Source organism: Tubulanus polymorphus, chromosome 3 (genome assembly GCF_964204645.1).
Source record: "Tubulanus polymorphus chromosome 3, tnTubPoly1.2, whole genome shotgun sequence".
In the NCBI taxonomy this organism is placed as follows: Eukaryota; Metazoa; Nemertea; class Palaeonemertea; order Tubulaniformes; family Tubulanidae; genus Tubulanus; species Tubulanus polymorphus.
In genome coordinates, this window is record NC_134027.1 from 22,717,965 (window position 1) to 22,842,362 (window position 124,398).

At 39.8% G+C, this 124,398-nt stretch overlaps 5 protein-coding genes across 7 annotated transcripts; 1 reads left to right on the forward strand and 4 right to left on the reverse strand.

Annotated features, from left to right (window-relative positions):
• Positions 1 to 4,582: 4,582 nt before the first annotated feature.
• Positions 4,583 to 9,227, reverse strand: LOC141901752 (E3 ubiquitin-protein ligase znrf2-like). 2 transcript variants are annotated; one of them, XM_074789193.1, is made up of 4 exons: positions 8,568 to 9,227; positions 7,026 to 7,121; positions 6,559 to 6,667; positions 4,583 to 5,264 (listed from the first exon to the last, which is right to left on the reverse strand). In XM_074789193.1, exons 1-4 carry the CDS (start codon positions 9,100 to 9,102, stop codon positions 5,210 to 5,212), a joined length of 795 nt encoding a protein of 264 aa, XP_074645294.1. In that variant the 5' UTR covers positions 9,103 to 9,227; the 3' UTR covers positions 4,583 to 5,209. The 2 variants fall into 2 exon arrangements, with proteins under 2 accessions (XP_074645294.1, XP_074645293.1); XM_074789192.1 differs by having other exon boundaries at positions 7,026 to 7,136.
• A 2,964-nt stretch (positions 9,228 to 12,191) lies between these two features.
• On the forward strand, positions 12,192 to 75,811 carry LOC141902913 (C-Maf-inducing protein-like). The gene is made up of 19 exons (XM_074790858.1): positions 12,192 to 12,671; positions 36,475 to 36,603; positions 40,153 to 40,203; positions 44,346 to 44,417; positions 47,093 to 47,182; positions 48,900 to 49,004; positions 53,223 to 53,303; positions 54,121 to 54,224; positions 55,105 to 55,206; positions 55,292 to 55,381; positions 56,297 to 56,362; positions 60,521 to 60,547; positions 60,723 to 60,879; positions 61,898 to 62,011; positions 62,875 to 63,015; positions 63,558 to 63,752; positions 64,524 to 64,629; positions 64,720 to 64,790; positions 66,004 to 75,811. The coding sequence occupies exons 1-19, from the start codon at positions 12,342 to 12,344 to the stop codon at positions 66,055 to 66,057; spliced, it is 2,085 nt and encodes a 694-aa protein (XP_074646959.1). The 5' UTR covers positions 12,192 to 12,341; the 3' UTR covers positions 66,058 to 75,811.
• A 2,999-nt stretch (positions 75,812 to 78,810) lies between these two features.
• Positions 78,811 to 88,663, reverse strand: LOC141902292 (uncharacterized). Of its 2 annotated transcripts, XM_074789950.1 has the most exons (13): positions 88,201 to 88,662; positions 87,226 to 87,289; positions 85,862 to 86,206; positions 84,833 to 85,108; positions 84,052 to 84,342; positions 83,898 to 83,951; positions 82,855 to 82,987; positions 82,248 to 82,303; positions 81,604 to 81,660; positions 81,162 to 81,227; positions 80,925 to 81,026; positions 80,549 to 80,676; positions 78,811 to 80,164 (listed from the first exon to the last, which is right to left on the reverse strand). In XM_074789950.1, the coding sequence occupies exons 1-13, from the start codon at positions 88,207 to 88,209 to the stop codon at positions 79,958 to 79,960; spliced, it is 1,788 nt and encodes a 595-aa protein (XP_074646051.1). In that variant the 5' UTR covers positions 88,210 to 88,662; the 3' UTR covers positions 78,811 to 79,957. The 2 variants fall into 2 exon arrangements, with proteins under 2 accessions (XP_074646051.1, XP_074646052.1); XM_074789951.1 differs by lacking the exon at positions 81,604 to 81,660 and having other exon boundaries at positions 88,201 to 88,663.
• Positions 88,664 to 92,130: 3,467 nt separating this feature from the next.
• On the reverse strand, positions 92,131 to 94,237 carry LOC141902884 (uncharacterized). The gene is made up of 3 exons (XM_074790805.1): positions 94,208 to 94,237; positions 93,412 to 93,536; positions 92,131 to 92,372 (listed from the first exon to the last, which is right to left on the reverse strand). Exons 1-3 carry the CDS (start codon positions 94,209 to 94,211, stop codon positions 92,142 to 92,144), a joined length of 360 nt encoding a protein of 119 aa, XP_074646906.1. The 5' UTR covers positions 94,212 to 94,237; the 3' UTR covers positions 92,131 to 92,141.
• A 16,744-nt stretch (positions 94,238 to 110,981) lies between these two features.
• On the reverse strand, positions 110,982 to 116,532 carry LOC141902832 (uncharacterized). Its single transcript, XM_074790742.1, has 8 exons — positions 116,327 to 116,532; positions 115,328 to 115,600; positions 114,607 to 114,912; positions 113,772 to 114,050; positions 113,493 to 113,646; positions 113,285 to 113,343; positions 113,025 to 113,152; positions 110,982 to 112,282 (listed from the first exon to the last, which is right to left on the reverse strand). The coding sequence occupies exons 2-8, from the start codon at positions 115,554 to 115,556 to the stop codon at positions 112,064 to 112,066; spliced, it is 1,374 nt and encodes a 457-aa protein (XP_074646843.1). The 5' UTR covers positions 115,557 to 115,600; positions 116,327 to 116,532; the 3' UTR covers positions 110,982 to 112,063.
• Positions 116,533 to 124,398: the final 7,866 nt, after the last annotated feature.

Genomic DNA, 124,398 nt, shown 5'->3' on the forward strand with positions numbered 1-124,398 from the left:
ACATTAGAACTTAACATTAGGATCAATAGTTATATTAAACCCACACAACTGTGGAACTGGATTCAGAGTCAAATAATCCCATACAACTGTGTTACTGGATCCAGAGTCGAATTCAACCCACACAACCTGCATCCAGAGCCAAACCATTACAGCTAAACTGGATCGAAAGTCTCAAATCCTACATGTAAATTCACTTAAAGCCACAACAACTGCGTGAAACGAGCTTGCATCATTTAGAAACACGTTCGCCACTTAAGGACACAGGGTCCACTGACACGCGGTAAATGTTTTCTTGAATCAAGTCTAATGATTACACGACACATAATTAATAACTGTTTCGGTCATCAATGAAAGCAATAAATTATAGATATAACATATATGTATTGACGAAAATGACTTTTTCGAATATATTCTCGCAATAGACATAAATTAAATATATACACACACAATCAGAATTAATGAGAAATGACCTTGAAATCTATCGATCATCAACAGTAAACTCTGCGTACCTTCGAATATCATCTCGCACTGACTGTCAAGAAATCTAAGGTATACAGAGTCTACTGGATCGAACCAGAGGAATGGTGACCGGAGTGGATTCGGTTTTTTCACTAGTCTCATCATCGGATTCGAGAGTTTCTTACTCGATGAGGGGAAAAGACACATCGAACCCATTAACAATATCCCGAGTGGTGCTAAGCTAGAAGGATTCAATTACAGTAAAGCCTGTCAAAGCCTTAATCGGATCTTTTTGGAACGCAGGCGTATCTAGGGTCTGATTGGGTGAGGGGTGCATCCCCAAAATTGGGCGTATAATATAATCCAAAGAAAGTACCCTGAACGAAAGCTGAACTAATTTTTGAAGATACATCTACGGGAACAAGCTTATGAATTTAAACTTTTTAATGTATCAGTTCAATATCTTATCATTTTGCCGTAGAATTTCAGGGCAACTTGACGATTTTTTTAGGATGGCGCACAACCCAATACACCCACGCCTTGGATCCGCTCGGGGACAGGCATTTACATCCGACAAGTGAAAATCCGACATAGGGAACAAATTTCATTCTGCGAGTATAGAAAATGGTCCGATTACATCTAATTCGACAAATGCAGAAACTCGTTTTAAAAAATCCAACTTAGCCGGCTCGACTGCGTTACCTTTTCTTTCAATTGCGTGTTTAAAAAAACTCATATACATAAGTCGACGATAAAAATCCGCGTTAAGTAAACTTAAAATCATATTTCACGTGCCGTAAATTTTTTGCCGCTATAAAACATTCATCAATCGATCGATCACAGATGAGGCTTTTTTTATATAAAATGTAGGCGTGGCTTGCGCGCGGGCAGACAACACTGTGCACACCCCTGTTGTGTAAGTGCTGTCAGGAAGGCAGGCTATCGGGAAGAATAAGACTTAATCGATTCGTAAAATTCAAACTATGAAGACATTACCGCTTCGAACAATGAGGTCTTTGTGTGCCACCAGCTATCCCACTGGATGGCGCGCGTATCAGTGCGACAACCCTGGCACAATCTAGTTCATTTTCAATGAACTTTCATCTGCATTTTTAGCCTCCCTCATCAGAAGTTTGGCAAATCACTCCTGTTGATAAACACAGATGATCTTTAGGTTCATATATATGGTGAATTTTACTAATCATCATTCACAGAATTTGAGAAATTATGGATTGATTTTAATTTTAATTGAATCTGAACAGAAATCCAGGGTTGTTGTCTGAATGCACACGAGCGACACCTGGTGGATCCTCACTTGCCACAGTCGAACGTAGAGTCCTCATTCATCGCGATGATTTGCAAATACCGTACCGTTCTTCCGATATTCACTAATTTTCAAATACCGGGATTCCTACGGGTTTCCCAATTTCATTTTCATACGTTTTCCATACTCGATCAACAGGCGCGTTTGGAAGCAATTTTTGATCGCCGCGGCCAATTGCCGATTTTCGACGGGTAATCGATCTGTATTAACCCTTTCAGTGCGTCTTCACCGTAGTGCGGTGTATAAATCGTTGATGGATTTTGCTAGTACACTGCACTGCGGTGTATTGATTAAATGAGTAATTTGCAATTATCTCTCTTGAAAGATGGCAGCACCTGTCAAACGTAGTGAAACATTAGTAACTAATGATACACCGCGCCGCGGTGTAGACGCGTTATAGTGCTATTCCCGTTATTCAACACACTAGGGTGGAATTTTCCCAAATTTTCACATTTTCTCAAGCACTATAGGGTATTAATTAGTCAGCACGGAAAGGGTTAAGCGAGTTGGACTGTATTTTCAAATACCTTCCGTTCCCGTGGTCCTAATTCTTACCAACCGATATTCGCTCATTTTCCAATACCCTCTTTTCACGATTCCGGCATTCGATATTCACTGCTTTTCAAATACCCTACATTCTTCCTTTTCGAAACTTAAACATCCCTCATTCACTGTTGTAAAAATACCCTTGATTCTCGATTAAAAAAATTGTTTACTGATTACTTTAATTCCCGCCCCGGTTCTACATTCTTGACAATCGTATCGGCCAATTAGTCAAATACCCCACCCCCGCATGATTCTAAATCACCCGGTATACAAATCATTCATAAATATTGCACACATTTAAAAAACTTGCGATATAGATTATTACGAACACACGGAAAAAAAAAACTATACTTTCTTTTCCTCTCCAAAGTGCAAAGTATATATATATATATAAATATATGCCAACAACCGTTTCTAACATAATTCAACAAATGGAACGAAATTCCTCACAGGCTTTTTTTAGGACAATTCCCCCCTCGGACGATATTCCCATCTATATATCCCCCTCCTCGATGAATTACCACCCGACAATTCCCCCTCGCAAATAGCCCCCCGGTAAACTTTATGAATGTGACCACACAATTTTCTTAGGGGAAATTTCCATGGGGGAGTTGTGGGGGGATTTGCAAGCAGGTAATTTGATAGAGGGGTTATCCATCGGAGGGGGCAAAAGACTGGAATTTGTTGTGTAAAATCGGGAATTGTCTCGATACTGAATTTCGAGCATACTGAAATGTATAACGTGGAAGAGCTCGCTGTTTAAATACTAAATCCTTTTTCTTTTCGAAGGGCTTACAGTAGAACCCGTTTAATCCGGATCATTCTAGATCAGAATCCAGATTAAACCGATCGGAATTAAGCCGGTTTGCCTACGAACGTCTATTTAATACAGATATCAGTTCGCGCGTATGTATATGACATCATCAATCGACGCGTACTCTCGTCATGATTATTCGTGTAGCCCTATATCAATGGATGGCCATGATTACTATTTTCTCGTGTATCACATCATCATATTTCGTCCCGGTTAATAACTGATTCAGGTCAAAGCTAATGCATGCATCAACCTCAGGTGCGGATCTAGAGGGGGGCTTCAGGGGTCGTGACACCCCTGCTCAGCGACCAAAAAATGTTTTAATCGTTCTTTTGAAGGAATGTACTCAAGACAAAGCGGGCGGACAGTACTACATAATATATAAATTTGAACTTGAACTTTGAACTTGAATGGGTACAATATCATCTTATGTTTGGCCAAACAATATGCCGTATAGTCCCCCTATCAGAGATTTAGTCGGCGGTTTAATATTAACATTCTTTGTGAACCCCTTCCCAGAAAATTTCCTGGATCCGCGTCTGGGACTAACCAACTCGGACATCTGCGATATGTAAACCGCCATATTTCCACTGACTTCACAAGCAATCAGGACTCAAGAGAAGACTTTCGAAAAGTGACCAGCCATCGGTTTAGGGAAGAAAGGAACACCTTTAATCAATAATGATCTAACAAAATAATGGAGAACAAACACCAGATATTTTGTCCTGATTCTTTCAATTTTTGTTCTCATAGACTTCACGTGTTCAGCGCTTCATCTGAGACGCTTCATTTGAAATTGAACGACGGACACTAGACATTAGGGATTTTGACACTTTCATAAAGCTATCAACCCAGATTGTCTTCAGATAGAGTGTTTCCGGGCTGCGTACGAATTTTCTCATTACATCAACGTTCTAATTGAGATTTCCAGAAACCAATTCAACACCTTTGCTGCAACAGTGATGATATGGTGCCGCCCCCAATTACCACTACCAGTATACTCCTAGCTGGCACTGGAGCTATCACATAGTCAAGCATTGTGTCTGTCCCATGTAATTTCATTTACTTGGAAGCTACGTATAAATACGAATTAAATTCTTCAAAATTGACCAATGAGCATTGAGAATGAAGCAGTTTGTTCGCGTTGCCAGCCAATCAGGAACATGGAACATCTAACAGCGTCAGTGAAAAGATTTTTTCAGGAAGGATCAGCTACAAGTATATACTCATAGCGGCAACAGGGACAGAACTGGGAACTATGAGAAACTTGGACTTGAACCAACTTACAAACAACGCGGCCCAATTTCAACTTTGAATATAAATTCTCGAATACATAGAAAACCGAACAACATCGTTCCCCTAAAACCAAACGCGGTCGAGTACAGATCAGCGAATATGCTACGAAATCATAAAACATACTCAAACTCCCCCACCCCCCCCCCTGGAAAAATAATAACAGCAAACTACATAAATTCAACGTATCACAAACAACACGGTCCCCGAACGATCATTTCAGCCACGAAGAATCATCATTCCGCGCGATTAAAATCCGGCTGCGTAGAAATGTCCGCTGCGAATTGCTCCGCGCGTGATTTTTCGAATGTTCGGATTATTTGGTACGACGCGAGGTGTGCACGCGCATCGTAGGATCATGTGCGCGCTTATGTGTATATAACAACTACGTCTTTCACGATACAGCAAACCGGGTTTAAATCCACAGTTATTCGTAGAATCGTACGTGGCAAATGTTCAGTCAATCCGGATTGCCGCTCTCGTCGACCGGCTGAATTTCATCGGCGTCCAATGATATCCGCATCGAAAATAGTCGGGTTCTATTACGGTTCTATATCCGCGTTCGTCGTCGACGTCTGTCGTTTCTATATTCTCGTAGAAATTTCTCGAAAACGCGTCAGAAACAACGATCGATTTCAACGTTCGACGACGATGTCGTATTCGTCTTTAAATCAGCAGTGCAACAACAAGTATAGTTAATTATAATAATAATAATAATAATGATAATAACGATAGCCCGACAGGCAGCGCCCCCTGTGCGTCTGCTGCGTAGATTAGCTTGGGTGTTCCGGACACGAACGATTTCGTTCGAACCACGAATCGATACAACTGAAAAACGAACGAAATGAAGTTTTATAACACATAATAAGAACAAGTTTTACCAGATTGAATTTCGGAGTTGTTGCTTCTTCTAGTGTTTGGTTCGGGGATAATGCGAATGATGGTTCACTCAAGAAGTATTCGAGTCATCCCCCGGTTTAAATCATATCCTTTTTAATCCTTTCAGTGCATCTACACTGCACTGCGGTGTATAAATCAGTGATGGACTTTAATCACATGCGTCAACCCTTTCAGTGTATCTTCACCGCAATGCGGTGTATAAATCACTGACGGACTTTGATCACATGCTTCAACCCTTTCAGTGTATCTTCACCGCAATGCGGTGTATAAATCAGTGATGGACTTTGCTGGTACATCGCATCGCAGTGTATTGATGTTATCAGTAATTAGTTTTTATCTCAATTGAAAGATGGAAGCACCTGCCAAAAATTGTTTGGGTTGTTCAATTTTGTATGGGCTGTCACGCCAAATATTTATGTAAGCGCATGTAATCGTACCTATGATGTTATCTGACATCTGGTAGAAATAAACTAAACCAAACTAGTACGTAAAATATCAATAACTAATGATACAGCGTACCGCGGTGTAGATGCACTTAAGCCGGGTGCCTATTATACAACTCACTGGGGTGGAATTTTCAAATATTTTCAAATTATCGCCAGCAATTTCAGGTATTAATTATTCAGCGCTGAAAGGGCTTGAAATATTTAATGTTTAATGAGATACGGTGTGTGGATGAGTGCTACGCAACAATACTTCTTTATCGCTTATTATAATGTGTAACCTCCGAAGAGCCGGCAGTTACAAATAATTATTTCATTGAAAGGTGAAAGAAAACGTTCAAATCGATCAGTAATCAACGGTACGGGCGCTCCGAATCACCTTCCTAATTCTGCGCATACGAAACAAATCAAATCAGCATTTCTCGGGACAAAATCGTAATTAATGAAATACTGAAAATTAGTCGGAACACTCGGTAGCTCGGAATGTGTATCGAGTTTCAGCCTTCGGCAGTTTTTGATCGGATAATCTGATCCGTACAGCGGATAGATGACAATATGGATTATCATCAAAATACCGTCTGACGATGGCCTAATGAATCTGAGGGGGTGAATCATGATGTCCAATCACTTGAATTGTACAGTACAAACCCGCTTATTACGGTTAAATCAAATACAGATTATCATCGATCTAACCTCTTTATCATTTATGGCGCACCTCTAGAAAATTGCATCGAAAACCTGTTTTCTTATAGGCCTAAACCAGAATAATTTCGACTTACCATTTGTGGTAAATACATAAACAGGGTAGTCGTGCTATAGTATCGCCCTGTAGGAGTTCTTCTAAACAAATCACACATTCATCACCTTTATCTTCTTTTAATACATCCTCTGAAAACGGCGAAAAAAGTCTCATGAAAAAATCAGGAAGGAATGTGACAAGAGTTTAACGATGCCATTGGATTCAGATCCCTGCCAGGGAAGAACGTGGTAGTTTCACAATGCCATCAGGTTCAAATCCCTGTGAGGAAGGAATATGACAAGAGTCTAACGCTGCCAACAGGTTTGAATCCCCGCAAGGAAGGAATGTGGCAGAGTCTCGCAATGCCATCAGGTTCAAATCCCTGTGATGGAGGAATGTGGCAAAATTTTGTTCAGAATAAACTCGATTGAATACGGCTCAAAAAAACTTCTTTTTCTAAATATTTGTTTGGTAAATCATTTCTTAAGTCAGCACATCATCACTCACCGTTATAGGTAATTCTTGGTTTCGTGAGGCATATCACTAAATGACATTCAATATCATCTGGGGGGACAAATTTAGAACACACAGGGCATTTTATACCTGAAACAGATAGGCCTACTACATGTTAGATCCATTTGAAACGACACGATCTCATGGGCTCAGTGTGCTCCACAATAGGTTTTAGAGGGGCGGCGACCCCTCTGAAAATCAACCACCCTAATGAAATATCTGCTGCCACTACCAGAGTGGATGTCAATCATGGTTTCCAGTGTTAAGGCCAGGATAAAATGAAGTACTAAGAAGGACATTACGGCAATTCTAGACCCAAAAGGAAGGACTTTTTGGCTTAGAAAGAAGAATTTTCCAGTAAAATGAGGACCATAAATAAGCATTTTCGCAATTTTCCTGTATTCAATTTCCTACATGTGTATTCAATTTCCCTGTATATTCAATTGAATTAACAGGCCTAAGTAATGAAATATTTCAACAATCAAATTTGCGACTGAATTGCGCACGAAACATACATAGAAATGTAATTTGGAAGGACTTTCATCGAAAGCAATGAGAAAGATGATGTTTGTCCAAACTTTGTTCAAAAGAAGGACGAGGAAGGACCGCTGGAAAACCAGGGGCGGATCTAGGGGAGATGTCGGGGAGTCCGGACCCTCCCCTCGCAACTTTGAAGTGCCCCCAAAAATGTCACCCACAAAATTTTTTTGACCAAGGTTTTCCACCTATAATATTTTGCCAACGCATGAAATGACCGAAAGCACCCCCTAAAATTGAGTAGAAGTATCCGCAGTACGTGGTGTTTCGTAAAAAGTGCCCCTTTTTCTCATTGGACACCCCCCCCCATGGAAAATCCTAGATCCGCCCCTGAAAACCTGCCAATATGAATCAATGCTGATAATTGCTTTGAAGTATATAGAGTTAATGTGACCCTAGATGAATTTGAAATCAATTCTCATTTAAAATTGAATGATAAACAATGGATTAAAAGTCTTGACACCAATGATTAATCAGACCTCGATAACCACTGATTTTCAACAGCAGATGTTTATTAGCGTTTGATGCATGGAGAACGGACTACGATTGTAGGGCGTAGCGTTCTCTCGGTGGTCATTGAAAAAATTAAATTCAGAATTAAAGAGTACACGTAACGCTAATTGTAGTTTGCCGAAATCACGATCCGGGGCTAGTTGCTCAAAGGTTGGTCGAAGATAACTGGCTGATAAATACCATTGTAACAATGAACTTTTAATCGTCACTATGTCAACTATCCACTGGTTATCTTAGGCCTTACCAACTTCTGAGCAACTGGCCCGATACGATAACTCAAATGATTTAAAGTCAAAAATCATCATTAAAGCTTAACTTGAACAAAAATCTTAGAAGAATTGCGGTCCTGGTCCCAAATTTACTTATTTAGGCAGAGTCTACTAAAATGTCTAATTGGGAGGCATACAGCATTAATAAGTATAATGCCAAACAGGGATAAAATCCACTTCCTAACTATTTCAGTGTGCACACATGTGTGGTGGGTACCTTGTAATGCTGAAAGCAGATGAACCGGTAGAGAATGTGCTTGCATAAATCTGTTTGTAAAAACGCTATCGTCCGGAGAGCTAGAGTCCGAGTCCGGCGATCCGCTCGCTCCCCGCGCACCGCCCACTAGATGAGGCGGTATACCGATCCCTTGCGATCCGAACGCTCCTAAACTGCGCGCGCGCATCCGAGATCCGTGGTGATGGCCGCCACTGCTGTTATTACTCGTGCTCGGTCCGCCAGCGCCGCTGAGGTGAAGTCCGTCGCCCGTACCGACGACCGAGTGGCGATGGTGGTGCGGATGGTGGTGTCCCGGGTGGTGATGGTGCGTTTGCTGGCTTTGTTGCTGTTGTCCTTGCGTCGAGCCGAAATTCACGACGTTGCCCATAATTTGAGATTGCTGCGACCGCGATGACGGTAGTCTGGAATTTCTTTCTGAAAAATCCTGATTTGTTGTTGTTGCCGTCGGCGTCGATTGTAGAGCACCATTCGATAAATTACTATTTCGCGATTGTGAACTGAGCTTCAGTCCCATTAAATCGACCCCAACGCAGTCGGGGTAACCGTTAACACGTCTGGCACGACCGAATCCTGTATCACGTACGGGTTACGCAAGTCGGGGAAATTTTATTTTGACATTTTCGTTGTTTACTTTGTGTATATTTTGCGTGTTCGACGCCATTTTGGCTTTCGTTCAATCAAGACGGTGTAACGCGAAAACCGCTGCCAATTAGCTGCTGAAACGATGATTACCTCAAAGTCGCGTACCAGTGCTGGAATGGCATCTCGTCGACCAAGAGCTAGCGGTTTCGTAAATTTGTCAGCCATGTAAAGACCGTTAAAATATAACAAGTGCGGATCTTAGGATTCTTTGATCGAAGCATCCTCGCTTGCCAAGGGGGCTTTAGCTTCTAATTAGTCAGTAACCTGTGGTTTAGTTTCACCTTAGAGTAATCAATGATTACTCCAAGGTTTCACGATCTCGGATATTTTCACAAACCACATAAGCCCATCCGATTATAAAAAGCTTTGGCCACCAACGATTAGGTATCTAACTAGCTTCTAATGAGACCAGGTCGAAAGAATGGATTCTTTTGCAGGGGCATCAGGCCTGAAAATAGTATGAGCACTTTAATTTGAAATGGACCTTCCACGGACAATTCGGGACAAAAAGGGGCTCTTCTTGCTCTATCACTACCGGTTTGGATTTATTTCGTCATTTTAGTAAAATAACCCGTGGAAAGGAGCCGTTCCAAACTCAGTGGAGGGCATTCACGAAAAAGGGAAAGCCTAGTCCACCTGGTCCACCCCTAAATCCACCCTTATTAAAACACATATTTCAAAAGGTTATTACAAATAAAAACCGATAATGTTGGACAAACGGGCGCAACATAATGGCATCTAATGCGTGTCCATTGTTTTCCTATTGGCTTAACGGTACCTACAACTCTGATACGAGCCCGGCCTAGTGGAGAAAAACAATAGCAATCCATCAATAAAGCGTTACACACAATAGATATAGAAACGATGGTTTATATTAAGACTGCGCAGTTTCACTGCTCGCAATATAACATATGTGTTCAAAAATTCAAAATCTCGAAAATCAATCCCAGGAAAAATGAATTAGACTTCAGACAGACGTAATTTCATCGTTCATTTCTTTACAGGAATCTCAGAAAATATCGATCAAACTTAAAGGACCATCGACGTGATGGGATTTGAAGTTGAGCTGTCGCAGAATCAACTCGTTTTTCAGAGAACAAAATACAAATATTTCCTCTTTATCGTAAAAAGAAAATGAAACCTTAAACGTAGGCCTAACAGAAAAAGTTGGTAAAAATAAATTCAAAAAGTTTACAAAAGTTCCCCTGAAATGATAAATTTACACGTCACACAATTACGGATTTAGAGGGCGGTTTCGGGGTTCCAGACCCCTACAGCGCCTTCATTTTGAGGTTGCCCTTTTCTTTGAGACCAACCAAATAAAGCTAAAACCAGTGAAATTGATACTCATCCTCTCAGGAATTGAAGTAAAATATATCAAAACCGAGGACGGGACCTGACTCTTTTTGGTCCACGAAGCCCTGCTTTATCAGAAAACGCCTTAGTCATTTCTTTTAGACCCCGTCATATATTCCTAGACCCACCCCACCCTGACGTCATTATTTTTTTAATCCTTTATTTTCTGAGAACTTAGCTCCAATTAGCAAAATTTGGAGACGGACGCGCAGCATATATATGTTTTCTTATCGTCATACCAAAAGAACTCATAAAACGTCTCGCCATCATCTATTGATGTCAAATATAATCTTACCGCAACGGAAAAAATCATTCTGCAAAACAATTTCATATACAGGGTAAAGGAAATGCAGAGATAAATGGCATGAAAAAATTAAGGATAGGATGCCAGCATCTTATTTTTAGTCACGTGGCCGAGAGCAGCAACCACAACTCCCCCTCCCCCCCCAAAAAAAACAGGAAATCGAAATTCGAAGGAAATGGATGTACATGGTTTGTGGTCGGTGGTCGGAATTATAGACTCTTTCATTCAGTTAGAATTGAAAATTTCGGTTTCACATCTTGGAAATAGCTATATTACATGGTTGAAGGTAATTTTTTTCCATTTTCATATTTTTTTCCGCCGATTTCCACGTTTAGTTCGATACGAAAGTTTCTTAATTCTACTAGGATTGATGTTTGTTCAACAATTATTGTAAGCAAATTTGACATTTTTTTCCTAGCGTTCTGGCACCCTCACTTACTTAACAGGAATTCAACTTTATGGCCTGGCCCGAGAATCAGCCACCATAACAATGAGATTTGCAGGCCCGTACACAGCCTCTCTTTTGGGGTGGATGGAACTTATTTAAGATCGCGTCGGTGGCCAATACGAGCGCCGCCGTAGGTGCGAAGTTCTTTAGGGGGTTTGGGAGATTTGAAGAAGAACAATTTGAAAATAGAAACGTTCTAGATGCATTTTCGGCCAAATGTTAGTGAATATTTCATATAAAAATGTCACTGAAAAATACTAATTAATCCTCGAAACATATTCAGAATAAGTTTTTATTAGGTCTATTAATCTTACAATATAGTGCTGGAGTCTCATCCTTCGTTTATGGAGTAGAGCAAGTGCGAGGAAAGAGAGACACATGAAATGAAGTCTTAGAGATTTTCTTTGACAAAAATAGTGGGACGCGAGATTTCTTTTTGTGCGTTCGCACCCAATGTACCCCCCTGGGTACGGGCCTGATTTGCAGAGTGAAAATCCCCATTCTAAGATTTTTAAAAATCTAGCGACGGCGTTTCGCCGGAGCATCTCACGCCGGTTTACGTTTTCTATCGCGCCGCTATTATGACGTATAGCGACCACGTGGTTGTCATAAAATGATAATAAACGCGATGAAAAGATGATGCGTTAAATATCACAACGCGAAGGCAGGCAGGCAGAGAATATTTCGCGTCAATATTTCACGTCGACTCGTTCCGCAACGACAACGCTCTGGCGACGACGCCATGGAATAGTAACGTGCGAAACAGCGTCGGGATAACAAACACGGTCATAGGCGCAAAAAGGATATAAGTTCTCACCTTTTTCAGGCCTACACTACTTAATTGAAAGTTAGTGCTATAATAATCTGCTCAATCTTTTTACCTATTCGTAGAATATTGTCTTATCTAGTCGTTTTGTAATTATTTTGTGTCGCGTAACCCTTATTTAAAGAAAGCGTCGTCGCGTCGTCCAACGGAGATTCAAATTCGAATTTCGTGATCGAAATGGCTTCGGACATCGCGAACGAGCAGGACGACGCGCTGCTCTTGTCGCCGTCGACGGACAACATGAACGGGCTGGCGGCGACCGACACGCCGAACACGATCGAGGAATATAACCAGATGAAAACGTCGACGACGACGTCTGCGCCGAGTACGCCGCAGCGCAAATCGCTGACCGGTCCGAAGTACAAGCTGATCAACGACGCGGAAACGCTCGTGTGTCGAGTCAACCACACGCGCACGATCGTCAGCAAAATCATGAACTCGAAATATCTGCGACGTTGGGAAACGCATCGGATGATTCTCGGCGAAGAAGAAATTCGATCGTCGTCGGTAAGTATTTTCGTTCTAGTTCTACCTACCTAGTTCTACCTATTAGGCCTACTGGCCAAATTCATCATGTTGAAGATTTTTGCCAGGTACGGACTTTTCTTGTTAAATCAGTGAGTCGACCGGCACTGATATGTGTCCTACCTGTATAACACAGTTTCACTAGGATTCAAACCCACAACCTCTAGGTTGAGGGTCAAACGCCTTATCCACCATGCCACAGGACAGGACCAATTTGTTGTTCAGCTTTAAACGCTCTTGGGGGCGGGGTGAGGGGGGTAGGCCTATCAGTTGCTCAAAAGTTGGTTAAAGACAACCGGTGGACGATTGAACTTCTAATTGTCGCTATGTCAACTATCCGCAGGGGCGGATCCAGCAGGTGAATTTGAGATATTCCTCAAAATTATTGCTCAATGGTAGGCCCTATGCCTGGGATGAATCTCATTAAATGGGGGTTTGGGGTTCCGCCCCAAGAAATATTAGAAAAATGACTCATTTTCTTTGTATCGAAAGGCATTCCGGACCTGTTAGATTAGGGTACAACTAGAACATAGGCCTATGTTATTCAGATTTTTCCGACCTGGAATACAGTGGAATATATAGCTTAGATCCGGCCCTGTATCCGAGCTTGTTATCTTTACCAACCTTTCAACAACTGGCCCACGTTGATCAACCTATAGAGAATTATAGTTTGGCGAAGTGAAAAACTGAGGTCGTGATTCGGTCCCGGTATCGGAGAAATTGTGTTCCTTATTATTCGATGATAGGCCTAAGACAATGAGAACTAATGTTCGTTCGGATTGTCAGATTATCGCGAGATAAATCTCCCCGACATTGGTTCTGATTGTTGGAGACCATCGTTTTTATGTCCATTGAAATATTATTATCCGTGAAAAGTGACTTCATTTCAAGAACTATCAATTTTCATAATGTGGTACTATGCCTGCCAAGTAGGGCCTGAAATGATTTTCAATAAATCATCAAAAATCATGGTCGTAGGTAGGCTATAGGCTATGGAAACTCAGGACCCAGTTCCACGAGTAAAGATTTGACTCGGAGTTAACTTAATTGCGAATGAACTAATTCTAATTCGGAGTTTTCTCACGACTGTGGATCCGGGAAACATTGGCTTTTAAAGTATGAGAATATGGCTGATCTTTACTCTATCCATCATGAGAAAATGAAGACTTTTTGGCAATCCATCAGTAAAGGCCTACAGCGTAAAATGGATACGGTACAATGTTTATTCAGATTGCACAGTTTCACTGGTATTAAGACAGATTTGAGGGATTTAGCTAAATATCCCAAAATATTGATCCTAAAAATTGATCCTTAACAAAAATGAGTAGACTGAATTAGTACACCTTATAGGCCTAGGCCTAAAGCTGTTTAAATGAACAGCATAGATGGGCAGCTGAACTAAGCCATTTCTATTTGGCTTATCATTATTTACACTGCTTTGAAGGATTGCTAAAAAGTCAACTTCCAATGCGGTTTTATAGAGGAAAGAGACTTGAATATGAACGTCACAAAATTTCCTATGTCTCCATGCCCATGAACTATGAACGCGTGTTTCCCTGTTTATAGTTCTTCTGCGATGTACCCCAGCGATTATACATCGAGCAATCTGATTTGTGCCGCAAGTTTTCGCGCGGCAAAGCTGCGCATGTACCTGCGCACCCGGTCTACTGTGGCAGGGTTTCGTGCTGTGGCTGAGTGTAGCGATGCCATCAGGTTCGAATCCCTGCCGAGGAAGGATGAAATTAACTGGCTAATAGGCCTAGTCATAGAATCAAGCTTTAGACTGGTCTTAAATCTGAGACACAGCCCCTGGCCCTTTGGGAGTCAAAGAATTGGAAGAAAGACAGCTTATGCAGTTATTTTAACTTCAAGCCCCGTCCACCTGATATGTTTTGATTATCAGGTTATAGGCTAGTCATGTATTGAGTGGAATTCACGGAACAAGGCTCAAACATTGTTTTATGGGGAAGTGACACAGATAATAAAGTATATTTATTTGATTTACGAGTAGGATTTACAATGAGTTCGAGCTGTTTGACGAACGGATGTTTGCTTTAAACGCAGATAATGATAATATCAACAATCGGTTCAGATCGAAAAACGAAAAATAGCACGGTTCATAGCTCGCTCCTTCAAAGTCATGGAATTACGATCCTTACATCCACTAATACGATTTTACTAAATTTACTCATCTCATTTATCACCCAATTTTACGGCCACCGCGCCTTTGCCTCAGTAGCTCCAATCTTATGGAATGCTTTACCTTTTAGAATAAGATCCTGCAGCGATGTACTTTTAAAACTGAGCTGAAAACTTTTCTTTTTTGGCAATATTTTAATTGACTGTTCTTATTTGTTTTTTTATAGTCTTGTATATTTGTAAACCGCGCTGAAATGTATACGGAGCGCGGTATATAAGAAATAAATATTATTATTATTATTATTATTATAAAGATGTAGGAATAGGCCTAGGTCAATTCAAGGCCTTGAAAGTCATGGAATGGGCTCGAAAATCCTTGAATCATGGTCATGGTCCTTGAATGGCATCTGCCTTACCACGCGAATACAATTTGAAACTTTTGGTTGTATATAATCTATTATCTAACTATAGTATAGGCCTATACATTATATCAGATCTGGTCATTGTATTATTTGGTGTGGTACCCTAGTCCGGTAAGAATGACATTCAGTGGGGCCAGGGAGGAATCGGTAGGGAATTTGTTTTAAGCGGTCATTTTAGTTCAGTCGAGGACATGTCCTGGGGCCTGATTGATAGACAGTATTTAGCCTATCAACAGTTAGTACAACTCGAGCCGGGTCATGGAATCGGGATCAAAAAGGTCCTTGCAAATATTTTATCATAAAACCAGCGGTGAAACACTGTAGCGATATATTGAAAATCCTACACTATTATAACTGATAGTCGAAACGTCGAGTGAATATAAATTTATAGCTTAAAGGAAACTTTTCGCACTTTATCTTCTGTTATTTAGGTCCAAACAGGCATGGGCTTATTTGGCGCCTCTAGTTTATGAGGGGACAAGAAACCTTGGGAACCTTTTGATAATGCCATGGGTAGTGCTCAGTGGGCTGAGGCTAACAAGAAACCTAAAACCTTTTGATGATGCCCTGAGTAGTGCTCAGTGGGCTGAGGCTAACAAGAAACCTCAAACCTTCTGATGATGCCCTTGGAAGTGCTCAGTGGCCTGAGGCTAACAAGAAACCTAAAACCTGATGATGATGCCCTTGGAAGTGCTCAGTGGGCTGAGGGTAACAAGAGACCTCAAACCTTTTGATGATGCCCTTGGAAGTGCTCTGTGGGCTGAGGGTAACAAGAGACCTCAAACCTTTTGATGATGCCCTTGGAAGTGCTCAGTGGGCTGAGGCTAACAAGAAACCTCAAACCTTTTGATGATGCCCTTGGAAGTGCTCTATGGGCTGAAGGTAACAAGAGACCTCAAACCTTTTGATGATGCCCTTGGAAGTGCTCTGTGGGCTGAGGGTAACAAGAGACCTCAAACCTTTTGATGATGCCCTTGGAAGTGCTCAGTGGGCTGAGGCTAACAAGAAACCTCAAACCTTTTGATGATGCCCTTGGAAGTGCTCTGTGGGCTGAGGGTAACAAGAGACCTCAAACCTTTTGATGATGCCCTTGGAAGTGCTCAGTGGGCTGAGGGTAACAAGAAACCTCAAACCTTTTGATGATGCCCTTGGAAGTGCTCAGTGGGCTGAGGCTAACAAGAAACCTCAAACCTTTTGATGATGCCCTTGGAAGTGCTCTGTGGGCTGAGGGTAACAAGAGACCTCAAACCTTTTGATGATGCCCTTGGAAGTGCTCAGTGGGCTGAGGCTAACAAGAAACCTCAAACCTTTTGATGATGCCCTTGGAAGTGCTCAGTGGGCTGAGGCTAACAAGAAACCTCAAACCTTTTGATGATGCCCTTGGAAGTGCTCTGTGGGCTGAGGGTAACAAGAGACCTCAAACCTTTTGATGATGCCCTTGGAAGTGCTCAGTGGGCTGAGGCTAACAAGAAACCTCAAACCTTTTGATGATGCCCTTGGAAGTGCTCTGTGGGCTGAGGGTAACAAGAGACCTCAAACCTTTTGATGATGCCCTTTGAAGTGCTCAGTGGGCTGAGGCTAACAAGAAACCTCAAACCTTTTGATGATGCCCTTGGAAGTGCTCTGTGGGCTGAGGCTAACAAGAAACCTAAAACCTTTTGATGATTTCCTGCTTCAAATGCTTCAATTTCTTCCTGCGTCAGAATGCATCAAATAAACATCATTTATTAAACTGACAAAACCTCGTTCTCCCAATTCCTACATTTGACCTATTTTCTTTTTCGTAACCGATGCGAATCAACTTGGTCAGCGAATATACCTTTAGCTGCACTGCTGAACAGAAGGCTTTCCCCCTGGGTGAAAAAAAAAACAAACAGTGGCTAGAGTGATAAAAAATCATATGATCATCTATGAGTGCATGATGCATGTAGCGGAGTGTGCACTGTACTACTGTTAGCTCATAACGGCAGCAGCAGCAGCAGCGGCAGATTTCGTGTGAGACCCCATGTAACCATAGTTACGCCGTAGTCGTACTCCCCGACACTCGCCGAGACTCTCGTAGTCGTCGTCTGTGTGTGTGTGTCTTGTCAGCCTAGTCCTCTCTCTCTCTCCTCTCTCCCCGCTTTTTCTTATCACGGTTGTTTTACTTACTGAGTAAGAATCAGTGCAGCGGAGAGAGGGAGAAAGAGAGAGATAGTCGGCTCTGTGAAAGATGATGCGTAATGTACTAAGTAGCTTCTGTCTACGTTTGAATAATAGGTCTTTGTGTCCGACATTTATCGCTATGAATCGATCAATCTCGTAGACAAACTCTTCTATCATTACCGGTCTGCATCCAGTTCCACAGTTGTATAGGTTTAATTTGACTCTGGATCCAGTTCCGCAGTTGTATCAGTTTAATTTGACTCTGGATCCAGTTCCACAGTTGAGTTGAATTTGACTGTGAACTCAGTTCCACAGTTGTGTGGGATAAACATGACCCTCAATCCTGATCCACAGTTATGTGGGTTTAATTTGACTATGGATCCAGTTTCACAGTTGTATGGGTTTAATTTGATTCTGGATCCAGTTCCACAGTTGTATCGGTTTAATTTGACTCTGGATCCAGTTCCACAGTTGTGCGGGTTTAATTTGACTATGGATCGAGTTTCGCAGTTGTCTGGGTCTAATTTGCATATGGATCCAGTTCGGCAGTAGTATGGGTTTATTTTGAGTCTGGATTCAGTTCCACAGTTGTATGGGTTTAATTTGATTCTGGATCCAGTTCCGCAGTTGTATCGGTTTAATTTGACTCTGGATCCAGTTCCACAGTTGTGTGGGTTAAACATGACCCTCAATCCAGTTCCACAGTTGTGCGGGTTTAATTTGACTATGGATCCAGTTTCGCAGTTGTCTGGGTCTAATTTGCATATGGATCCAGTTCGGCAGTAGTATGGGTTTATTTTGAGTCTGGATTCAGTTCCACAGTTGCATGCGTTTAATGTGGATGCATTTCTTCAGTTGTATGGGTTTTATTTGATTATAGCAAAACGTTTCAAATTTAAGCTTTCAATTCGAACAGTGTTTTTTAACTGAGTCACTTTAAACCTTGAAACTGCTTTACAATCCATTAGGCAGATCATGCAAAAGAAATTAAAACGTTATTCACGATCGAAAATTAATTGCTCGCTGAAAAATACCAATCCACGCGGGAAATAGACTTTATTCATTTGGAAAAATCGTCATTTCGAAAATCGATTGTTTACGTTGGTGCGAAATTACTACAAATTCACTTCTTTTTGGCTAAAGAAAAATGATACCTTGTTTCTCCGCGCCTAGTCGTTTTTGTAAAATATGATAGAATTTGTAATCAGTTAATCTCTATAGCTGCTGGGTCTGTTATGGTGAAATTGATCGTCTAACAGGCTCTAGTTGAATCTTTGCAAATTAATACTTAACCCTTTCAGTGCGTCTACACCGCAGTGCGGTGTATAAATCAGTGATAAATTTTGCTAGTACACCGCACTGCGGTCTATTGTTGTATTTAGTAATTAGTAATTATCTCTCTTGAAAAATGGCAGCACGTGTCAAACATAGTGAAATATTAGTAACTAACGATACACCGCCCTGCGTAGACACACCATAGTGGTATTCCCGTTATTCAACAAACAAGAGTGGAATGTATTTAATTTATTTATAGAAGTTATCACCAGCATCGAACCCCCTATATGTCGACGATGAATCATCGAAACGAAAATAACGCGAATTATTAGTTAATAGCTCGGATGTATATAAGTTCGCAAATTCGTTGGCGCGGTTTAATCAATTGCGCGCGGCCCCGATCGTTAACGTCATAGTTGACACTTATTATTCGACAACGGCTCACAGGATCCACACCCAGGCCCGAGGGACGATGACGATCTTAACGCGCGTTCGATTCGTCGAAATATCAATTATCGGTGGAAATTTGGGCGTGACGACGACGACGACGAAGCATCGACTTGAGCGAGTTGGTTATAAATATCCATAAACGGCTATGAATAGTATCAACTTCACGAGTGACGCGATGAATCGTGCGCTCGCACCTCGTAATGTATATTTATGATGAATTGATTGATTTGAAGTGCATGATTCAGCAAAAGATCGAGAGTTGTCATCTTTCAACGTCGAGTGATCTCGCGATGTTGCCTGTCTTCTTGTTTTTTTCGCGCGAAATAATTTTCGTCTCGAGTTGCTAGAGCGCGGATATTTTCGTACTTTGGGGCGATTTGTTAGTGTCGTTCTCAAGACCTCTCTCGCTCCTCTGTCTACCTCTCCCTCCTCTGTCTACCTCTCTCCCTCTGTCTACCTCTTCTCTCTACCTCTGTTCCTGTCTACCTCTCCCTCCCTCTATCTACCTCTCCTCTCTACCTCTCCCTCCCTCTATCTACCTCTCCTCTCTACCTCTCTACCTCTGACCTCTGTCTATACCTCTCCCTCCCTCTATCTACCTCTCCTCTCTACCTCTCTACCTCTGACCTCTGTCTATACCTCTCCCTCCCTCTGTCTACCTCTCCTCTCTATCTCTGACCTGTCTACCTCTCTCCCTCTGTCTACCTCTCTCCCTCTGTCTACCTCTCTCCCTCTGTCTATCTCTCCTCTCTACCTCTGACCTCTTTCTACCTCTTCCCCCTCTGTCTACCTCTTCCCCCTCTGTCTACCTCTCTCCCTCTGTCTACCTTTCCCTCCCTGTCTACCTCTCTCCCTCTGTCTACCTCTCTCCCTCTGTCTACCTCTTCCCCCTCTGTCTACCTCTTCCCCCTCCGTCTACCTCTCTCCCTCTGTCTACCTTTCCCTCCCTCTGTCTACCTCTCCTCTCTACCTCTCCCTCTGCTTACCTCCCCCAACCTCTGTTTACCTCTATCTTTCTCTCTGTGTCTACCTCTCCCCTCTGCCTCTACCTGTCTACCTCTTCTATCTATGTCTCTCTCCCTCTGTCTAACTCTCCTTCCCTCTACCTCTCCTAAATACACTTATATACATCAAAACTGCAGGCCTGCCTCATAAAAAATGTGAACAGTGTTCCATAAAACAGGAGCTACTTTATAGCAAATGATCTAAGGCCATACCTTATCTTTATTAACTCTAAAAAAGGCTAACGGTCGATATCATCTCCTGTCAGGCTAAATAATTGATACCTTGTTTCTCATTATTTTCTGCTGAGCTGTAAAATCAACCCGGCCGGCTGCCTATCCACCCTGTACCGTATTTTCTAAATCATGATCGAGCTAGCGATAACAGACCCGGCAGTTAGAGAAATGAAATGATTACGAATTTTATGGCGGTTTACAAAATGAACCCGGCGCCGATTAGGAGAACGAACGTATCATATTTTCAGCCTAAAAGGTTAACGGGTTGCTATAATCCGCGTAAAGCGTTAATCAATTTACGAAGATCTATCGCCGATAAATGCGCGCGTACATACAGCTGTGAATTCGGACCCTGCTCGTTTTACTTTATCGTTAGCGCGCGGTGGTCGGGATATTTTTTCCCAGTCACGACATTTCAGCGTCTGGCATTTGTAAATAGAAACCGCGGAGAACGTCGACGCACGAATGATGTTTAGTAATAAGAGTGGATATTCATTCAACCAGTAATCGCAGCAGCGGCAGCAGCAGCAGCAGCCAGGCTGAGAGCTGAGTGAGATGTTTAATGGTTTCTCCGCGGTATCCTCACTGATGATAGTATAAACAGCACGTAAACACCTTATACGGGTTCTGGTCATATTCCCGACTTTCACGCGTATTAGGGTTTTCTGCTACACTTTGTGCAAAAAACCCTTGATTGATATTCCTGCGATTATTATTATTTTCCTTCCTGTTTCCAGCCAGTGAAAATGTTCATGAAATGCGTCGTCAAATATGCTTGTTTCTTAACGTGACGTTACATTCTGACTGAAATATTCAACAAATTCCCTGAACCAGTAGATTCTTCTTTAAGTCTATTTCAAAGTTATTTACTTAAACCTCTGTCCAGAAATGAAGTACTGTGTATAATTGCTGTTGGATATTGCACGCACACTTGTTTTCTGCCTTTTTGTCGAGTAGAAAATGGATGGCTGCGAAAATATCTGAATCTCTGGCATCCATTTCATTAACATTCTGCGTTTCCTCTAATTATGATGCAAGGTTGAACGAATTAAATTTCTTCCCTTCCTTTCAAATGTGAAATGCGCCACATAGACCAGACTTCAGTTCAAAATTGGTCTTAGATGTTAAGATTGGTCTTAAGTTGCTAGATTGACTATAGAACTAAGATCATCTAAGCCAAGATACGACAACTGGCCTCTGAACTGTAGAACTATAGATCCACGACCCAATTGCGTAGTTCTCGACTTATTTCGATTCCCAAGATTTGAAATAAGGTCCTTTTATCGGAATCAGATTATAATGGGAGAACTTTCGAACTGGATCCACAACTCCGCTGGCTAAACCGCTAAATCTTTTTAATGGCGGTCGTGGTGGTTTTTTTTGGCGTCTGCGATGGACAAGCGAATGCGAGAGGGTAAAATGTGTTACCTTACGCTCGTTCCGTGCGACAGAAATCAATATCGTCGACAGTTGCCACTAATTTGGGTGAGCTGTGCATCGCAATTAGCATTCAGGACGACGTGCGCGCGCTGATTCCTGTCGGTGTCGTGATGAATTTTGATTGGTTGTCGGATACTGTTAACGGCGCGGCGTCGGCCGGTAGCGCGGTATGTTAACCGGCCATCGTCGCCAAGACGGTTTGGCAGCATTTTTTTATTGGGTTCATAAATGAATCATCACTGAACGAATGGTTCTTGTAAATAAAAAGTAATCCCCACGAGTACGTTAGCTCTATGTAAGTCAGGTTTGCCCAATATAGGTGCGGTTACCACAATGTAGGTCATTGTAGGTGCGTCTACCTCAACGTAAATTCAGTTAGCTCAATGAAGGTTCAGTTAGCTCAATGTAGGTCCTGTTAGTTCAATGTAGGCCCAGTTTGCTCAATGTAGGTTAATTTAGCTCAATGTAGGTCCAGTTAGTTCAATGTCGGCCCAGTTTGCTCAATGTAGGTTCATTTAGCTCAATGTAGTTCCAGTTAGTTCAATGTAGGCCCAGTTTGCTCAATGTAGGTTAATTTAGCTCAATGTAGGTCCAGTTAGTTCAATGTAGGCCCAGTTTGCTCAATGTAGGTTCATTTAGCTCAATGTAGTTCCAGTTAGTTCAATGTAGGCCCAATTAGCTCAATGTAGGTTCAGTTGGCTCAATATAGGTCCAATTAGCTTAATATAGATTCATTTAGCTCAATGTAGATTCTCTAAGCCCAATGTATGTCCAGTTAGTTCAATGTAGGCCCAGTTAGCTCAAGGTACGTTCAGTTAGCTCAATGAAGGTTAAATTAGTTCAATGTAGGTCCTGTAAGTTCAATGTAGACCCAGTTAGCTCAATGTAGATCCAGTTAACTGCTCAATGTAGGTTCAGTTTACTCAATGTAGGTTCAGTTAGTTCAATGTAGGTCCAATTAGCTCAATGTAGGTCCGGTTAGCTCAATGTATTTAAGTTAGCTAAATTAGGTCCGATCGAATTATGGCCTTGGTTTGGTAAACTCGGTGAGCTCGAAGTAGGTTTGATTAGCACAGATGATGTCAATATTGGCCAATCAGAAATCATTTTCATGCGACTAACCTATACGCGTATAGCTGCGCACTCGGGCTAATCAGATGGGGCTGAGTTGATCGATGCCATCAGACCCAAATCCGTGTCAACGGAGGATGGGTCTGCCCTCCTACCGGCTCCAGTATGAGCCTGTGTGGCCAGTTACACAGTCTTGACTTAGAGTCCAAAAGAGGTCTTAAATCTTAAAACTGGTCTTAAGTTGTTAGATCGGCTATAGAACGCAGTTGGTCTTAGACTGGTCTTAAGTCTAAGCCGCGACTATGCGACCGGTCCCTGGTTCTTGTTGAGGAGCCGCTGACGTGATAAAAACACATATGTCCGTGTGTAGAGAAACACCGAAGTGCGTCTATACCCCGAACAGTCGTGGTATTCGGTAGTTATTCAGCTGGCAATCGCTTTCTCTTCCCTCGCCGCGTATAAATTTCCCCCCGCACGCCGCCGCCGCGCGCCGAATACAGCGCAGAACAAACACACGTTTTAACCTCGGTCGTAAAAAAATGCCGCTTTATAATCGCGGCGGCGTCTGCCGGAAGTATAGAATCAGATTTTCGGGCGAAACCGTCTCGGATAAACGAGATGATAGTACGGCGTCGTCTAGTTCTTCAGCTGCGATGAAATCAATGCCATTTCGACATCTCGACGCGGGTTTCGTCGTCTTCGTCTTGTGGCGTTAAATTGTAGCTATCGACGAGATTTTTCGCGGCATGTATTATACGGTGACCACTGACGAGCGATAAAAACCGAAAAAAAACTCTCGAGGGGAATTTGAATAATTTCGCGCTTAACCCAATAGACCGACCGCACAACGTCCATTGACGTTCGACTTGTATCTCCGCAGAACGTCCGCTGTACTATAGCGCCACCTATATAAAGCTTAAGATAGTGTCAAAAATCTAGGAATAAACCCCGATACACGTAGAACATCGCGAAAAACAGCCAATTGTAACGATGTGACAAAATGTGAAAATTCCTGAGTTCATCAATCTTACTCAGGCGTTATTAAAACTGCTTATTTTCTGCGAAGATCGATGCACTACTGCTCTACCGTAGATCCACTGATACTACGAAATCGGCGGTTAAAAAAAAAGAAGAGATTCACCTAATTCATTTCGATTTTTAACGATAAGCTCTTCCGTGAAGGTGGACGCCGTCTATGAAACCATCGTAGGCTTGTAACTGTTTTCACTGACTTCGCTGCGTATCTAGTACCGACTACAATACGGATATTATCTGCTGATCAACTTACAGTTGTTTATCCGGTGTGTTTTTTATTATCCGGTCGATGTTCAATGTGTATGATGTATTATACGTAGGTGTTATATTTATTGGTCAGGTGCTCGGTATTATAATCTTATACATAATACACGTACACACTAGATCGACATGTCGGTTATGGGTTTAATTTGACTCCCGGACCAGTTCTACAGTTGTGTGGGTTTAATTTGATTCTGGATCCAGTTCCACAGTTTTGCAGGTTTAATTTGATTCTGGACCTAGTCCGACTATGGAGGTTAGATTTGACTTTAAATCTAGTTATACAGTTGTATGGGTTTGATTTGACTCTGAACCCAATTCCACAGTTGTGTTGGGTTTCATTTGACTCTGGATCCAGTTCCGCAGTTGTTTGGATTCAATTTGACTCTAGACCCAGTTCCACAGTTGAGTGGATGTTCAATTTGACTCTGAATCCATTTCTACAGTTGTGTGGGTTTAATTTGACTCTGGATCCAGTTCTACAGTTGTGTGGGTTTGATTTGACTCTGGGCTCAGTTCCACAGTTGTGTAGGTTTAATCTGACTCTGGATCCAGTTCCCCAGTTATATGGGTTTCATTTGACTCTGGACCCAGTTCCATAGTTGTGTGGGTTTAATTTGATCCTATTTCCAGTTCCATAGTTGTGTGGTTTAATTGGACTCTGAATCCTGTTCCACAATTGTGTGTATTAATTTGACTCTGAATCCAGTTCCACAGTTTTTTAGTTTTGGACTATGTTTCCAGTCCCACAATTGTGTGGTTTTGGACGATGGATCGAGTTCCACAGTTGTGTAGGTTTCATTTGACTCTGAAGCCAGTTCTACAGTTGTGTATAGTTCTGCTGTGTGGTGCACGGCACGACAAGTTGTCGATAGATCCGGGATTCTATTAATACCGTTTTCAATTATTCATTCGATGGAGTCAAATTTTGTTTCGTCATCGAAGTGAATGAAATAACGATATGTCTTCATATTTCGCTTGTGTTTCGACGTTTAATCCATCGACGGAGATTGCTGCATTTTTGACGTAAACAACTTTCTCGGTCTTTAAGGCGATTGAAAGGGAGGGAAATTGTAGAGAGAGTGAGAGAGGAGAGAGAGAAGAGTAGGGAGAGGGAGAGAGAGTAGAGGGACAGAGGAGAGTGAGGAGACGACGGGGAGAGAGGAAAGAGAAAGAGAGAGGAGTGGGCAGAGAGAGGAGAGGAGAGGGAGGGAGAGAGAGTAAAGGGACGGAGGGAGGAGAGTGAGGAGAGGGCAGGGAGAGAGTAAAGAGAAAGAGAGAGGAGTGGGCAGAGAGAGGAGAGGAGAGGGAGGAGAGTAGACAGAGGGAGAGAGAGTAAAGGGACGGAGGGAGGAGAGTGAGGAGAGGGCAGGGAGAGAGTAAAGAGAAAGAGAGAGGAGTGGGCAGAGAGAGGAGAGGAGAGGGAGGAGAGTAGACAGAGGGAGAGAGAGAGTAGAGGGAGGGAGAGGAGAGAGGAAAGGGAGGGGAGAGAGGAAAGAGAAAGAGAGAGGAGTGGGAAGAGAGAGTAGACAGAGGGAGAGAGAATAGAGGAGAGTAGAGGGAGGGAGGGAGAGATGCGACGAGAGGGAGGGGAGAGAGGAAAGAGAATGAGAGAGGAGAGGGAGAGAGGAGAGAGAATGGAGAGAATGATTGAGAGGGAGGGAGGGAGGGAGAGAGGGGAAAGAATGGAGAGAATGAGAGAGAGGAGTGAGGAGAGAGAGGAGAGGAAAATTGGAAGGTCGGGGTCTAGAAGAAAATAAGAGGCATTTCCCGGACAAAGCAGCCTGGTCGATTCCACCCTTGCTCGGCTTTGAGATGTTTTTTGAGAAAAACATCCTAAAATGATGCGAATTCTGACACGTTGAGTGTCAAATTTTAACTAGCTCGACGAAAAGGGCAACGCGCGGTTAGTGGGAAGACGGGGTCCGGTTGCTTGCCATGAGTGGAATCCTCAATTGCCACTGTACCTTCGACAGCTCCTCGTTGCTACTGGTTCCGGAAGCGATTCACTTCGCTTTGTTTAAGCGTTGTTTAGTATCGAGTGAATGCTTTACCTGTGAACGCGTTCTCATATCGGGCACGGGCCAAATTTGACTCGGGGGCCTGATCCGCGCCAATATGCCCCGGAGCAAATCTCGGAGCGATCGCGGCTAAGGCGAATCAGATGAAAGATATCTACCTAGAATTGGGGAGAATTCGAGGTAGGGATAAATGCGGAAAGGGGGGAGGGAGAGATTTGAGAGAGTGTCTGGTATCTGAGCGTTTCTCATCATGAATCTGTACCGAAATAAGTGATCTCAAATATCAGCTACGACGAGCACTTAGGCGACATTCACCTTATTGCGTGCGCGCGTGTGTCGCAGCGACAGCAAACACTTCACTTACGGCATTTATTGCAGGCTTTTATATGTCGGGTATCGTTTTTCTTTGCGAAGACGTTTGCGGGGTGTGGTCAGGCCCGTTGCATGGTAGGGGGGGTGACGGTCAGGGGTCGTAGGGGCGATGAAAATAAGTTCCGCTCAATTTTAGTTAATAAGGATATGTAGAATATCAAGCTGAAACATAATCGCTTATGGCTATTACAAGATAATTATGTGTAGGCCTATATGATATATTAATTTTTTTTCATTTGTTCCTTTGTAACTTTGTTATGGGTTGACGGAAATGGCTCAGAGGCAGTGAGCATCAAAATATTCTAAACTTTCAGTTCCAACCAAAACTCGTTCACCTGATGAAGCTACTAAACATGAGTAGCGAAAGCTCGTGCGTTAGATAAACTGTTGTTAACCTCTAAAGTACTAAAATACTATATATTGAAAAATGATCCCACCCGCGCGTATTCTTCACGGGCCCGGTCGTGTGGATGAGGGATGTATTCTTCACGGGCCCGGTCATGTGGATGAGGGATGTGTAGTATCCCCTCAATCCACCATGAGCATTGAATTTAAGCCGCGATCACACGAAGAAGATTTGGCCCGGTCAAAATCAGGTCCGAATCGAATTTGGCCGTTGCCTAATTAGAGAGCGCGTACACACGTAAAGCATTCACTCGATGCTTACTGAAAATTGCCATCGCTATGTCAGTCACTTCTGGAACCAGTTGCGATTGACACGCAATCATTTGACCAGTGCTAAAATTTGGCTCGGGGCCTGGTCCGATGTTTTTGGTCGGGCCAAAAACGCTCGGGTGTGATCGCGGCTTAAGTCTGCAAATCGGGATCCAGTTCCATAGTTGTGAGGTAAAATTTGACTTTAACTCATCGAAAATGAACTAGTTTTTAACTCGGAGTTAACTCTTTAACATATGACTGTAGAACTGGATCCTGGGCATCATTTATCGAATCAACTCAAGTCCGCGGGCAGGAAATGCCGAAATGCCGAATCGTATCTATTTTCGCGGGCCTGGATTCACGAGAAGTTAATTACAATGGTTTCCTATATACAAACCGAGAAGGACGTCATTAAGCGACTAATCATAATTCTGTTTTACGAAACCGAGCCCTCGGTCCTAATTCCCGGTTTTCCATTTGGATAAGAACCGCCTTGGCCACCGCGAACCCAACCTCCCCTCCCCCCAACGACGGTTTAATTAATAAGACGACCCGCCCGTGGGCACCGCTTCCTATGCGCGCGCGCTGAAAAAAACAAAACAATAACGTTATTTCTTCGCCGTCATCAAAGATCGTCTTGACGACCGACTAATTTGCTGTGTGTCATTGTTTTCGTCGTTGACACGCAATTCCGCAGTCATTACCGCCGCCCCTGTGGGTGAAAGCGCCGAGTATCGCTGATTTTCCGGTCCCTGGTTTTTAATGTAATGTGCACATCGTTAATGTAATGTGCACATCGGATCTCTCTACGTATAGTTACAATACGTGGAGGTGTATTTACGTATATATATATATATATATATATATATATATATATATATATATATATATATATATATATATATATATATATATATATATATATATATATATATATATATATATATATATATATTACCTATATCTATTTACCTCGAGTTTTATGTATTACAGGCGCATATAGTGCTCAGTTTATGTATGCTTGGCTTTTGTTTGGTTTATAGGGAAAACTATGTTGAAATCGCAATATTCTGATTTGTGTTTGTTGTATTCGTGTTGGTCCATGTGCTTGTAAACGCGCGTTGAGTTGGAAAATTCATTCACCTCGCAGGGATTTTAACCTGAAGGCATCCTGGGATTCTGCCACGTTGCTTCCTTTTTGCAAGGATTTGATCTTGATGAAATTGTGAGAGGGCCACATTCTTCCCAGCGGGGATTTGAACCTGAAGGCATTGTAAGACTCGCCACATTCCTCTGTCGCAGGGATTTGAACCTGATGGCATCATGAGACTCGGCCACATTCCTCTGTCGCAGGGATTTGAACCTGATGGCATCATGAGACTGCCACATTCCCCTGTCGCAGGGATTTGAACCTAATGGCATCATGAGACTTAGCCACTATTCCTCTGTTGCCGGGATTTGAACCTAATGGCATCATGAGACTGCCAGAATCCTCTGTTACAGGGATTTGAATTAATGGCTTCAATTGATGGCTTCCAGGAATTCTTCAATGTTCCTCCCTCGCATGGATTTGAGCCCGGTTGCATCGCATGACTCCCTCCCCTCCATATTCCTCCGTCCCAGAGATTCGAACCTGATGGCTTCCCGGGACTCTGCTACATTTCTTCGTCGCAGGAATTCCGAACCTGATGGCGTCGTGAGATTCCCGAGAATCATCCTTACTCGGCGAAAATTCGAGCCGTTTTCATTCGCGCAATGTGTTCGAGACGTATTTCAGGTTTTCATTCCACGTAAAATTGCGTAAAGTTGATTTTGATATACGAGAATTTTTGATATACGAGAATTAAAGTCATTAAACGTTGCGTGAGGCGTCAGATTGCGGCACGACGGCTTTTCAGTATTCAAACCCGATTTTCGCGCGCCGCGCGTTATTTATCCAATTTCGAAGCCGCCCTTCATGAAAGAAAAAAAACGCGAATAGTTTGAACGTTACGTTCGGAATAACAATCGAAATCGCGGTAATTCGCGCGATCCGAATTAACGCTTTATCAATTCAATTCAGCCTTTATTTAGCTTTATGCCACGAGGGACAGGTCGGCAATACGCACAAGAATGAAAGATTACGAAATTGCATGCGTATAAACATGCCATTATACACAACTATCCACAATATCGCTGGCTTCAATTAAGATGATCATTCCCAGGGATGAAAATCTCGCGACCAAAGACGGATTCCCGACCTTTTCTAACATTTTCTTTATTCCTGAGATCAGCGTAAATCGCCTCGATCGCTTTAATCACTGAAATCGCGGGCGTCGCACTGGAGCGCTCCGTAGTTAGGAGTGCTCCGTAAGACGGTTGTCGGCGGTAGTTAGCGCAACTGTGGAGTCGGAGAAACCAATATGGCGTCTCATTCAAAGAGCAGCTCTAATTCAGGCCCAAACTATTAACATTTTGACCAAAAGAAAGTAAGTTTTTTTTGGCTAAAAGTGAATGATTTTTATTCCCCCCCCCCAAAAATTCATTTTTTTAAAAATATTTTCCGACTTTTTCAATATGGGTCATTTTCATCCCTGCATTGCAGTGCAGTAAAGTGGGGAAAATGTTATGTAAATGTCATGACTAGCTCAGCCCCGTGCCGGACAGGGGTTCAGGAGTAGCGAATTAACCCTTTTCCAAGTGCCCTCTAAAGTCAGTGTCAAAGATTTTGCGAAATTTGGATATAATTTTCATGTTATTTTTGGAATATAGAAAATTAATCCATTCTCAAATGATCTATTCAAGGTACCCTTATGGAATTACATCGGTTACCCATTGAACATAGAATCAAGTACTAAGTTCTCATTTTCATCTTCCATTGCATACTTAATTTGACTCCTAAATGTCTCTGTGACCTCATTCATATTCATGTGCCTTGCCATCCTCTCCGTTCTTCTGCCTTTAATCTCGCTGACAGTCCCTAGAAAGTCTTTCGGTTCTCGAGCCTTTTCCATCAATGGCCCGACCTTGTGGAATCAGCTTCCCGGAGACCTCCGGTCTTAAACATCTGTGGAGATCTTCTGGAGGCAATTTAAACATTACCTCTTTAATGATGCTTTTATGTGAAGCGCTCTGAGCGGCTTTTTCATGAGCTGGATTTAACACTTATTATTATTATCGTTATTACCCGGGCACTTCATATTTTAGATGTGTCCTTTTTCAAAAGGGAAGTGGCCCTTTTCACGGTAAAAAAAGTGCCCTCGTTCTTGAAATAGAACTGCCCCTTGATAAAAGCTCAACACGGGCCTGTAGCTTCATAGATAAATGCGAGAGGAAGTCTTTTCCGAGATGGAAAAAGATGTATTAAACCGTAGACAGCCTTACAAATATCGCTGTCATTGAAATGATATTGAATCAGGATTGTGAGTTTGGACATACTTTAGTCCGAAAACTTTAGGGAACCCCGTTATTGAGTTTGCACCCAGACACAAGATGGCCGACCCTAGTGAAATACGTAAAAGATTTCGGCAGTATCAACTGACGATATAGCGCAACAATATAGATTAGAAATGATAGTCAATACGAAAATGATGTTTCCCGCGATTCATTGCTATTTATAGGCAGGAGGACAATTGAGAGTTTATTAACCACAACTCGACTGACATTTCCTGATTCGAGTAAGTCGTTCATCATATCGCTAAATATAAGCGTTTCTTTATCAACACGCCTTGAAAAATAACGCGTACACATATTGCTCGATATGGTCGACGGTGAATAACGTGATATAAATGATGCGATATCGAGGATCGGTCGGGTTAATTTCAATTCGGTCTAGCCCCATCTAAAATCACGTCCGCATTTACCCGTTCTAATTCACAATGAAAGTTCAATGAAAAAAAACAAATGAAAATTATATATGCAATTTAACCCTTTCAGTGCTGACTAACCAATACCCTATTGTGCTGGAAATAATTTGAAAATTTTGAAAAATTCCGCCCAAGTGCGTTGAATAATGGGAATACCACTATAGTGCCTCTACACCGCGCCGCAGTGTATCGTTAGTTACTAATATTTTTGACAGGTGCCGCCATCTTTCAATAGAGATAAAAACTAATTACGAATTTCATCAATACACCGCAGTGCGGTCTACTAGCGAAATCCATCACTGATTCATACACTGCACTGCGGTGTAGACGCACTGAAAGGGTTAATCGACTAGAAATAAAAGCCGATTTTCAGCGCTATTTTGGAACGCCAATATCGATGACGTAGTGCACACCGACTCGCGCGGAACCCCTTAAATAACGCGTCGAAGTTAACAACGCATGAAAACGTCATGGCGACGGTTTTTTACGGAGTCGAAAAATACATCATACGCGTCGAGATTATGCGGCCGTCCGCGACCGACGCCACGTCATCGACGATCGACGCAACGCGGGATTTTTACGCGACTGATATTCGCGATGGCCGTGTTTCGTCGTCGTACGGGGCAAGCTACAAACGCCGAGGGTGAAAAAAAAAAGACGCGCCACTATGACGTAACGCGTATTAGATATCCGGATAGGAAATCGATGATATGGCCTGAAAGCGGCTGTACAATTACTAAATGGACATTCGCGTCCCTTGTGAGAACGATGAAATCGACCCGGTGGATATTTATCGATATTTGACCATGACAAACAATAACAGATATCGTAAGCGATTAAGATAAGTATAGCCATAGCTTGTTATATAACGCCAGCCCCGGGACTGTCAAAATTTTGGCGGTATAACGAAATGGCGATCGTGAGAGTTTGCATAGTATACAAGATATGACTATTGACCAAATCAAGAATTGATTTAAATCTACCTTAATTAAGAAAGGCTAAAGGTCTTAGCTTATTTCGATTAGATGATAGAAAAAATATGATACAGTCATGTGTGATACTGCTGACCACATGTATCGATTCTTAACATAACAGACACGATTATTGACCAAATCCAGAATTGACGTCGATTAATCTTAATTTAGAAAGCGTAAAGGCCTTAGTCTTATTTCGTTTAGATAATACAAAAATATGATACATCGATGTGTGATGCTGCCGACCATATGTATCGATTCCTAACATAACAGATGAGTGAAATATCAATTGTTGGCGGTACAACTACTATTTTCTCTATGAGTTTGAATAGGACCGTTCTAGGATTTCGTTGGCATTCTGGGGCTGGTTGCTCAAAAGTTGGTTAAAGATAACCAGCGGATAATTACCATAGTAACAATGAACTTTTAATCGTCACTATGTCAACTATCCACTGGTTTACTCTAACCAACTTTTGAGCGACTGGCCCCTGGTGGAGGGCGGAAAGTGGTTTATCGAGAACTATTTACGTACATATAGATACCAAATGAACTGTGTGCGCGAGGAAATTCTCGGCGCTAGGTGAATTCGGCGGTACAACGAGCTTTTATCTGTATCGTTGTCAATTGAGTATGAATTTTTTGATGCCGTGAAAACTGTTAACGATAATGTTTGTATGCATCGAAAATTGTAATCTGTTATTTGACTGTTACCGTGAGAGTAGATGTGCACAGCTTAACCCTTTCAGTGCGATTAAAAACAGAAGATTAAAAACACTAGGGTGGAATTTTTAATAATTTTCAAATTATCTCTAGCACTATAGGGTATTAACTAGTCAGAACTGAAAGGGTTAATCGATATCCGCAATTTCGAAGTGTTGATAATTATTGTGAATTACGAATTCATTAGTTGAAATTAAATTCATTCAGTCGTAAGTTTTATCAGATTTTTATATTCTCTAATATAAATTTTCATGTCATTTTGATAATGGATTTTGAGTGCATGTGCCCGACGTCATGAACATCGACCGAGGCTAGACTGGTCCATTCGATTCAATTGTCGATGTATATTCGAAATAGCCTGCCACTCTAGACCGGGTGCGCAGGTTTGCCGCACGAACTTGCGGTTTACCAATCAGATTGCCCGTTGTATAATCGCTAGGATCGCTCGAGCTATCTGACCTTGCGCAGGGCGAGGCTTCATTAAGCGCACTCTCTTAGCTTAATTGAAATGTAATTCGTCATTAATGCTTAATTTCAACAAACAGCGATTAATCGCGCGTGGTTCTTCGTGTTTGAAATCGATCATATCGACTTGACTGCGTTGGTTTCATCATTTGTTAAATGTCAACTTTGACCACACCCTCTCTTCCTCTCTCTCTCTCTCTCTCTCTCTCTCTCTCTCTCTCTCTCTCTCTCTCTCTCTCTCTCTCTCCTCTCTCCCTCTCTCCCTCTCTCCCTCTCTCCCTCTCTCCCTCTCTCCCTCTCTCCCTCTCTCCCTCTCTCCCTCTCTCCTCTCTCCCTCTCCTCCCCTCCCTCTCCTCTCTCCCTCTCTCCCTCTCTCCCTCTCTCCCTCTCTCCCTCTCTCCCTCTCTCCCTCTCTCCCTCTCTCCCTCTCTCCCTCTCTCCTCTCTCCTCTCTCCTCCTCTCTCCTCTCTCCTCTCTCCTCTCTCCTCTCTCCTCTCTCCTCTCTCCTCTCTCCTCTCTCCTCTCTCCTCTCTCCTCTCTCCTCTCTCCTCTCTCCTCTCTCCTCTCTCCTCTCTCCTCTCTCCTCTCTCTCTCTCTCTCTCTCTCTCTCTCTCTCCTCTCTCCTCTCTCCTCTCTCCTCTCTCCTCTCTCCTCTCTCCTCTCTCTCTCTCTCTCTCTCTCTCTCTCTCTCCCGTCTCCTTCTACCTCTGTCTCCTTCTACCTCTCTGTTACCTCCTCCCTCTCTCCCCTCTCCCTCTATCTCCCACTCTCATCCCTCCCCTCTCTCAACCCTCCTCTCTCCTCTCCTTCCTCTCTCCCCTCTCGCTCCCTATCTCCCTCTCATCCCTCCCCTCTCAACCCCCCTCTCTCTTCTCCTTCCCTCCTCTCAGTAACCACCGATCAGTGATTATGCTTAGCTTCTCGTTTCTACAGTTTCCTTCATGGAAATTCAATCTGCCTGGCGATGAAGATTAGATTTCGATGTCTTGGAAGTTTTCAGTTTTTGGGTCGGTGCCCCAATTTCTTATCAGTGCACAGGCCTAGGTGAGGAGTCAAAGTGAACCCACAACTGGAACTGGATCCCGAGTCAAATATAATCCACACAACTGTAGAACTGGATCCAGAGTCGAATTAAACCCACATAACTGTGGAACTGGATCCGGAGTCAATTAAGATCCACATAGCTGTGCAATTGGATCGAGTGTCTATTTGAACCCGCACAGCTTAGTGCACACACCTATAAAATGTGCGTATACGCCCTGTAAATTCATTATGTTCTAAGTTCGTGGTCAAATATTGATTTCCGATGCTGTTATTGAAGTTGATATTTGAAAAAAAAAAACTTAATTATAGCTGGCTACAGTAAACAGTGCAGCAGTTTATCGTTTGAAATTCACTTCATCGCATCAGACGATTAATCTTTATCTACGTTGAATTGTTGCGGGTTTTGCCGGTGTTATAGGCAAACGGTTTGGATTTATTGAGGTATATTTTGGACCACTCGGGAATCCCCCCCCCCCCCCGATAGTACGCACACTTCGAAATGAATTAAGAGCTCGGCAGTCAGCGTACGCAGAGATTATTAAACTTAGAAATTTCATGCTAACCCTCTTGGAATTTGCGTTTGGATATATTTCTTCAAAACTATATGAACACCGAGGGTTGGACCTCGCTAGTGGCTTCGGACATGGCCGAGCACTTTATCCGAGTGCTTCTGGCCAGGAACGACTGTTTACACGCGTACCAAATGGGCACCACTCATGCCTGACCAAAAACGTTGGACCAAGCCTGAGCCAAATTTTAGCAAGAGACAAATGATTGCGTTTGAAATGCGACTGGTTCTGGAAGTCACTCACTTGACTTAAGGCACCGGCCAAATTTGGTTCTGTCCCGATCCGTGCCAAATTATCCCGGGCCAAATTGTCTCCGTGTGATCGCAGCTTTCTAGACCCCGGCCTTCCAACTTTTTTAGATCCGTACATACAGTTCCGATTCGCCAATGTCTGGGGACTTTTTTCTGAAGGTCACCTCACAGTTTTTTCTTTTTCGTTGTTAATGCGATACATATACGTCTGATAAAAATCAGCTATAATCGGAAACTTAGGGTTATTATTAACGATGACATTTGAACGCGATTCAAATGTCCCCGGTCGTAAATTAGCGAAACATTATGAAGCGTTATGACATTTTACATAAAAACTTCATTTCTCCGCCAGGACTGGGGAGTTATATTGTTTGTTTTTTCAATCAGACAGCGCGATAGTTAACCCTTTCAGTGCGTCTACACCGCAGTGCGGTGTATGAATCAGTGATGGACTTTGCTAGTACACCGCACTGCGGTGTATTGATTTAATTAGTAATTATTAATTATCTCTCTTGAAGATGGCAGCACCTGTCAAACATAGTGAAATATTACTAACTAACGATATAGCGCACCAGGGTGTAGACGCACTATTATAACGGGAATAGCACTATAATAGTTCTATTCCCGTTATTCAACACACTAAAAATTTTCAGAATTTTCAAATTATATTCATTATAAATTATATTCTTTAATAAGTCAGCCCTGAAAGGGTTAATCCACGCAATAGTCGGAAGCATTTGTTACGGTTCGCCCGTGTTTTAAGTCTTCGAATGTCACCAATTTGTTGCGAATCGCGCTTACCCTAATCCCGGTGATCGTCCCTTTTTCATTTTTGGACGTGCGTGCAGCCATCTTTTTCTGGCGATTTATGAATTTTCCGCGATTGGGCGAAAAAATGCGCTCATGCGGCCCCCTACTTAAACAGTGTGGTATCACGATTTCGTTACCGGCAGCATATGAAACGGTATTCAATATTATTTTTATTTTCATAATTATTATTTCGTTACCGGCCGCGTATGAAATGGTATTCAATATTATTATTATTTTCGTAATTATTATTTCGTTACCGGCCGCGTATGAAACGGTATTCAATATTATTATTATTTTCATGATTATTATTTCGTTACCGGCCGCGTATGAAATGGTATTCAATATTATTATTATTTTCATGATTATTATTTCGTTACCGGCCGCGTATGAAATGGTATTCAATATTATTATTATTTTCATGATTATTATATCGTTACCGGTCGCGTATGAAATGGTATTCAAGAACTTATTATTATTATTATTATTATTATTATTATTATTATTCAATATTATTATTATTTTCCTAATCATTATTGTTTTATTATTGTTATTATTATTTCTCTTCGTTTGTATATTTTCAGCCGACCGGATTCATGGAGTCGAGCATTCCGTACTCGACTATCGAGGATATGATCGTCGTGCCGCGCTGGGACTCGGGACAGAAATTCGTCATTCGCATCACTGTGCCCGACGGTTCCGTCTTGATACAGGTACGTACGTAATCGCGTCGCGTGGCACGCGCTCGATGATATTGTTTCTGAATGTTACTGTGTTACTGTACATCCACGAGGATTCCACGTACGAGGTTCCGCCGGTAGTCGTTAGTACAGAAAATGATAGTTTGAAATAATATGATTGTTGATTAACGTAAAAAAACTTATCACTGTCATCAATCTGTGGTATAAGTTTTGGTGTATCTATCTTAAAACTGAAAGTAGGGCGAGCAATTTTTTATTGTATTGTAATTTGTGTGACACCCTTTAGATAGTTGGTCGCCCGCGTTCGATTTCTTCTCCATTTCGATTTAATCGGAATGAACTTTTCTCTTAAATGAATCTTTTAAGAGAGCTATACTGATATCAGATAGGAGAAGAAGGAAAGTAGTTGGTGCTGTGATAATATATGGATTCGGGAGTCTAAAAAGATCCAGTTCAAAGCTCATTGAAGTTGAACTGATTTCGACGACGGATGACCTACTGCTGGGCTCGCCATCTGGTGGGATAGCTGGTTTCGCGAGTTCCCCGTTGACTCTGCTGCCCGGATTCAGCGTCTTGTTCGTAGTGTGAAGTCTTAGCCATCGCTTTTGAAATGTCTCATGTCTGACGACCATTGATGGAATACACTAGATCCGTGTGTTTTGACGACGATCTATTGACGATCTGGCGATAATAACGAAAAAGAAAAAAACGTAAAATTCCGGAAATTCGTTGAAATCGCTAGATCGCGCGTAAAATCAGTTTCTGTTTATGTCTTACGTATTTGACTGAGTTAATCGATCGGATTCTTAGCAGGTCAGGTCAGGGAGAACAACGCGCATTTCAGGGAAAGGGCAAGTCGAATAAAATCAGCGACCCTGATAAAAGTGTCGAATGTCTGTGAGAATCGATCAAAGTTATACGTATCGATACCTTTTGAAATAATTCTGATTGCAGCGTGTTAGTTTTCACATGCACTCATTCAAATAATTAGATAACGTGTAGTGTAATTCCAGAGGTGTGTATACATCGATAATTTCGCTGAAATTCTAGCCATTATTTTCTAATTCGTGTCATTACGATTCCATTCGTGGAGATTCTATTCTATTCTAGTCCTTTACATGGGTATAACTGTTGAACTCCACGTGGCAGCGTATCTATTCAACCGGTCATCCAATGCTCTCATTTCCATCTCGGTGTTTTCAATGGTGTTTTCAAAAACAAGTTCCATCTTGGTATGTACGACCCTCTTTAAGCTACATACCTTTTGCTATCATCAGGTGAAAATGTCCAATGTTTCAACTCCATGCAATGTTTCAACTGTAAACAAGTAGCTATCATCAGGCGGAAACATGCAATGTTTCAGCTCCATGCAATGTTTCAACTGTATCCTAGTAGCTATCATCAGGTGGACGTATGCAATGTTTTAGCTATATACTAGTAGCAATTATCAGGTGGACACAAGATCCAAGCAACGTAAAGCCAAATATAACATGCTATGTTTCAGCTACATACTAGTAGCTATCATCAGGTGGACACATGCAACGTTTCCGCTACATACTAGTAGCTATCATCAGGTGGACACATGCAACGTTTCCGCTACATACTAGTAGCTATCATCAGGTGGACACATGCAATGTTTCAGCTACATACTAGTAGCTATCATCAGGTGGACACATGCAATGTTTCGGCCCCATACTACAGAACTATCGACAGAACATACTTGGCTACAGAACTTTCGTCTTTTAGAACGGTCTAAGTCCGAGTTTGTGGAACCGCTCGGCGTGCTTTAATCATTATGAAATAGTTTCGCCCAGGTTTGATTAAATCGCAATTAGACAATGGCGTCACACGCGATATTTCTGCAGAAGCCATCAACGGGTGGAATGTAATAAAACACGTCGTGTTACGCCGGTAACCGAATCTATTTATATTGATCGACGTGTTGAACGCGGTCACACCCAAAAATTGATACATTATGTATTAAATTGATGACATTCGTAATGCGCAGCACGGCGCGGCGCGATCGGTGAGTGGCGATGAAATTTTGCAATCGTTTGACATTTTCGACGGAACTGGAAAGTTTCGAAACTTTTTCTTCGAAACCCTGTTCGCCTGTTTGACAAACGCTGCCGCCGGACTTTCGCATCCTCCCCCGGCAGGTATTCGAACCCGATGGCATCGAGATTGCCACTGCTACACTAGATCGAGCGCGTAGCTACACGCGCAGCTTAGATGATGTCATTATCAGCCAATCAGATATCCCATTTTATTTTAGCCCGGGTTTACCATTTAGAGTTCTTCCTTGAAATTTACCTCAGTGATTATACAACGAGCAATCTGATTGGTGCCGCAAGTTTTCGTGTGGCAAAGCTGCGCATGTACCTGCGCACTCGGTCTAGTGTGGCAGGGGTTCGTGCCGTGGCTGAGTGTAGCGATGCCATCAGGTTCAAATCCCTGCCAAGGGAGGATGGACTTTCCATGAAAAGTTGTTTGAAAACCGATTGGATTTTGATTATCAGATGGGGTACTTGCGCAACACCCCGGTGTTTTACACGACAGGTCTGTGAAATTCAGGTGAAATATCAATGGCCCTTCCAGAAATCGAAGATGACATCAGGATTAAGCTGAAGTTTCTGTATTTTGGGGGGGGATTGAAGGCTTCGCTTCTTCAGCAGCCACATTTAAATAGGCCCTAATAATAGTAATGATAATAATAATAATAGTAATAATAATAATAATAATAATAATAATAATAATGATAATAATAATAATAATAATGATAATAATCATTTATTCATTTATTTAGTGGGCACGTGTTCGGACCCACTATATGGTTTCCCACAGTACAGGAAAATTGGGAAAAAACTTGGGATTTTTCGTAATAATACTCCCAGTTTGGAAATATTTGAGAATTTCAGATTGAAATTTTCCTCTAATCATGGACATTTTTGGGAAATTCATTTACATTTCACATATTGCATTTGCCAAGGGGACCTTCTTCAACAATTTCTCTTTGAGAATCGCCTTTATCAGCCAGTAACAATTAGTATGTTAACTGTAGTATGATGATATATTTTTACGAAGGCTCCATTTTCCATATTTGGAAAAATCTAAAAAAAAGCACCGGTGAAATACTTGGGAAAATGTTGGGAATTTCTGATTGGTGTAACTGTGGTAACCATGGCATAAGAGCCTGACGCGAAGATAAAACAGTCGCCTTTTCTCCTGATTGTTTGTTATATACGTAGCTCTCATCGACAATGCTTCGGAGAAAAGACGGTCTTATTTCGATTAGCATGTCGGAACGCGCGGATCTTACGACCTGAAGTACGCAGTACTAGAGCACCGCGTGGTTCTTCGCTTGTTCGTGGCCGCCACCCTTTGAAGTACGCGATACTGGCGGAACCGCCGATCACTGCGGAATCATCGTGGAATCAACGCGGGTATACCCCCTCCCCCCTCATTGAAATGAATTAACTTTCAGCGGTTATTTAGCCTCGATGTATATGTGTTTTATCGATATATTTACCTATTTCAAATTTTGAAAAACTTTTCTTGCAGGCAAATAATTCGTACATCAGAGATCAATGGTTGCACTCGATTCAATGGAAGGTGAGTTTAAAAAACGCTTCATTAGATGCGTATGCTAGTAATTATCAAACTCAGAACTGTAGAACTGGACCCAGAGTTGAATGATTAAACCCACGCAATTGTGAAACTGGGTCCAGATATAAATTGTCAAACCCTCACAACTGCGGAACTGGGTCCTGAGTGAAATTAAACCCATAGAACTGTGGAACTGTGTGCTAAGTCAAATTAAGCCACTTGGCAACAGAACTGGATCCAGAGTAAAACTAAACCCACATTGTATTGCTTTGTCCTAAGTCCAATTAAACCCACACAACTGTTGAACTGGGTGCAGAATCAATTTAAACCCACACTACTGTGGAGCTGGATTCAGTGTCATATTAAACCCAGACAACTGAGGAACTGGATTCAGAGTCAAATTAAACCCACGCAACTGTGGAACTGGGTGTAGAGTCAAACTATACCTGTGCAATTGTGAAACTGGATCCAGTATCAATCAAACCCACACAACTGTGTCACCGAGTCATTTGAACTGTGTTTAGCATCAAACTGAAGCCCTAATTTGATCTCCATCTGTGTTTAACTCTGTTGACAGTGTCCGGAAATCATCGTCAACCTTTCAATACGGCGCTTTGATAACGTATCACAAAAAGCTATATTTTAATTGGATCGACTGTTTGAAGATAGCTCCGAGAACTCTATCATCCCCGCGTGTGCAGATCAATCATAGCGGGTGTGGCCGCAGTCACCCTTTCAACGCGTGCTGTTTATGCGATTCAGATTTTTGGAACGTACCCAATTTCCTTCAACCGAATTCGAAGCAAATCTAAAACAAAGTGAATATGATCCCCGTGTGTGAAATACACGGTTATCTCGACGAATAGAATGCTAATTGTCGTGATTCAAATTTAAAACCTATGGTCGTATCTCATGATTCCATCAGGTTCAAATCCCCGTGAAGGAGAAATGTGGCAGTCTCGATGCTATCGGGTTAAATTCCTGTGAAGGAGGAATGTGGCAGTCTCATGATGCCATCAGGTTCAAATCCCTGTGAGGGATGAATGTGGCAGTCTCGAAGCTATTGGGTCAAATTCCTGTGAAGGAGGCATGTGGCAGTCTCATGATGCTATCAGGTTCAAATCCCTGTTAGGGAGGAATGTGGCAGAGTCTCATGATGCTATCAGGTTCAAATCCCTGTTAGGGAGGAATGTGACAGTCGCATGATGCTATCAGGTTCAAATCCATGTGAGGGAGGAATGTGACAGTCGCATGATGCTATCAGGTTCAAATCCCTGTGAGGGATGAATGTGGCAGTCTCATGATGCCGTCAGGTTCAAATCCCTATGAAGGAGGAATGTGGCAGTCTCATGATGCCATCAGGTTAAAATCCCTCTGAAGGAGGAATGTGGCAGTCTCATGATGCCATCAGGTTAAAATCCCTGTGAAGGAGGAATGTGACAGTCTCATGATGCCATCGGGTTCAAATCCCTGTGACGGAAGAATGTGGCAGTCTCATGATGCCATCAGGTTAAAATCCCTGTGAAGGAGGAATGTGGCAGTCTCATGATGCCATCAGGTTAAAATCCCTGTGACGGAAGAATGTGGCAGTCTCATGATGCCATCGGGTTCAAATTCCTGTGAAGGAGGAATGTGGCAGGCTCATGATGCTATCAGGTTCAAATCCCTGTGAGGGAGGAATGTGACAGTCTCATGATGCTATCAGGGCATACGCTCGCGTAATACTGAGGAAACCCTGCTATGACGTCATCACCTATTCATTAGCATAACAAAACAATGTAGGTGGCGCCAGGTTACGCGCCGCGGAAGCCGTTTTTCAGCATTGCGGTACGGGAACGATCTTGAATTCGATTTGCGGAAATATTATAGCTAGGTGCTGGCAACGCTGCCGTTGTCAAGTTTTAATCCATCCTAGCGTCGTGCTCGTCAAATGTCGACCCACCGTTATTATGTATCAAAAAATGTCAAGTCTGAAAATAAACCTACGGTTTTTTGTGAACGTACGTAAACGAGGCGCGCGCATCCTATATTTAACTACCGCCTGAGGTTACGCGCTACTCATCGCGTAAATAACGATCTATTTTTAGGAATTTTGACTCATCTGATTTCATTTGTTTCTTTTTTTTTTGATCGTCGTAAAATGTACGTATAGTTCTGCGCTGTTTACCGGGACTCGAGCCCGGAGGCCGATTTGCGAAAACGTGACGAACGAAATTATGATTCGAATGTCTATATTTAACGTTTTCGCGTCGAAAATAGACGAAATTGTTTACAGTCGTATACGAATACTGACGCTCGAAAATTGACGGTCGTGGGAGTTTATTGTTTGACACTGAATCCAGCTCCACAGTTGTGTGGGTTTAATTTGGACCAAGCTATACACTTGTGTGGGTTTGAATTTACTCCGGACCCAGTTCCAAAGCGGTGTGGGTTTTATTTGACTTAGCATTCAGTTGTGTGTGTGGTTTTAACATTACTCTGGACCCAGTTCCACAGTTGTGCGGGTTTGATAATTTTTATTTTCTTATAATTTCTAATCGTCAGATTTTCCTTTCATTTTTTTTCTTCTTGCTGAGTGCTTGTGACCGTGGCCTTGAGAGGCTTTGCTTGGCCCACACAGAAAGCTTCTTTTCTCCGTTTTTATAATTGTACTTGTTTGAAAATAGTAAATTTTATTGTTTGTTTGTTTTTTCTCTCAATCTCTGTACAAAGCCTGTCATGCATTCCATGAAATAAATTTTAATTTGAACTTGAACTTAAACTTGAAGATCTCGTAATGATTTGTTCGCATTAGGCTTACAGTAACTACAGAAGAAATTAAATTCTACAATTTCTATTTACATGTATGAAAAATCTGACAAAAGCCGCGTTTAATGGATCCGCCTTTTTAAAAGTCAGCTCTGTTCCGGTATATTCCGGACTGACGTGGCTTGCAGCAAGTCTACTAAGTGCTACGTTATGTAAAAAATTTGTTAAGGACCTGAATCGTGCTTAATTTTTACAAAAACGCCCAACAAGTGTGGAAAAGTGCTAGTTTTGGATTTAGGCCCCATAGCTGTGATCACATGAGGGTTTTTAGCACGGGCCAAATTTGGCACGAAACAACTGTTCACACTGTGGCCAAATGATTTTAGTACGGGACGAATGATTGCATTTGAATTGCAACTGGGTCCGGAAATGACTCGCTTGCTTTGTGGATTTCTTGTTCAGTACCGAGTTGGTGGCTCGTTCTCTAATTAGGCACGGGCCATATTTGACTCGGACCTGATCCGCGCCAATTCACATCGGGTCGCATCATCTCCGTGTGATCGCTGCTTTTGACTTAGGCCTTATAAGGCGATCTGTGAATTTTTGGTCACTACGCTCGTAATGTGATAATACTTCGTAAGTGTTGATTAAATAATCTTAAGCCAAGCACAAATCACTTCTGGACAATTAACATGTCGTAGTGCGTGAATAATGGAACAGATTTGTCGACGCGTTGTTGTTGTTGATTTGTCTGATAAATCATGATGAGCGGAGAGTTACAATAGCCGCGATCACGATTTGGACCGGGTCGCGCAGCTCAAATGTATACGAGTTTGAAATAAGAATATTTCAAGTCAAAAGTTGATTATTTCTAATAATTTATCGCATAGTACAGTGAAATATATATCACCAGTTGAAAAAGAGTTCACGGTTCAACAATATTCCAGTTCGAAGTAAGAAATATTACACATTAAAAGTCCATTATTTCTAATAATTTATCGCATCGCACAGTAGAATATACCACTAATTAGAACACAGTTCACAGTTCGAAAATATTCCAGTTCGAATTTAGAACAATGTTACAAATGAAAATTTCATTAATTCTATCAATTCTTACGATTTATTCAATTCAAAGATTTCATTTAAGATACATTCAATTTAAGAGTTCATCGCACGGCTCAAAGTATATTATTGCAGTCTAATCGCGAGTGAATAGAATTGGAGAAATATATTGCTTTGAAACGGTCTTGGAAAAATCGCCGAGTGACCTACTTCGAAGATTTGGGGAGTTTTTACCGACAGGGATTTCTACCTGCGTTCTTGCGTGTCTCGGGACGTCACAACGATCGTATACGTAATCGCGCTGTCTTGAATATAATTTCCGAACTTTCTTTTTCCAGCGACACATGTTGAAATACGGTAAATTACTGAAGAACACTAGACGTCCAGATGTATTGATAAAGGAAATAACGGTAAGTCATTTCCTCTGTTTCCTCCCCGGGAGTCGTCTGTCGTCGGTTCCTGTACGTGGGTCGACCCCCGATTAACTGCCCACATCGGCGACATCATCGAAGGTCGATTTATACGATACTTGGCGAAAAACGTCTCTCAAAACGGGATCTTCCTTAAGCAATCATTTATTTATTATGTATGCATGAAATTTGAATACTTCAACCTCCCCATCCCCCTGTACGCAAAATCGGCCATTTTTCATATACATTTAGCATTACAGTACGCAATAAACCATTTTACAGTTGCTAGCTGCCATTTTGTTAGGGTACTTTTGTCCTGTATTGTTGGGTCATTTTTTTCTCTTTTTTAAAAACTATCCGTGATGTGTATTGTATCATATTTCATCTGTCCATGGATGGATTTTGACAACTTCAGCAACATTCAAACCGCGTGAATCTCTAGTTTTCAGTTATGTTAAAATCATTTCTCAAATTTACAACAATGCGACATGAGAGCGATATAAAAATCGGTGGTCAGTTTTTGCCGCGCGCATAGAAATCCAGGGTACTGAACTTTGAAGTTCGTTATATTCAGAAATAATTTTCTAAAAAATCCAAACATTTCAAGAACTGTGCGCATAAATGCCCCCTTTCTGGTGAACTTTGAAATTTTAAGATATCTTGCCTAGTTTTTTTCCTATGGCTCTTTAACTGCAGCGCGTGTATTGTCATTCCGAGATTCGGTGCTGTTTTCTTTGCGTGTATATCAGTATATGGGTGTTATTTCTTCATTTTCACTACACTTGTCTCTACGGAAAATGGTTTTAATTGTTGGTACGAGTATCAGGTTTAAATATTACGGCATTAATACTGTATTCCGTTCTCCGGCGCTAGTTCGTAATGGCTGTAATGGTAACCGCTTTTACGGCAGGCAGAGGCTTACGTACATGCACCCAAGAAAACCCAAAATATCACTCTTTTGTTGTAAATGCAATCCACACACTTCTTGCATTTTTGTGATGGTAGATGTCACTTTTTACTTTTTATCACCTGCGTCTGACATTCGAACTTGATACTTGATATTTCACCACCAAAACAAGAAAACGTTTTCCTATATTTTCTTCACAATCTAATCAATCTTGAGTGTACTTAATAGAAAGTATTCATAGAAAGTAGCTGAATATTTGCCCCACCCCATTTGTCCAGCTTTTTGACCACTTCTCCATCCATCTAATTTCAGTAGATTTTTATATAAATTTATTGATAGACTACTGATTTAAATGGTCATCATACTCGATTTTGAGTGCTATATTTCTTTTCTTCTTCCATCTCAATATAGGCCCATATATTCTCTTCCGCGCGCAACTTCGAATGCGTGATCAAAATGCCGCTCAGTCTCGCTGCTAAAACTGGTCAGAAAAATCCCTTAAACCCCAACATCTCTAATGTCTCCGATCTATTATATTGCATAAACGACGTGATATTTAAACCTGATACTCGTACCAACAATTAAAACCATTTTCCGTAGAGACAAGTGTAGTGAAAATGAAGAAAAAACTCCCATATACTGAAATACACGCACAGAAAACAGCGCCGAATCTCGGAATGACAATACACGCGCTGCAGTTAAAGTGCCATAGGCATTTATGCGCACAGTTCTTGAAATGCTTGGATTTTTTAGAAAATTATTTCTGAAAATAACGAACTTCAAAGTTCAGTACCCTGGATTTCTATGCGCACGGCAAAAACTGACCACCGATTTTTATATCGCTTTCATGTCGCATTGTTGTAAATTTGAGAAATGATTTTAACATAACTGAAAACTAGAGATTCACGGGGTTTGAATGTGGCTGAAGTTGTCAAAATCCATCCATGGACAGATGAAATATGATACAATACACATCACGGATAGTTTTTAAAAAAGAGAAAAAAATGACCCAACAATACGGGACAAAAGTTCCCTAACAAAATGGCGGCTAGCAACTGTAAAATGGTTTATTGCACTGACCCCTCCCCTAATGCGTACGTAATAAATGAATGATTCCTTATCATTAGTCGCGATCGCACAAGCATTTTTGGCCGGGGTGTGTAAAATTTGGCCCAGAACAACTGTTCACACGGATGCCAAAATGGCCCAGTGCCTATTTGGCCCCACCAAAAACGTCGGACTAGGCCGGAGCCAAATTTTAGCACCGGACAAATGATTGCGTTTGAATTGTTACTGGTTTCGGAAACTGCTCTGCACTTGCCTTTGTTTGGGCATTGTTTAGCATTGAGTGAGTGGTTTGCGTGTCTAATTAGCTACGGGCCAAATTTGACTCGGGCCTGATCCGTGCCAATATGGCCAAATCGTCTCCCTGTGATCGCGGCTTAAATCCTGCATCAAATTTTGGTGGTATCCCAGTTTGCTTATCGATTTAAGTTGTTACAGCCTGTGGGCTCTGTGACTCACTTATCGATTTAAACTCGCATTTCATAATCTTTATGTGAAAAATAAATTATATTTATATAAGTTTCTTATCAAGAAAACAATGGAAGGAATTGAATGAAACGCCGTCTTGTGGCGAAAATCAGAAATTTCTCGTGTCCTGTTGGGACGGTGTGAACGCACTAAAAGGGTCCTTAATTCCGGAATTGAATAATGAATATCTGAATTGAACGTCTTTTCGATTATCGGAATTATTTGTTTATTTCAGAGTATGATCGACGTATCATTGACAACTCCGATCCAAGACATCAGCGTTTCACAGTTTCCTTTAGATCTCGTTTCTGAATTACTACAACAGGTTCGTCGTACTCGCCATTTCGCAACTGGTTTCGTACGTTCGTAATGAATCTCCGTTTTACTCAAAAACTCTCATACCCTCGCTCTCAAACCCTCGAAACGGAAACGTCGTTTTCGACGGATATGCGTGGCAGACGATGAAATCAACTTCGCATTTCATCGGATGCATTTGAAACTAAAAGCGTTTGGAAGTCATAGTGAATATTCTTCAGACCGAGTTCATCGTAGATGATAAAAATCAGTCTGTTGTTAACCCATTAGCACTCAAGCCGCGCGAATCCGCCCCGGCACTTTTTTCGTATGCTGCACGAAAACGGTTATAGTGGGATTCGAATCCAATAGCTCATGATAAATTAGACACCTAAGTCCTCGAAATACCGAACAGAAAACAACATCCTCCTATTTCAATTTCTCGAGTATTGCGAGTCTGAACATGATGTACCTAAGCGCTCACTTAAAATTCAAGTAAATTTGAATGAATTTTGGGGAGGACGCGATTTTGGTGGCCCACCTCATCGAATATTACATCGAATGAAAGCCTTGACTATTTACTACAAAATAACACGAACTTGTAATGCATGGAAATAAACAGCAAATGAGCTATTCGGTATCTTGAATTTTCCCTTGAATTTTTTGAGGAGTAATTGACACTACATAGTGAAATTCCTGAGTGCTAATGGGTTACACGAGAAATTTACTCGGGTATCATTTTGTTCGGTATCGTCTTCAAAAAGAATCCCGTCGCGTGAAGTCATTTCAATTGTCTTTTGGTACTTGGCGCATAGTGGCGAGTGTTGCCGATTGAGACTTTGACCTCCATTAACCTGAATTCGATTTAAAGCGAATGACGCACGCGCTGATTTCAACAAACGCCTTTGATATCGATATATTGCGCGGTTCGATTGCGTACATTATGAAACAGGGTGTGGCCGTTTTGTGTAACCTTAAACTTATGTGAATCGATCATTTTAAATGCCTTCATCGTGTATCGAATGCTCTTGAAATGCTCCTTCATTTCTGGAATTGATACTGTTAGTGGGGGGTGGGGCAATTCTTAATCTGTTTCGGGTGAATGAATAAACTTCCGCAGAACCTGGAATTCTCTGTATAACTGCCCGATGGTACTTTTACATTTTGAAAAATGAAAACCATCTATTCAATCGTTGGAGCATTTGAATTTTCGATTCCGTTAAGGGTGGTTCCGAGAATGTGCAAATCCTAACATTCATGGGGACATCGAAGGCTGGCTCCGAGAGGATTTATTCAGTTAGTAAGAATGTCATTGACGGGAACTTTCGTTATACATTAAACACACGTATTCAATAGGGATGGCTCCAAGCATATCCGAATCATGACATTTGTGGCGATATCAAAGGCTGGCTCCGAGTTGTTTTTGTTTTGGAGTCAGTGAGATTGTCCGTCATGGAAACATTAGCTGATAGCTAACACGTGTACCCAAAGGGTTGGCTCCAAGTATTGCCGTTCAGAGCCATCCATCCGTCCATCCGTGGATAGCTCTTGGTGGATATGATTTTGATGCCGGTTAAGGATGTCCATTCATGAAAACTTTGTTTCTAATAACGTACCATATGAACAATATACATGATTAATAATCTCACTTTCAATGAGAATTTTGTAACAGTATTCTGTGTTAAGCCGTAAAAGAAGAGCACATTGTAGAAATATTCCGAAGACAAATCTCATACGTTTCTTTACAGAATGGTAACATATCAAAAGTTGCCCATGAAAACATAATCGTTGCTCTGGCTCCTTTATTAGAGAACAATCACCCGACTCAAGAAATATGCGACTTTTTTACCAAGGTAAGTGGCCATTAGACTCCTGAGTCCCTGCCTCATCGTACCCTTATGAAATATCACGGTTGTGTATATTCAATTTTGATTCTGGATCCAGTCCCATGTGTGGGTTTAATTTGACTCTGGATCCGGTTCCACAGTTATGTGGGTTTAATTTGACTCTGGATCCAGTTCCACAGTTGTGTGGGTTTAATTTGACTCTGGATCCAGTTCCACAGTTGTGTGGGTTTCACTTGACTCTGGGTCCAGTTCCACAGTTATGTGGGTTTAATTTGACTCTGGATCCAGTTCCACAGTTATGTGGGTTTAATTTGACTCCGGATCCAGTTCCACAGTTGTGTGGGTTCAATTTGACTCCAGATCCAGTTCCACAGTTATGTGGGTTTAATTTGACTCCGGATCCAGTTCCACAGTTGTGTGGGTTCAATTTGACTCCGGATCCAGTTCCATAGTTGTGTGGGTTTAATTTGACTCTGGATCCAGTTCCACAGTTATGTGGGTTTAATTTGACTCCGGATCCAGTTCCACAGTTATGTGGGTTTAATTTGACTCCGGATCAAGTTCCACAGTTGTGTGTGTTTAATTTGACTCCGGATCCAGTTCCACAGTTGTGTGGGTTTGATTTGACTCTGGATCCGGTTCCACAGTTGTGTGGGTTTAATTCTAGTCTGGATCCAGTTCCACAGTTGTGTGTATCTAAATTAACGCATAGTCCGCCCGAGCCATTAATTGGTATTTGAACCATTAATAAATTCCTGAACTCATGTAGCGTTTTTAGTTTCGATATTTCCGCTTTCATTTTCATTCGTTTTCTCTTCACTTTGTTTTTATTTCCCTCTTGATTTATTATAGTATATGAATAAAACGGAATTGTTTAAAATGATGGGAAAGGTATCGCTTACGAAACGGATACATGTTTACTGTCGAACTGTGCATTTTTTCAAATCGAAAATTCACAAAAATTCGCCGACGTTTTTAACACCGTTCGTTGCCATGGCGATTCTTCCGGTTGTTTCACCGATTTAAATCTATTTTATAATAATCTGTTGTTTTGACATTGTCCTTGTCCAGAATTGACCGACGAGCATCGATTGGTGAAGCAGAGTTTACATTGCCAGCCAATCAGGATTGTTCTCTGAAATTATATTTAGACATTTCATGATAGTAATGGCAGCAGACCATAAGTATGAGATGTTTCATAGTGGCAATGGTGATAGAACCAGAACTTTGAGATATCTCAAGTAGCAATGGTGATAGAACCAGAACTTAGAGGTATCTCAAGTAGTAATGATGGTAGAGCCCGAAGTATGAGATATCTGGCAGCGAAGGTGTTAAGAAGGTCTCTGATTGAATCTGTTTTCACAAATTTAGTTGAATTCATCAAAGTGTTTTTGTGTCACGAAGAAACTGACGGGATGGCTGTAGCCGTCTATGGAACCTAATGTAGAATTCTTAGTCGATATTAAGAGAGAGGGATTGCACAAATGTCATACCAAAGAGCGCATAAAATTCATAATCTCTCTAGGATGGGCTCATTCAAAATTTGTCTAAGTTCCATGGTTGTGGGTTTAACCCCTTTGGTGCTGACTAATTAATACCCTCAAGTGCTGGAAATAATTTGAAAATGTTTGAAAAATTCCAACCAAGTGCATACAATAATAGGCATCAACTATAGTGCATCTACACCGCAGCGCGGTGTATCGTTAGTAACTTATATCTAACAGTGTTTGATAGGTGCTGCCATCTTTCATTAGAGATAATAAACGTTTACGAGTTACATCAATATACCGCATTGCGGTGTACTAGCAAATTACATCAGCGATTTATACACCGCGATGCGGTGTAGACGCACTGAAAGGGTTAATTCTTACTAGGACCAATTTCTACAGCTGATTGAGTTTGATTCGTGTTGAGATGAGCTGTGCCGAGAATATTTTCATTTCAGGAACTTACCCCGGGGTACTGTGTGCAATCCCTCTGTTAAGCCTAGCCTACATCGACACTGCGATTGGAGACAACTAATTGCCGGGCGAGTTTTCGGCGCATGAGAGCAACTGGCTGGATACAATCAGTTGCTCGATTGTGTGGATGTGAGCTAGCTTACGACTGGTTAGCGTCCATCTATCTCCAGTTCCAGCCAGTTGCCCATGTTCTACTTTTGAGCAACTAGTTGTACTCAGTTGTTGTCATATCCGTTGATGTGGGGCTCAATAATCAAAAACACATGGTTGCAACTGACTAAAACAAAAGCAATTTGTCACGTGACTCGAGATGCCCTGAGAATATTTGCTAGATTACACATCTCAGTTGCTGTCGATGTGTGCGCTATGGACCTAGCGACCGGCATGAGCCACGCAGATGCTGGTTTTCATTAGATCTTCGATGTGAGCGGGGTACTCGCTCACTAGCAACTAGTTGTCTCCAGTTGCTTTGTCGATGTATGATCTAGGCGGTTAGATTAGGCATTCATTCACCATCTTCAGTTACCAATAGCGTCGGCACTGACCGCGAAGGGACGAAAGCCTCTTTTTTATTTACATTCTCTTATGTTCGACGTTTACGTTCTAGATATCATTGCTTCGTTACGAGTGAAATCCCACGATTATGAATTGACTAGAAATTTTATTGAAAAATTATCAAAATATTTCGGGCGGTTAAGCTAAAAAAACTGAAGAAGGACCGGACCCGCCCGAAATATTTTCATAATGTGTGGGATTTTAAATCTTATTACTACACCACGGATATTGTGATTTCAAGTGAAACATCATTGCTTTTATTCACATTTTCTTTATACGATAGATTCAGTAGAAATCACTTGAGTTGTTTTTTTCGTAGATGTTAGACACACGATCATCCGACGCAACGTAAAACTTGCCGATTAGTTTCTTCGAACAGTGTTTTTATTACATTTCGGATTTCGTTTATTCATAACGTTTCCAGAAAAATGCATTTAGAGCCACTTTTGTCTTTTTCAATGAAAACTGTAATTGCTATAGACCTTAACCCTTTCAGTGCTGGCTAATTAATACCCATTAGTGCTGAAGATAATTTGAAAATTCTGAAAAATTCCACCCTAGTGTGTTGAATAACGGGAATACCACTATAATGTGTCTACACTGCGGTGCGGTGTATCATTAGTTACTAGTATTTCACTATGTTTGACAGGTGCTGCCATCTTTCAAGAGAGATAATTAGTCATTACTAATTACATTAATTACGGTGTACTAGCAAAATCCATCACTGATTCGTACACCGCACTGCAGTGTAGACGCACTGAAAGGGTTAACCTATTAGCCCTCATCCGCTCTGCCTATTACTCCTCAAGCCGCCTGAATCTGCCCTGACCCGTTTTTGTCTGCTACACAAAAACTGTTATAGTGGGATTCAAACCCATTCGTGTAGGATATTAAACTGACACCCAAGACGTCAAAAATCTGTACAGAAATCAACATCTTCCTATTTGAAATTATCGAGTATTTGGAATATGAACATGACCGATCCGAGAGCTCACTTATATCCAAGTATTTTTGAATGAATTTCAAGGGCAGAAAGGTCACAATTTTTGGTGGTCCACCTTTGCAATTCTATCCAGTGCACACTTTGGTAAAACAAAGGTGTTTATGACTTGACGTTGTAACTGGTCAAAAGCCATCAGCGAACTTCGATATTTTAGCGCAAAAACTAGTGCGGATAACCTTAAAAAACATATTTCCTAATCAAATGGTGCACTAATTATGAACTTTCTTAGGGGCAGACATCAAAGTTTATTTGAAAAATAAATAAATTTTCAAAATGGCGCTCGGCTCAAAAATACTGTTCATTCAGACCGACAAAACCCTTACATATACTATATTGATTCTCATGTGATTCCTATTTCACATTGATTCCTATTGATTATGTTTTCTGCGCGCAATAATGTTCCGCGAATTTTTCGCGTTCGCCCAGGACAGCGTTCGCAAAAGTATGGTGGAGAATTTCTAAAAAAGTTACGGTGTTCGATTGCGAAAACATTTCAATGGAACAATTTTGTAGAGTGTTTTTGTTCCCGGCGAATGGTCGATCGATTCAACGTTTTCATGAACGTTTGGCTAAAATGTTCCATCATCTGCGTCGGGCTTTAGCCTCGCGTTCGGCGCTTGTTTGCGTAATTTCCGTAGCTTTAATGACGCGTGTTCGATTTCGAAAATAATGAATACTGACGGTTGAAAATTTGTTCAATTTCAGCATTGTAAAAACAGTCCGCGTTCGAATATCGTGATCGAACTTTTCACACCGGTCGTTCAGAGAATTCTCAAACATAATATGGTAAGTTGTATCGGAAAAGGTTCTCCTACGAGGGCACTCTTCAATGATTCAGTAAAATTATGATTATAGTTACGAATGACAGCCTTATTATTCTTGATGACTTCAACAATTAAGTAAAATACGAGTATTGCTCCGACCTCCAGAATTTAGTGAAAAGTTACTAATCTCACCCTTTTCATTATCAAGTAACTTCAAACAATTCAGTGGAAATTATGATTAGTCTTTTCATTCTTGACCTTCATATTCTCGACCTTCATATTCTTGATGTATTCAGCTATTTAGTAAAAAGTTATTAATGACATGCTTTTCATTCTCAAATAACTTCAAACCATTCATCGAAAATATAATGAGTCTCAGGCCCTTATTTAGGGGAGATTCAGGGGGTTCGAACAAACCCCTTGCTCATTGATAAACTACTGCCAAGATGCCGGCCTTGAATAGATTTGAGCATTGATTTCGAAAGATTCACTCATTGGAAACACTTATTCGTTTTCGTTCAAAATATGCACATGCTTTCAAACTTCATTTGAGACCAAATTGTAAGAAATTTTCATCCCAGATAATTTAGAAGCTCCTATTTGCCTCTAATTTTCAAAAAATCTCTGCCAGTAATCCCCAAATCTTGACATTTCGGTGGCACCTTACAAAAGTTCCGCTTTCATGAAGAACCCCTAAAGACAAGGCTGGCCAAGGGCCTGAGTCTCATTTGCATCCCTCTGAAGAAATGTACCCAAGATTTTGAGAATCAATGATGAATGAAAATTATTTTCGATTCGATGATTTTCATGTTTTTTTTCTTCTTTTTTGTTTCGGTTAGGATTTCGGAAAATACCCGCGAATGCGCACCTTCGTACAGGAGTATATGCAGGCATTGAATTCGCAGAATGATGGCCGCCGAGTCGTGCAGAACTTCGTTCGCGGGTACGAATCGAGAACTCCGAAAAAAATGGCTTCCAGCTATGAGGATTTCATCATAATTGATGAAAGCATCATAAATACGATTGCTCGAAGCCATTTTCTTTCTGAGTTTTTACACATATTTCATCGAATAGGGAAGGGTGGCTCCGAGAATATCGGAATTTCAGTGTCATCCATTCCTCCAATGGATGGCTGCGGGTGAATTTGGTTGACTCACAGAGGAAGGGTTTCTTTTCCCCTCAACGTATCAAGAACCACTTGGGGTATTATTAACCCCCTTCATTGGGTGAAAGGGCCCAGAGAAAGACCGTAGACCATCGACCAAGAAACCCGGATTGGAACCCGCAAACCTTCGATTGATGAGACCAGTGACCGATGGCTTAAACAACCCGCAGATCTGCCAACTTACCGATTTTAATTATTTGTTACTATTCCATAATGAGAAATACTGATTTTATTCGTTTGATGGGTACAGAAATATGCAAGATGTTACCGAGGGTCTTACTCTTGATTACTGATTAATATTTTGAAAATTATCTGTCATGTTTCAATGAAATCCCACTGAAAGATTTCAATTTGTTACCGATAGCGCTTTTCAGAGGTTGTCAGCCACGTGACTCGCCCTCCGCACGGCTTGGAAATCGCATAATAGAAATCTAATAACTGTCTATAAGTCATCATCATGTTTCAATGACATCACTGATCGGGATTTTTGCGAGGCGACCATCTTTTTTCTCGAGGCACATACGTACGAATCTGATAAAATGAGGCTTCAATTATGATATCATATATCCGCGTAGTATGCACGCGTGAAAGCACGGAATATGATGATGTTGATGATGATGACGACGATGATGAGTGCATGTTCTCGAATCTATTTCAGCAATCACGGCGTGTCGAGTAACTGCCCTCATCCGCGAGTATTACCGAACCTCGTAGCCGTTTGTCTGTCCGCGGTCTCCAACGTCTACGACGACAAAAAGAAGTGAGTAGCGTCGATTTTAACGTTTCGATTTATTCGAGATTCGTTTCGTCGAAACTGACGTCGTATTCCGTATCTTTCGTGTCAGTCTTATGCGTGAAAACGAATTCGAAAATACGTTGGAAATGGGTGAAATTCAAGAACGATTAAGTTGTTACATCGCCATTTTCGAAGCCATGTAAGTAGACGTCGTTCGTTGACGATTAAAACCCTTTCAGCGCATCTACACCGCAGTGCAGTGTACATATCGGTGGTGGACTTTGCTCGCACACCGCCTGTGGTCTATTGTTATATTTGATAATTAATTTTTATCTAATGAAAGATAGCAACATTTGTTAAACATACCGGTAGTGAAATATTAGTAATTAATGATACACCGCACCACGGTGTAGATGATATTTAGTCGTATGCCTGTTATTCAACACACTGGGGTGGAATTTTTTGATTATCCGCATCATCTCCGGGTATTGATTAGTCAGCACTGAAAGGGTTAACGCATAACAATGGGCAATCGGCCACTGGCAATGCTGCTGTGGCACTTGGGGATTCCTCTTGTGGCAAGTGAGGATCCGCTTGCGGTTTTGTAGTAGTATTCCATACATCGGTGGCATACTGTGGCAGCCGGGGATTCCTCATGTGGCAAGTGAGGACCCATTCAGGTCTCGTAGTCTACCACTCATCAATGGCCTACCGTGGCAATTGAGGATTCCCTTGAAGATTCCCTAAGTTGCTTAGCACAGAGTTTCCGTTTCTACTACGTTTGAATTAAAGTCGACTATTTTCCAAAATGAATCAATTATCGAAAAAACCTTACAAAGCACTCAGTAGAAAAGTCAATCAAGAATTGGAAATTCTATATCTTCAATTTCATGAGACTCATATGATAATATTAGGATTTGGGAGGCATAAATCTTACGTAAGTTGGTTTAGATTATTAAGTGGAGTCGGGAAATTTCTGACGCTAGTACATTGATACAGTAATAATACTGTTCGTTATATAAGCTCTTAAGTACATACTTCTTCGCCTCCTATAGAATCGAAATTCTGCCGCGTCGAGCATCGAAGTTTTATTACGTCGTATTTTTCATTCCAGGTCGGAGTTCGACGATTGGAGACCGGTTCTGAGCAGCCTCCTGCAGCCGCTCCCATTCCCTGACGAGTACGTATCAATAAAAAAAACTCGATAGTACCCGCCGATACACGCGGGCGGTTCATAATATGTCTTACATGTTTTTATAAAGTGCCTAATCGGTGAAATTGTTTTTAAAGGCCCGAATGAGTGCCTAATTTTGTCCGCTCATCAGAGATGTTAGACTTCTATTTTTTGACAAAGTTCTGTTATTTTTCATTTCATTTTCCTGGTAAAAGGAAATGCTGAGAAATTGCATCTGAGAACACTTAAAATTTGAAAAATTTCCCAATTTTTTTCGGATATTAACTATTTTCCTTTCTTTTCCTTTGGCCACTTACATCTCTGGTCTCATCTGAGACACTTTATTTAGACGACTTGGCTATTTTCAACAAAAAAAAAAGAAGAAAACTGTGGCATCGATTTCACACTTCTAAATCAAACGCAGTGCTTCAATAGTTTTAGAATGCAGAGTGCTTGTTTAGCTTAGCCAGTGCAAATGCCTGGCCCGTTCGCAACTGAAAATGACTTGAATTGAATGTAAATGTTTTCAAGAAACGCAATAGCGTAGGTGTCTCCTTAAGATTGAAAATAGTTTATTCAGGCCAGGACAACGGTTTAAACCTCTATTACAAAAGTATAACACTACGAAAGAACCTAGTTGTTAATGATATCTAATGATATGTCAATTATTACATAGCGCAGGTATCCTAAACAGAGTTCCAATGCGCTCAATATCGGTATTATTACCCCCAACCTATATCTCTAATCCAGGTATATCAGTCATTTTTCCCTGGGTAGAAGTAACATCCGAGCAGCTGCTAGGCGCTCAGGAGTCATCTATCAGGTCAGGTACCCATTTTCTCCTGGGTTGAGAGGCAATGAGGATAAGTGTCTTGCCCGAGGACACTACGGTAATGTACATACAGGGTTCAAACCCACGACCTGGCTTCCCAGAGTCGAACCTTCGAACCTTCGAACCGTTCGCCCACGCCGCTCGCTCGCCTGATTGTTGCCTAGGTTGTTTAGTTCTTGAATTCGAAATCTCGTTGATTTTACCCTTTTTGAAAACTAATTCGATCCCTTGAAAAATCTCAGGGACGCTCAGGAATAGCCGTAGCACCAGTTCAGGCGTACAAGAATCACGCGAATATGAACAATAGCCTCGGAGTCAAATCGTCTTGTTACCGCTGTTGATAATGAATAGATCAACTCGGCTTCGGTTAACCCATTAGCGCTCAGGAATTTCTCTATCTACTGTCTATTACCTCTCAGAAAATTCAACGGAAAATTCACACCGATAAACAATAGCTCATTTCCAGTTAATTCCCATGTTCGAAAAGCTCTCATCATTTCGTTGTGAACACACTACGCTTTCATGTGACAAAAGATTTTTATGAGGCGGGCCACCAAAATCGTGACCTTTTCGGACCCCCTTCGATATTCATCCGGACTTACTTTCTTGGATGTTACGTAACGACTGATAAGTGACAGCGAACATACGCTCACTCACCGGGGATCGAACGCGGGGCTTGTGCGTAGAAAGCAAGCGTGCTAACCAGTAAACCGATATAACGATTTAACTTTTAGTCCACTCGGCCAGCTGGTCGTATATGCTTAACAGTTAGCGAGCGCTTGGATCAGTCATGTTCATACCGTATTTGTGAGATGTTAATTTCCGTAAAGAATTTCGACGTCTTGGGTGTCTAGTTTATCATTTCATTTCATTTTCATTTATTTGACAAACTTATGATCATTTATAATACAAAAACAACAGGTTATAACGTTATAACATAAGTATGTCTGGGGATTCAAAAAATCCGTTAGGATTGTCCAGTTGGATCCCCGAACATAAGAAAATTAAATAGTTGTTCACCAAGTAAATAAGGTAAGAAATAGAGTTTACTTATGTGAGTTTACAAGTATATATAGTGGCGATATATCATTGGGTTCATTGAGCAAACCAAAATAGGGAAGTCAGGACGGATTCGGGTGGCTCTGAGAAGTAATAGGCAGCGCGGATACAGGCTCGGGGACTAATATGTTAATGTAGATTTTTGTTCTGATATTCTCGATTACGATGATCGTTATTTCGTTCTTCTTTTCGTTCGCCAAATCGTTTCCTAAAAAGATTAATATCCTCGTCATCGTTGTCGGCGCGGCGCGGAGAGAGACACGATATAATAACAACAACCAGGCGCGCGCGTGTGTGTAACTGTTAAAACTTGACCGGATTTACAGTTGCTATGGCGATGACATTCTTTTGCCGCGGGGACTCGATGCGTGCGAGTGTGATCGCGTCGATTTGTCGTCGCGTTATTAGACTTGTTAAAAATGACGGGCGACTCTGAAGCGCGTTTGAAACGCCGCCTGCCCGAGTAACACGTCGTTTGTTTTACGCGAACCGACCGCGTAAGGTATATTATTTCATTTCGATATAGGATTTTGCCATAAACGATTAGCTCACGGTCTGTTCATAGGTTCAATTAAATTCGAGTCAGCTTTTCTCATCGGTAAAGCAATTTTCAGAAAAATCTATACCATACACTGAGTGGAGTGAGAAAGGGAATCTTATGTCCATCCGATGACTTCTTTGATAATGGAATTTGGAATCGTAGATTTTGGAATCGTAGAAATAAAGTTCAAATTTCATTGAATGTTAGCTAATTTTCACTTCGAATTATGCAGTCAATGTTGTGCCATCTGGTGAGTCCCAGTACCCTATTACGAACATGAGATATTTTTAGTCTTATCTGCTGTAAGCTGTTTAACTCGCAGTGGATACTGACCTGTGATACCTGGAAGAAACTCAACGAATCGGAAGAATCTAGAAAAAATCGGGGAGAACTCGGGGAATTCGACAAATTTTACCAAAGGAAATTCGAATAATGCAATTGACCACGTGTTTGTTAAGGCCGTTTATAATTATTTGGCGTACAGATTTTTCATTTTTCGAGAAAATAGTGGGAGGGCCAAGGGAAAAAAATAATAAGAAAAAATTTTAAAAAAGAGATTTTTTTTTAAGGCATTTTAAAATGGAAGGGAACAGGAAAAATATAAAAATCCTCTTTTTGTTCTCTATTGAGAAATGAAGAAAAAGAAATGAAGAATTTTGATTTATAAAATGCCACGGATCAATCTTTGAACCATCACCATTTTCATCATTGAAGTTCGATGTTTTGATGATTACTTTTTGAAAGTCGAGTTGAGTTTATATCTGACCGAGTTTTGTTCGTATATGTAGGGCCGAAATCAACCTTGGGATAATTAGAAATTTGTTGGTTATTATGTTTTTTCGTTGTTACTATGGCAATTGTCGCTCCCATTAGTGGTTTATCCCTAGGGGTAAATTTGCAAGCAGGTCTATGGAATCGGACTTGTTTGTAGTTGACTTATGATTAAAAAGGTTTCTGGGGAAGTACTAACGATCAAAATTTCGAGTGAGGGTATGGGCGAGTGGTGAGAGCGTTCGACTCCGGTACAGCGAGGCTGTGGGTTCAAAGCCTGTACATTATCGTAGTGTCCTCGGGCAAGACACTCATCCTCATTGCCTCTCATGACCCAGGAGTAAATGGGTACCTGGCCTGATAGATGACTCCTGAGTGGCTACATGGTTTGAGTTAGAGTTATAGCGATTTACTGGAAAGTGCCATTGAACATTGAATCGCAGTGCAAAGATCGTCATAGAAAACAAATTACTATTTCTCAAACTGGGAAGATTGGCAATTAAGTATCAAATTTTGAACCTGATGGCAGGAATGCGAACCTGATGGTATCATTAGACTCAGTCACAGCATGGAACCCTGCCACACTAGACCGGGTGTGCAGGTAGATGCGCAGGGTTGCCGTCTAATCAGATTGCCTGTTGAATAATTGCTGAGGCAAAAGTAACCGATAAGCTATAACTAGAAAACCCGGGCTAAAATAAAACGTGATATCTGATTGGCTGATAATGACATCATCTAAGCTTCGCATGTAGATGCGCGCTCGGTCTAGTGCGGCAGGGTTTCGTAGCGTGGCAATCTCGATGCCATCAGGTTTGAATCCCTGCCAGGGGAGGATGATACGTACGTATAGTCCGTAGCCCCTTCTTAGTAATATCGATTCAACTGTAACCGCCGTTCTCGAAATGAAAACCTGGAAATAACCACGACCGGTAATTGAATGTCTTATTGTTCATGTTTACAGCGCAATCGCAGATGAACAGTTTACATCGTAAGTAATGAGATAGTAATGGGATAGAATGTCCGCATGAGATGAAATCTAAAAAAAGAAAAACAATACGACGCGATTCGAATGACAACAACCCATGCTTTCAATTTTCGCTTATTGCACGAAAACGTCGAGAATCGTATAATGATTTCGCGTCGTATCGTTTACGTTTTTACAGTCCGTTCAAATCAGTGATGAAGAACGTCGCGGAGGACAAGCGCTGCGACGTACATCAAGCTATACTCCCGATTCGCGAAGGAAAGGAGGGCTGGTTCCACCTTTATTGCCCAGGGGGCATTGCTTGCGACGACGACGGCGATTTATGGGGCGTTATGGTTAGTATGTTGTAGGCGATGGACTCCATTGATAGAACACTATATCCGTGTTGACGCGATGTAGACGGAATCCCACAATGATAAGGAAAAAGTTCGAAAATGTAACTTTGAGATAGTAGTTTATTCAACGTTTCGACTATATCCTGATAGTCATCTTCATTATTCCTGAAGATTAGGATATAGTCGAAACGTTGAATAAACTATTATCTCAAAGTTACATTTTGGGACTTTTTCCTTATCATTGTGGGATTCCGTCTACAAAGCGATGGGCTACCTGGCAAAGCTACTATGGCAAGCGAGGATTTTGCTTAGTTGGTTTACTGGGTACAATTCTATTCTACAGGTTCAATTAAATTCGAGTTGATTTTTCTCATCGGTAAATCAATTTTCAGAAAAATCTATACCATACACCGAGCGGGGCGAGAAAGGGAATCTTATGTCCATCCGATGACTTCTTTGATAATTTTCGATTTCGGAATCCTAGAAATAAAGTTCAAATTTCATTGAATGTTGGCTGATTTTCGCTTCAAATAATGCAGTAGATTGTTGTGCCCATCTGGCAAGTCCTGGTACCCCATTACGAACACGAGATATTTTTAGTCTTATCCGCGGTCGAAGTTTCGATTTGATACCAGTCAAAACCCTCATTTTGATTCTGTGCAGCCAATCTTACCACTTAACACGTTGGCTACCAGACATGTATGATGTACTTGACGATACTGAATTATATCAGCACGTTTATATACCGTAAGTGGTATAAGTAGTTGGTTATCAATGCATTTTTAAGAAGTTGGTTCTCCTGGTAATGCGGTAAGTGTCATAAATGTCAATTTTGGTGACAGTAAACGGAAATTCGACGACTGAAGACCAGTCTTAGCCCATTTTGGTTCTATTGGCAATAAGACCAGTTTTGAGACCCTAAGATTCATTTTTAGTGGCGCCAATGTGTTAGATGCGTAGGATTTAAACCGGTTAATGAACGCGTGTGTTTCTAATGCTTGTCCTCTTGTTGTTGCAGTTGAATTCTTTAATCATGTGTTGTTGCAAACGAAAGAAGTTTCTACTAACGTTGAATAAGATGATTAGTCCGTTGATGCTACTGGCTCTGAGGGAACATCACGCTGCTTTAGAGGTATGTTTTCATTCGTCAAAGATTCCGTAAGTCGAAGAGTACAGGGGCGTGACTGGTAGTCTCATATCAATGCAGTCATCAATCTGGGGTCTGGACCCTGCACTCCCCCGCCCCAGACCAGAGCTGCCAACTGTCCTTGATTTTTCAGATTGTTACTATTTTTTATATAATGAGAAATACTGATTCGGTTTGCTTGATGCATACAGAAATATGAAAGGTGTTACTGAGGGTCTTATTGTTTATAACTTATTAGTTTGAACATTTTCTTTCATGTTCGAATGAAATTTTACTGACAAAGTATCAATTTGTTTCTGATAGCACTTTTCAGCGGTTGGCAGTCCTGCCACACGTTAGATACTTCATTACAATTCTTACAATTTTTGGTTGGCCAAACTTCAGGAGTGTTCAAGACTTCACCTTAGATAGGTAGTGGGTGGAATAAGTGCAAAACTCGGCTGTTTAACCCAGAAGATCGTGGTACAAAGATCACCTTGGGCATGGAATTACCACGGGGTGGTAGGAAACAAATGATTAGCGAGATACAAGCGATATTACCCCTTACGTTTATAATGTGGCAGATTTCTTACCCTTTTTCTACCATTATTTTGCAACCAAGTCGAACCCACCCACTAAGTTTTGACAACGATCTAACAAACGAACTGCAAACACCAGATATTTGACATTTGTACAAACATCGTCTGCACTCTTCGCTTCAATAGTATATGCCTGAAGGGATTGTTCTAGGGTTAGACCCCGTACAATTTTGGAACTGGATCAAATTAAACCTGCACCATACGATCAGAGGGATGAGCGCTTAAAACGCTACTTCGAAAATCAAGTTTGTTTTGTTTTTTTATCTTCAGTCGTTGTGTTCCATGTTGGAACTGGAGGTCGTCGAACACAACGACATCAAAATGCAGATAATTACGACGTTGCAGAGCACATCGCAAGGGAAGAAAGCGTACGCTGCTCTTTGCGACCGACAAGTAGCCCTTAAAGAACTGGTAAGTACTCGAAATTGTGAATATCTAGGGGTCTCTTATGAAACTTCTATAGGACCCTCAAATTTTCGAGTCCTCTTGAATTCAGAAACCCTTTGAAAAAAGGGGTGAAAATGTCGTTTGAGAGGAATTAGCAAATGTAACGTTCTGTCAAAAAAGTTCTCTCGAGAATATGATGCCTAGATTAATGGCCCTAGATCGCATCAGAAGACCTTGCTGCTTAATTTGAACGATGTCTTTATTGTTTAAGCGAAATGCTCTTTGAAATGATTTCAGCAAGTGATACTGCAATGCTAGTGCATTCAGAGGGTGTCTTGGGACCAGTTTAATAGTTATTGATTTGATCGTGAAATACGGATTGTATCACTTATCTATTCGATAGATTCGATAGATTTGAATTAGCTATCAGTCAATTCAGTCAATCTGCTTTTAGGGTTTTAATTTCAAAGTTAAAACTGGTCTATGAAACCCACTCTGGTGTTGATATGTTTAAGTTCTATTCTTCTGTAATTCATGTCACACTTTTACTTACGTAATTTTTCTAGCAACAAAAAGGTGGACCGAAGAAGCTGACGTTGCCTTCAAAGTCGACCGACGCTGATTTGGCGAGACTTCTGAGTTCGGGTTCTTTCGGAAATCTTGAATGTTTAAGTTTAGCATTTACACAAGTGACAAGCGCGTGCGCCGGTGACCTCATTAAGTTACCATCGTTGCGTTATCTAAATCTCTGGTCAACGCAGGTACGTAAAAAACTATTTCAATCTTATTACGTAAGAGAAATCCCACAATCAATGACAACGAATCTGGGTTTTGGTTTTTGTATTGTAACTCTGCCACATTCCTGCCACAGAGGTATTTGAACCTGATGGTATCACAGAACTCGGCCATGTTCCTCGCAGGGATTTGAATCTGATGGCATTGTGAGACTCTGCCACGTTCCTTCCTCAAGGATTTCAACCTGAATCTAGTATCACAAAACTCTGCCACATTCTTCCCTCACAGGGAGTCGAACCTGATGGCATCCTGAGACTCTGCCACATTACTCCCTCACAGGGAGTTGAACCTGATGGCATCATGAGACTTTGCCACATTACTCCCTCACAGGGAGTTGAACCTGATGGCATCCTGAGACTCTGCCACATTCTTCCCTCACAGGAAGTTAAACCTGATGGTATCCTGAGACTCTGCCACATTACTGTCTCGGAGGGAGTTGAACCTGTTGGCATCATGAGACTCTGCCACATTACTCCCTTGCAGGGAGTTGAACCTGATGGCATCCTGCGACTCTGCCACATTACTCCCTCACAGGGAGTTGAACCTGATGGCATCCTGAGACTCTGCCACATTACTCCCTCGGAGGGAGTTGAACCTGTTGGCATCATGAGACTTTGCCACATTTCTCCCTCACAGGGCTAGGGCTAGTTCCCTGGACCTGCTGTTTTTCTTCGAAAAAAGATCTACGGGATTTCGAGTAAAGCTTGTTTAATCAATGATTTTTTTGTGTGTTGTAGTTTGGTGACGTCGGTCTGGAGAAAATCTGCGAACATCTACAGAAGTTACAAGTGCTTAACTTATGCGAAACGCGAGTCACCGACAAAGGGTTAACTTCACTAGCGTGTAAATATTATCAGTCATCGTCTTTATTCCTTGGATCGAATTAAGACTATTTTGGATAGATTATTTTTTCACCGAAAACTTTTTTTTCAGCTTTGAAGAACCTGAGGAAGCTAAATCTTAACAGCACACAGTTGTCAGCGCTGACATTTGAAGATTTAAAGGTTCGTTCGTGTTCGCGAATTTCCCCTCTGTTGAGAACAAAAGATTTTCCCCGTGCATAGGTTCCCGGAAATGTCACTTCTCACCAGGGAGATATGATTGTTACACTGATTAGAGATACAGACTAGGGGGTAATAACGCCAATGTCACTTCTGCCCAGGAAGAGATGACTGATACACTTTCAAAAGATACAGACTATGGGTAATAATACCAATGTCATTTCTGCCCAGGGAGAAATGACTGATACACAGTTAAGAGATACAGACTAGGGGGTAATACCAGCGTCACTTCTGCCCAGGGAGAGATGACTGATACACATTCCAAAGATACAGACTATGGGTAATAATACCAATGTCACTTCTGCCCAGGGAGAAATGACTGATACACAGTTAAGAGATACAGACTAGGGGGTAATACCAGCGTCACTTCTGCCCAGGGAGAGATGACTGATACACATTCCAAAGATACAGACTATGGGTAATAATACCAATGTCACTTCTGCCCAGGGAGAAATGATTGATACACAGTTAAGAGATACAGACTAGGGGGTATTAACGCCAATGTCACTTCTGCCCAGGGAGAAATGACTGATACACAGTTAAGAGATTTAGATACGGATGATAATACCAGAGTCACTTCTCACCAGGGAGAGATGACTAATACACAGTTAAGAGATATAGACTGTCACTTCTGCCCAGGGAGAAATGACTGATACACAGTTAAGAGATATAGACTGGGGGTAATAATACCAATGTCACTTCTGCTCAGGGAGAAATGACTAATACACAGTTAAGAGATATAGACTGGGGGTAATAATACCAATGTCACTTCTGCCCAGTGAGAAATTACTGATACACAGTTAACCGATATAGACTACGGGTGATAATACCAGCGTCACTTCTGCCAAGGGAGAGATGACTGATACATGGGCAGAGTCGTAAGCTAGGAGTAGAATGAAAACAAGACGAGTGTTACTATATAGGTTAACTATTTCATTTGACGCACGAGCTTTCGCTACTATTGTGCAGTAGCTTCATTATGATAGTTAATTATAAGTTAATTATATAGTACTACTTGTCTTGTTGTGATTATTCTACACCCGGTTAACACGGCTCCTCTACGAAGCTAGGGATAATAATACCAATTCGATGGAATGCGCAAAAGAAGGACAGAGAATAGGAATTGGATTTACTATTCGCTGTTTTTATCTTGCAGGAAAAGCTACCGGCGCTACAGGAATGCGACGTCAGGTACACGGAGGCCTGGTAGAAAACGTAACTACGTGCCATAGAAGATCTATCTATCTCACTACACGAGACTGACTTTCAAAGAATGATTTAGAAACAAAACTAAACAAAAAAAGAATAAACGGAACCTACATTTATCTATTTATAATCGCGTCTCGCCTGAAAACGGAAATATATATGCGGAACACATTCTCTCAACAACGCGGCCGGGCATCTCTCGTAGAGGCATCGCCACCTGGTGCCATCGTCGCGAACTATTTGTTACGTACTTAAACATAGCACTATGTACATGCCTCCATTGTTGTATTTATTATTCATGTTCCAAACAACAGAATTCTATCGGGATACAGCTATCGGGATACTTTGTTGCCATGGAGACTGATATTTGCGTATGTCATATATCGAAATATTTTGTCGTCGTGGCAACTGACGTTGACGTGGCAGCAGGAATTGACGTATCGTCGTTACGGCAACCGATGATTGATGTGTGTCATTGTACTGGCATCCAAGACCGGCATATTCCGTAGTTACAGCAACGGAGATTGTTGTGGCATAGGATATATCGTCGGATCGATGAATGAGGAATTTTTCGAGCGACGTCGAACAAGGATCGAAATTCTCCATTTCAAAACCCGAGCGACCGGCGTTAACGAACGCGACATATCGTCGCCCTCGGTCGAGCGGAAGTGTCTCGAGAAAACAAACAAATCGTCGCGTTTGTAAATAGATCGGCGACGAACGAATTTGTCGCACGCGTCTCTCTGTCTCTGTCTCTCTCTTTCTCGTATTTAGATATATTATCCGCGAACGCGCGCCGGCGTCGGAATTACAAGACGGATTTATTATTCGCGAAATATCATATACAAAAACTCGCGCGCGACCGTAAACCGCCAAAATATTTATATAACACGAAAACGCTATATATTCTCTACTACTGTTCAACGGACGGTGATCGTTGCGGGCGCCGTGCAATCGTTTCGATCGAGACGTTCGTTATACGACTACTTCTACGTCTCGAAACCGTGGTTATTATTATATCGATGAAATTCGACGTTTTGTAAACTAACGTTTTATTAATCGAGTTTTTAGTTTCTAACGTAAGATAACAATGTGCCGCGTACGTTCGGTTGTACCAAGGATAGATTTGTTGTCGTGTGTGTGTGTGTGTGTGTGTGCGCGTACATGTGTTGGTGTCATATTGTCGCTAATGGAGGTGTATTATTTGTCTCGGTGCTAAGTATAGTTTTTTCCGTCGGTTTCGTTTTGCCTTTTATTTATCGTGTTCGTTCGTAAGTAATACTGCCACTTTCGATATGGCCGTATACCGGCCTCATCAGTGCTTATTCAAGTCAGTGTGAAACTAGTAAGTTCGTCCCGTACTCTGTTCAAACTTTGTCTCCATCTGCGAAAACCTTTTGGTGACGATTTTACGACGAGAAACTGTTATGAGCTCTGAAATCGCGACCGAATAATATGTGATTGGGTTACTGCGTACTGACCATAACGAAATACTGGGTTAAGGAATAGATTTCCGGTCACCTGAAGTTGTTTCGGATCTACTATGATGCTTTATTGGACGTACAGACTACATGTTCAAAAAGCTATTCCAATCTCTGTATGACTTGTTTCCAATGCAACTATCAATCAGCTGCCTGCCCCATATGCCCGATCAGATATTCGATACCGTACTGAACAAAAATTTCGCCGAGGGTTTAGTTCTTTAGGGTCCCGTTTCATAGTCACGGCTTAGACCGAAGTCAAGTCTAAGATGATCTTAGTTCTATAGCCAATCCAGCAACTTAAGACTTTAAGAATGAAGACCACTTTTGGACTCGAGTCTGGACTATGAAACCGCCCCCGGGACTTCACCTGAAATATTTTGAATTGACAATGAACTACGGACACCGGACATTTAGACGTTTTATCAGCGCGCTTGTCACGATATGATAATCCACGCTTGACGCTACAGTTGCGACCATCGAAAGCGCTGGGGGTTCCAGGCTACTGATTGATACCTGTATTCCAATATAGCTTCTTCGTCAAAAGGTTTACGCCGCTAATCCGTACTAACGGGATGCGTACGGGCTGCGTACTCCTAGTAGTTTTTGTAAGGCAGTTTCGTTAAGATTTTCGGTACCGTCTCTAATGATAATCCTTTTAGATAGATATTTATTTATATATTTATAATATGCGGAACACATTCTCCTTTTCTGCGCGCCGGAGAAAAATCCAAGGGCGAGAAGTTGAAATTTTTTATTTCTTAATATCTGCGTGACGTTTTCAAACGATATTGACTTGTACATGGCGGTCGAATGTCAAGGTTACAACACGATGACGAACATGGCGGCAGATACGACACATTCTCTCTGATGCTCTACGAGCATGATATACAAAATTAATTTCGGCCGATTTTTTTTTTTATTTTAATGAAAATTATATTTTACAGCGTATCTGCGTGGTGGTGGTCGAGTCCGTAAGAATGTCGTACAATGTCGGTGTCGTTTTGTGTCGTCGGGGTTGAATTCTTGTCGTCGTCTTCGTCGCCCGTAACACGTGTATTCTAGTCTTCGTAAATTATTTACGTTCCTCAAAAAAAATGATATTTGTCACCCGCTGCAGCGCACTCACTCGTTTCGGTTTCGAGCAAGACTCGGAAATTTGAAAGAAACAAAATATGGTAAAATTACCCGAAAAGTCGCGTCTACGCGAGGGCCTGTTTTCATTGAATACCGATTCGGATGAATTTGTTTCTTCACTTACTAACTAGAACCTCCCATATTCCAACAAGATTGAATTGAATTGTACGAGAGTTCGTGGTCTTGTATGCCACACGCAAAATTTCGATTCATTGGAACTGTACAGTGTAATGACCCTTTAAATTCGCATTTACTCTCCAATGTCGACTGGCTTGACTAACCAGTTCGCTATCATTTGAGACCGACATTTCGGTCACTGATTTTGCCTATTGGTTATTTATTTTGCCTCATTTTGCCCATTTCGGTCGGCTGTATATGACCGGTATTAGTGTGCTAGTACGGCACAGCACACAACTACACGATACCTAGATGTTTATTGATTAGCAGAAGACTGTTTGCTTACATTATGATAGTTCCCATCCAGCTGTATATAGGCGTCACCACATAGCCTGCATGCATCATCAAAAATAAGCTAATGCCATCAAGTACATGGCATGCACAATTATGGGAGCGAGAGCTTTAAGGCTGATCTTCAGTCAAACAAACTAGTTGCTGAAATGTTGTTTTAAAACAGTGTTTTTTCAATGACTTCGAAGAAACTCTTTCCAAACCGGGTCGGTCGAAATTATACAGCCAGCTTCGGTCAGGCGATAGATACCTTTCTGAGAAGTGTGACCCTGTTTTCTTTATCCCGATTTCTGTCCGTAAGTAACGTTTTTTGATAAACTGTTTCGATATCTGCATAAAGGGCTGGTCCCAGGACATTGTGTCATCTTTTGCGTAGAGAATTATGTACCAATCTTCCGAATACTTCCAGAAACTCAATTAACGTGTGGTCGATCGCGTTGACCGATGCTTATTTTCACTCAACACGCTCCAGAAAATTACACGAAATCATTCTTCCTACTGACTGAATACATATAAAGGGTCTGAGCTTGGAGTGAGTGCCTGTAGACATAACCTCTTGATTACTGGACAGCTTGTAACCTGCCTTTGCACCATAGCTTTTTCATCTGAATTATAGTCAGGATAGTCAGGATCGATCCAGCTGCTAGCAGACGATCCATTTCTTTTTTATCGTTGAAAAAACTCAATGCAGAGATTTTGATTTGGAAAAGCCCAATCTGGTGGGTAGCAGACACGCCAGTTATGCCACTACAAAATGTATGTGTAGACAGTGTCGCCATCTACAGGGTTAAGCTCAATCTAGTGGATAGCAGATGATCTATTCATAGCGTGTTAACAGTGTCAAGAGGTTATTCAAACTTCAAACGTTCGATGTTAGTTGTAAATCGTAGTAAAATAAAGTCCATCAGTCCTGTGCCAAACATAACGTTATTTACAAGTTACAACAGCTAGCGTACGGTCTTTTTTCTTTGTTTTGGTTGGTCGCTTCTGTACAATTGAATAATCGTAATATTGTACTAGGATATATCATAATCGTAATCATCACGTCAATATCATCATCGTAATGTGCCATCTTTCCGGTGTTACTTTTTTTCGCTGTTCGATTTTAGATATTGCCAGAGAGTAGTTTTGTATATTTCTCGTTTCTACCTGCCTTGTGTAAAACCGGGGCGGACCTAGGGCTTGGTTTCTGGTGTCTGATCGACCCCTGCTTTTCTATCGTGGCGGAGGTTGTTCTGTAAATTTGCGGAAAATTGCACATTTTTCGGATAGAATCCTCAAAAATATGTAACGCCGATGGTGGAACCGTGCTTGTGACCATCGGCTTGGCTTGGCGGCTTTAGCCGAGGAATCCCCTTCCTTTTATTTATGACCCCCGCCTTCCGAATATCCTAGATCCGTCCCTGGTAGATGTTCACGAATGTTGAGTTTTGCACAGTTTTTTCTGTACTATATCGATTAATTCTGTAAACCATTGCGTCTACACTCGAGCTCCCGAACGTGGGACATGTTGCGTGGTCATTTGATTCGAAGTTTTGATGAAGAAATATGGGTTTGTGAGATTTTCTATTGTGAGATTTTTCCATTTTATTGGACATTTTCTATTTCGGAGAGAACTTAGACATTTATTCCAGCTAAAACTCAGTCAAAAATGAGTTCTAAATCTCAGACAATGACTGATAACAATTGATAAGGAAATGAACGACTTCGGTTAAATGTCTTTTTACACTAGTTTGAAATTCTTTTAGGCTTTTCAACGTTTTAGATATATACCGGTACCTTACCAACCTATTTGATCAGAGTCGCCTCGATATGGCACGCTCGTCGTGTATTCGGTATGGCACGGTATTGTATTCGGTATGGCGCAGTATTATTTCCTATGTGTCTGAGAAAATATTGAAGTGGTAATGAAATTTGAAGTGGTTTTGTCATGATAAGAACCAGTTAGGAATGCGTTCTAGTATAGAGTGGTATCAAGAGTCCGTAAATCCCTGCTCGGAAATACTGCCTTTTAGTCAAGATTTCAAAAGTAAATACGCAATTTTGAAGGCGATCGTAAGCCGTTCATAGAGATTGTTGTAGATCTTTCAGGGGCGGATCCAGAGGCCAACTTCGAAGGACTTGTCACCTCCCAAAAGGCACTTTGATGTCCAAATAGGCAATGTAAGGTGTACTTAGGTTTACCCCCTGAAATACACCTATAATCTTTGATGGAAAAATGAAACAAGAAAAGAATTTGACGGACTTCAGTCCCTCTGGATCTGGCCCTGTTATCACTCGATCGTACCTGGTTTGAAGTCAGGCCTGAGACTGTGGCTATCTCTGAGACTTCTCGCTAAACCCCATAAACGCGGCTGTCTGTAAGTGTATCGCCATGAATTAAAACAAGTTGCACTAGACCGGTTACACCACGAGAATCATCGTACTGTATACATTTATGTCGGTGTGTGCCAAACCGTTTTTTTTTGTATGATATTCAATTTTTATGCAATTCTGTTCTCGTTTTGATTGGAATTTACGTCGTTGTTTAAATGCAATTCGTGTCAATGGTATACGTAGGTCTATTTGTTCAGTTATTATGTGGGAAGATAAAATAGGAACTCGCCGACTTTCGCAAAAGATGTTTTAGATTCAATTCGCGCTTCACTCGACGATATAGCTGCTCGAAATTGTCCCACGAAAACGCCGAAAGACGATACGTGCGAATTGAAATTTATTAAACTCCATTTTCGTTGATAGCTTCGGGACTGTAAATTCTACCTAGTTGGCAGGAAGTTATTTTCAAGTAGATTTTTTGAATATATAAAATTAACCATGGACTCTCTGAAATGATTCGTTTTAGATATACTTTGAATAAGATGAACACTAATTTTAGGACGTCACGTGCAATTCCCGACGACCTTAGGCCAAGACAGTTGGGGAGTTGGGGTAATAAACAATGAAACACGAAGCCAACCTGAGAATGTATTCTTTTTTTATGAAAGATGTGATAGATTTGTGTTCAAATAGTGTATTTAAGCTCGCTATGGACGGCACTTTCTGTCAGTGAGCCGCTACAGTAAAACCAGGTCGACCGAATACCCGAGTAACTTTTGGAAATCGAGCATCCAATCGTGATTCTAGCTTCGTCGAAAAATTGAGTATACGGAGCGTATTGCGCGATCCGACCTTGACCTTTGTGATACTCATGCAACACTGTCGTCACTCATGATGTCGGATACAAAAATCTAATCGATATTTAATGCTTTGTGGATAGTACGTGAACAGGCCGATACGTTGTTTTTTGTCGACTCATATCAATAAACGCGTTGTATATGCAAATTAGTTTAAGGCACACATCGTTCATGCATTACAATGCTATAATGGCCTATAATCAATGCGTGCTATAATCGAAACAGAAAAAAATCGTGTTCGGACTTAACGCTCCTGGATTTAACGCTTGAATACATATGTATATGTACATGTATATGTTTGAAAGATGGCAGTATAATTTCAAAATAATCAAACTCTCAAAAGGACCAAAGGGCAATAATTAATTAGTACGTTGCCCTAGACACTAGACTGGGCCCCTTTCGAAAGAAGGACTTCTCAGAAAAATTAAAGCATTCGCGAAAACGGGCTCCTCGGCGTCGACGGCTTGTTTCAGAAATTGCAAAAGATAGCAACTTTAGTCAGAACATATCTAGTCCAGTTGAATTGTTTATATCGATATCAATATACGTTACATGTTACTTCAATGAATAGAGAAACTATAGTAAAAAACACCGGTCTATACGCAAATATTTACACTAAAAAAGATTATGTATTATGTTATGATTTCCTAGCGTTAGTTCTTTTCACAAAGGCTCTGTCTGTCGGCCGATTGAGGGTGTTCAAGTTCATCTTTTATGGGATTCGAACCCGATTCGGCGCGGCTGTAAATTTTCTAGATATTTTCTTGTCGGACGCGGGACGAATAGTTACATCGATAGGAAGGTCGAAGGTTAACGTCGTTTTCGATAACCTATAAACTCGCCGTCGATGTAGCCTTTCGTCCCCGGGTAAACACGCGCAAAAATGCGGTATCGGCAACGCTACTGTGGCAAGCGAGGATTGGCCGCGATCGCTGTTAGCGGTTACTCGGTTGCCGCGCTTCGATTTCTTCTACAATGCGTTGAATGAATTACGAACGGAAAATTTTTACCAAACATCGGGTAACGATGTCGACCCTATTTATATCGTGTAAATTAGGGAGCAAAAAATCCATCTCTCGTTTTTTTTCGAGGGGTGTGTATAGTTGCTCCATCTGGTGTGCACCGATAACCAATTCAAACTTCGACGTTTTTAAGTTAGAGAATTCATTCGTGAAACTGGACACCGCCGTCTGCGTATTATAAACGGCGTCCATCGAACGTCGATCATAATTTGGTCTTCGTCGCAGTCGGTACTCGGTGTTCTTTTTTTCCAAAGATCAAAACTGATCGATCGATATGTTATCTATTTAGATGTGTAGCGAAATATTGTTGTACGGAAATATGGTAGGAAAAAAAACGGACGACTTTTTGTACGACATGAAAAACATTTTTAACAGTATTGAGCTTCAGAATGCGTACGGCTGTCGGGATTTGTGACGATTTTCCGTCCCTATACGATAGAACGATTGATATTTTGTATCGTATCGGGAATTCTATCCCGTGGAAATATGAACTACGGGACCCGGTTCGACAGTTGTGAGTTCACATTTGACTCGGAGTTAACTCATCGAAGATGAATTGATTTCAACCAAAAGTTTAACTCTTGCTCGCGATTGTGGAACTGGATCCTGCTCAATACGCTCATGGTTAACTTTACTTTTACTCGCTTAACTCGATTTTTTTCTTGACTGCGCATTTCAACAGTCCGGGCCCGGTTCCACAGTCGTGAGTATGAGTTATAACTCCCGAGTTAAAATGCAGGACCCAGTTCCTCAGTTCTGGACTCAGTTCCACAGTTGTGAGTTAGAGTTAACTCTGGGTTAAAATCAATTAATCTTCTATGAGTTAACTATGGAGTCAAATCTGAACTCAGAACTGTGGAACTGGACCCCTGAGTTGAGTTGACTCGAGTTAACTCATTGAAAATGAACTCACTTAAACTCAGCGTTAACTCGTTAACTACGACTCACAACTGTGGTACTGAGCCCAGTTCATTTTCAATGAGTTAACTCTTGAGTCAAATCATAACTCACAAAACTGTAGAACTGGATCCTGTTGTTTGGTAAGGTTCATTTTCTTTGATTCTGCGTAACGACTGACGAAGATTAGAAGACCGTCTCGCGCGCCCCTTTTCTCGAACAGGACGCAGTTCTCGGCCAGATAAACTGTCGTAAGCGAGATGGACCAAAAACCGCGAAAACATTTTTCGAATATCTCTGAAACCGAGTAACGATTGTAAAAAAAAAATAATCTCCCACTCAGTATTCTGTATGGACCCTTCCGGATTCGACTAATCGCCGGCATATCCTAATGACATCAAACGATGGACGACCGCTCTGTGCACCGCTAGGCAATCGACTGTTATCAGGGACGAGCAAGTTTTTCTGGGAGGGTCCTTACTCGACACATTTCGATGTTGTACACGTATGAATCACTTATTCGTCGTATATATTTATTTTATCAATACGTAGATGTATTAATGATATATGATTGCAGTTTTGAGTGTTCAAAAATAAGTTACCGGTTTCAGAGTTCGTGAAAAATGTAGCCGTGACGTCACGAACATTCGGTCTCGCGTTCATCGCAATCGACGCTTGAACCGAATCTTGGTCGTAAGCCACCGAGTAAAGCTTAAGTTTTCAACTCGCTTTTTTCATTGGTAATTGGTTGAGTTTCTAATTGAAATCTAGACGAAATGAGGTGTTGTAAGGCGGGCGCAGCTGTCGTCTATCTTCGTGCGGTTTTGCCATGGTTACGCGGAATTAAAAAGAATCGTCTGCCTATTATACACAGTCAGTTATACATGTATATAAAATCGAAAGATAATTAGTCCGAATGCAATGCTTTGAAATGCCTATTTTTGCGGACCGATTATCGTCACAAAGCCCGGCGGTATACTAATATTCTGTTGTTGTAGTTGTCCCAGGCGATTTATGAGGGATATTTGTTCGCATACTAACCTATTAAAACGCTCACTTGTACAAACGTGTGAAACATGCGCGCGCCTGTTTGTAATAAAAAAATTCGACGCATCGATTTCAAATTCAATCTAGGTCACGACGGCACTCGCGTGTACAGTACATGCATTAGTCGGGGCTCTATTTATTTGCTTTAACGAGGAACGGAATTTAATATGAAAATATTTAAGCGTCTTTTTGTGCAATATTCTATTTTGTAGCGTCGTGACGTCGGGATTTGGTGGGCGTGGACGCACGCGCGCCTTATTATTGCTCACCCGACATCGGGTTCGAATCCCGTGAGAGACGAATTATTGTAGCCTAATTTTCTTTTTTTTCCTATATAGAAAGAATGAGTATCAATCCGTTTATATTGATTTTCACTTGTGTCATATGTCTCGCTCTCTCTCTCCTTTTTTTCTCTATCACTCACAATTGTATCATGTGCCTTTCAATTTAGTCATTTCTACTAAAAGCTGTGCGTGAAAATAAAATGTATCTTCGATAATATGATATTGATATATCTGTGCATTAAATTTCATTTCCCTCGTACGATTATTGCGTTAACTTATTTTCATGCTTTTAGCCCACTTGGGTGGGTTCGTTTTTCGGTAGTTCTGATGTTAGAGAGGTCTTGATAGGTTACGAATCTACGACACAGCCCAAAAAAGGGCTGATCATTGAGAGCCGACCGGCAATGATTCTAGGATATTCTTGACGTTTTCATCGGGAACTTTGAAGACGCTTCGTATTGAAGTTCAGTATGCCTATGTACAGAACCCATTTATCTTGAGGTGTACGAGGCCATTTTGGGAACCGCCTCCGAAATTTGAATTTAACTGAAATGAATAAAAATCTTATCTTCTTTTATTCTCGTCCGTGGGAACGAATTCGTCAGAAATTAGGGAACACATGAAATAGGTTCTCTTTTGATTGCAGCGTACAGGATCCGAACTGTCTAAGAACCATTTGTTTGGACATGTATATTGCCCTATCGACAGCTCCTTCAAAAATTATTCTATCTCACTAGGGGTATATTTAACTTTTATCTCTTTCTTCGAAATGATGTTTGAATAGGTCTACCCCGTAAACCAAGCTATTTAAAAACAAAAACAAAAACTGTGAATTCGATCGCCGATCACACAACTAACTGTATACACTTCGTTTTCTGATTTTAAAATCAAATCCCCGTTCTGCTCCCGGCAAGTAAGGTGTGGTGGGTCTGTAAGGGACACCTTAGTGAAATCTATCGATCAGATAAATAACAGACATACCACACCTGGGTCATTCCCTATTTTAAGATAAGACTAGGGGTTCAGGGACACCATGCCCACTTGGAAGTGGTTTCAAATGCTCAACAATCTAACAATTTCAATAAATACATACAAAAGATCAAGGTAATTGATCAAAGCGTCTTCTAAATTTCCCCAAAAACATGAAAAATATGTAAACAGTGCTGATTTTTGCGAACAACATCTTGAAGATGCATTTAGGGTAGATACACGTGAGACATAAAATTGAAGCGTCTTCCCAAAATAAGTGGATCTGTCTACGGACAGACGGACGACGAAAAGTGAAAGCGAACAAAAACAATGCGCACCCTGTGTGCTGTTCGACCGTGCATTCGTATGTGAACTGTCAGTATTGCAGCAGTTGTCAAGTAGGCCAGCTCGGTGTTTTCGGAGACCACGTCGCCCTCACGTTTTCAAAAATGAATTTTTTAAAAACACCCGTCTGGCATAATGCTAGACCATGGACTATAGAGTGGTGTTGCAGCTTTCGTTTTGTAGCCCTAGACTAATTTATGGATTGTTTACACATTTTCACAGATCTTTCAAAACTTTTACATTTAAAAAAAATGTGTCCAGCAGGCTTAAATTATGTTTAGATTTTTGCATATCCATATCTCACGACTGCAATAAACATCCTTGTCCAGGTGCACTGCAATGTAAGTGCCATTGGATCAATACGTTATGTCCATTAATACTCCACACTGCTAGACTTAGGTCGAAGAAAACAGCGAACAAACTACAATTTCTACATTACTATTGAGCAATTTTCTTTTTCGACGACCAGAGCTTGTAATATAAATATGCGTATCATGATATCTGTCTACATCTATTTTCGAATTTTGTAAAAAAGAAATCGTTGTCTGAATTATCTGTACAAATACAATTTTTACATAAAACAAAGAGCAATTTCGAATATATACATGAAAAGCTGGTTGAACATTATATGCACAAATACAGCAAAAAAGTCCTTTTATAAAGGTGTATGTACAAGGTTTTTGAGCCGAGTAGTGGCGCTGGAATAATGAATGCACCACCGAGTGTTTATATGATTTCAGAAATGCTCATAGTATATTATAGTAGTTTATTTGTCACCATCAATATGTACAAGATTAATAATAACAATAGCAAATTACAAACAATGAGGTGACAGGAGCCTGAACAGAGCCATAAAGGCTGTATATCCAAAAGGATGTTCAGACACGTTGAACACAAAGAACAAATTAAAGAAAAGAACAAATGAAGAGGGATGAGTTGATGAAAAATTAAGATGAATTTAAATCATGCAGACGTGTATGAATTAGGATAGTATTTTGTATAAGTATCTATTTTGTATCAATATTGGTTAAAAATATCTCTTTTGAACCTACTAACGAGGGTGTTTATAGTTGGAGCGGATTTAATGAGTAAAGGTTGACTTTGCCAAATTGAAGGAACTTTACAGAGGAATGACTTATTGAAAATGCTGGTTTTGTGGGCTTGGATTCTAGGGTGGTTTCGAGCTCTAGTATTATATCTATGATTAAAGGAATTTCTATTAAATAAATTTACAATTGGTTGCGGAAGTTGGTTATAAACAGATCCATATGCAAGTTTGATAAGTTCTAAGTTTATAATATCTTCAAACTTCAGAATCTTGAACTTTTTAAAAAGAGGTGAGGTAGAGGCGTTGTATTTAGCACACCCAATAACACGGATTGCTTTCTTTTGTAATTTGGTTAAAACATTGACTTGCTTCTTTGAGATTAATGGACCCCAGAGAGATAAACAGTATGCTAGATGAGAGTTTATGTAACTGAAGTAAAGCAATCGCTTTGACCAGCTTGGTAAAAGATTTTTCACACATTTCAATAGGCAAATATTCTTATTCAGCTTAGAACAAAGAGATTTCACGTGACTTTCAAATGTAAGTTTATCATCAATCAGCAGTCCTAAAAATCTATGCACATGAACAAACTCGATTTGGCTATTTTCAAATTTTAAAGTGGGATTGTCAATTCTTAGATGATGTGGTTTAATACAAAGTCCAGCAGATTTTGTTATATTGAGCGTGAGTTTATTTGCCCTGAACCAATTGATAGCAATTTTGAAGTCGTCACTTAGATGTTCAGTTATTTTTTCAAAGTCTTTCCCTACAATTAGAAGTGTGGTGTCGTCGGCAAATAAAATAGCTTTGCAGTTGTCTAGATTATGACTAAGATCGTTTATATACAACAAATAAGGAGTGGCCCCAAAACCGATCCATGCGGAACTCCGTAATCAACAGTGTTGATTTCCGATTCAAAGCTATTATATTTGACATAAATTTTCCGTCCATTTAAATAACTCTTGAACCAATCATATGCAATTTCCCGAATTCCATAATGATAAAGTTTGTTTAATAAAATATCTATGTCATATGATATAGTTTTACAAAAATAATACGCATCGGTCCCGATTCATCGTTATAGAAACTATAAAAAGCGCACACGGGCGCACGCCACGGGGCGCAACGGATGTCAAGCGATTTGCTTTTTTCACCGGTAGTCGCCACTTCTACAATGAGGTGATCATTGATTGGCTATTACGTCACGTCACACATTTTGATCGAAACATTTCTAGAATGTGTATACATGTATAAACGTATATTTTATAGTCCATTTCATTTCATTAGCGCACTAATCGGAACGATGTTCGGCAATGTTCGGCAATCGTCGTTTATCCGCACGACATTTTTTAGATTGGCCGAAACGAAATATCAAAGTTCATGTTGTTCATTTTACAGCAACTCGTTGTTACGTCATAGAATCGTATTTATGAGACGCGTTTGTCGAGTAATAATTAATTATATCTTGATTAACGTTCACAATCAACTATTGATTTCTCTTTTTCTCGTATATATTGAAATATTGAATCAAATCGTATGTACATCCTTATTGTCTTTGCTGTAGCATGTTGCTGCTCAAATCGTCCATTCATTGTCCGTCGCCTTTGTTGTTGACACCTATTTTTTGTTAACATGCGTTAGTGAATATAAGACAGGTAGAAATCACGCACACGCATGCATATTTTAGTTTGAGTGTGAATTCAGTTGTAGTTTCGCTCGGAAGTCGACCTGACATTTAATATGAAATATCTCATCGAAATTGTGCGTTGATACGAATCTAGATTATCGAGCTTCTTTTCAATAACGCATTATCGACACCGCAGAGTTTGAGTTACTTAATCATACCACACATTCAATAACCCATCGGTAATGCGTTTTTCGACCGGGATTTCGACACACTGTGTATGGACAGCCATTCCTGCCAATATTAACCGTTTCGTCTATTCAAGTATATATATGCTTTTGGATAAAATGTCGAAGTCTATCATCAATAGGTCTTGCTTATGAACGTCCCGCCATCTACGTAATGCCGACTAAATAACAACAGATGTCGACACCTTTGCGTTCTGCGCCCGTTCCGCTTCTTTGGCTTTAAAGCGAGCGTCGAGTTGAGCCGTCACCGATTTCGGAGCAGCCGCGCCGAGTTCCATGTACGGCTCGTCGTCGAAATCACCGATGAATTCGCTAGGGGGCGCTTGTTTTTCGTTTTTGGTCAGCGTATGTAAATAGATTGGTTCATCCTGAAAAAAAAGACCATAAGAACTGATCATCGTGATTGTCAGATACACTTTGCAGTGCTAAAGCCGGGTATCAGGAGAAATGCCATTGCGTCAGGCCAGTTCTATGATATAACTTACATAAAAAATTTAGAATTTGAAATTCGTTGGAACTCAATAAACAGAACGAGACGAATAGCACTTATAGGTTAACTTGTTTATTTGACGCGCGAGCTTTCGCTACTAGTGTATAACCCTTTTGTGACATCGAATCCAGGGTCGTCCAGTTTCGTGAATAGTTTAAACCGAAACGTTTGTGTTTTGGGTTGGATAACATAAAAAATTCGGATAGAAACGGAGTTCTGTGGTCGATTCGTGTTGAAAAGGAAAATGAACTAAAAGCGCTACCTTGTCGTTAGACGAATCCTCTAAAGTCGGATTGTTGATTCCACAGTTGGAGTAGATGTCTCCGTTATCGTTGTGAACTTCTTCGTTCAGATCTTCATCGTCGCCAACCATGTGATAAGGGCTTTCATCTGAAAATAGCCGCGTTATACACCAGTACTGTATTCAAATAACTGTTGAAACCTTTATCCGGTGACCAGTCCGACAGTTTTAGGCGAAATTCCCCAAAAAGAGTCCAAAACCGTTTGAAAATACTGTTTACTCTGGTCGAAAAACTGCGGAGCTGCACCAGGGTTTTTCGTCGTCCAACCATAAACAAACGAGAACCTTGAACAATCTTTACGCAGATATTCTCGATTTGTTTTATTTCAGATCTTACCCATGTTATAGTTCTTTTTCTGTGGTTTATTAGCCTTCTTGCCGTTGCGTTTTCTATTTGGATCCACTTGCGCGTATAACGGTGCAGCACTGGTCGCGGGTCCTGCAACGATAGAAGATACCGAGAATAATATCAACTTCAAGTTTGATAAATTGTATAATCTGAGCCCCAAATATAGTCTACTGAATTAGTTAGAATAACTTTGGCTCCTGTACGCTGAGTTTTCATATTCTTTACCTTTCGGCTTCTTCTTAGTTTCGTCGATATTTGAGTAAATAGGTCCATCAGCGCCATCAACCAAAGCTACAATATTTGCAAGATATTAGTAGGAATAAGGATCAGTTGTTAGTAGTGAATTGAATTCATTTTTCGAAAAACGATCCGTGTTCGGCTGATTGCGCAAGTGATGCTGGTGAGGTAAGGCTACGAAATTCCCGTTATTCTGTTGCAAAACCCAGTTTCCACACATTGCTCAAATTTTGACTCGATGAACCCCTTTAAACAAAAATTCCGATCTTCTATACTTCCACTCCCTGTTTTGGTCCCACCGTCATATGTCAAGGGATTGCGATATCAATTGAAAACGAAGTCATCTTATCTCACGAGTTAAACGCAACCTAGAACTGCGGAGCTGGATCTTCAAAAACGTTTTAATATATGTAGATAGTAAAAAAGATACCGGAGTTAGAATTCCCGTTATTCTTCGCGGCTGCTGGACGTTTTTTGTTTTTATTGACTACCGCATAAACATCGTTTGAAATATGAAGAAAAATGTAAGATCTTTCTAACGATTTAAACATTACATACAAAAAGAGTAACAAAATGTTCAGGTTGAAATGCACGTAGGAACGGTTTTATGGGGCAATTCTTTTTTTCGGCATGGGTTACACCATGGAGTCCATCGTTACACCCGAACAAGCAAAGTTGTGTTACATGGGCAAATAGCCGAATTATCAAATATTTGTTAGGCCTATTTACACAGAACTTGTCAAATAGTAGGAGGATTTGAAAGCTAAAGAACTGATGCTTTTTGCTTTTTTTTTTAAATTAACCGATATTCGGATTATCCTGTCTGGTCATAATGGCTCAATCACCATTACAATGATTAATGCCTGGAACCAGTTCTATCAGATTTCGGTTAGGTTTGACTCTACAGGTAAAACATTGACTCATTTTAGTCTAGAGTCAAACTAAACCACGACATTTGTAGAACTGGTTCCCGGTGTATTCCACGTGACGGTGTCTCGGATGGTATTAATAATCCCCGGTAATGAAAGGGCTACAAGGGAAAGAGAAATAATTGGGAAAGGAAAAGGATTATACCTTGTGGATTAGCATCATTGTCATCTCTTTTTTCTCTTTTGTCATCCTCACCAGAACTGTAAGAAATACACAATCCTAATTAGAATTCACCGGATTTAGTTTCAGATTATGAAATAAGTAATCATTTGCATTGCAGTCAGGTACGGATCCGGGAGCTTATTTTGAAGAACTTATCATATCCGAAAAGGCCACTTTGATGTGTAAAAAGGCAATATTAGGTGTAGTGTATGGAACGATTTTCTTTGTTAACAAAATGAAAAAGGGCACTCAAACAATCTGATGATAAATTTGATGATGTACAAGTCTCCAAAGTCACCGCGGATCCACCCCAGTTAGCTTGTGTGAAATAATCATGACAGGAAATTCAATTCATACAGGGTGGTTTTCGAAGCTATAGTCGACTTAGTTGGAACTAATAACCGGATGTCGTAACGTAATACGTAGTGTCGGCCATCCTGGAAATAGGGACGAACTACAACTGCGTCTGTGCCCAATTCCGTGGTCGACCATTTCCGGTCCACAATTCCGACAAACTGACATTCGGTTTCACTTAGTTCGACTGTAGTCGACTAACTCCGATAACCGTGCAGAGTTAATGGGGTCAGACCTTTTTGAATCGTTCCGGCGTTTTCTCACGCAAACCATCACGACGATGACAACGACGATCAGTAAAACCGCACCCACAATACCTCCAACCAACCCACCAGTCGACAGTCGACCATTTGTATGGGCACCTGAAGCTGGAAACAAGAAAATATATACGCAAGAAATTATTCGGACTGTTAATGACAAAACAGATATCATTAGCGTGTTATGAAGCATCAATCAAGGAACAAAATGCGTGCGTATTTGGTAGCTTGTGAATACTGATAGAAATAAACATCATTAGCAATAAAAAGGAAGCCATTTACACTGTTTAGCGGTTAGAAGTTTTGAACAAATAATACTAAATCTAAGAAAAACTAATATCTTTCGTAAAATGTGAAAAACACGACTTTTCGAGACTAGTCGAACCGTTGGCTGTTATGAAAAACTTCGTCTTAAAAATTATGAATTTGTTGATGTAGTGAGTTTGATAAGAATGACCACACTCAAAACGTGGATAACAGATAATGAGATAAAAAGCTACTATACACACCTGACGATGATCTCTACAGTGAGTTCTTAAACGTCGTATCATCTTAATTTGAATGTATTCTTAATTCTTAAACTTTGAAATATTGCTAGTTTTTATCTCATTATAGTGGATTCGTATTATAAAAGCCATTCACCACATCCTATTGTATATACAACTTTTCAAATACCCTTTGAAATTTGTATGTATGAAAACAAAGTTTTAACGAAGATATCATTTCTTGTATATCTGTATAACATACCAGTACATCATGCAAATGATAATTGGTTCATATGTTAAGCCGGGGTACGGTTTATGCCAGCCATTCATCTGGAACTTTCAAACGCTCTAGCTGCCCTTATTCTTTGAATAAATCCCACGCCTACAGACAGGGCACCCGGTTTCAGAGCATTAACCTCGGAAAGAACCCCAAATTAGCCGCAATACAACGTGAAAGAAGCTAAAGTTGGATACCCCAAATTCTGAAACTGTTCTGCTTTAAGTGAAAACGCACCCAGATGAAATAGTTGGCCTACCTTTATCTTTTGAATTAATCTGACCCATGGTCGGATCTTGAGTCGCGAAAATATCTAAAAATATTTCAATTGGACCCGAGACTGAGGCACTAGACGGAGCCGAATCGAAACGTTTTTGAATAAATAGGTTGCATCTGTATGTCCCTTAACTTACCAGCTTTTTTAAGTTGCAGTGCTATTTCTGCGCTTCCAATTGAATTATTGAGTTGACACGAATAATTCCCGTAATCAGACGCCTGAACTGATTGTATAGTGACACTATGAGCTGTACCATCAGTTGTATTCGTATCGAATCTTTTCGATGTTGTTGTTCCATTAGTTTCATTCTTAACACAACTAAGAGTTATCCCACCTGATGGATTCGCGTCGAAGTTTATCGTAAATTTTGCAGTTTCTCCAATTCTCACTCTTACGGTTTCGACTTGCCCGGTGATAGTTGGTGCATCTGTTGCAATCGAAGAAAAAAAACAACAATTGTAGAAAATCTGAAGGTAAATTATCATTTCATACTGTATCGGTAATAAATGTTGATAAATGATACATTTGTGTCTGGGATGTATTTGAAGCCACACAATTCCAGCCCGATACACGTACGTATTTTGCAAATTCAAATTTAAGTTATTCATTCATGTACAGAAAATGTTTTTTTTAACAGAGTAAATAAGGGTTGAAACTGATTTTACCCCAGTTTATTCAAATAATGATATGGTGAGTTATGATAGTCTTTTTTATATAGCGCAGCGCTTAAAGATCGTTTTCCATGGCTCCATCTTTTACTCACAGTTCGAAAGAAAACCTGTCCCCTGTAGATATTAACTTTTGGCTGTTAAAGGACGGTTTAATAGTTGGACCGAAACGATATTTGAAACTGGATCCAAATTATACATGTGTGTTTTGTGTACTAGGCTTTTACGTCATTTACTTCTTATACTTACATTGAACATTGATAGTAATATTACCAGCAACTGATCCAAATGTATTTGATACTGTACATATATAAACACCTGAATCAGTTTTACTGATTCGTGTAAAACTGAGTTTATTATTAGACCGTCCTGATAGATTGACACCACTCCATTTATACGTCAGTCCTGTAGCTCCAGACTGTGAACCGTCACATGTGATTGTTAATTGTGAATTCTCCTGTACTGTGACGATGTTGTTGTTGGCGGTGTTTGGTTGAGATGTTAGAACTGCTCCACTCGGGGGTGCTGTAAATAGCATAGCAATGGCTTTTTATAATTTTTTTACATAAGTTTATTTCTTTACTAAAAAGTACAATACATAAATGCAGTCATCACTAATACATGGAGGAAAAGTTAAAGAAGAAACTTCTGCATTGTTAAATTGTAGCAAAGAAAATGGACAAAAGGGGGTATACTATTGACAAAAAGCCTAATGCCCTGGTGGAAGGAAAATTGGACGCGAAATTTGAATCAAGAGATGGTAGAGAGAAACTGGTATAATAGCTATTGGTTCATTCCTAGTATATACTGTTTCAAATTCCGCTTAAATATGTATACGTTAGATGCTGGCTGAAGTTCTGTTGGAAGAGCATTCCGAACTCTAATACAATTAACGTTAGGAGAAATTAACCTGATATTCGTTCTTTACTGACATTAGAGAAAATGATTAGAATGTCGGGTTTTATGGGTATGTAGGTCAGAACTACGAAAACCACCAGGCTATAAGTCGGTCCGAGGAATCTTAAGATAAATCATTTGCTTCGATTTCTTCGAAAAACCCCAGGGCAAATGCTAGGTTCACACCTACTACCGTCATCACTCTTTAGTGTTAGAATGAGAATTTGACTTAGAATTGCCCTGATTCAAACTACTCATCTTATCTTATGAAAAGTTGTATCTCGTCATGTTCAATCAAAGTTGTATGCAGAAGTCATAATTTCTAAAGAAATGATTCTCTAGTTAAACTTAGCTTTTTCGTTATTATCTATTAATTCTCACCTACTACAGTAATTGCTGTTCTACTATGCTGGAAAGAGTTCATGTAGTCACATGACCATGTCCCAGCGTCAGTCATCTGTACATTCTCGATACGTATACCATAACGTCCAGCTGTGACGTCACATTGTCCGGTGTACCCATTGATAGTTTCCCTAGGACAGTTTGTCTTATCAAACGAAAATTGTCTCGATTGATCACCCAATATTATTCTGTGACCGCAGAAATCTTTACTGGTTGGTGAAACCTGACATTGTACGACAGTGGTGCCACCTAGTTTTACATCTGCTGGTGCTGCAACTGCCGTGAGTGTCGTATCCGCTGCATCTATACAGTTCTGCTGCTCTCCTAAACCGTAATAAATCATAAGCAAATCATTATTCGAATTCAATACATTAATTTTAGTTTCGTGAAAGTTAAATCTATTATACTTTCGTTTTAAAGATGATTTGCAAAAATGCAAGGTTGAAATTATTGTACTAGAATCTAATCCACCAACTCTAAATCACATCTGTAAATCTCTTAGGGTGATGACTCTTTTCTCGAGCAATTTCTAGGAAAACTAAACGTGCTTCCAAAACAATTTCAAATAGGCAAACTCCTGGATCTGGGATTTCCACGAAGTTACCGTTTAAAAATGTCTTTTTAAAACGATTGGGCACATGTTACATACAACAAGTTTATAGAAGGAATACAGACCAGTTAATTCAGAATTTACGAAGTTCTCCGTAAGAATTGGAGAAATAGTTAATATTTTGTTTGCATGCGTCGTCGTCGGCGCCCATTCAAGTTTCAATACGTATTTTATTGAGGCGTTGACGCACAGTCTCATAGTTTAACTCTATCCATGCGAATTTATCAACCGAGGAACCAGAGGCCAGTTTACATAGGCTTTTACTTTATTCCAGGGTTAACATGGGTTTTTTGTGGGTAAAGCCTTTAAATACAAAACTCGTGCTTAATCGCGTTCACAACAAAGGAACTCGTTTCAGACACGAACTTTAATCCATGTTATATCATGGACTCTGGGACTCTGCATTTTTAGAGTCCACGGTTATATATATATATATATATATATATATATATATATATATATATATATATATATATATATATATATATATATATATATATATATATATATATATATATATATATATATATATATATATATATATATATATATATATATATAACATAATACAAATGGAGCTTTGGCACGTTAATTCGTTCTATTATGAACGTATAAACTAGTTTATACGTCCATGGTGAAAGTAAGATTCGTTTATGAAACGGGTCCAGGGAGATTCTAATGTATGATAGTTAGAGGGCTTATTTCCAGTCAACAAAATCCGATCCATACGCACCGATGACAGTGTGAACGGGCAGATAGATAAATCCTGATAATAACGCCAGCAAAAAACCAATAACCTAAATAAATAGAAATATGACAAGAATGAAGAAATATAGCGGAAATTAACGATATAGTTTTTACGTGTTATCGTATGGTAAAAATATCATTAATGACGTAATCTGGGACATGAATGAGGTAATAAACAATATCGTTTTATTTCCTTTAATTTTGTGCATAAAAATTCATCAATTCAATTTCAAACAGTTTTATAGTAGGCCTGCTACACGGAAGTAGGCCGAAAGGTTTTGTCGCAAAAACCGACACATATATTTTGATGACTACTGAAGTTTTTTTTTTGGACGCCGTACAAACCGTTGCAATAGTGAATTTATATATTGATAACTAACTACTGTGTTATCTAATGTCTTCTGCGTGAATCGATGTGCACTGCGCTATCAATATCAGCATTTCAAAGTAACAATTACAATTTTGACTATTCAAATATTTCATGACTCGTATTTTCTATTTGATGAATCTTAATGTCTCATATAATGAATTTTGAATCGGTATGCCATGCGCCATCAACATTGAGCCTGGTTAGACAGGTTGCCGATCAATTCATTTGTCGATACATCTCATTCTAAATAAATTTATCGAACAATTTATATTTACATCTTTTCATTTTCGGCACTATTAAGGAATAACGTAATTTTTTTCAAAGCGTTGAGGTTAGTTTTCTTATCAACGCGCGGAGAAAAACGCTTAAAATATTCATCCTTAAAATATTCATCCTCCTTGCGCCAAAGCTTAATCTAGTGTAGACTCCAGTGATGAAATGTTTACCATCACACGTAATTTCAAAATGAAACTCTAATATCAAAATAAGGCCTACTGAAAACTTTTGATCCACTCATGTTGATACGAAATTGATTACAAGCAAACCTGAGGCAAGCACTGAGAATTAAAGGTTTAAGAATTTTATCCTTACCCAACTCATTTTGATGATTATATCATTTCCTCATTTCGTCGATTTCAACCATAGCAGTCATTCACATTACATACCGATCTAATGTTTGAAAACGAAGTTCTTCGTTTTAATACCGGTGTCACCCTACCACCGCCCAACTATTTTCTATCATCCGTATTGCAAAGAAAGCCCGGCTGTTCTTATCAAGCATCAGTCCGTCCGCAGTGCGGGTAACGTTCTGATCGATTGGAGATTCATTCGAAATCGTTACCGGATCGAGTGGGCGAAAATTAAAATGACGATCAGTACTAAGAGTGTGTGTTTTAACTTCCTCGTTGACGTACCACTATCTCCATGTATACCTATACATGTATATTACATACCTATAGCATTACAATATACTTGACAGATTGCCGTGTACGTTTATTGATTAAAACTTGTCTTGTGCCACTTTTCAGGATTTTCGAATTATTGACCCACTTTTAAGGAAGGTTCCCGTCTAGTCTTGTCCCGCGCGTTTGTATAGAACATAAAAGCGTATAGAATGTTCAGTGCCCCACGCGCATTCCCTGCAGGGCAGATCTTCGATTTCTATAAGATCTTAGATTTCTTTATTTCCAGATAAAAAAGACCATAGGTCTATTTGAAATACCAACATGTTAGGCTCCTGATCGCGCACCAAAATTGTTGGAATGTAGATAAAATCCCCGAGGTCAAAGTCCTCAATTATTCAAATTAGGTAAAAATCCTCACTTTGCGGTTTTAAAGGAACATTTTGAAGGAAAATATTTCTCGCATATCAGCCATTTATTATCAGTTCTAGGGACATTTGAAGCAAAATATTTCGTATTACGTCATATTATAGGGGATCTTTTACCCCTAACCAAAGTGTTGGCATTATGGAGTCAGCGCGTCGTCGATAGTTTTAAGGATAATCACTTATCATCTTGGGGTAGATTACTTCAAGGTCACATGAATCCAATGGTGATTAGACAAAAAATTTGTCGTAAACGTCTTCTATCTAGCTCGGTGTTTCAATTTTCAATTGCATTCAAACACAGAGCAGGCCTACGGTTTCTTATATCTTTTTCCACCAAGAAATAAATTCAGCGGAAAAATCGAGTTCTACATGTGCGTACACTCCTATACGAGTTATTCTTACAAGAACCGATACCGAATTAAAAAGCGCCATTATGAAAATCCATAGTTCTTTTTATAATCATCTAACCACCATTGGATGATTATTTGGAACTGTACGCCTTAATATCGATTGGAATGTAGAAATACTTTATTCATGATTGGAAGGACAACGGAAACAACACGGATATAAGCAAATATAGAATATATTTCATTACCATCACGTTGGGTATAAATAGTTTTTTTCAGTACAATACGTTTGTAATGCAAATAATAATAATGCGATATTCAACTAACTTACAAATAAAACGCGTTATACAATAAGCAAAACACATTCAAAAAAATTTAAAAATCATGTAATTAAAGATTATTAATTCAAAGATCGTTCCTGAATGCCAGTATGGCATCATAAAAAAAGTTCTAATAGGATTTTGGTACGTTTTCTGAAAGAGTCTTTTTAATTGATCCAACCTCTCTACAAGATAACGTGATGATGTCATAAGGGATTTTAGGAGGAAGTCATATTCAATGTGTGAGGTACTATATGTTATATGTAATACGTCTTGGGAGTAACGCATGTGAATATGGATTTTAGGAGGAAGCCATCTTCAATGTGTGAGGTACTATATGTAATACGTCTTGAGAGTAACTCAAGTGAATATGGATTTTAGGAGGAAGCCATCTTCAATGTGTGAGGTACTATGTGTAATACGTCTTGAGAGTAACTCAAGTGAATATGGATTTTAGGAGGAAGCCATCTTCAATGTGTGAGGTACTATATGTAATACGTCTTGAGAGTAACTCAAGTGAATATGGATTTTAGGAGGAAGCCATCTTCAATGTGTGAGGTACTATATGTAATACGTCTTGGGAGTAACTCAAGTGAATATGGATTTTAGGAGGAAGCCATCTTTAATGTGTGAGGTACTATATGTAATATGTCTTGGGAGTAACTCAAGTGAATATGGATTTTAGGAGGAAGCCATCTTTAATGTGTGAGGTACTATATGTAATACGTCTTGGGAGTAACATTTCGATTACAATCGAAATTCTTAATGCAAACTATACCAAATTTCGATGAATCCAGTGGTATATCTTTCGGTGGCGATATTTGGGGCTGCCTTAGAATCTATTTCGAAGTCGATTGTTGAAAATGAACTGCGTCGATACTGACTTCAGTAAGTCGTACTATGTGGTACAGTTACTCGAGTTGAGGGTAAAATTTGCTCATGTTTGAAAATAATTGGAGGCCGGGTTTTCATACGAATTCGAAACCTATGAAGGCAGTAATCTCTTCTTGGAGTAACTCAAGTGAATATGGATTTTAGGAGGAAGCCATCTTCAATGTGTGAGGTACTATATGTAATACGTCTTGGGAGTAACTCAAGTGAATATGGATTTTAGGAGGAAGCCATCTTTAATGTGTGAGGTACTATATGTAATACGTCTTGGGAGTAACATTTCGATTACAATCGAAATTCTTAATGCAAACTATACCAAATTTCGATGAATCCAGTGGTATATCTTTCGGTGGCGATATTTGGGGCTGCCTTAGAATCTATTTCGAAGTCGATTGTTGAAAATGAACTGCGTCGATACTGACTTCAGTAAGTCGTACTATGTGGTACAGTTACTCGAGTTGAGGGTAAAATTTGCTCATGTTTGAAAATAATTGGAGGCCGGGTTTTCATACGAATTCGAAACCTATGAAGGCAGTAATCTCTTCTACGTAGATTAACCTATAAATATCATAACAATTATCTATTGATCATTCTATCATCGATTAAATAACTAAGATAAAAACTAATATTAGACAATATACACAAAAATAATATACATACGCATACGGTTCATAAAACACCATGATGTTGAAATAGATATTGTAAACGATAGCTATTTCAACAAAATATCTTTACGTCTTGTTCCTGAGTTATATACATTAGAAGAAAAACTAGCTGCTCGATATATTTTGACTATACTTGCTGCGGGATCGACGTTCGCTACGTCGTTGAAATTGCGTGGAAAACAGAATGCTTTTGAGTTACGTATATACAATATTATGCAATTCATCATGGGTGTACCCTTTTATCAGAGCGGAGAATCCGTTTGCCTCTAATCCTACTAATATTATTGTTAACGTGACCATTTTGGAGAGTCCGAAAACCTCCTTTTTGTCGACGTGGTGCAATTCGGATTTACCGTTTAGCCAACCGGAGATTTCGGGCGTCATAAAAGAGCACGCCCCGTAACATTAACAGGGCCGTACTTGGCGAAGATCATCGCCTCCAAGAAATTTAGATAAAAGTGCCCTTTTCGCGTCGGTTGCTTGTAACCTTTTTGAGAATCCTGATTGAATTCCGTCACTTGAAACCGAAATGAATTTTGTAATAGGCGTAACAAGATTTTTGTTGCCGTTTAAAAGAAAAATATTTATAATTAGCAAAAATAACATAACGGCAATTTTTTACTCTTTATATGAGCCTCAGCGGGAACGAATTTCGAAATTTGTCTTTTCAACATGATAAAAAATCAATATTAAAGGCGCATGACACGTTAATAAAGAATCTACCTGTTTGACTATATAGCTGCCCCCAGGAACCGGAGAACTGTGTCCAAGAGGTAGCTGGGCTAGATATAGAGGAGAGTTGACCCTGCGACCGATTGCGCGGGAAGGTACGGAAACCGGAAAAATAACCGACGATCGTGACGGCCTCCTGACCTAGAAGTTCATATCACAGTTTGAAGCCGGAACTACCCTAGTCACAGAGGATAAATACAATCTATAGAACGTCCACCCGACTGATTGAACACGGTGTAAGAAACAATCATCGATCATCAACAACTCTGATCTGCTTCTCGAGTTCTTCGCGTTGTCTGCGTCGTTCGGCCTCTTCTGCTTCGAAACGAGCGACGAGTTCGGCTTGAACTTGCGGCTCAACGACGCGACCGAGTTCTGAGTACGTCGGAAAATCATTCAAATCAGCACCGATGAGAACACTAGGGGGCGCTTGATGTCCGATGTTGTTAACGACGTGTAGATAGATCGGTTCTTTTATCTGATAAGAAAAAATCATTCTATTTTTCAACAAATTCAAATCTTTTTCTACTTTTCTAACGAATAAATGCGTAGATTTGCCCCATAAACGTTTGATACTAAACCATTATATTCGAAATAAAACGTGGTCGATTTTTTGGCGACAGTAAAAATGCCGTCATATAACAAGAATATTTTAATAAACACGACGAAAATAATGGACAATTTATTGTTGTTAGATCTACACTTCATGATCCAGTTCCAATTCAATTCAATTCAATTCAATTCAAATTTTATTGCTCACAAAAAAGTAATTTGCATAGAGCAAAAAGTACAGATTTACAAAAATTGTTTTTAACAAAATGGAAAATAAACAATAGTTCAAAAGTATTTCAAGCCTTTTCTAATTTAAAGAACTAGTTGAGAAGTTGAGACGAGTTCTTCCTGTAGAGTTTATTCACGATTATGTGTTAGAATTTGACTCATGGTTTAAAAACTATTTATCTTAAATATACTGAGCCAAATTACCTAACTGACTGTTTTGACTTGGGTCAAAGTTTGCAATAAGCGTTTCATTGGGGACCTGTGGCACTCGGTCTTAGGTCCTCATAATTAGTTCACTTTCTATCAATAAACTTCGAACTAGATTTTTAGGCTCCCGAATACATACATATTAATCACAGGATCCATCATATATACCGTACATGAATTTTTGATTTTTCTAATCAGAAATGGGGAAAATGGGGAACTCGCAACGCCAGAGCTACAACATTCTTGATTGCCACAGTACGTAGGCCTAGCGGTCCGGGTACGCCATTGGTTAGTTTTCATTTATATTGATTTATCTGAGGGTAAATTCTTACTGAAATGATGATCATAGAAGACATTGAACGCAGAATACCCGAGTAGCTACTCGCGAACCTGGCGGATCATTGCATGCCATAAGAGGAATCCTCGACTGCCGCAGTAGCGTTTGTAAGTCCCCATTCGAGCAAGATTATCAAATTCAAATCAATTAACCGTTCAAATGAAATGACTGCCTGACTGGTTTTGATATTTACCTCATCTGCGTTGAACGCAGGGTTGTCGACACCAAAATTAACGTACTTAACGTTATCACCATCGCCATCGTGGTGAATGTCTTCATAAGGATTCTCTTCGTCAACTGTTTGATATGGATTTTCGTCTGAAATCATACGCGTAACAACATTTAGTGAATTCAATGTATATATAATCTATGGCACGTTTTAGTTCACTAGTCTTCATATGGTAATTGAAGGTTTCATCAAATCTATACACTCTTCCCTAAAGAGTGAACATCGTTAAGCCTGCCCGTAATAGTGATTGGATCTTTATTCCACGCCCTGTTTACTACAGTAAATCCAGCACCTTATCTGTATCGTTCCCGGCATGTGCGGTGGGTTTGCAAGGGATGCATAACTAAATTCAAATCGGAAACAACCAATCGAATCAATGAAATAGATAAGAGGGAAAATTCCCGATTTCAAGATCAGATTCTGGAGTTAAGTCTACATCAGAACAGTAGTAAAGGAATGATAATGTCATGAAAAACTTGTTTGGAAGTGCATGCATATTTTTATTCCAACGAACAATGTACTGAGCCGCCGTTCTCACAGTCTATCCCATTATACTGAACCACAGGCAAACAATCAAAAACCTGTACAAAGTTATGGTTTATGTTCGAGACAATAGAGACACCAGTCACCCACGCCTGCATGGCACGTTTGAGGAATATGCTTTAATTTTCCATTTTAGAAACAGTATTTTAGAGTTAGCGTATCGGACATAGTATAGTCTGATTTTCCCGTTTGGAATCGATGTACATGTAGAACTCACCCATTTCATAGTTCACATTCTTCTCTGCTTTTTTCGCCTTCTTGCCATCACGTTTTTTATTTTTATCGACTTGCGCGTACAAAGGTGAGTAGATTGGACCAGTAGCTTCTGCACCACCCATGACTGCAACAAACGATTCAATGAAATCATGTAATCAACGAAAACATTCACATTCCCGATAACAATAGCAATTCATGCAGTAACATGATTTCAATGATCGAAGAAAATCATGATTAGTTTCCTAACTGCGTTCTTTCATTGAAAGTGACTTTATCGATTCTGTAGAATTATCACAAATTTTCATTGACGACAATCATCGTGTTCTCAATGACTTCAACGAATCGGTTAAAATCATGATTAGTTTCTAATGGAAGCCTCTCGGCTACACCGTAGTCTATTCACAAATACTGGTGGTAACATGCAAGACAAGATTGCTTTAATCCCTAATCTAATACACTGTAAATGGAAAAAATCGTTGTGAAAAATATTTTTTGATTTTGTTCATTTATGTTAGTTGTTTTCATGAATCGATATTTGAAAGGTTAGAGATTTTTCCATTTCCACGGGTGTATCGGTAAGTTATTGATAAATAAAGGGCACTTGCAATTCCGTTATTCTAAAAGCATTTCACTTCCATATCATCTTGTTTACCTTGATTCTGAGATCGTTTTTTTCGTTTTGTCAACTTGTGCGTAAACCGACTATCCTGAAAATGAATATGAAAATCTATTTCGATTGCCCCTTATGATTCTCTGGCCATTGATCGACAATTTATTTTATTTTTTTTTCAAGATTTCAGATTAAGCCATCAAATATCTGATCGCCGTACACTACCGAACATTGCCGAACACCGCCGTTCACTTCGATCAGCGCGTTCAGGAATATCAACGAACATAATCTGAATTCACCAAACGTTAAATCAACCTTTGACCTAATCGTTAGATCGATATTCATGGCGATCAAAGGACTAAAAAATTGAGATTATGAATATCATAATTGATTTGCGGCTCGGATATACTCGGTGGTTTTCGGAAATATTCGGCGATTATCGGTCAGTTCAAAATTCGAAACGGGTTTCGTAGCATAAAGATAAACAACTCTCACCAGTTTTCTTGATTTCATCATCAGAAACTACGAATATAGAAATGAAACTACTTAAGTATTAATGTATTAGTTCTCATTCTCTAGAAATCAAAATATCCGCGATGCAGTAAGACGTAAATCCTAGAAGGAATTTTCTAATAATTTTCGTATAAATATTGCTAGCGAATTTACAATTCTGCCATTCTACTTCTTACAAGTAGTTCGAATATCGAGAAAATATCTTTATTTTTCGAAAGAGACGTGACTATATGCGGATATGGGTCGACTTTTGGGTTTTCTGTTGACTTGCGCGTACACGTCACCTAACACGGAAAGAAAAACAAATATTTAGAAAAATCAAATTCAAATTGTACAGTTGAGATGAAACAGTTGAAATGGCTAACTTTACCTGTAGGCCCGGCTACATGTTCACCAATATCGCTGTTTGGTGGAGGGACTGAAGCTTGACTGTAAAAAGGGAAAAATATATTTATGTAGCGGGATATGAACGATTGGAAAAGGAATCTGTTGTGTTTAGATTAAGCTAATCGAAAAGGGTAGGAAAGTTTCTATTATCGTATTGTTTTTCGAAAAATGAGATTAAGTCAGACCAACCTTTTCATGCGATATTTAGTCCAGATCCATCGACGCCTTTTCACGACGACGAGCACAATGACGATGAGGGCGACCAACACGACACCTAAGACAACACCTCCGATCAATCCAACATTGGTAGTAACTGAGCGGATAAGAAAATGGGGCAAGCTCTGATAAAAGCAAGTGTCAATCCGTCTGGTTTTCACCAGACACAATTTTCGTTGAAAATAAACTAGAAATGTACTGAAAACAATAGATATTTATCTATCTTATGCATTCATCAATTTTTCAGTTTATCTTTGTACTCAATGTTTGGATCGTGGTCAATTATTTAGTTTATCCAGGGAAGTGTGATGACACTTCCCTGGTTTATCTTTATATCCAACGCTCGGATAGTGGTTTGCCGCGGCTAACATTACTGGGTAGCTCAGTAAACTCGCACATCGGAACGGCATGTGTAGCCGCTCTATAGCAGCCAGCAGGACTCGAACCCAGCACTGGTATGTGAACAGCAACTCGATCACTGACCTACGGAGTACGCTTCAAACTATGAGCGGTAGTTTGAACGGTTCGAATCCCGGGATTAATACACGATTATCATAAGACGCTTCATTAATCCGCGGTTACATCGAATAAACGAGACAACCACTGAATGAAGGCGTGTGGTTTTAAACGGATCACCGCGGTCAAACGGTGGATTAACCAAAAAGCCGTGGATTAAAGAAACCCATCAATAAAGGCATTTGGATTTTTGTTCATAACGTCGACCATGTGACCAAACAAAATGGCGCTATCGTGTGAACGAGAATTCGCTCTTGTCGCGATTATTCATTTGCTACTAAAACGACGCCGTCGTCGACGACGAAGAATCCACAAGAGGAATAGAAAAAAGTTAATGTTATATCATCGGCGATCTTACCACCGCCCGAGCCAATATAGGATTTAGGAAGCAAGGATATCATAATTCGACAGTAGCCTCTTAAACACAGAGCAGAACTCTATGTATACCTGGCTGGAACAGAAATATGTAGCCTATCTACCTGGAATTTCAATCTGATGGCTCAGAATCACGTCGCTACTCTCAGTTACAATCAGTTGGTAACTGTATGCTCGATCGGGATCGATTTTAATCTCGATACTAATCGGATCACCGGTAGTTTCTTGTTTCGTAGAATTAAAACATTCGTTCGTATTTTTGACACAGTATTTCACGTAGACGCTGTAATTCGACGGAAACGACGACAATTTTATCAGGATACTATTTCCTTTCTGTGTTACTGTCGCTTGCTCCAATGCGGTGTTTATAGCGCTTGGAAAAGCTGAAAAAAATGAGAAAAAATAGAAACAATCGTGGCCATCATCTATTCGGAACGAGTGCGTACCGGAATCCGATATTAGTATCAGTCCTGAAAATGCCGACATCTTTGAAAACACAATGATGATATCGGTGAAATTAAACGATAGGATCATTCGGAGCAGCTCATCATCGACGGTAACAAACAGTTGAACCAAATGAGAAACAGGGGCCGGTTGCATAGTCATGGCTTAGACTTAAGACCAGTCTAAGACCAACTTAGTTCTATAGCCAATCTAACAACTTAAGACCAGTCTTAAGATTTAAGACCACTTTTTGACTGAAGGACTGTGCAACTGGCCCCTGAAATATTCAAGTAATCTACAGCGCTGAAGAATGATAATTGACTCGTGTATCTTATGCTCTCCAATTAATGTGACTATAAGAAAGTTCAGTATCTTACCATTTGTTCTAGTTGTAACTATATCTGTGAATGGACTTGTATTAACACCGGGATTTAAGTTGATACTTTTCACTTTGAACTGATAATCAGTTGCTGGTTTTAACCCGGTTATTTTTGTTTGCACCAGTTTTCTATAACCGGGGTCGGGTATTTCAGCTTTATTCACGAATTGTGTAACACCCGAAGCCCTGTAACTGACGGTGAACGTTTGTTTGGAATCTCCCTCGATTTCTGATACCCAACTCAGCGTGACTGATACCGCTGTCTTAGCAATAACTGTCAGATGTGATGGTGTTTGTGGAGGTCCTGGAATAAATAAACAAACACACGACGATATTCGTAGGATAAGTCACATGCAGCGTTGAATAGGATTCCACGTTCAGCAAAATGTAGTCTGATATAAACATTGTGTTGAGGTTAAATCTGAAGCCTGTGCTCGGCACTCCTTCAGTTACACGACACTTTGGAACGACTAGAAGAAGTTTCTCTGAAAGAATTTTGGGTTGTAATCGATCAGCGTGTTTCAGAAGAATTTCTAGAGGTGGTAAATTATGCATGTTAGGTGTGCAATTCTAATGAAAATTATTCGAAATAGTAAATCATTCTTACTAGTGTCTATGAATTTCAGTGTTATTTCTACGCTACCAACTGAATTCTTGAGTCTAGACGAATAAGATCCATAATCAGACGCCTGAACTGATTGTATGATGACGTTCCACTGCGTTAAACTGGTACTTTTCATTACATGTCTGCCATTGGTTGAGTTATGACTGCAATTTAAAGTTGTCGCTGATGGATTCGCGTCGAAGTTAATCGTAAATTTTGCAGTTTCTTCTATTTTCGCGGCAACGGGTTCGACATTTTCTGAGAGCTTAGGTGCATCTATTGCAAAAGGAAACATGTTTGGTGAAACTGTTTTGAACCGTCTGAAAACGATTCCAATAAAAAATAGCGAGGTTATCTGGACCCAATAAGATGTATGTATTCATTCTCTGCTGCCTTTCTAAATAAAGACTTAGATTGAACATCGACAGTAGTGATATAACTGGTAGTAAAACCTCCTGTATTTGTCACTGTGCATCTGTATTCTCCAGTATCAGTTTTTGATAAATTGTCTAGTGCAAGATGATCATTTCCAGATCTTGCGATTAACTCCCATATACTCGGTACAGTCGAGTTGAATTGTCACTTGTAAGTGTAACTATCAGGGTTTCCACCAGATGGTTCACAGTTCAACCGAATTGAATTGCCTTCTGTAACTACAGACTTTACTGGAGTCAGCGAAACAAAATCAGCCGGATCTGTAGAATAGAACCAAGTACTTATTATACAAGAATAAAGAATATTGTGAAAATACAACTTGTTTGATACAATTGAAAGAACGATACTTTAGGTGTTTTGAATAACGGTTAATAACGCGCTAATTTACACTTACACAATATAGACAATGTCGTGGAGTTGGTGACACCATTAACAGGATGACTGCTCTGATAAGCTGTACATCTATATTGTCTTCCATTCTTACCCTTATCAGTTGGAACTACAAGACTACTGGTAGATATCAGTCCACTGTGGATTACTGCTGGATTGGGCGAAATATTTATCCACGTTGTCGTGCCAGAGCTGTACGCCCACATAATTGTAGACACCGGGTTTTGGAGTCAGTTATAGTCAGTCACGTGAAAGGGATGAAAAGGCGATTCTTTACTTACAGTGAACGGTTATTGTTGTGTCATTGTTAAGATTTCCAGTTTGACATCTGTATCGAGCCTGATTCATAGTTTTAGTTGCAGTAATAGATACTGTACTATTAGCCACAAACCCGTGATTGGCGGCACTTGTTTGACTCGTAGCTGGTTGAGAGACAAGTAGTGTCCATGTTGTAGAGGAATATATGAACCACTGAATCTGTACAGCCGGGTTTGACGAGTCAGTTCTACACTCTATCTGTTGATTATCGTTTACTAATACATAATCTGCCGGTTTCTTATCAATTGTCAACTTTGTTGCTTGAACTAAAAATGAATTCATTTCTATTGATGTGGCTGTTTTCGACAATACGAGGAGCAATTTTTGTTGTTATTATTAAATGAAATGAACCATGGAAATGCACATAATGATTACTTCTACTGAAACTACTGTAGTTTTGGACGAAATGATGGATCATCGTAAAAACGTTACATGTCCAACACTTACACAATATAGACAATGCAGCCGTGGAGTTGTCGACACCATTAACAGGTTGATTGTTCTGATAAGCTGTACATCTGTATTGTCTTCGATTCTTATCCTTATCAGTTGGTACTACTAGACTACTGGTAGATATCTGTCCGCTGTGAGATCCGGTTTTATGATTTACTTCTGGGTTGAGTAAAATATACATCCACATCGTCCCAGAGCTGTACGCCCAAACAATCGTAGACACCGGGTTACTGGAGTCAGTTGTACACGTCAGAGTTTTCGATGTACCGTGAACAACTGGACCGTTTGGAATTTCAGTCAGTGTAATTGACTCGGGTGGAACTGTAAATGAACATTGAAAGCCATGATTTATACTTCATTAAACGTCACGTGAAAGATATGAAAAAGTGATTCTTTACTTACAGTGAACGGTAATTGTTGTATCCTTGAAGAGATATCCAGTTTGACATCTGTATCGAACTTGATTCATAGTTTTAGTTGCAGTAATAGATAATGTACTAGTAGCCACAAACCCGTGATTGGTTCCAGTAGTTTGAATCGTAGCTGGCTGAGAGTCAAGTAGTGTCAATGTTGCAGAGGATGTGAACCACTGAAACCATTGAATCTGTACAGCCGGGTTTGACGAGTCTGTTTTACACTCTATCTGTTGATTATTGTTTACTAACACATAATCTTCCGGTTTCTTTAGTGGCATTGTCAGTGTTGTTGCTGAGACTAAAAAGAAATTGATACCATTTTTGTCCAAATTCAGGGGGTGGGGGACGTTGACGTTGCAAACGGCAGAATAACATTCACTTCATGAGAATAATGAGTGATTTGTACACTATCTGATCTGTAGTACTTCTGTTTTTGAACCAAAGCGTACCTGAATAAACTAAAGAGCATAACGATTTATTTATTAACTATCCGTAGTACTTACAGGTGACATTCAATTTGACTTTATTAGAAATCACTGGTATCGGTATACCAGCCCCAGTAGCTGTACATTGATATTCTGCCTGGTTATCTGTTCTAGTGACGGATGTTGAATATTTCAAAGGGCTAACTCCCTGTTTGACAGTGCTGCCCCCTGGTGTTCTAGTTATGGCGAGGTTCGGTACCGGGTTACCGCCAGTAGTTGTACATGTTAAATCAACAGATGTTGATTCCTGAACGGATGACGTCGGTCCTTGTAATGTTACACTAGCAGGCGGGTCTGAAATGAGGGACATTAAATTTGTATTAAAAAATCTTATCATTCTAACGTACATTGAGATTGCGAGAAACACAATAAGGTGGAATTTTGTCACCTCTCCTTTTTTGTATATATTTAAATGACCTTAGTGTCAAACTCAATTCTTTCAATATTGGCTGCATAAACTATGGTACTCTAATAAATCATTTAATATATGCCGACGACATTTGCATTTTTTGTCCGTCTGCAAAGGGTCTACAAACTCTAATCAATATGTAATAACTATGCAAGCCAGCATGACATAACATTTAATATAGATAAAACTCAGTGTATAGTTTTTAAGCCATCTGGCTTCGTTTTCTATGGCAATGTTGTGCCGCCAGTGTATATGAATAATTGCCTCATAAAATATGTAAATGATGTAAAATATCTAGGATATTACATTTCATCTGCTTTATCTGATGATGCAGACATGATTAATCAAAGCAAATTGCTCTGCATCCGTGCAAACTCTATTATCCGTAAATTTTCTTCCTGCAGCAATGTTGTGAAAAACAAACTGTTTTCTAGCTATTGTACGCCCTTTTATAGTATGCCTATTTGGTCAAATTTTTCTAAACAAACTTACAACCGCTTACGTGTGTGTTTCAATAATGCGTTCAGGCGCCTGCATCATTTTGAACCGGGGTGTAGGGCTTCCGCAATGTTTTTCAATAATCATGTGAAAAGCTTCGGCGAGATTTACCGCAAAATAGTCTACTCTATTGAATCCGGTATTCTGTCTCATCCAAACACTCTTGTTCAATTGATCTCTAGCTCAATTTCATTCTACTTTTCATCACTATTTAAAACATCGGACAGTATACTGTACACATAATAAAGTCGTGTCCTTAAAACAGTGCTATGTATTTTGTATATTTATCATAATAATATTTTTGTAAAAAAAAAAATTGTTATATGGACTTATGTCTGAAATAAAACATAATAAAAGAAAAAAAATAATAATAATTGTCTCTTACGTAGAGCGCTATTCCAGGGACGAGGTCCTTGTTCACTGCGTTGTCCCTCTATGCCCTCACAAATAAAAAGGACTTCAGGGAAGGTTTGAACTGATCGATATTGTCTATAAGTTTGATTTTGTGTGGTAACAGATTCCAAAATTTAGCACCATACACTGTAAAGCTCCTATCACCAAGACATGATTTTGTCCTCCTTAAATCAACGACTAAACCAGATGACGATCTGGTGGTTCTTGCGGACTGTTTCAGAACAATGAGGTCTTGAAGGTATTTAGGAGCCGCACCATGGATACACTTAAATAATTGAAGTGCAATCTTATAGACAATCCTTTCTCTGACTGGCAACCAGTGAAGCTCATGTAATGTTGGTGTGATGTGTTGAAACTTCTTAACCTTGCACACAACTCATGCAGCTGAGTTTTGCACACTTTTGGAGTGGAGCTAGCATGTTGCTAGGAAGGCCAGCTAAGATCCCATTATTACAGTCGATTCGCGAAGTTACAAATGCATGTATCAACCGCTCGGTACTAAACCTGTCCAGGTATTTTCTAAGGCGGCCGATACGGTACAGATTTGCGAACGCCGATTTGCAAACAGACTTTACATGTATGTCTATTTTCACATGTTTATCAATAATGACACCGAGATCTTTTACACAGTCTGACGTTGGTATCCAAACACCATCAACACAGATCCCAGTCACGGAACCGATTCTACGCGACGATACTAGATTAACGACATCAGTCTTCGGAGCATTTAGGGATAGTTTATTTTCGAACAACCAACTCTTAATTTCACCGACGCAGTATTCTACACTCGAAACCATTTCTATGGTCTCTTTCCTATCTCCACACTTTGCAGCAGACTCAAGTTGATTGTCACCTGCATACAATTGGTACTGGACATCATTTTCACGCATCACATCACCTAATGGGATGGTATAAATGGTAAAAAGTATAGGTCCGAGCACGGACCCCCGCGGAACTCCACACTCTACAGGTGTAGGACGTGAACATTCATTAGCAACCATTACAGACTGATTCCTCTTAGACAGATAAGAGGCAAACCACTGTAGTACAGAGTCCTTCATGCCGCAGGATCTCCTGAGCCGATTTAACAATATTCCGTGATCGACCGTATCAAAAGCAGCAGACAAGTCCAATAACACCAATAGGAACTCGTTGCCTTCATCAAGAGAACACAAAATATCATTCATGACACGAAGGAGAACTGTCTCTGTGCTATGGCCTTGTCGGTACTAAGCCGATTGATTGGGATCATAAAGACAGTTTGAAGATAAATGCCTCGTGAGGCGAGACGCAATTATCCGCTCGATTAATTTCGACAGGTATGTTAGATTTGAAACTGGACGATAATTAGCGAGAACTCGCTTGTCCAATGTAGGTTTCTTTAGAAGTGGCTTCACTAAAGCAGACTTCAATGCGATTGGCATTCGACCAGATGATAATGATGTGTTTACTATTCGCATAAGAACAGGCAACAGCAGATCAACACACTTTTTTAGTAGACTTGTGGGTAATAGGTCAAGGGAGCACCCCTTTGCCGGTAACGAGAGAATCAAAGTCCTAATTTCAGCCTCTGACGCTGGACTAAAATCGGAAAGCGGCGGCACCTCAGCGACTGGTTCAGTCTACCGGTAAACCTTCATTGAGCTCTAGACGGATCCTGCCTATCTTCTCGTTGAAGAATAGACTAAATCGTTCAGCTAACTGTTGTGGATCAGAATGATCTGGCAGCGGGGAGATAGCATTCTTGCCAAGGAGATCACTAACTATCCGAAATAAGTCTTTGCTACAACTAGACGTGATCTTGCAACTATAAAAATCTGTTTCGCTTTCTCGACCAAATGGCAAACTATATTCGACTGTGCACGATAGAGTTGGCGATTTATCACAGTGCGATCCTTTCGCCACTTCCTCTCAAGATTACGACGAATGGCTCTAGCTTCGCTGATCTCAGGTGCGAACCACGGAGCTTTATCCCTCACCACAATAGTACGAGATATTTCTGGAGCATGCTTATCTACTAAAGGTCTCAGGATGTTGTTATATTCATCCACTAACTTATTCAAGTCACTACTTGGCGCTGTGATGAGATCTGATGACATGATATCTTCACCGAACTGCACTGAGTCGATTTTACCAAGCTTTCTGTAGGCAACTTTCTTCCTCTCTGGAGCAGGTTTACTGAGATTAAATCCACAGTGCACTGGAAAATGGTCAGATTGTAGAGACGGCTCAATGAGAACATCCCTAATCAATGATGGATCATTGTCTCTGGTTACGAGTAGGTCAATAATATGACCACTAACATGAGTGCTTTCCAAAAACATGCTGAGCGGCACCGAAGGACTCGAGGAGCTGGTTATATTTTATCACTCCGGGATCTGCAACCTTGTCCATATGAATATTGAAATCCCCGGTGATGATAAAATGCTTATAGGTGGCAGCTACTTTTTCCAAAAGGGAGGCAAATTCATTGATGAACTCACTAAGGAATCGCGGGTACGGGTTAGGTCTGTATACAATGACTATGTAAATCGATTCCGACTTATGTAAAACAGACAATTCAAGGCACTCAAAGAAACTATATAGAGAACTTCCATGATGTTTCACTTTCATGCCCCCACGGACAAGGGCAGCAACTCCACCTCCACGCTTTGATGATCTAAACTGTTGCACCAAAGTTAAACCTTGCAGTTGATTTGTAGTGCTTGATATAGTCACATTGTCTGTTTCCCACCACTGAGCAAAGTCTCAGTGAGAATAAAGATATCAGTTCTTCTATCTATAATTGATTCACACAATGCGGCTACTTTCTGTGTTATTGATCTAGCATTCCAGTTAGTCAGTTTTATTAACTCCACTTTTCTCGCAACATGTCTCCCTGCTCGTGTTGAACGCCTGGTTGAGGACCTTTTAAAGAGATTAATAGCCTTCAAGGAAGTAACATGGCTAGTGTTCTGGTAGACTGCACGCGATTTTATATCTAGTAATTCCTCTCTGGTATACATGTAAGTCATGGTGTCATGTATGAAAGTCCACAATACTAAACAGATACAGTCTATGTCCTTGTCACAAATATGGCTGCCATTCTAGAATCCAAAATGTATTCCAGAAAAACTGCACCACACAAACAGACAGTGTTCTGATATGAGCTGAGTTGTAGTAGTTATCAATTCCAGCTCTTGGACACTTCACAAAAATTGTCAGACAGTTTATCACTAGTTCTGTAACCTAACTTAGTAAAAAATTTGCAATATCCTGGAGAGACTCAAGGAGCAGCTACCAAGCGCTACACTTGACACTTGACACTTGACCAATTAGACCAACCAACAAGCAATGATGCTACAGTTACAAATACATGATTATATTAATGACGATGGTATCTCGTTTTCCGTGAGTGCTCGGTAAATTCCGTCAATCTCCGATTAGGTCCTCACATCACTCGCCACCCTCATGTGACTCGGACCAAATCGTCTCCGTATGATCGCGGCTAAACATTAGATAAACTGCCTAACTTTGGGGTGTCATAGATCCGAACCCAGTTATTACTGAACCAGGTTGCTTTTTACCAGCACGGAATATTTTTCATCGTAAAATATGTATTGACCCCGTCATATATTTGATTGGTAGATTTCGTTTTGTTTTCGATCTTGGTGTCCCTTACAAACCTACCACACCTGCCCCGCGATCGAAACAGGGGGTTTGTTATCGGCCCCGAATGACCACACAAACTGTGAAGTGAGAACTCTCGTATTTATGAGTGTGGTTTGTGTGAAAGCGATGCGCGATTATTTCAGTAAAATATTCCAGAAAGATTCACCTATATCTACATAAATATGTATGAATAGAGAAAGAATTTAGTACCGAAGGCTTAACAAAACTTTATCTTATAAGATATGAGAATTAAATTCAATTCACTCCTCTGCGACCGATGTTGAACACATCTATTCAAATGTTCCACGATGGTTAATAAGCTGAACAGCATTCAACAGAGATGATATAATGATAACTTGGTGAAACGTGACTTGATTGGTCGGATATACTCGGCAGGAGTCTGATGTAACAATGGTCCAATTTACTTCAATTTATCATTTAACAGATCGTCCAACATGATCCATACAGCAGTCGAAAATGTTCGCTAATAGTGACAATACGACAAGTGGCCCGGTCCTGCAGCTCAGCGCTTGTCAGAGAGTCCAAACTCATCCGGTTAATGTCAAATCAAAATTCAATGTTCTAATGTATTTGGGATGTTATCTACCGGCGTGTGTTTTAGGTATAACATTCAACGCATTCACGCTGTTAGTTCTAAAACGGTTTAAATCTGATGTTTATTTTCTCATCAAAATTCTCGCTATAAACGACCTGTTGTTTATGATCGCTACATTCATTCTTTATCCGCTGAGAACTGCGTACATTTACGCCGTTTTAGGAGATATTCTTTTTCGGGTAAACAGCGACTGGAATTTCGGGTGGATTTTTATTTCAATATCTTTGCCGTTTTTCTATATATTTCAGATGACACGTAACTGGTGCACTGTACTGCTCAGTCTAGAGCGGTTAATCGTCGTATTGTTTCCAATGAAATCTCGTAGAATTCCAAGAAAGCTGATCGCACAGGGCGCAATGTTTTTAATTTTTTTGTTGGGTTTTTGTGGTCATTTAGGTCAATTTATACCCCGCAAACAACTTGGATTCCTGAACTGTCCTGACTATTGGCCTTATATCACAGTACGGCGTCGATTTATACGGTACAATTTTAAAATAAGTGTCTGGGTTTATACAGTTTCTGAGTATATTTTTTTCTTTGTTTTCACTGTCTCGATTCCACTTTTCATGCTGGTTTTCATTAATGTTATTCTTATTTCGTCGACATTTTACCGTCGGGTTACTCGACGTTCACAACTCGGTGTAACTGATGAATCGTCTAGAAGGGAAATGAGGGTTTTAAGGATGGTTTTATCAGTTGTTTTATTGTTTATTATTTGCGAAGGTTTGGGCTTTGTGGATCGTAAACGAAATTGGTTCCCCATAAAGGAAATCGGTTTTTCTTTTAGATTAATCGCATTGGCATTTTCTATTGTTGATTCATCCGTAAATGTCATTATATATTGTGTGACAAATGACAAATTCAGAAAGTCGTCCGTTGACATTCTTAGTAAAGCCTGTCCTAGAAAAGTTTCTTGTTTTCGATGAATAGCTAGCGTGAGTTGAGATGAGACAATCCTACGGTGGAACTCGCTTCGGATTTCCTTTTAGTTCGGATGAAATATTCGGTCCACCTAAACAGAAATCTTTAGTAAAAGGCGAAAGATTTAAACGTTTTTTTTTTACATATGAACTTTATATTACAAAAGGAAAGCTCCATAACAACTACATCACACCCACTGGAGTCAGGTGGGGGACTGGAGGTGTTTTCATCATATTCCAAGTAATCATAAATGTATATTTAATTCTCTTCAATTCGATTTAAACGTTATTCATTAACACTGGTTTGTAACAGTCGTATATGTATAAGACAATTCAAACTGCATTAACTGGAACATTTCACTACACATCGTACATCATCGTTTAACTCTTTCCAATATCTACACATTATCCGTAATGACACAAATTATTCTTTATATTTACAAAATAGGAATACTTTTGTCTAGTATAGAAATATCAAATCATCATTCACAGTCACATGTATAGTATGTATAAAACGATTTAATTGCTATTTACAGAAACCTAAACGCTTTTCTGACCTTACAAAATATCATTAATCGTACTGAGTGCTATTTCATTTATGAAGTAATTATTTCCGTTGCATCTGATCAGAGTTTCATTTTGAGTCCAAACATTAATATTTTTTCTAGCCGTTATCTCCTGTTTCAATCGTCTGGCTATAAAATTACGAGCGTAACTTTTCATATCTAGTTCAGTTTCTCCTGTGCATGCCTTGCGATGATTCTTATACAGTGTCCATTTCAAGACATTTATCAAATAGTTACATATACGCCTACTGTGTGGATTTATGATTGCTTGTGTAGGAAAACCAAAACAAATTGTACGTTTAGTTAAGAGAGCTGGTTGTTCTGCTACCTGAGCTATTATCGTTTGAAATCTAGTAAAAAGTTTTACGGCTGCCGGACATTCAATTATGACATGCGTTTAGTGGCTGCACGGCCGCATATTTTACAGGTAGGGTCGTTAGAAACTTGCCATGTCACGAGTTTAGTTGCTGTAGCTAGGGTATCGTGTATAAACCTCCATTGCATATCCCCTAATTTATTCTCAGTTATTGGATGATAAATGTCTCCCCATATTTGAGCCCAATTTATGTTATGTTCGTTTAGGATGGTTTGGATTTTATTTTGACTAATTGGTTTTATGTGGCCGAATTTTGCATGGACTATGGCATTATATATTTCGCACATGGAAGTATCAACTTATGGTTTTCTAAAGTTCTGTGTTTTAATTGTGTAAGCTGATTTTTTATTATCATCAATGGTTTCGTCACCCAGGGTGACCCGCCATTCGCGGGGTATAGCAGCGTAGATTCGGCTGTGTTATCCTTCGTCTACTAATATCGGCGTAAAATTATCAATATCTTTAAAATTACCGTATTCATCGAAGAAATGCTTGACATTTGTTAGACCTATGTCAGCATATTCTGGATAATTCAAGGTCCTACCATTGACAGTTATTGAGGGGTTATTAAACACTAAGTTATTCTTAATATCGTGCTTCGACCATTTCGGTTCAACGAGGGCCATAACATACTTCCACGCGGTTAAAAGGCTTTTATAGCATGAATTCCGAGTTTCTCTATTTCTGAAATTTTCATTTATTAGGGAATCTATCGACCAGCCCTGTCCTAGCACTTGATTAAGATAATAATTCAGTAATGGTCTCCATTTAGATCCTCGATTCATTTCTACTAGGATATTGGGCCATTACTCTACAACTAATGATATTAATTGCTAATCCACCACTGCTTAAGGGTTGATAGATTATCTCCGCTCTTACATAATGTTTGCCATAAGACCAAAGAAAATCGTTAATTTTTTTCTGAATACGTTCGACGTAAATATTGGGTATAGGATAAATTTCTGAGACATACCATAAGACAGGTAAAATGAACGAATTAATAACTACCCGTTTGCCTTTATACGACAGTTTAGTCTGTCGCCATTGATTTATTATGTTTGTAATTGTGTTAATCTTTCGTTCCCAATTTAGTTTTTCGATGTCGCCAAGACCAAAATACATGCCATATATTTAATGAGTCTGTTTGACCAATTTAGGTTTAGGGGTTTATCCGTTCTATTCTTGGAGGCACCAATCCATAAACCTTCCGTCTTTTCTTTGTTGATTTTGGCTCCAGAAGATTGCTCAAATTCCGTTAGAACATGGAAAAGTTTCTTGATTGATTCAATACTTGTTAAGGTAAGGGTTGTATCGTCAGCATATTGTTTCATTTTACACACTTCCCCGTTTGGCAAGGTGATACCCTCAATTTCTGGATCGCGCCTTATTCTAATTGCTAAGGTTTCAGCTACAATAATATAGAGAAGCGCACTCATTGGGCACCCTTGTCTTACTCCTCGTTCAAGAGAGAATGGATTTGTAAGGAAACCATTACTTTTAATCAAAGACTTGGGATCAGAATAACACATTTCGATGTATTTGATTATATTTTCGGCGAAGCCAAACGATTTCAGGGATTTGAACATATGTGACCAATCTACTCGTTCAAATGCCTTCATCTGATCGATCGCTAATAGAAAGGCCTCAATATTTTCATCGTTGGTACCCCGAAACCATTGCCTTTAAACACGGTGTTTTACTTTCGCCAAAATTCAGATTTTTTTCCGCCACAAAATCGGTCTTTTAGCCAGAAGGTTCCACAGATTTCAGTCAGAATTTTATCCAAATTTATATTACACTTAATTAGATCAATCAACAACATGATGCTACAGTTACAAATATATGATTATATTCATGATGATGGTAACTCGTTTTCCGTGAGCTCTCGGTAAATTCCGTCAATCTCCGACCACGCCCACGTCTCTTACAATGTACACGCGTGTTGTGACATCTGGGGTCACCCGGCACGTGACCGATACACTGACTGACTTCTCCTAGAGAGGCTTCTATCATCAGGCGTGTTTGAAATATCTTATTTAAGGCCATTTTATCTTACATTAGGCCAAAAAATTGCTTCACATATCTGCTGAGGTTAAAATTTGACCCGGCCGGACGCCTATCTGTACATTATTTTTTTCTTTAAAATCATGATCAAGCTAACAATAACAGGCCCGTCAGTTATAGAAAATGAACTGATTTGAAATTTTATTGCTGTTTACAAAAATGAACACAACATGGCTACTAATTGAACGGAGCCAAATTTCCGATGTTTACGGCTCGACAGTGCCTTTATAACGTGGATTTATCAAAATTCCCATGCAGTATCTGGAGATTGAAGTGAGCTGAAGGATATCATACGGATTGTATCGGCGACAGCGGTAAAGGTAAGGAAGCCTTTACACTTTTAACAAAATCTATGTGGAAAAGGGGAAAAAATAATAGTAATCACGCGAATTTCAATAGGGTTTTCTGTGAAGAAACAGAAAACCCTAATAATGTACATTGTACATATACGTGATTGAAGCTATTTCTATTGAAAATAAATCTATATCACAAAATTGTTTGTAATGCAAATATGGCAATAATTAGATCATCAAGTATATAACAAGCAAATATATAACAAATATAACAAATAGTAATACCTTGAACAAGTGAGTATAGAAATATAAATGTAAAAAGCCATAGGTGCAAAAATAACTGCTACTTGAATCCCAGTATAACATGAAAAAATGCCGTTAGATAAATATAATGATATCAAAATTTTCAAAACAATTTTATTGATAATTAATAATAAGTCAGTGAGCTCACAATAGAATATTAGGCAATACTTGGTCTAAGCATTATTGTTGATATCCTGTAACTGTCCCGTATAGAAAGATATATAATTGTACGTACTATGTTCTTATGTGAATTTGAATGTAGTTCTGCGTTAAGTCAAGTTCAGTTGGCTTAGATTGGAAAGGCGCTCCTGCTCGAAAGTCCTGAGACGATGCACAAAGGAGTGACCCATAATAAGTACGTCAATCGGCATAATCGACTTCAAATTTAAGCACTAACCTTGAATGATTGAAATAGAAGTAAACGAAATGAATTCAGTAAAACGCAGTTAGTGAAAATATTGAATTGAAGTCAGTGAAAATAACGAAGTATCCTACTCGTGTTTCTCCGAGGGAATGCGTTGTCAGGAGGGGCGGAGGCAAGGAGTAACTGACAACTGATAAGTAACACGTGACTCCGCGTGATCTCACAAAACATTTTATTCTCTACAAAAATAAAATTCATTTCTGGCACATACTTGTTCCCAAACCCATCGTGTGGTGATTTTGGTCTTCTACGTAGCAAGTAAGCATTGTACACAGATATTACGTATGCATGCAAATCGAAGGGCTTTATTAAAATCATATGTCAAAATTCCCCAACCAAATTTCTAAAACTGTTAGAAATCGGCAATATTTTGTCAAAACATTACAAGATAGACGCCAGATCCAGTTTCACCATGATAACCGTCGATATCTGATTCGACGGTTCAAAGGTTTAAATTGAAATACGTATGTAACTTAAAACCTTTGAATCAAACCTAATCGAAAACGGTAGAACTGCATCCAGAAAATGGCTCTGCTAGATAATGAGATTGTTCTAGGGGCGGATTGCGCAAACGATTATTGAACACCGGTGAGAACGATAGGATCTGAACGAGGTCTGAACGATAGGATCTGAACAGGATGACACAGACGTTACCTCGACAGTCATATGATATTAGTGATAACATGCTACATACAATCCCTAGAACCTCACTCGACTCGTGGGTGAGACGCATACAATCCCTAGAACCTCACTCGACTCGTGGGTGAGACAACAAACGACGATCAATAACTCTTTTTCTGCTGCTCTTTTTCTTCGCGTTGTCTGCGTCGTTCGGCCTCTTCTGCTTCCAAACGAGCGACGAGTTCAGCTTGAACTTGCGGCTCAACGACGCGACCGAGTTCCGAGTACGTCGAAAAATCATCGAAATCACCGATCAGTACACCAGGGGGTGCTTGATGTTTGATGTTGTTAACGATGTGTAGATAGATCGGTTCTTTTTTCTATCATGGAAGTAAATATGATAAGAAATAAATTCCGTTTGTCAACAAAGTCGGCTTTTTAGCTTTTCTAAAAAAGCAGATTTGCTACTCGTTTGGGTTCATTCCCATTTCGCCTCTTCCCCTTTCGCCCCATTTTTCCGTTTCAAAAGAAGCTACGTTTAATGTAACATGAATGTACTAACCGCGCTTGCGTATACTTCAGCAGTCATTTAGCTTATGTGAATATCCATCAAAAACACAGAAAGGGTCCAGGTGGGAAAAGAGCAAATCAAAAAAAAATGGGAAGGGGCGAAATGGAAAAAGGGGCGAATATTGGGCCAATTGGGATGAGGCAAGATGGGGAGGGGCAAAAGGGGAATAGATTAAGAGGGAAAGGGAAGGAACGGGAAGGGTCGAAATGGGAGGACGCCATACGTTTGGTTTTAACCAAATGTTCGAAGTTGAATTTCGTTGATTTTTTGGCGATGGTAAAAAGCCGTCTTAAAGATGGAGTCGCCAACGATTGAATATTTTAATAAACACATCGAAAATGAAAATATGTTTCTATTATAACTGCTGTTTGATATAAAGTTTGATTGTTCAGTTCCACATGAAAATAATTTCAACTATTGAGCTAAACGCAACTAAAAAGCACAAAACGGGGCTTAAGATTGCAACAACTAAAACACTGTAGGATAATTCAATTCAAATTAAATTAAACAATACAAATGAAACCAGTCTCACTCTCTTTGATTATATCTACCTCATCAACAATATATGCTGGATTGTCGACACCACAGATTGCGAACTCCTGGATTTCCTCATCGTCATCGTTGTAAACGTCTTGATATGGATTATCTTCGTCACCGACTATTTGATAGGGATTTTCATCTGAAAATACGCAAAATCATTCTGCGAACTCAATTTACAAACATCACTTGTAATACAGGTAAGGAAAAAAAAATTTAAAAATCGTATTATACATTAGTAAAGGCGAAAAATATTCAAAATGACAGATGTTACCACTAGGTCCGATTTCATGTCCATCAATATCGTTATTTGGAGGAGGGACTGGAGCCGAACTGTAAACAAGGTGAAAATAAATTTTCTGTTACATACGGTGGTCAGGAGCGGATCGGAAAAGGCATATTATGATATCAGATTGAGCTGAACCGGTAAGAAAGGAAATCTCCAGTACCGTATGAAATTTAAAAACAAAAAATAACCTAACCTATTCCCGCGATATTTTGTCCAGATCCATTGACCGTCGCGACGCCCTTTCACGAATAGCAACACGAACACAATGACGATGATGGCGACGAACAATACACCCACAACAACACCTCCGATCAATCCAATATTGATGGTAGTAGTGGTTGGATTAACTGAGAGAATAACAAACGAAAGTACCAATCTGCCTTCATTTCACGCATGACATTTCTTGTCGAAAATGAACTAAAACATCAGACACATTTTAACGGAAAACACAGAACTCCTATATCTAGAATACCTGGAATTTCAACCTGCTGGCTCACAATGACGTCACTACTCTCAATTACAATCAGTTGGTAACTGTATGCTTGATCGGGATCGATTTCAATAGTTATACTTATCAAACCATCCGTGCTTTCTATCGGTTCGGTAGATTTACACTTGTTCGTATATTTCGTGCAGTATTTCACGTAGACGCTGTACTTCGACGGAAACGATGACAATTTTAGCAGAACAAGATTTCCTTCTCGTGTTATTGTGGCTTGCTTCAATGCGGTGTTTATAGCCCTTGGAATATCTACAAAATGAGAAAAGTACATTCGATTTTGACGAAATCTTCCTTACGACATTCATAAACCTATCGTTGTCGTCGTCGTCGTGGTCAATCGTCGTCGTCGTCGTCAATCGTCGTCGTCGACGTCGTCTCGTCATCGTCATCGTCATCGTCATCATCATCTTTTAGAAGGAAGTATGTGCAGCAAATTCTACCAGTTAGAACAAACAGGCAAAGTAAAACGTTCATAATCTGGATAAAGGGCTGGCATGATATCGCTTCGGATCCTGAATCCGAAATCTGAATTCGTATCAGTGACGGGGAACTCCTGAACTCTGGGTGTGGGCTGAAAATGCCGACATCGATTGTGAATGATATCGGTGAAGTTGAGTGATAACATCATTCGGAAGAGTTTTTCAATTTAACTGTGACGGGAACTAACAGACTAATTCTTAACGAAATGTGAAGTTAACATGTGATTAATCTACCGTGCTTAAGAATATATTAAGACGTGCTTAAGAATATGCCTTTGTATATCTTATAAAACCTCCCAAACTATGTATATAGCCTCCAATCTTACCATTTGTTCTAGTTGTAACTATATCGGTAAATGGACTTGTATTATCACCAGGATTTGAGTTGACACTTTTCACTTTGAACTGATAATCAGTTGCTGGTTTTAATCCGGTTATTTTCGTTTGCACCAGTTTTCTATAACCGGGATCGGGTATTTCAGCTATATCGACGAATTGTGTTGAATCGGAAGTCTTCTGGCTGAGGATGAACGTTTGTTCGGAGCCACCCTCAAATTCAGACTGCCAATTGAGCGTCACTGATACCGCAGTTTTTGCAATCACTGTCAGATTTGACGGTGTTTGTGGAGGTCCTGAAATAAATAGAAACAAGATGAAATTCGTAGGATAAGTCACATGCAGCGTTGTATGTTCCCAGATCAGCAAAATCCAGTCTGTGATTGAGCGTTGAAGATATAGATCTCAAGCCTGGGCCCAGCACCCCTTTAAACATTAAACACTTTAGTAGTACAATAACCACACTCAAACGTGGAGAACGGATAATTAGATTTTTTGAATAAACAAATTCTCGATTTTGAAAATTAATTAATTTGTACGTAGTGTTTAATAATATAAAAACCCACTTTGTTAACCATATCTGAAAAATTTCTCTGAAGACAGGTTACAGATCGATATCTGTAGGTTTCATTAAGATTTCAAGATGGCAAACAGAGAAAATGACTGGAAATCTCTTAATGATTCAAATCTGAAATAGCACATCGTACTAACCAGTCTCTGTGAGTTTCAGTGTTATCTCTATGCTACCAACTGAATTATTGAGTTTACACGAATAAGATCCATAATCAGACGCCTGAACTGATTGTATGATGATATCCCACTCTGTTAAACTGGTACGATTCATCTTATGTTTGCCATTTGATGAATTGTGACTGCAATTTAAATTTGTCGCTGATGGGTTCGCGTCGTAGTTTATCGTAAATCGTGCAGTTTCTCCCATTGCTGCAGCTCTGGGTTCGATTTGTGAAGATAGTTGTGGTTTATCTAAAATGGGAAAAACACGTAATGTTGGATATAATCTATGAAACCTTTTTTGATAGCTACATTAGAACTATTTTATCAGCACTTAGATACAATATACTCTATGTGTGTATTATGAGAAGGGCAGCAAAAATGTACTTTAAAATCATGTAGTTTCAAATGAAGATATGATCTCTTAAAAATTGCACTAAAATTGTGACGAATTTGATTCCTTTGAGTTATGAGTTCAGAATGAAATCCGAAAAGGATTGATAAGAATATTTTCCGATAAAAATAACGACGTTCTCAGGACACGTTCGTAGTACTGGGTATATGCTGGTTGCTTACATCGCACGTCGGCAATATATACAAATATTACTGATAGATAAACCCCCAACATAGCCATCAGCTTTGCCTGCAATCATTTTGCCTTGATTTTTTCTATGTCAAATTGACTTCCAGACTCCCAGTAAAATTGACAAGTGAACGTGAAACTATCAGGGTTTTCACCAGCCGTTATGAAATTCCTTATATTTAACTCCACAATTTTGTTACATATAATCAGTTGGGTGTATTTGATTTGACATGTTTTACGGCGTAAAAGATATAATCTTTTTATTTCAATGCCTCCATTAGTGTACCGGGTATATTAGAGATCTCAAAGAAACGGGTATGAAATACGTCTGCTTATTACGAACTAACATTTGCTTAGAAAATAAATCGCCTAAAATGTTACTATACCACACTTACACAATATAGACAAAGTCGTGGAGTTGCTGACACCATTAACATCAGGATAACTGTTCTGATAAGCTGTACATCTATATTGTCTTCCATTCTTATCCTTATCAGTTGGTACTAATAGATTACTAGTAGATGTCAGTCCACTGTGAGATCCGGGTTTATGATTTGTTACTGGGTTTGGTGAAATATTTATCCATCGCGTTATCGTCCCAGATCTGTACGCCCACATAATAGAAGACACCGGGTTACTTGAGTCAGTTGTACACGTCAGAGTTTTTGATGTACCTTGAACAACTGGACCGTTTGGAATATCAGTCAGTGTAATTGACTCTGCTAAAACTGTCAACATGAAATCAAAAGCCATTTCTTTATTTCATTAAACGGTCACTGAAAACAGAGAATTGATTATCCTCACTTACAATGAACGGTAATCATCGGTAACTATTTGCAAAACTTACAATTGACCGTTAATATAACTTTATTAGTAGTCATTGGTGTTGGTATACCAGCCCCAGTAGCTGTACATTGATATTCTGCCTGGTTATCTGGTTTAGTGACGGATATTGAAGATGTTAAAGGACTAACTCCCTGTTTCACAGTGCCGCCCCCTGGTGTTCTGGTAATGGTGAGGTTCGCTACCGGGTTACCCCCAGTAGCTGAACACGTGAAGTTAACAGATGTTGATTCCTGAACGGGTGACGTCGGTCCTTGTAATGTTATACTATCAGGCGGGTCTGAAAATAAAGAGTATTTGGAAAATAGTATTCAATCGATAACTAAAGTGCAACAGCAGTAACAGATTACTTTGAGCAATTCTAGAGTTCCTGGTTTAGGAAAAAATTCGACATTGTCTCCAAATTTATTTCAAAAATCTTATCAATGCAAACCGAATTTCATAAAGATTTTTCCGAGATATTTTAGTTCATCCAACGAAAAATTAAAAAAGATTAAGTGTAAGAATTGCCCAAAAATAAATTCGCAAAATAAGTCTCTTTTTTATAGTATTTTGATCGTTGCGGTTCACTGTTTAACTGCCGGATGATTTTGTTACCTGATCATCACTGTGACAAATATACTTCATAATAGGGGAACGTTCAAATAGTACGTACACGGTCAATTATGCCGTTTTAGACAACCCCAACACGTATACGATCTTGGTACTTACTTGATCGATCCCCCACCCGTACGTACATTTTGAAAGACCCCCACCAACAAATTTTTCATAATACAATGCTTAAATTGTTGACCTACCTTATTAAGCCTTTTTACAGTTTCCAGGCGCCATTTTTTTGGGTACCCGCCGGGTCCGCATTGTTGAATTTTTTGTCCCTATTTTTTCCCCGTTTAATATTTTTATTTCGTTCATATCTCTGGATTGGATAAAGATAGAAACAAAGTGAAAATATTGATTGACTCAGCTGATAATTAGTTTTTTTACTATGTTACTCAATCATAAAGTTAATGCAACAATGCGCGCTGGTGAGGTTATAAGCATTGATATCGTTTTCCCGATAATTCAACTTGAATTATTGCTCAGCTCATTCAAAAGTTCGTAATTCTTACAAATTTTAATCTACATTTTTGAAATTTTCAGGATCAATAGCCATCTATATGTGGTCTTATATACTTTTTACCGTTTTCAATTATCTTTATTAATTTCTAAGTAATTGCGAGTCAAACTTCCAAAACACGTTTTCCCGGGTCCCCTGGGTGCATCTTTATATCAGGAAATTTCACAATTTCACCGTTTCCTACTTTGTTGAAAATCAATTTATTAAGTAACCATGGAAATAAGGGCACCTAGGTTTTTGAAAAATGGTTATTAAAGATATATATTCTCTAGGATTTGTCAAAATAAACAAAATAACCCAGGTGTTGCTTTAACCAGCTACCTAGGTTCACAACAGATCATTTTGTCCAACGTGTTTCATTCGATTCCAAAACTGCACGTACGGGTATACGATTGCAAATGTGAAAGTCAGACATTATGTGGCACATGTATGAGAACCACAGTCTCAATGCTGCGTCGCATTGACGTCGCAAATTTGCATGGCTACTTACGTGAAGTGGGCTAATACAGACCTTGTATGATCAAAACTGACTTAGAATTCGTGCCAAATCTCAAAATAACTATCAAACACACGAGATCAATTTTGACAGAAAGTAAACGAATGTTATGTTCCTCAATATATACTAATATATTCCAAAGTTCCAATCTTTCCAACACAATCGACTAAGCCTAATATATTCAAATTCAATTTGAAACACCTTCCAGCTCGTGTCACGATCAGTAATAAAGATCGAACATCGAACGTTCTCAAAAAAGCAAACCCGATCCAACGGTTTGCAAACGTCAAGTTTGACACAACCGTGGCTGCTTCCATTTGCGTGGAGCTGCTGCTGAAAATTCAAAAATGTAAATCGGGTACCGGTATTTAACTGAAGACCGAGCGCTCGCCATTACACCATGGTATTTCTGATGGTTAACTTTTGAGCAACTGGCTCCAGAATCACCTGCCAACGGCCATATTTCATTGATGCAATATACTGTGAAACGATATAATATAGACGGGAGATCAATGAAACTTAAATGCCTGACACTAAGACTTATTTCGACTTTTTTGACTATCTTAGATGATTGGGAGAGGGGTCCAAAAATAAGGACATTTTCCGTAGATTTAGGCTGTGAGTAGGGTGCCCCTCGGTGTTGAAACAAATACATCCAAAACAATTTAATTTGCAAGAGGATGAATGTTAGATTTGTAAGTTTTATGCGATCACTGTCTTGACAAAGATGGTAATCTTAATGGGAAGGAGCAGGGGTCCGGACTACCGACCCTCCAAACCCGTAGTCTGTCCCTGTGTTACTAGAAATATATCTCTATTTACCATTTTTTTTCAAATAACTAGGTGCCCTTGTTTCCATAGTTACTGAAAATTTTGATTTTAACAATGTAGGACCGGTTAAATTGGCAAATTTCTTGATATAAATATGCACACATGATACTCTAGAAAACGTGTTTTGGAAGTTTGACTCGCAATTACTTAAAAACTAATAAAGATAATTAAAAACGGTAAAATGTATATAAGACCACATATAGATGGCTATTGATCCTGAAAATTTCAAAAATGTAGATTAATATTTGTAAGAATTACGGACTTTTGAATGAGATGAGCAATAATTCGAGTTGAATTATCGGGAAGACGATATCAATGTTTATAACTTCACCAGCGCACATTGTTGCATTAACTTTATAAATGAGTGATATCATAAAAAAGTTTATTATCAGCCGAGTTCATCGATATTTCTACTTTGTTTCTATCTTAATCAAATCCAGAGATATGAACGAAATAAAAAAATTAAACCGGAGAAAAATAGGGACAAAAAATTCAACAATGCGGACCCGGCGGGTACCCAAAAAAATGGCGCCTGGAAACTGTAAAAAGGCTTAATAAGCTTCCAAGAGAGTCGCTCGAATTCAATAGCGACGATGTGTCTATTGTATAAAAACGTGCAAATCTGAGAATATTTAGAGTGGGGTGATGTTAGGACACTGTAATCTAATATTTCGTGTAAGTGTTTGACGTAATTTGGATATGTCTCGTCCACTCATCTGACGCACATTTTTTCACGATATACCCTACATAATTTGTTTACCAACCCCCCTCCCCCAGAAAAAAACAACTTATATACGTAATATTTGAATGCTCCCTAAAGGGAAATCGGATGAAGACTGACTGGTAAAAAGACTGGACATTTGGATGAAATATGTCTGAGGTGTTTGAAGGGCATTATACATCTCTTAGCGTCCAGTGACATGGATGTGTTTATCAAAAATTGGTTAAGTTGGTTTTTTCTTTATCAAAAACGATTACACGCACTTTTGATACATAGATTCCTTCGAATTGATTATTTGAAACCAATTGTTGTTTCAAACTGTGTAACATGAAGAGTAAAATGACACATGTTCATAGATATAGATACTTACAAAGAACATTGATAGTAATATTACCAGTAACTGATCCTGCTGTATTCGATACTGTACATGTATAAACACCTGAATCAGTTTTACTGATTCGTGTAAAACTGAGTTTATTATTAGACTGTCCTGATAGATTGACACCACTCCATTTATACGTCAGTCCTGTAGCTCCAGACTGTGAACCGTCACATGTGATTGTTAACGGTGAATTCTCCTGTACTATGACGATGTTGTTGTTGGCGGTGTTTGGTTGAGATGTTAGAACTGGTCCACTCGGGGGCGCTGTAAATATGAAAACCATGCAGAAATATTAAAAATTTGATGGTACTTTTTTATGTGTTTTCTAGATTCGCTTTAACTTTGGCAAGTATTCAAACATATCATCAACGGATGTCACATTTTGTAAAACAATGTGCGACAATGACGTAAATGGATTAGGAGTATTGCACGCTTTACCAACTCGTCGGAAACTTTTTTTCAACTTAAAATAGAGATTAGCAATTTTATTTATTTGATTGTTGAATTTTGTTCGATTTTCAAGATGGAAACATCCAAGATTTCCATATTTTTGACATCGTCGAAATCAATGATTAGAATGTATCAGATCAAGTGTTGAATACAATTTCACAATCTATTATCCATCTCATCTACTACAGTTATTACTGTTTCACTATTTGGGAACAAGCTCATGTACGTAGTCACATGACCATTCTCCAGCATCATCCATACTTATTTTCAGATTCGACTATACTCAATCAAAAATGTAACAAAGCACAGCGGGGACATATCTACGGAAGCGTCCTTGGGACATAATTAAATTTTGATCTATATTTTGCTGATTAAGAAATCATAATATTAAATCAAAATTCGATTTTATATTAAATGTTATGATTTTTTTCGCCCGGCGTTGATTTATTTCCGACTTTTTTCACGGAATCAAATTACCGCCGGTTCAATAAAAATGATTTAATTCCGTAAAAAAGTCGGAATTAAATCGCCGCCTGTCGAAAAAAATGTGAACTTTAATTAAAAATTCGATTTTTTATTAACTGTTATGTTTTTTTTCGAGCGGAGTTGATTTAATTCCGATTTTTTGCATGGAATTAAATAATTTGTTCAACGGTCAAAAGAAACATAGCATTTTAATAAAAAAATCGAATTTCTTTTTAATTTTATAATCTTTAAATCACCAAAAAATTAGAAAATTAGTTATGTCCGCAGGATGCTTCCGTACTCCCGTACGTATCAGACGGGTTTCCGTGTGCTTTTTTTCAGAAATACATCAAAGAAGAGTCGGCAGAAAAAAACTACTCATACGAAATTAATTTTCTTAGAGAATGTAAAACTCGCAAAAATACAAATATCGATCGTATGTATTGTCTCAAAGACGCTTTTTAATAAGACATTATTAGAAATATACGAACGGTACAGCTTAGAATTAACTTTTAACGAAAATTGCTCATCGTTTATGTAATGAAAGCGTTGCGTTCTCATTTATTATAGTTCCAATTGAAACGCATCGTACACACGCGATTGGAACGCGATTTAAGGCTGATACAACGATGTACAGAACGCGTTTAATTCCGTTCCAAAACGCTTACCGTTTTTCCGTTTTTAAACGTAAACGGAACGGATAATAAACGTTAACGATATCAATTTCATTCAAAGCTGTCCCGTATGCATGTTTTATATCATCGTTCTACATTTTGTCCGTCTCACCTACTACAGTAACTACTGTTTTAGTATTTGGGAAAGAGTTCATGTAGTCACATGACCATTCTCCAGCATCGGTCATCTGTACGTTAGTGATACGTATACCATAACGTCCAGCTGTGACGTCACATTCTACAGCGTTGTTTTCAGTGATAGTTCCACGAGGACAGTCGGTCTTATCAAGCGCAAACTGCCGTGAGGGGCTACTCAGTGTTATTCCGTGCCCGCAGAAATCTTCACTGGTTGGTGAAACCTGACATTGTACGACAGTGGTGCCACCTAGTGTTACAACTGCTGGTGTTACAGCCATCGTGATTGTCGTATCCGCTGCATCTATACAATTCTGCTGCTGTCCTAGAAATATACAAATACCGTTAAATCCAATTGAGGTGAAATTAAGAGCTTCAATTTGTCTGTGATTTCTTCTTGATTTTCATACCAAATATCTTTCAAACTCCATTTCAAACAGCCGAATAGCATTGTCAAATTTCAATTTTTTCGAATGTATGGGTTTTTAAGTATCGTTGTTCACCGCCTGTCACCATGTCAATTGGGGATATATCGAATTCTCGTAGTTTTTAAATAGGTGGTATTTTACCTGTTGTATATTCAAATGTGAGGATAACAATCGCAAACACGATCCACACTACATTCTGAATAGAACAAAATTAAAACCGTTTTACATCATCAGGTTTGCTTTATTTCTAAATTAATTCTCCAATCGACGTCTAAATTGTTCGTATCCATTCCATCAAGGAAAAGACCTGGGGCCGGTTTCTCAAATGTTGTTTAAGTCTTAAACAGTCGTTAAATTGCTAAACGGGTCGCTAAAAATTAACCAGTCGTTAGTCTTAACGACTGGTTAAAATTAAACAACCTTTGAGCAACCGGCCCCTGATTTTATCATGGACCCTAAAACGAGAACTTAATTTCAGAGTCCATGTTTTAATCAAGTCGTCTATAGGAATTCGTTTTTATTGACTTGTGAATCTGAATATTGATCATTTTGAATAGAAGAAGACAATTTGTGTATGGATCTATTATAGACGGGTACTTGAAATCCAAAATCCTTCTAAAAAGGGTTTCGTTTAACCCAAATACCTTATGGATAAGTTTGGTATTATTAACATTTCTTCGGTTATGAGAAGGCTGCTGTGGTTATACGTTGGCAACCCTTGTATACCTACGACATTATGGATAAAAATATGCACTAGTATATACTCACTTGGACGCGTTGAAATTTCATTGTTTTCCGAGTAGTCTCGAATAGTTTAAAAAAGAGATGTCGTTTCGATAGTTTTTTTTTTTACAATAATCGTCAATCAATCCCTTGAAACACCTTGTTGAAACAGAATATAATATGCCAAATCTAAATCTTAGCTAAAACAATCCTGTCTTCGAGAAGGTATTGCGTAACATATTAATGCGTCGCAGAAATTCAATCCAAATTGAGATTTCTTTAAACTTCACTTCCTCGTCGCATTACACGGTGCATTAAGGCACTGCTTATGTTGAAATTCTTTCAATTTGCGATACTATACGATCTATACCTAGTTCTAGTATATTTCATAAAGGCTATTCAAACCATACTATTGTTTGGAAAATGGGAAATACCCGCGCAGTAGGTTTTATTTTCGAGAATAGCTGAATTACGAAATAACCAAATTCCGATAATGGACATGAATTTATTGTTTAACCCTCTATTGACCTCCGAAACCGGTATCTTCGGGAACCATTCGCTTATACACTGAGGTCTGCAGAACCACTTATCAAATAATTGTCGATTCGATTCCGTTCTGAGGTCTTGTCGATTGTTTGCTGATGTCATAGGGGGATTTATGTAAGTAATTCCCTAACTCGGTACCGATTCAATCACCACGTCAATCACTGATGATGTCATAGGGGGATTCATCCATACACTCATACTTCCTGGGAGTGTCTACATATCACTTCGATGATGTCATAGGAAGGTCTATGGGGACAGCCAACTTTTCTAGCAAGGAGTCTAGATCAATCTGATGATGTCATAGGGGGGTTTATGGGAGCAGCCATATTTACTAGCAAGGCGTCTAGATCAATCTGATGATCTCATAGGGGGATTTATGGAAACAGTCCCCTTAACTACAACTGGTTCAATCACCACGCCAATCAATTTGATGATGTCATAGGGGGATTTATGAAATCAGCCATCTCCTCTTGAAGTGTCTTCTGTGTCATTTTCTGATGTCATGGGGTGGTTTATAGAGGCAGCCATCTTTTAGATTAGTTTGCTGATGTCGTAGGGGGATCTTATCTAGAAATGCCACTCGATGTTATTCCTTTTGATCACTATTGCTTTTAATATGGCTGACTGGCAGCCATCTTTGATTTTCAAAATCAACT

Coding starts and splice junctions, on each gene's coding strand:
- LOC141901752 (XM_074789192.1), bottom strand. CDS start 9,102: ATGGGACTGAAGCTCAGTTCACAATCGCGAAATAGTAATTTATCGAAT. Junction 7,137..8,567: donor TCTGCTTTCAGCATTACAAG/GTACCCACCACA, acceptor AACATGTAGTAG/GCCTATCTGTTTCAGGTATA. Junction 6,668..7,025: donor ACCAAGAATTACCTATAACG/GTGAGTGATGAT, acceptor CGCCGTTTTCAG/AGGATGTATTAAAAGAAGAT.
- LOC141902913 (XM_074790858.1), top strand. CDS start 12,342: ATGGCTTCGGACATCGCGAACGAGCAGGACGACGCGCTGCTCTTGTCG. Junction 12,672..36,474: donor AAGAAATTCGATCGTCGTCG/GTAAGTATTTTC, acceptor GTATATTTTCAG/CCGACCGGATTCATGGAGTC. Junction 54,225..55,104: donor GTGCAGAACTTCGTTCGCGG/GTACGAATCGAG, acceptor AATCTATTTCAG/CAATCACGGCGTGTCGAGTA.
- LOC141902292 (XM_074789950.1), bottom strand. Junction 84,343..84,832: donor TATTACTATCAATGTTCAAT/GTAAGTATAAGA, acceptor CGATTGCAACAG/ATGCACCAACTATCACCGGG. Junction 81,661..82,247: donor CAATGATGCTAATCCACAAG/GTATAATCCTTT, acceptor TTTATGCGGTAG/TCAATAAAAACAAAAAACGT.
- LOC141902884 (XM_074790805.1), bottom strand. Junction 92,373..93,411: donor CTGCGTTCAACGCAGATGAG/GTAAATATCAAA, acceptor TTTTCTTATCAG/ATAAAAGAACCGATCTATCT.
- LOC141902832 (XM_074790742.1), bottom strand. CDS start 115,556: ATGGGAGAAACTGCACGATTTACGATAAACTACGACGCGAACCCATCA. Junction 113,647..113,771: donor CCAGCAGGTTGAAATTCCAG/GTATTCTAGATA, acceptor TTATTCTCTCAG/TTAATCCAACCACTACTACC. Junction 112,283..113,024: donor CAGCATATATTGTTGATGAG/GTAGATATAATC, acceptor CTTCCATGATAG/AAAAAAGAACCGATCTATCT.